This window comes from Hemitrygon akajei, chromosome 17 (assembly GCF_048418815.1).
Source record: "Hemitrygon akajei chromosome 17, sHemAka1.3, whole genome shotgun sequence".
NCBI classification, from domain to species: domain Eukaryota; kingdom Metazoa; phylum Chordata; class Chondrichthyes; order Myliobatiformes; family Dasyatidae; genus Hemitrygon; species Hemitrygon akajei.
Window position 1 is genome coordinate 19,084,003 of NC_133140.1, and position 121,896 is coordinate 19,205,898.

Below are 121,896 nucleotides of genomic sequence, written 5' to 3' on the forward strand. Positions count from 1 at the left end.
TCCTGGCACTTATCCCTGCAAGCATTCACTATCATTCAGGGCCCAAACCAGGTGAGTTTTTCAGGGTCAGCTACAGTATCGAGTGTTCCTGGTGCAGCCCCCTCTACGTTGGGATTGAGGAACCACTTTGTTGAGCACTTCCGCTCTGTCCTCAACAGCTCGGATTTCCTGGTGGTTAACCAACTTAAGTCCAAACCGCATTCCCATTATGACACGTCAGTCCATGGACTCCTCTACTGCCATGATGAGGTCTCTCTCAGTTTGGAGGAGCAACATCTCATATTCTCATATTCTGCCTGGATAGCCTCCAACTTGACAGCATGAAATTTGATTTTCCTAACTTCTGGTAATTTCTCTCCCACTCCCCTTTCTCTCATTTTTCATTTTCCCATTCTAGCTCCCCACTTAACCCTTCTCTTCTTCTCAACTGCCTATCAGCTCCCTCTGGTGCTCCTCTTCCTTCCCTTTCTCCCTCCTCTCCTATCATATTCTTTCTTCTTCAGTCCTTAACTGTTTAACCAATCATTTCCCAGTTTCTCACTCCAACTCCTCCTCCCCCACCCACCTACCTTCCCCCTCACCTGGCTTCACCTGTCTCCTTCCAGCTTGTACTCCTTCCCCCCTCCCCCATTTCTTCTTCTATCTTCTTTCCCCTTCCTTTCCAGCCCTGATGACAGCTTGGATGGGATGGTTGTGTTGGATGCCGAGTGTAGTCAATGAATAGCAGCCAGGTGTACGTGTTCCAAGTGAAGAGCCAGAGAAATTGTGTCTGCTATGACAATAGGCAAACTGAACCAGATCTAGATCATCTCTGAAGCAGGACTTAATCTGTACCTGAACCATCCACTTGAAGCATTCCATTACAGTTGACGTAATCACTACCAGATGGTATTCATTGATGCAGGTCACCACTCTGTCCTTGGCCACTGATTCAATAGATAGCTTTTTGAAGTAAGTGGAAACCTCAGACCACAGAAGCAAGAGGTTGAATATGTCCATAAATACCAACTCACTGAGATCTATAGCCAATGCCATGCATCAACACATGAATGGTCTTGCTCGTTTCCTGTAACAAGACTCACTCTCTTTGTCTCAAAGCTGTCCTTGTCCACATTTCCACTCCAACTTTTGTTTCCTTCAGTGTTTCAACCAAATCTTTTTTCCTCTGTTTTTCATGCAGAAAGATCACAAACCAATCTAAATTAAAAGCAGAAAATGAGGGAAATGTTCAGTGGCTCAGGCTCTGTAAATGGGAAGAGAAACAGAGTCAAGACCACAAGGTTGAAGATCCTTCATTTTTTTCCCACAGATGCAGTCAGACCTAGTGGAATATTTCCAGTATTTTTAATTTTTATTTTAGTTTTCCAGCATTTGTAGATCATTTTTTATTCTCAGTTCTTGAATTCCACTGTTCCTGATTTTTCTCCTCCTTCACTTTCCTCTGACCGAGCATTTCTACTCTTATGTTTATCTCTTACGTTTATCTGTATTATCTCTGCCCCCTCTGATTCTGAATGAACTGTTCCCTGCTGAGGCCTTAGCTTCATCCACCTCTGCCCTGAACCTGACATGACATTGATCTATTCTTCCATCGACTTCACATCTGATCTTTTGTCAGGTCCTACCGTCTCCACAATTCCTGCTCCAATTGGATTCCTCCTTTCAGCCTCTTTGTCTAGATTTGTTCATTACTAACAGTCAACATGATACTGACCATCTCAATTTTACACTCCCCCACTTACTCTAACTGACCTCTGCATGAGTTTGCAGATCTCCACATATTAGATACAAATACTGAAATAGTCATCAAACCTATTGACAATGGTGGTGTCGCTGTGGTTTGACAATGCAACCTGCACCTCACAAGTTGAATGTCAGGTCCCATGCAAAGGATCTGGCCCAGATGCTGTACCTGGCTGAGTACTGAAGACAACTGGCTCAAATGTTTACTGACATCTTTAACCTCTAACTTCGACAGTCTGAGGTACCTACCTGCTTCAAGAAGGCTTCAATTATACTGGTGCCCAAGAAGAATGTGGTAACCTGCCTCAACAGCTATTACATCCAGTAGAAGTTACATCCACTGTGATAAAGTTCTTTGAGAGGCTGGTCATGAGGCATATCAACTCCTGCTTAAGGAGTGATTTGGATCCACTCCAATTTGCCTACCGTCATAGGAGGTCACCTGCAGATGCCAATTCATTGGCTCTACAATCAGCTCTGGATTATCTAAACAATGAAGATGCATACATCAGGATACATTTCATTAACTACAGCTCAGCATTTAACACTACCATTCACCTGAAACTAATCAAAAACCTCCAAGAGCTAGGCCTTGATATCTCCTTGTGCAACAGGATCCTTGGTTTCCTCACTTGCAGACCCCAGTCAGAGTGGATTGCCAACAACATCTCCTCCATGATCGCAATCAGCACAGGTGCATCACAAGATTGTGGGCTTAGACCCCCCCCCCACTGCATTTGCTTTATGGCTGTGAGTCTAAGTACCTCTCCAATGCCAAGTTTAAGTTTGATGACGGTACCACTGTTGTAGGCCGAATCAAAGGTGGTGATGAATCAGCATATAGGAGGGAGATTGAAAATCTGGCTGAGTGGTGACACAATAACAACCTCTCACTCAATGTCAGCAAGACCAAGGAGCTGATCTTTGACTTCAGAAGGAGAAACCAGGAGTCCGTGAGCAGGTCCTTATTAGGGAATCAGATGTGGAGAGAGTCAATAACTTTAAATTCCTTGGCATATTCATATCAGAGGAGCTGTCCTGGGACCAGCATGTAAGTGCCATTTCAATGCCTCTACTTTCTTGGAAGTTTGCGCAGGTTTACAATGTCATCTAAAACTTTGACAAATCTCTTCAGTTGCATAGTAGAGAGTATCCTGACTGATTGCTTTCCAGCCTGGTATGGAAATGCCAATCTCCAAGAACAGGAAATCCTACAAAAAGTGATAGATACAGCCCAGTCCATCACAGGAAAGGGCCTGCCCAACACTGAGTACGTCTACAAGGAGCACTACCACAAGGAAGCAAAATCCGTCATCAAGGACCCCTGACCATTCAGGCTATGATCTCTTCTCATAGGGAAGGAAGTACAGTTACTGCATTGAAACTTTCCCCAAAAGCCTTAGATCTGTTGCAGTAAGTGCTGATCATAGCTGTTTATCGCAGGTCACTCCCCTGTGCTAGCTAGTGATTGGCCTGTTTAGGGAGCATTGCAGCCCTTCTGCTGGCTGCCTTCTGGCACCATGACACCGGCTGGTGAGGTCACAGCACTGCTAAAGTATAAATCTAGTGTGCTGAGTGCACCTGGGTCATTAGCCAGTGCCATGCTCTCTGGGTCACCATGCACTGGGTCGTGACCGATGCCATGGGGCAGCAGAAGTGTTTTGTAGTGAACAAACACATACTTCAGATAAGTACTGAATTTGTAACTCTGTGAGGTTTCCGTCATCATCGAGAATGGCAGCTTAAGTCACTAGCTCCTCCGGAAAAACACGTATTAAGCCCAGTTAACCCATCAAATATAGTATTTTTTGAAAAATATTTGAACCGAAAAGAGGGGCAAGAATGGGGAAAAAAATGGAAATTAAAAAAGCAACACTGCGGAGCCTGCGGCCGAGAAGAGTGCAGCGAGCGGCTCTCATACCTGACCGCGTGCTAGCAAGGCGGACGCTGGGCCTTGTTCAGACGAAGCGGCGAATATAATCGAAATTCTGAAAGAGATAACAGAGTTCCAGAAAGATATAAAGCAGCAGCTACATGATATTAAGTCAGAGCTTGCCAGCGTCAATCAAAAAATAGTGGTGGCAGAGACTCAAATTTAGCAGGTGGAAGATCGCGTTCAAAACGTGGAACGGATACTGAGTAAGACAATAAAAATATTAAATCACCAAGAAGGTAAACTGCTTGAGCTGGAGGGAAGATCACGGCGGAAAAATATCAGAATCTACAACGTTCCGGAAGGAGCGGAGGGCTCGTTTATGATGGAGTTTGTCGGAAAGTTACTGCGGGACACGCTGGATCTTCCCTCGGCTATGGAGCTGGAAGTCGAAAGAGCCCACCGCGCATTAGTCCCGAAGTCTACCCAAGATAAGCCACGCTCAATAATAATTAAATTCCTTTGGTACAGCACCAAGGCGGAGATTCTACAAAGGGCCTGGGGTAAGAAGAAAGTGTTTTTAGACGATAAATTACCGTAGATGCCGGATTATAAGCCGCTACTTTTTTCCCACGCTTTGAACAGCTTTGAACACTGCAGCCTTTACTACGGTGCGGCTAATGCATGGTTTTTTTCATGCCGCCAAAAACATTTTGCCTCGTAACAGTAGACCAATAAAATTGATGAGTAGTTCACAGAGGTCCAATGAAATTGTACGATAAATCAAGCGCACTTTCACAATTAAATTATTGTAAATCAGTCATTTGTACTCACCCTCATCAACATGGAAAACACTCGAAGAAAAGCATTGTGCTGCCTTTATGGCAGTTATTTAGTTTATAATATTTTCGCTTAGTAATTCATTTGTTAGTATTTTCTAGTTAAAGTTAGAAGTGTTTTAAGTATATTTGTTTTCTGTACTACATCCCGGGATGCTATGACGTCACATCCGGTTTCGCCGCGTCTTGTGTAAAAATACCGGTTTGCGATAAACGGAAAGGTGGGGGAGCGCATTAGACCCGAGCGAAAATGCTGCTTTTAAGTTAAAGGTGATCAATAACTTTTCCTGGTAGGCTGCAGTATATATTTTTTACCAGTCGTTAGGAGATATTGGAATGTTGTTCGTGCACTGTTCAGTAAAAAAGTATACGCAACGTAATTTGTGTGTTACCGATACGTATGTATATTTAAAAGTAGCCGTGTTACAGGCACGGTTCGAAAAAAAGCATTTGCAATATGTATTTGTTTATGTTACCATACGGATTTAATTAAAAGTTAAAAAATCCTCACGTGTAATATCTTTCTGTGTAAATATCTCATATTACAACGTGGGACACCTGCGGCTTAAAATCCGGTGAGGCTTGTACAAGTACAAAATTGATTTTCTTTCTAAAATTAGAGCCTGTGGCTTTTAATCAGGTGCGCTCTGTAGTACGGAATCTACGGTAATACATTTCGACCAAGATTATCTCCCCCCCCCCCCCCCCACGGTCCTGCAGAAACGCAAAGAATACTCTGAAGTAAAGCGAGTACTAAAGCAAAAAAAGATTAGATTTCAAACTCTGTACCCTGCTAAACTTCAAGTGTTTTATGACAACGGGACGCGGTTGTAACAGACAGCAGAAGAGGCGACTACAGACATGAAGGCCAGAGGGTTGCCCGTCAGCATGACCAAAACAAGGGAAAGCCTGGCTGAGGAATTATCCTGCTCTGCTTGGGAAATAGTGCGAGAATCTAGAAGGCAGGAGACAGGAGGAGGCCGAGAGAAATATATCAGGAAGAGAACGGGAGTTTCCCAAAGACAGTCCTCACCCCCTTCAGAAGAGCCATAAGGTTTGGATAACTTTTAAAATGTTGAGAAGCTAAACAGAAGCAAAAGTAGACGGTGATATCCCTATCTCGAGAAATACTTATTATAATGTGGATTTGATATTACTTAGTTGTTATTCTTTATTCACTCACTTACTCCTTTTTCCCCACCAAAATGAGAATATATATATGTGTGCATATATGTGTATGTAAGATATGTGTGTGTGTATATATATATGTGTGTGTGTGTGTGTGTGTGTGTGTATATATTTGTGTGTGTGCGTGTGTATATAGGAGTACACAGGGAAATCTTTTCTGTGTAATGGATTTGTTCACTGACTTTTATGAATACTGCAATGGGGCCCTCAACTCACAAGTAGGAGGGGTTATCCCCCACAGCTAGACATTCCTCTAACTCAACGCAGGGTCGTCTACTAGAGACCTCAGCCTTGGAATCACACGTTTGTTGCCATTTTTGTAATTATTTGAGTTTCTTGGTTCTTATTTGTTCAGGGAGTAGATCGATTAAGATTTATTCTAATTTCAATGATACATTGACAGATAAATACAGATGGCTAAGGACAAGGTAAAATTAATTTCTTTTAATGTCAATGGGCTATTAAATCCAATCAAATGTAAGAGAATTTAATCCAAAATGAAAAAAGAACAAGCCCATGTAGTATATTTACAGGAAACTCATTTAAGTGATAATGAGCATAAAAAACTAAAGAGAATGGGCTTCACTAATCTGTTTTTCTCCTCATATAAATCAGGACATAGGAGAGGAGTTGCTATTCTTATCTCAAGTAAGCTAAATTTTGAAAAAGTATTCAAAATGGGAGATAAAGAGGGCAGATATATTCTGGTAAGGGAGAATATAGATGGAAATTCAGTTACTCTATTGAATATATACGCACCCCCGGGAAGTGATATTGGTTTCTTTCAGAAAATTACTGATATTATGGTAATGGAAACAGAAGGTCTCCTGATATGTGGGGGAGACTTAAATTTACAATTACAACCAAACTTAGACTCTTCCAATAGAAAAACCTATGAAACAAAATCTTTACATAAGAAAGTTAATACACTTTTTGAGGATGTTGGTTTATTTGATATATGGAGGGACCTTTTCCCCGACAGAAAGGATTACACTCATTATTCTGCTCCCCATTCTGTATATACAAGAATAAACTATTTCATAACATTTGGAAAAGACAAAGACAAAATAAGCACCTGTGGAATTGAGACAATAGATGTAAGCGACCATGCACCTATATATCTATCTGTTAATTATGACCTACAACCAAAGAATACTATTTGGAAATTAAATTCAAGTCTACTCAATGATCCATACTTTAAGGAACAAATTAAAAAAGAAATTGGTCTCTACTTAGAATTTAATGATAATGGAAAGGTTTCACCTCCTATTTAATGGGATCCTCTGAAGGCGGTCTTAAGAGGGAAAATTATAGTGATATCTTCATATAAGAAAAAAATAAGGAATAAAACATCAGAAGAATTACAAAATAGGCTAAAGGAACTAGAGAAAAAACACAAATTGAATTTGGCACAGGATACATTAGGGGAAATTAAAAGAATTAGGAATGAAATTAATAGTTTGGCTACACAAGAAAATCAGGAAAAATTTAATATTTCTGAAACAGATATTATGAAAGTGGATCGAAATCTATGAAAATACTGGCGTGGAAACTGAAAAAAAAGATAGCAGAAAATACAATTCATAGAATTAGGGGCCCAAGAATGAAAATGATTTTAAAAAAAAGCTAAGCGAAATTCAAGAAGTTTTTGAAGTGTTTTACAAAACTCTATATTCCAAAGTTCCAGAGGGAAGCATAACTCAAATTGACACCTTCTTGAATTCTCTAGAGTTACCCATTTTAAGCGAAGAACAATATAGAACGATGACTGCTGACATAACTGACGTTGAATTAAAAGCTGCAATTAATAGGCTTAAATTATGCAAGTCACCAGGATCAGATGGGTATATGGCACAGTGGTACAAAGAATTTAAAAAAGAGTTAATTCCTGTTTTACTCCCTGTATCCAGAGATACCGGCCACGTGACAGACGCACTGCCACCTGGCTGGTCGGAGGACACACCACATGCCAATCAACATTTGGTCCCTCCCAACTAATCAATGCACACCTAAATTATTGGTCACCTTCATTGGATTATCTCACCCAGCCCCATGCTATAAAAGGTGAGACTTGTGCCTGGCTCAGTCTCTCTTACAGACCACCTCATTGAAGGTAAGTGCATTGATTTATGTTTGGGAAGGTCTGCTGCTTGTCCTGGTAAGAGAGCCGCAGCTATCCAAAGTCAAGGGGGATAGCTGTCGTAGTGCTTTTCCCTTGTTCTTTGTTTGTGTAACCATACCCTGTCCCCCCACCACTTCCTGTGTATTGTAGTTGCTTGTGTTGACCCGACTTCCCCTTGTAAATAAATTCCTTATTATTAAAACTGTGTGTGTCTAGGCCTCTACTGTTGAGACTCAAAGAACCCGTTATTTCCATCACAACATTTGGCGCTGCGGAGCAGGGTCTCATAGGTTTTGGCTGGACACAAGCATAGGGGATAATGTTCTGGAATAAGGGGAAGAAAGCCAGTGCAGGCAACCAGGATAAGATCCCCAGGTGGGCCGATGAAAGGGAGGGATTTGAGAGTCTGGCCAGCATGCTGGCAGACCACAGAAAACCAGTGGACTGGTCTGAGCAGTTAGAGCCCCGTAGAGAGAAGCTGGGCCATCATGTGGTCTCCCTCCTGAAGGAATCAGGGTTCCTCAAAGCCAAGGGGAGTCAAAGGGGTGCCTTCTGGTCATTTGCATCCCTGCTGGTTAGAATTACTGATCACCTGCAGCACTTGTGTGGTCAGAAGGACAGGGAAATTGAAGAGCCCAGGGTGTAGAGTCCCCCTCGGTTTCTGGACTAAGTCCCTACCTGAAGCGGCAGTGTGCTACAGCCCCTTCGAGTGCCAGCTGCTAGCCTGCTACCTGGCGCTCCTCACCACAGAACACCAAACAGGCACCGACCCTGTCGTCCTTCGCCCCCATCTCCCCGTAATACGATGGGTCAAGTCCCCCGATTCTACCCACAAGGAGGGCCGTGCCCAGAGGTCCTCCGTTGTCAAGTGGAAGTGGTACAGTGATCCTGAAGGAGTCAGCCGCCTCCATGAACAAGTCATGGCTTTCCCCCAGTCCCAGGACCCTACCCCGGACATCCCCGAGGTACAACCCTCCCCAGCATGTTGGGGTCAACCCTTCGATTCCCTCGACCCCGACAGCAAACTGCACACCTGGTTCACAGACGGCTCCGGCCGCTGGAGAGGGGGTAAACAATTTTGGAAAGCGGCAGCACTTCATCCCGCTACAGGTAAAATTTTAACCACCGAGGGGGAGTTGCCGAGCTGGCGGCAGTAGCCCTCACCCTCCAAAACACCACCGGACCAGTCCACATCTATACTGACTCCTGGGCAGTAACTAACGGCATTGCAGTGTGGATGGCCCGGTGGCAAGACATGGGGTGGGAAATACACGGACGTCCCCTCTGGAGACAGCACCACTGGCGTTTCATTTGGGACAAGGCTACCCACAGAAACATTTCTGTCCACCATGTGGATGCCCATACCCGGAAAGATAATGAAGAGGCAACGTTTAACGCTGCTGTGGACCAGGCTGCCCAAATATCATCTGCCACCACTTCCACCCCTGACACAGACCCCAGTGCATTAGCTGTGTGGGCACACCGCAAAGGCACGCGGCGATCGGTGTCGCTTTGACACTCGATCAATGTAAAACCTCTGTAGGTAACTGCCCCATCCGCCAACTAGTCAAGCCACGGGACTGGCCGATAGGGCCACCGGGCCACATTCGTCGCGGCACGGGAGCGGGTCAGGTATGGCAATTTGACTATATTGGACCACTCCCGCGACAGAATAAGAAGCAGTATGTCCTCACGATGGTGGACACATACTCGGGTGTCCTGGTGGCGGTGCCCTGTGAGAGGGCCGACCAGAACGGCACCATCAGAGGATTACAGCACCTCTCCTCTCTCTATGGGGTCCCATGGGAGGTACAATCCGATCAGGGCTCACACTTTGCTGGGACCAAAGCCCAGACCTGGGCGGCTGAGGAGGGGATCTCGTGGCTGTTCCATATACCCCACCACCCCCAGGCATTGGGCTTAATTGAAAGAATGAACGGCCTGCTCAAGGAAAAAATACACACTCTGACACCCTCTCGCACGCTGCAGGGGTGGCTAAGTGTCCTTCAGCAGGCCGTCGACCAGTTAAACACGCGGCCCACTAGCCAAGGGGGATCCCCACTGGCCCGCCACCTGGCACAGTCCCCATCTCCCGACTGGGAAACCACTGAACCCCCCAAGACCGAGGATTCGGGCAGAGTACGGATCCAACAGCCGCAGAGCCTCCCCAGAAAGGGAGAAATTGTCACGCCCGGTCCAGGGGACACCCGCTGGGTTGCCATTCTGGGTAAATCTGATTTGTCCTGTATACATACCCGGCATTTAACCAGACGGGAATGAGTTTCCTCCTACACCTACCCCCACCCCTCCACCCCCGTCTCCCTCTACAGGACAATGGTGCGACTCCAGTCATCCCTCCTGGTCACTGCGATGCTCGGCTCCGTGACAGCTGCCAACACCTTCCTCAGGGTCACTTACGAGTTTGCCAGCAACACCAACAGATCGGACTGCTGGATCTGCTTGCGGGCCCCAGCACACGCTGATGATGCGCTGCCACTCACGCCGATCCCGCTGGATGACATTGAGATGAACTGTTTACACAGACTGTTTGCTCCTGCTGGTTTTGCTATATCTGTTTGGGGGGGCCCTGCTGGCAGTCCCCCACCACTCTCCTCCCCACTACACAACATCTCTTCCCTTGACCCCCGATGGGGTGGGTGCTTCAGGAACTGGTATTTCCCTCCCTACAATTTGACCTCCACCCGAGTCCCCACCCTCAGAGTTATTCCACAGCACCTGTGAGCGAAACTGGTACCCGGGTGCCCCAGTGACCACTGCCGACGATGCCGCTCAGCTTGGAGCTCCCTGGACCCTGAACGGGACCCACTGGATCTGCGCCTACCCGTGGCTCCCCACGAGCTGGTACGGCTGCTGCTTTCCAGCTTATGTGGTGCCCTTCATCCACCCCCTGAATGACCTTGGGGAGCATCCGGTATACAGCAGCCACCGGGACAAGAGGGCCATTACAGAGGCAGAGAGGTTCTGGATGATAGCCTTTCCCAGTTATGGTACGGTCCGGCTGTCCCGGGAGGTGATCCAGATGACCAGTGTGCTCGAGACTCTGGCCAACGAGACGACAGTGGCACTGCAACACACGGAGGATGCCCTCACCCGAATGGTGGCAGAACTGACAGCTGTCAGGATGGTCGCCCTGCAGAACCGAATGGCACTGGACTACCTACTCGCTGCTGATGGTGGAACGTGTGCAGTGGTTGGTAAGGAATGCTGTACCTTTATCCCTGATGAGTCCAGCAACATCACTCACTTGGCCGCTCACATTCGGGACTCGGTGGCTAAAATTCAAAAATCAAGGGACTAGCTCCTTCAACACCTCATGGGGCAATTGGTGGACGTTTGGGTCCCTGGAGGGGTGGTGAGCAACTGTCATTCACTGGTCCATCACACTCATCCTCGTAATCATAGCCATTTTTATACTATGTTGCGCATGCCTGCTGATTAAGAGAGTCTCTGTATTTACTTAGCTGCTTAAAAATGGTTATTTCTGGTATGTGATATTGTTTCACCCTCTTATGTGTGTTGGCTATGTGGTGCATCTTCCGAGGGGTGGAGTGTATCCAGAGATACCGGCCACGTGACAGACGCACTGCCACCTGGCTGGTCGGAGGACACACCACATGCCAATCAACATTTGGTCCTTTCCAACTAATCAATGCACACCTAAATTATTGGTCACCTTAATGGGATTATCTCACCCAGCCCCGTGCTATAAAAGGTGAGACATGTGCCTGGCTCAGTCTCTCTTACAGACCACCTCATTGAAGGTAAGTGCATTGATTTATGTTTGGGAAGGTCTATCGTTTGTCCTGGTAAGGGAGCCGCAGCTATCCAAGGTCAAGGGGGATAGCTGTCGTAGTGCTTTTCCCTTGTTCTTTGTATGTGTAACTGTACCCTGTCCCCACACCGCTTTCTGTGTATTGTAGTTGCTTGTGTTGACCCGACTTCCCCTTGTAAATAAATTCCTTATTATTAAAACTGTGTGTGTCCAGGCCTCTACTGTTGAGACTCAAAGAACCCGTTATTTCCAACACAACACTCCCCACACTGAACTGGGCTCTAAAAAAGGCACAAATGCCACCCAGTTGGAAGGAAGCAATAATCTCAGCTATACCGAAAGAGGGCAAGGATAAAATGGAATGTGGGTCATTTAGACCAATATCCGTTCTTAATGTAGATTATAGAATATTTACCTCCATCATGGCCAAATGATTAGAGGAGTTTCTACCCATACCGATACGTAACGATCAGACAGGTTTTATCCGACAACGCCAGACACAAGACAATATACGAAGGACACTTCACATTATGGATCATATACAAAAAAAATAAAATCGAAGCAATAGTGATAAGCGTGGACGCTGAAAAAGCATTTGATTCGGTTAATTGAAATTTTCTTTACAGGGTTTTACATAGATCTGGTTTCCAAGACACAATTATTAAAACTATACAGACACTATATGACAATCCTACTGCTAGGATTAAAATCAATGGATATTTATCAAATAGTCTTACCCTAGAAAGGGGCACGAGACAGGGTTGTGCATGGTCACCACTACTCTTCGCATTATATCTGGAACCATTATCTCAATACATCAGACAAAATGAAGATATCAGGGGAATTACTATTAAAGGGACAGAGCATAAATTGGCTTGTTATGTGGATGACATTTTGATCTATCTAGGGCAACCAACATACTCTTTACCTAAATTGATACAATCCTTTGAACAATATGGTCAATTATCAGGATACAAGATCAACATAGATAAAACCCAATTACTTTCATATTACTATAGCCCACCAAGAGAAATTGAAAGTAGATACCCCTGGGCATGGCACACAGAGTCTTTCAAATATTTGGGCATCATTATGCCAAAAGATTTGGCAAAATTATCAGAATGTAATTATCAGCCTGTATATAAAAAAAATTAAGGATGATGTGGCAAGATGGAGGCTGATTCCTTTTTTCAGTCTCAGTTCAAGGATTGAGTCTATTAAAATGAATATAATGCCCAGACTGTTACATCTCTTTCAGACCCTACCAATAGAGATTAATCAAAATCAATTCAATGAATGGAACAAGATGTTATCAAGGTATACTTGGCAGGGTAAAAGGCCTAGAGTTCATCTCAAAACTTTGCAATTAGCAAAGGAAAAGGGGGAATGGGGCCTACCTTCTCTTAGAGATTATTATCTTGCAGCACAGTTGAGAGCTGTGATATGTTGGTGCAACCCATCATATGATGCTCAATGGAAAAACATTGAGGAGCGAGTACTTCCCATCCCCATACAAGCAATTTTGGCTGATAACAATCTGCAAAGGTACATAAATACTATTGATAACCCATGGGTGAAATTGACTTTTAAAATATGGAAAACTACTATAAAAGAATATAATCTAGAGGGAGATATTGCAATTCTTAAATGATGTGCATATGACTCGGATTTTACACCAAGTAAATTGGATGCTAGATTTAAGGACTGGACAGCTAAAGGAATAACAGTTCTTTGCAACATAATGAAAGAAGGAACACTGTTCAGTTTTGAAATGCTTAAAGAGAAACACTTATTAGAAAAACAAAATTTTTATCGGTATTTACAGATACGACAATATGTTAATAAGATGCTTAAAGATGTAACCAAGGCAAGTACATGCTTGATAGAGCTATTTAGAAAAGTATATAATTCAGATAATGGTAGTAGAATCATTTCAAGCATGTATAAAGGGTTGTCAAATCTTAAAACACATTCGACTTCATACATTAAAACAAAATGGGAGAAGGAAGGAGGGATAATTATATCTGAGGAAGAATGGACAATAATATGGAGATATCAATGGAAGTGTACCAGTTCACAGAAATGGAGGGAGTTTGGATGGAAAAACTTGATAAGATATTTTATTACACCCTCTCAGAAATTCCATTATGATAGTAACTTCCCTGTTTGCTGGAGAAATTGTGGAAATCAAAATGCGGACCATTATCATTTTTTGGGTCTGCCCTGTTATCAAAAACTATTGGAGGGGGATACACAATGCCCTACAAGACATCTTTAAATGTGAAATACCCTTAGAGAGTAAGACCATATATTTTGGATATATACCTCAAGAATGGTTGAAAAGAGATAAATATTTAATGAACATACTGTTGGTGGCTGGTAAAAAGACTCTCACTAGGAAATGGTTATCACAGGAGAGCCCAACCTTAAATACATGGATGGAAATTACAATGGACATTTACAAAATGGAGAAGATAACAGCACCTGTTAATCATAAGCTGGAACAATTTGATTCATACTGGGAAAAATGGTTTAATTACATAATGCCTCATAGGCCTGATTTTATTCTCACAAATCAACGAATCTGTTGTAAAAAAAAATCACTCCCTACTTGTACATAGTTCTTTCCTTTTGCTTGTTTTTTTCTTTCCACTCTTTTCTATAAGTGTATACCTCAGATAAATACTTTGTGGAGATTTGTGATATATATGATTATATGATATATATGTACAATGTCTGAAATACATCTTATGGAAATGTTTGTTTGATGATGAACTTCAATAAAAAAATAAATTACAAAAAAAGAATTTGTAACTGTGTAACTTGAAGAGTTAACTGAAAATTTAGTGTTTGTCTTGTCTGATAAATAAATAATTAACTTACTTACTGATAGTGAGTGTCTTATGTGCCCACTCACTGAACCCACGAACCTGATTTGACAAACCACCAGCTTCAGGAACCCTTCTATCGTCAGACACCTGAACTCTCCGCAACACTGAACAGATTCCACAACCTATGGACTCACTTTCAAGGACTCTACCAAATGTGTTCTCAGCATTATTTAATTACTTTTTTTTTGCACATTGCCTGTTTACCAGGCTTTATTTGTGTGTAGTTTTGCATTAATTCTACTGTATTTCTTTGTTCTACTGTGAATGCGCACAAGAAAATGAATCTCGGTATTATATGGTGACATACACTCAGTAGCCACTTTATTAAGTACACCTGTACAGCTGCTCATTCATATCTAATCAGCCAATCATGTGGCAGCGACTCAAAGCATGTAGACATGGTCAAGAGGTCCAGATGTTGTTCAGACCAAACATCAGAATGGGGAAGAAATGTGATCTCAGTGACTTTGATTGTTGGTGCCAGGTGGGGTGGTTTGAGTATCTCAGAAACCGCTGATCTCTTGGGATTTTCACACACAATACTCTCTAGAATTTACAGAAAATGGTGTGAATAACAAAAAAGAAATCCAGTGAGTGGCAGTTCTGTGGGTGAAAATGCCTTGTTAATGAGAGAGGTCGGAGGAGAATGGCCAGACTGGTTCAAGTTGGCAGGAAGGTGACAGTTACGTATGTTAGTATGTTAGGAATGTTGAAGGATCTGAAAAGGGCCACTTCCTTTGTGTGTGGGAATCTTGGGGGGTAGAGAGGGTGAGAGGGGGGTGGGAGAGGAGGAGGGGTGAGAGAGCGGAGAGAGGTGAGAGAGGGGAGAGGGAGAGAGAGGAGGGGAGTGGAGGAAGGGGAAGGGGAGAGTGTAGAAGAAGAGAAGGGGAGGAGGAGGGGAAAGGGAGAGAGGGGAGGGGGAGACAAGGGGAGAGGGGGGAGTGGGGGAGAGGGAGAGAGGGAGAGATGCATGAAAGGTTGTCGGATATTTGTGGCTCCTTCCAGCATTCTGCAAGTCAGCTCATTAAGTATAATTCTATTTTCGGTACTATTACTCCATTAATTATTTCTCTTTCTTTCTGTATTGTATGTTTTATATACTGTAACTCTCATTCCTTTAACACCTCCTTTCTTTGCCACTACTGCTTGTTGATGAATTAGAAAAGAACACAAAACAAATTTTAAAATATTTTCATTAGCAGGATTCAGCAGAATGGGCACCAAATTTTGCAAACAACAGGATGTACCCACAGGCAGGACTGAGCTAGGGTACCGGGCTGGTCAAGCAACACCCATGGTTTTGGGCAGTGGCCAGCATATCGTCCGCGTGTTACCCTCCCACGCCAAGATGGAAAACAGTGGCAGTGACATCCCAAGCATTGTGCCATTCTGCTGAATAAAGCAGGTTTTCCAAACAGGAGGAACGTAAGGGTAAGGCCTGTTGGATTTTGTTCGTCAAAAGAAGACATGTGACATGTCTTGGGCAACAGAGCAATGAGGGGCTGCCATGACTGAGAAAGTGGAGAAGCTAGAACAGGAAAACGTCACTTTAACTGAATGGGCTCGCTCAGTCCAGGAACGTGCTGACCAAGCTGAAACCCAGCAAACTATCTCGGCGTGTAAACTGCTGAAAGCACAGCAGCCATACTTGGCAAAGCTGAGGAATCAGGATCTGGATCCCGTCAGAGTGGGGGCACGGAAGACTGGGAAAAGGGGGTCACGTGGGATAAGTATGTGCAAGGGAGCGGAAAATGTTTCGCTTCATGCCTGACTGGGTTGTGGGGCACAGGAGCCTGCCACGGAGGAAGCTATTGACTTGCTCCCTCTCTCTACAAAACCTGGTATTAATAGTCAGATGTGGACTGACGATTATAATCCTATGGACTTGTCCTTGTGAGTCCGACGTGCACCAATGAGGGTCTATCTCTCTGCGGTAGACTGGGGACAGCAGGGCGCACTCTGGCACACTATAGATGAAGGAATCGTGATGCTTCGAACTATAGTCATACATATGGGCCTGGATGAGGAGATATTGAATCAGGGGTGTGTGAACTGGGTACTTCAACATATGCCCTCACATCTGAAGGGGGACCTGGTGTGTAGCTTGGGAACACAAGTGGGATAGCTGTGGAGAAGGTACTGGACAGGATGGAGGCACTAAGTCAGATCAATAAACTCAATGCTTTGAAGTCAAAGGAGGCACAGGAAACATTAAAGAATAGTGTTTGCAGTTACCGCCAGCTAACCAGCGGGGAAGTATTTCAAGTCCTGTTAAAGGCAGGAATGGATAAAGGATTGACGGTATTCACGAGAACCACGTATGCTTTATGGAAACGTGGACAATCTACCACCAGGGCTGAGGTAGAAAGAGTAGTGGAAAGAATGATTGACAGCAGGGGCACAGGGAATTGATCCAGAGTGGTGCCACCCCTCCCCAGCCTCTCAAATAAGGGTGGAGCCAGGGCCCCAAGAAGTCAGAATAATCAAGATTCTCCTCCGAGAGTGGAGTGATGGGAACAAGTAAAGAGTTAATACTCTGCATGATACGAGTACCTAACATTCAATTATAAGTTGAAACTGGCCGGCATCAGGGGCCTGTTGAGCGAGTAGAGGAGTTAGGTTGGAACATAACAAAAGCCCAGAACCCAAATGGCTATTGGGGAGGGACCACTGATGGGAGCTCGGGTACTGACAGCTGCATTATCTGAAAACATAAACAGGATGAATGTACTGCAGGCACAAACAGTGCAGACTGAATTGGGAAAATGCACACTTGCACTTTAAAAGCAACTGTCTGAGTGGGATTAGCGAAGTGGGAGCCTCTTACGATACCACCACCTAGTGTCGTGCTTGTGTGAAGCAGCACCCATCACCAGGAGGACCTTTATTCAGAGGACCCATACACCATCACAGGGCTGTTAGAACTAGGTGTGCTCAGGCAGGCAACCTCAGAGTTCAGCAAACCTGTCTGGCAAGTTAAGAAATCAGACAGCAGCTGCAGGATGACTATCTATTATCACCAGCTAAATAAACATGCCCCTCCGTTAACTGTTGCCATCCCAGACACAGTGACCTTAGTGAAAAGAATGTCACAGGGAGACAAGAAATGTCAAATGTCAAAGAAAGACCACACCAACTTGAGCACTCAACCATTGTGCAAAAGAGACAAGCTGCAAGTACAAAAAGAGGGAAATAATAATAATAATAAATAAAGTATAACGTCAAGAATATGAGATGAAACGTCCTTAAAAGTTGAGTTCATAAATTATGGGAACATTTCAATGATGGGGCTAGTGAAGATGAGTGAAGTTATCCCCTTTGGTTTAAGAGCCTGATGGTTGAGGGGTAATAACTGTTCCTAAACCTGGTGGTGTGAGTCCTAAGACTCTTGTACCTCCTTCCTGATGGCAGCTGTGAGAGAAGAGCATGTCCTTGATGGTATGAGTCCCTGATGATGGATGCTGCTTTCCTGCAATGCTATTCCATGTAGATGTCCTCAGTGATGGGGAGGGCTTTACCCGTAATGGACTGGGCCCTGTCCACTACTTTTTTGTAGGATTTCCTGTTCAAAGGCATTTTTATTTCCATACCAGGCTGTCAATATACTCTCCATAGAAGTATATCTATAGAAGTGTGTTAGAGTTTTAGATGTCATGCGAAATCGTCGGAAACTCCCAAGGAAACAGAGGTGTTGTTGTGCTTTCTTCATAATTTCACTTACATATTGGGCCCCTGAAATGCTGAGGAATTTAAAGTTGCTGATCCTCTCCACCTCTGATCCTCTGATGGACCACTGGTTTACTTCTGAATTCAATAATCAGCTCCTTGGCCTGCTGACATTGAGTTATTTCTGTTATGTATGGCATCTCTCAGCCAGATTTTCAGTCTCCCTCCCATATGCTGATCCATCACCACCTTTGATATGGCCCACAACAACCGTGTCATCAGCAAACTTGAACATGGCATTGGTGCTGTGCTTAGCCACACAGTCATAAGTTAAAGTGAGTAGAGCAGCAGACTACATATCAGGGCATTTTCTGGAGTTAAGGTATATAGCAAATATTAACTTTAGCAACCAATCTTTAGGCCTGAATATGGATTGTAGATTAGGTTTAAAATGAAGCCCTGGCAATAGTTTCCTGGAGCAGTGGGCATCAGTTAATTGAAAACCAGACAATGCTGATTAACATTCATTTAGGGGGTCTGGAGTGTGGGTGCAAAGAAGGAGGTGTGAAAGTTATACATAATTCCAAGTATTGTAGATACATCATAAGTATAGAATTATCCTGCTTCTACCTTTGATCTTCAGCACATAAAATGTCATGTATGCCCAATCCATTATGGGTAAAGCAGATCTCTTCCTCCAAGACTGTCTCATTTTGTTGAATAAAACACTTCAGTATCCACTAGCTTCAGTGTCTCTTTGGTGACTTTGTTCATGTTACAATATTTGGTGGCTCACCCGGGATGCTTTTGTGACCCATCGTGTGGCCTGTGATCTCTAAGTGGGTGAGTATTTTTAAGATTAGCACCACTCCCACTTGGATCTATTTGGGTCGCTGATTACCGGTTTATAGGGTATCACAAACACGGCAGAGAACTGAACTAATAAATAGAAAAGTAGTGTAGTGTGTATCCATGCACTTCTATTAATGTAAAAGACTAAATATTTGTGTGTTAATTTGGTGAAAGAGGGCCACCAGTTGCAAAGGTTGCAAAGCTACAGATGGTCCAGGACCCCAGTGGAGTGTGTGTATACTTGTTCTGGGAACTGTATTTTGGCAGGTGTATTTGCAAGTGTGTGTGTTGTAAGAATATGTCTGTAACATTGGTGTAACAGTTTTAAATGCAAAGGGATACCATAGGCACTATGAACTCAATCGCACATAAGTGCAAGATTGCAGAGTACATATTCTGTGGTTGTAAGTACATAAGAGCAAAATTAGGCCATTTGCCCCATTAAGTCTGCTCCGCCATTTCATCACGGCTGATCCATTTCCCTCTCAGCCTCAATCTCTTGCCTTCTCCTCATAATCCTTCATGCCTTAACTAAACAGGAATTTATCAACCTTTGTCTTAAATATACCCTATGATCGCTGCCTGTAGCAACGAATTCCATAGATTCACCACTCTCTGGGTAAAGAAATTCCTCCTCACCTCCATTTTGAATGCACATCCCTCTATTCTGAGGCTGCGTCCTCTGGTCCTAGGCTCCTCTCCCAGAGGAAGCATCCTCTCTAAATCCACTCTATCAAGGCCTTTCAACATTTAATAAGTTACAATGAGATTCCCCCTCATTCTTCTGAATTCCAGTGAGTACAGGCCCAGAGCCATCAAACACTCAGAGAAAGCCTTCCAATCCTGGAATAATTTTTATGACCCTCCTTTAAACCCTCTCCAGTGTCAGCTGGTCCTTTCTTCAATCAGGGACTCACAATACTCCAAGTGAGGCCTCACCAGAACTTTATAAAGCCTCAACATTACATCCTGACCCTGGCACCTGGGAGGCAACATACCATCCGGGTGTCTCTATCACATCCAGAGAATCTCCTCTTTATTCCTCTAACTATGAAATCTCCGCTCAGTACTGCAGTCCTAGTCACCTCGCTTCTGAGCCGCAGCACCAAACTCAGTGCCATATACCCAGTCACTGTGGCTCCCCCGGCAGGTCATACCCCTCAATATTATCCAAAACGGTATACTTATCATGGAGCGGGACGGCCACAGGGGTACTCTGCACTGGCTGCCCATTTCCCTTTCTGCTCCTAACAGTCGCCCAGTTACCTTCCTCCTGCAATCTAGGGGTGACTACCTCCCTGTAGCTCCTATCACTTCCTCAGTCTCCCATATGAGGGGAACCAGTTCCTGAACAGGTTCTCCGAGGAGCCGCAGCTGAATGCAGCCGGTGCAGACGTGGTTATAGGGAAGCTGGAGGTCTCCTAGAATTCCCATAAAGAACACAACATCAACCCTGGAGCCTTCTTCACTGCACCAACTGTGCCCTAACAGATTCAGAATGAAGAATAAAGAAAATGAAGAAGAAACTTATCAGATACTTACCTCACCCAAGCCTGATTTTGCCAAAGCCTGATGAGTCAAAGCAATTCTGGACAAAACTTGAATCAATGAAGGATGTGTTGTGGCAGGACCTGAATACTATCACCTCTTATAAAGTTAAATCAAGTGACATGGGAGACAGCAGAGCTTCGCTTTCAGATGAGCTCAATGCCTATACACTTGCTTTGACTGTCAAATCATGGAGGAACTTGTTGGAGCTTGTGAAAGTTCCTCCATGATTTGACAGTCAAAGCAAGCAGAGAAGGCATTGCCACAACTGACGAGCATCCTTCATTGATTCAAGTTTTGTCCAGAATTACCACATCACCCATTAGATGGCTTTACAGAGATTGTACCTGAACCCATGCTCTGTTGTAGTTGCATAAACCCAGAAATGACCGAAGTTGCTGGACTGTTGTAGGTGATTTTGCCGATTTGCATGTTTTTAAGTTATTTCCCGTTTGCCTTTGGAAATTTTCTTTCCCAAGTAAATCATTTCCTCTTGTTGCAATTGTGCATTGTTCCAATTTGCTTTGTGTCCCTTGAAGGCTAGATAATCAAGTAAATAAATTACATCATATTCAGTTCCAACTAGTAAATTAACCTACATATTGCTATGAATTCCAGTTCCACTTGTTTTGTTGGTTAGCAGGTGTACACAGTTGGTTCATCTGTTCCAATCTTATTCAATATCTTGCTCCACTTGTAGGGTAGGTTGCACCGGACTGAGGTAGGAAACGGCAGTCTTACTCCTGTTTGCTTTTGTTTGGTTCACCATTTTGTCAACATTTGGTTTCAAACCAACCATGAAAGTCGACTTGAGAGGGCCATATGTGGATTCTTCCATATTACCTCATTATTGCTTGAGTCTCTGAGATCCAGAGTGTCCTATAGCAGTCTTCATATTCAGAAACATCATCTGAAGCCTTTTGTTTGCAACCAATCACTTTCTGCCAATCAATCCATGTTGGGGATTGTCGTTCCAACCATTTTAAAATTACATCACAACCATCTGGTAATTCCTGTTTGTTGTCTCCTATACCATCTTCAACTTGCTGTGTCAAATTGTTGATAGCATGATAGCTAAAATCTGAATATTATCATATGGATGTAATTTGTATATATTCTTAATTCATTGAAGTTCAGCCCAAATCTTTAAGCTTCCTGTTTTAGGATGTGGAATTTCCCTGAACTATTTGTCAATTTTTTCTATATCTGGTGGTTGATGACAAGCCTTGTGTCTCCTTTCATAATTTCCATCATCAGTCTTGTGTATTTTTGCTGTTAATTTTTACTGGGGCAAGCCTTGGATATGGCTGCAAGACCAACTACCTCATTACTGACATCATCACTTAAGCCACTAGGGGACTCTGAGTCAGTATCAGTTGGCAGTGCAGACAATGCAATGGGCGGAGTCTGGGGACTTGTCAATGTTGGCTGCCTTCCAGCATGATTGACACCGCCCATTGCATTGTCTGCACTGCCCACTAAAGGTCTCCTGAACAGCACAGATTTGCCTCATTTCACTTTGTAACTCTGAATAGAGCTTCTGACTAAGGACATACTTTGCATGCTGTTCTTTCACCTATTCCGTTAAAGCAGATATCTGCTTTTCAGATTTTTAATGATCTTTTTCATGCTGCTCTTTTAGCATGCTACATGTTTTTTCCCTTTTCTCCCAATTGGTTAGTTAAATCTTTGACGTGCTGATGGAGTCCGCGGGTTTAATTCTCTAAATTAGCATTTTAAAGCGGATCTGTTCTTGCATCCCATTATGCTGGTGCTTCTGCTGCTCTGTTAAGGTCACTTTCATCCAGGCTGTCTTCTTAGTTCCTGACTACATCTTTCTGATCTTACCACCTATAATTTCAACATCGCTGAAATGGCTAATATGAGAGGGCACAGTTTTAAGCTGCTTGGAAGTAGGTACAGAGGAGATGTCAGTTTTGAGTGTGTGCGTGGAATGGGCTGCCAGCAACAGTGGTGGAGGCGGATAATATAGGGTCTTTTAAGAGACTCCTGGACAGGTACATGGAGCTCAGAAAAATAGAGGGCTATGGATAACCTTAGGTAATTTCTAAAGTAAGTACATGTTCAGCACAGCATTGTGGGCCAAAGGACCTGTATTGTTCTGTAGGTCTTCTATGCTTCTATCTGTCCTCACCAGACTTAGCATCAATAGCTCCTCTCTTCTGTATTTCTTTACCAACGGTATCAAGTTTATATGCATCACTTAAGTAAGCACTTGAGATTTCAGTTAACTGTTCCCTCCCAGCTGTGAATTCATGGGATTTGCTGGTCTATTTCAAAATTTTGGCCACTGTATAAGATTCGATGCTAAGGAGTACTCTTCACTTTTAGATGTCAAAAATCTCAGTGTCCCATTGTGACTATAATATTAGGTTATAACCACGAAGCAAACTTATTTGTCCAGTATTTTAGAACTTTTATCAGTAACTTTTGTCAGCCTCTGGGTTTCTCCGATAATTCATACCAGACCCCCAGGTTGCACAACCACAAAAATTTTAATTGAATCCGCAACAGATAGAATAGAACTTAGCCTCCACTCACTCTTAAACTCCCTTTATAAGATGTACTGAAGATATTTATTCTCAGACATTTAAGGAATGGAGGAAGTTTTCTTACCTCCCAGATGCATGTTTAAAACTTCCTTGCTTTGTCCAATTGTCTTCAAGTAATCATCCCACATTTGGGCGCCAAATTGTTGGATTTCTCTTATTTTTCTGATCCTTAGGGTCCTTCCAGGGGTTAAGGATGGCAAGCAGTCTGAATTCTTAATGATCACTTACTTTAAAGTACAAACAAACATATAAATGCTAAGCAAACTAAGTAAAGATGTCACAACCGGGGGTCATCTTTTTCAGTGTCACCTCATGGGTGTGCAGGGTTCCTTGGATTGTTTAACATTTGTGTCTAATTGTTTGTCTTTGGACTATCTCTGGTTTTTCACTTTCTTTCACTCTTTCTGATTTGGGATCATGGGACTTGTTAAGCTCTCTTTGTATTTATCATTTTATTCAATTTGGGATAATTTAATTAGCACAGGATTTTCAGTGTTTTGTATTGTTGTTGTTGGCTTTGGGGATTATTGCTTTGCCTGGACACCTATGCTTTCTCATTGGTCCTGAATTCCTTGTGCTCCAGGGTGTATTTCAGGGGAGCCAAACCCTCTTTGCTCAGGTGAAACTTGACCGAGTTCTTCTGCATATCAGGAGTGATTTTAGTTTGTCAAGATTCTGTACAGTTTCCCTGAACTCTTGTTAGTTTTTCTAGTTAATTTCTGTAATGTCTTTATCTTTGTTTGAATTGCCAAAGTCTTTGTGATCCCTGCTATTGATACTTACAAAAGAGCTGAGAAATAAAGCAGAGATTAATGAAAAACAAAGAAGGCAAAAATTTAAAAAAAGAAAAGATGGTGCCTCTTCTTCTTCTGACTTTTTAATGGCAGGTGGCAGTCCAACTTAAAGGTGTACCACGACCAACTGGACTGGAGTGTGGTGTAGAGAATTGGGGAAAAAGCCTTATTAATTCTCTTTCAAATGAAAGCAATACTACCCCAAAAAGCCCTGTAGATTACAAGCAATTAAATGACAATACTGTGAATTAGTTACTCCCATCACTTAATAAAATTTTTAAATGAAAACTATCAAGTCCCAAAGATTGTAATGAAGCCTGCATTTGACATCCTTCAATCTTAAAAGTTTCACATAGTATTAGCATATATTCAACAGTTTCAGAATGATGACAAAACCTACACAACACAGAATGATGTTTTCCAACAAGGTATAAGGAATAATTAAGAATCATATGTCCAATCCTAAATCAAGTCAAAATAATTCCTTCCCATCTTGTTTCACCCCCTTCTCTCATAAACCCAACAGTTTTATGTATATACTAATTAATGGTTAGTAAGTCATTTCATTATCTTTATCAGGTGCAATAACAACCACACCAACATTCCCAGTTAAATTGTCTTATGATTCATCTGTCAAAATGGTTAACATATCAAAATGATTTTCCTTAATACATTGATGAACCAATAGACTCTCAAGCATAACAGAATCCTTAGACTTTATTAAATCATGTAACCTAAAGTGATTGGAAAAAAACCAAAGTGGGGTTACCAAGAAAGCTACAGTGGGACATATTGCATAATCCAACAAACCCATATTCGCAGCATGATAAGAACCCAGATACCCAATATGATAAACACATTTCTTGTGATATTCTTTTTTTTTTAAACTTTTTTTATTGAGTTTTCAAATAATTACAGAAATAAATTTTTATTGAGTTTTCAAATAATTACAGAAATAAATTTTTATTGAGTTTTCAATTAATTACAGAAATAAAGTGATATTCTTAACAGTCCTCCAACACACAGTTGTCAGGATGATCATTTCATTGCAACACACACAAAATGCTGGAGGAACTCAGCAGACCAGGCAAAAAGCATAGTCGACGTTTCGGGCCGAAACCCTTCGGGAGGACTGGAGAAAAGATGCTGAGGAGTAAATTTAAAAGGTGAAGGTAGCGGAGAGAGAACCAGTAGGTGATAGGTGAAACCTGGAGGGGGAGGAATGAAGTAAAGAGCAGGAAAGTTGATTTGTGAAAGAGGGACAGGGCTGGAGAAGGGGGAGTCCGACATAAGAGGACAGAAGTCCATGGAAGAAAGAAAATGGGGGAAGAAGCACCAGAGGGAGGAGATGAGCCGTGTTCAGTGCTCCCGATGTGGCCTCTTGTACATCAGTGAGACCCGACATAGATTGGGAGACCATCTACGCTCTGTCCGCCAAGACAAGTGGGATTTCACAGGGGCCACCCATTTTAATTCCACCTCCCATTCCCATTCCCATTCCAATATGTCCACCCTTCATCAGGACTTGGCCCGAAACATCGACAGTGCTTCTCCCTATAGATGCTGCCTGGCCTGCTGCATTCCACCAGCATTTTGTGTGTGTTGCTTGAATTTCCAGCATCTGCAGATTTCCTCGTGTTTTCCTTTTACACAGTCCTGGTGAAGGGTTTTGGTCCAAAGCATCGACTACTTTTTTCCATAGATGCTGCCTGGCCTGCTGAGTTCCTTCAGCATTTTATGAGTGTTGCTCAGATTTCTAGCATCTGCAGATTTTCTCTTGCTTGTGATTACTTCTTTGCCCCAAATGTTGCTTCTGAAAAATCCATCACCTCTTATAATCCAGATAACAAAAAATTCCTTACATAAGACTAAACCAATCACTGGTTGCACAATTACATCACATGGGCAATGTGCTAATACTTAGCCAATGAAAAGTGAAAAGGTGTAGGTAATTGTTATCCTGGGGCAAACGACCACATACTGTGGAAAAATACACGAGTTTGTTAAAATCAAGTATAAATTATGATTAAACTATGACTTCAGTAAAATAAATGATTAAACTACCACATAGTCTATCATTAATTCATCTAATATCTTTTTTAATACTTCATCTAAGTATTAAAAAAGTAGTGGTTTTCAACAGTTGGTTGTTGTCACATTCACTGTATGTTTCAACGTGTACATGATAAACTTGAGTCTTCAATCTAGAAAATCTTTAAGGAATGTCAAATAGTTTCAGTAAATCCAAATTGAATTCAGAAGATGCCTGCTATCAGAGTGATAATAAAATGGATATATCTGAATATGGCCTCTCATTTAAAACTTTGACTAACTTCTATAGATGTGTGTTGGAGAGTGGTTTAATCACGGCCTGGTTTGGAAACACCAATGCCTTTGAACGGAAAGGACTACAAAAAGTAGTGGATGCTGCCTAGACCATTACGGGTGAAGGCACTGTTCCCATTAAATTGTGGGGGTGTGCGGCCACGCAGTAACTGAAATGCTCCCACGCACATAGCCTTTGTTGCCAGGCAACTGGAATTGGATGTGTTATGAACCCCGTAACTGGGTCACTTACCAGCAAAGATAGAGAGGTCCTTTGAAGTCTGATGGTACTATTTTTAACAGTATTTATTAGTAAAAATACACAAAAATAATATCAATGCAAACATACAGATAATATACGTCGTCAATACTAAATCTAAAAGTGCGGGTATAATAATAATCAACAAGAAATAGCTCTATCGTTGTCTAGGGGATAAATGTATTGTCCGATGGAAATATAAAAGTCACTCAGTTCATTCAGGCTGCAGCCTTGGTTGGAGTCGAGAGAGAGATTTTTAAGAAACTTGCCAGCTTTTCCTTTTATGATTTCGATCCTTCGGGAGTCCCGTTGGGGTGGCCGTTCACTTGTGGCCTCTCCTTTAGCTAAGCCTTTCTTCCGTGGTGAGGCCGCCAATCCCAGGCAACGGGAAAGGACGCACGCGAGCCCCACCGGCTGTCGCTATCAAACGCTGTCACGGGATTTCTAGCGTTTCTCCTGGTGCGTCTAAAGGGGTTGTTCCCCAGACCCTCTTTTATCCTTACTCTCGGGGTCTCAGATGTCAATCAGGGTGGGATGATGCAATCCCTCAACCAGCCCACTCTGGTCGTCCCCTGAGGGCTTCAATGAATAGTACAGTACTCAATACACAATTCCGTCTCCAAGAGACAATGGCCATTATCCATGGCTTTGTCTTGCTGAGGCCAGGACACATTCCAAAACCTTGAGGATGCTCTCTCATTTCCTGGGTCCCAGACCCGAATTAATAGCGATCTTGTGATTCTCAAAAAGGAGGGGGCGACTTTGTACCCTTCGGCCCCTCAGAGTTGCGGCACATTCGTAACAGATGCAACACGAGAAAGTTTACGAAAGGTAGAAGCTTTTCTTTGTTGTAGTGTTTCATTATACCCTTCAGTTAATAAATAAATTTTCAATTTTCATTCTAAATATTCATAGTATACATATTACAAAGAAATAATTAAACTGAAAACATTTCAGCGCAGTTTTCAGGCAGTGTAAACATTTCCTGCTCGGAGCAATGGTTGGTCGGTGCAGCTACAAAAAAATTAGAAGGTTGGATAAAGCCTCCCCACCACTGAGCACACTTACAGAGCCCTGTCGCAGGAAAGCAGCATCCATCATCAAGGAACCACCCCTCTGCCCCACCATACAGGCCAAGCTCCCTTCTTGCTGCCACCATAGGGAAGAAGGTACAGAAGCCTCGGTATCAGCCCCACCAGGTTCAGGAACAGTTATTATCCCTCAACCATCAGGCTCCTGAACCAGTGGGGATAATTCACTTGCCCTGTTCTGATGACCTATGAACTCACTTTCAAGGACTCTTCATCTCATGTTCTCGATACTTATTACTTATTTACTCATTATTATTATTATATCATGTCTTTTTTTCTTCTTTTTGCATTTGCACAGTTGGTTCCCTTTTGCTCATTGGTTGATTGTGTGTCCTGTTGAGTGCAGTCTTTCATTGATTCTATCGTATTTCTTGTATTTACTGTGACTGCCCGCAAGAAAATTTATCTCAGGGTTGTAAATGGTGACATATATGTACTTTGATAATATAGTTATTTTGAACTTAAACGTCAGCATGGACTAGTGATACAGAAAAAAAAACTCTTTCCAGTCTTGTGTTTGAGTCCAAACAGTGAAGAAAAAAAGGGGAGGGGGTAGGATCATTGTCAGATTCCATCCTGATCTCATGCCAGTCATAAACTTTTCACTAGATAACCATGGTGGTCGGGAATTCAGAATCACGGCTGTGCAGGCCTAATACATTGACACTGTCACATAAAGGCTTCTGCATCAGATGTACACTGTAGGTACGCTGTAGCCTGACACACACCTCCCCAAAAACGTAATTACATGTTGCGGCGACACAGACCTCAACAACTGTGATTGGTCCGCTTGGTAGCATCACATTTCCTCCTACGCATTTCCGGTTGTTTCTCCACCATTTTCGAATTGAGAGAGAAGAGAGAAGAACGTGAGTTGGAAAATGGACCAAATCAAGGAGAGGTTAATTGAGGAAGTCCAAAAACATGTACATTTGTATGACTCTTTGTCACCATACTATAGACTGCCAAATGGCATCAAATTCGTGGAAAGAAATTTCCACAAACATCAGTTTGGACGTCATGGAATGTACAAAGAAATGGAAAAACTTGAGGGACAAGTACGTGCGCACCCGGAAAAGACTCGCCAAGAAGAGCGGGGACCGAGGCGGAAAAAAAGTGCCCGTGTTTTATTTGCCTCTTTCCTGGCTTGCACCACATATTAAGCACCAGGAAACAGAGTCAAATTATGACAACAACAAGGTAAATATAACATGTTCTTTTTAATATAAACCCCTCTGTTGTAGTACGTGTTTAGGCTAGCTAGTAAGCTTGCAATACTGTCTAGTTGTAAACACAGCATATTGATCTGTGCAAAGATAATGCTTCCGTGAAACAAAAATGTAATATGTAATACTCTGTAATTGTATCTGGCTTGCTCATGAAGCAAATGCAATAACCAGTATTCTGCCAATATAGCCATATGCCATTTTCTCATTTTCATAGCTCTGCCAATCCGTGTACAAACACTGAAAGCATGTATTGCCTGTATGTATAATTACAACGAGTAACTGAAATTATTTGCAATTTCTTTCATAATCACAAGATGGGAATGATTCAATCTCAGAGTTGTCCACCACTTCAGTTGCTGATGAAAACCAACCACCAGACATTCCATTTTCATGTGCAGAATCATCAAGTAGAGAGATATCTCCTCTGCCCCACCCCAGCCATCTTTTCTATTCCCCCGGCCATCTCCTCTGTTCCCCCCCCCCCCCCACCCAAGGATGGCACAGAAGAAGAGGAAAGAACATGATGACTGGTTTCAGAAGCAGGTCCTCCAGTTGGATGAACATAGGGTGGAACTGCAACATAGACTGTTGCAAGGAAATGATGAGCTCTCCAGGTTTGGGCAAACAGTTGCAGACATGCTGTGGAGGCTGCCGGAGAGAACAGGCCACAGGCAATGTTAGATCCCTACATCAGCAGAAACAATGAACAATTGCATATTTTGATATTTAATTAATGTAATATTTTGTCAGTTCCTACACTATACATTTTCCACACTTATATTTGGGCACTAAACTGTGTGTAATTTTCAGTGCTTTACAACTTTGCACCTTTTTAAAAATATATCACTTTGCACCTTGTACAATATTGTGCACATTACTGCAAATAAATAACAACTTGATTTAATAACAGGTCTTTTTTTTATTCAAACAGCTACATGTTATTTATTTTATGTCCTAGTTTACTGATTAAGTTGGGCACAACACACTATGTTATTCTGCCATGGCAAAATTCCATGGGGTGATTGAAAGAAGGCCATCAGGTCATTCCATACACCAATGGCAGCTCAGGTGGAACAGCGCCTTGAAAGGAAATGTGGATCTGGAGGTTCCAAAACATTTGTGTCCCCTGCCACCACTCTTCACCACCCGCCTGGCTGAGGTGACCCTGTAGCGTCTGAGTCTGCAAAATTAGCAGGGATGTATCTGCTCACAGGAGTGTTGACTTCATCAGTGAAGGCCAGGAGGTTGTGTAGAGCGATACCAGTTTTGACAACGTTCACTACTTTATCAGGCAAAAATTCCAGTGGTCGCCCGAGGATTCTCCACCTTGCCACCAAAATGCCAAATGTGTTCACAGTCACCCGCCTGGCTCTGGAGTGAGGGTAGTTATACACCTGCTTCTCCGTGGTCATGTTCAGGGAATGTGTATATATATATAAAATCACACAAAGCAAGTACTATTACATGAAATTAATTTTCATTGAATTCAATGTCTGTGACATACCTGGAAAGGGACACATGAGATTGTTGTGTAGGGGGAGCGCAGCATCATCAGCTGAAGGAAGAAAGCAGAGGGTAGTTGTGGAAGGAAAGTATTCTGCCTGGAGGTCGGTGACCAGTGGAGTGCCACAGGGATCTGTCCTGGGACCCTAGCTATTTGTGATTTTTATAAATGACCTGGATGTAGAGGCGGAAGGATGGGGGAGTAAGTTTGCGGATGAAACGAAGATTGGAGGAGTTGTGGATGGAGCTGTAGGTGGTCGAAGGTTACAAAAAGATATAGACAGGCTGCAGAGTTGGGCAGAAAAATGGCAGATGGAGTTCAATCCGGACAAGTGTGAGGTGATGCATTTTGGAAGGACAGACCAGAAGACTGAGTACAGGATTAATGGTCAGTTACCTAAGAGTGTGGATGAACAGAGGGACCTTGGGGTTCAAATCCATGCATCCCTCAAGGTCGCTGCGCAGGTTGATAGGGTATATAAGGCCTATGGGATGCTAGGTTTCATTAACAGGGGAATTGAGTTCAAGAGTAGAGAGGTCATGTTGCAACTCTACAAATCTCTGGTGAGACCACACTTAAGAGTATTGTGCTCAATTCTGGTCGCCTCATTATAGGAAGGATGTGGAAGCTATGGAGAGGGTGCAGAGGAGATTTACCAGGATGTTGCCTGGTTTGGAGAACAAGTCATATGAAGCAAGGTTAGCAGACCTGGGACTTTTCTCTTTGGAGCATAGAAGAATGAGAGGGGACTTGATAGAGGTCTACAAGATTATGAGAGGCATAGATAGTCAGTACCTGTTTCCCGGGGCACCAATAGCAAACACCAGAGGGCATATGTACAAAATTAAGGGAGGGAAGTTTAGGGGAGACATCAGGGGTAAGTTCTTTTTACACAGAGGGTTGTGAGTGCCTGGAATGACTTGCCAGGGATGGTGGTGGAGGCTAAAACAGGTATTTAAGAGCCTCTTGGACAGGCACATGGATGAAAGAACAATGGAGGGTTATGGGGTAGTGTGGGTTTAGTACTTTTTTTTAAGGATTAAATGGGTCAGCACAACATGGAGGGCTGAAGGGCCTGTACTGTGCCGTAGTGTTCTATTGTTCTGATTACATGTCGGATTTTGATTCCTGTTCCAGGAAGATTAGCTGGTGGGGGCAGGTTCAGTTTGTGTTCAAGCAGCATAGAACCAAATCTGCTCTCCTTGAAGATGCCCCTGTCACTTTCCCGTTCGTATCCCCCTACATAAACCGATATCTGGCGTCGCAGGTAGCCATCAGGACAATGGAGTGTGCGCCCTGGTAGTTGCAGTAGTCGCTCCCAAGGTGCGGCTGTGCTTTGATGTTCACATGCTGTCCGTCTAAGCTGCCGACACAGTTCGGAAAGTTCCATAGTCGCCAAAAATCAGCTGCAATAGCTTCCCATTGGGCGACTGAAGGGCAGGGAAGGAACTCTGGCTGCAATGCTTTCCATAAAGCTATACAGACCTCCGAAATTATGGAGGACACTGTGCTTGACGCCAGTTCGTAGCTAGCTGCTACAGCCTGTTCACTTCCACCTGAAGCTAAAACTCAAATGGTGATTGCCAGTGTCTGAGTAATGTCTATAGGCATACTGTACACTGATGTGAAATAAATGGTTGGAGACGATGAACCAAATCTTCAAATCTACCTGCCAACATCCGAAAATATTTGAAATGCATTTCCTCGTCCATGTCTCCATGGCCGGTTAAGCAAAGAAAATTCACCCTTCTTCTGCCTCAATCCGTTCAATTGTCATACACACCGTCTCCTCCGACGCCTTCTCTCTTTTCTGCGTTGCAGTAATTTCAATAAAAGTAACTCTTGTTCATCATTTGTCAGCCCCAACTCCAACATTATGCGCTTAGTAGTCGCCATTGTTTGAAATACACAAAGAACCTCAACACAGTGGCATAGAAACCTCACCGCGTTTTGGCGGTGAATTGCAGACACACCACTTGAAAACGTTTATCTGCGGCCTCCAACTGTCACTGTCTGTGCAGCAAATGCTATTGATTGACATGCCGCTTTCCGGATTGATTGGACAATTGAAGATGATTGACATGCATATTCGCCCGCTTATTGGCCCTCGTCGTAAATTACGAGGAGCATCGAGCGGCCTTGTGAGTGGCGCGGATTTTTCAGTTAGAAGCTGAACGGGCGGTGGGCCTGTGCCCTTTTGGGTAAGCGCTCGGCTTGGGGAGTAACGGCACGGTACGGGGGGGTTGCATCCTCGTAAATATGGTGCGGTTCCAGTCTGGATTTGTAGCGATCCGAGCCGGGAGAGCGGCTTTCCCGGTGGCCGAGGCCTCGGCCGGGTTCCGTGACTGTTGTTCGGGTCAGGCGGCGGTGTGGCGCCGTGTTGGAATGCAGGTGAAAGGTTTACCCACCCAGATCATTTGGCGGACACAATATCCCTGGCGACAGCCCGATGGCTTCTCGTTATACCTGGCACTGATCCCTTCCGTGTCCCTTCTGGCGCTGTTCCACCTTCTCCCTCTCTCCTTTCCTAGCTGTTTTCAATTTTCCTTCACCACCACCAACTTTTCTCTCCCGGTTCTTCTCTCTCCTCTTGCCTTTTCACTTGCACAGCCGCTTTTATTTTGTTTTTGTTCATTATCCTTTATTCCTTGCTCCAATCCCCAATTTCTGACGAGAGTGTTAATTCTGGTTCTCTTCCCGCAGATGTTCCTTGACTATTTCCAGCAGTTTCTGTTATTGTTTCAGTTTTGCTGCATGTGTTTTTTTTTACCTTCCCTCCACCTTTTTAGGAAAGTGGAGCCATTCCTCCCAACCTTTTTATACTGGCTATCTTTTCTTTTCAGTTCAAATGAAAGATTATTATAAGATTATTAAGGGATTGGACAAGATAGAGGCAGGAAATATGTTCCAGATGTTGGGAGAGTCCAGTACCAGAGGGCATGGTTTGAGAATAAGGGGTAGGTCATTTAGGACAGAGTTAAGGAAAAACTTCTTCTCCCAAAGAGTTGTGGGGGTCTGGAATGCACTGCCTCGGAAGGCAGTGGAGGCCAATTCTCTGGATGCTTTCAGGAAGGAGCAAGATAGGTATCTTATGGATAGGGGAATCAAGGGATATGGGGACAAGGCAGGAACCGGGTATTGATAGTAGATGATCAGCCATTATCTCAGAATGGCAGTGCAGGCTCGAAGGGCCGAATGGTCTACTGCACCTATTGTCTACTGATCCCCAAATGCTGACTGTGTATTCCCTTCATAGATGCTGCTTTGCCAGTTAAGTTCCTTCAGCATTTTTGTGTTGCTTTCTTGAAGCTGCAGTCTCTTGTATCTCCTTTCATGGTTGTTCTCCCTTTACATTTTCTCTCACCTTCTATATCATTTCTGTTGTCCTCTTCCTTATGTCCCTCAGAAGCCTTCTTATTAAATCATTTTTGTGCTTATTTCCACATTTCTGATTATCTACTTTGGGAGTTCATTATTTTAAATATATAATAGAGTATTCAGCATTAATTTCTTTTTGACACTAGGTGTTCCTCTCTTTCCTAGGAATGGCTCAAGAAGTAATTGATGTCGATATGCAGCCAGAGGAAGAAGTTGTTCCGTCGCAGTTAATACTTCGTGACCCAGCTTCAAGTTCAACAGGGCCAAGCACTGACAACAATCCTGGCAGTGAGGAACCCTTACCAGCAGTCCCTCCAAGTTCTCATCGTGGTGGGCTGGAAGCAGCATTACTAACTGAGGAACTTCAAAGGCTGCAAGGTGCACTGAGAACAGTAGCCCAGCATTTTTCACTTGGGCAGAGACCTAGTCACCAACGTAGACAGTTCAGGAGGCATAGTCGTCGCCAATCAAGTGCAAACACTTCTCAGAGATCAGCTTCATCCAGGTAATTCCTGTAGCCACAAATCATTGAGAATCTAATGGCTATGGCTTAACTTTTGGGCTTAGAATTAATCATGTTTATTTTGGCTTCCTGAAGGAATCTATACCAATGTTTTTAATTGTGCTCCTAATGTTATTTTCTAACTCAAATCTGTTCTGATACAACTGTGGTTTGATTGAAAGGACTGTTGGTGTTGTAAAAGCGCTTTCTGTAAATTTGGGACTCTGCAAATTTGCCGCTGTCCATTTATGGATGGTGAACAACATCTGAATTCCACAATTTTTTTACAGTTTTGCTGTTGCAAGAGTTCTCTATTGTGCTGCTTTGTTACAGTGCTGAACTCTACCATCATCAAATAATACAGTAACGTCTGATAACCTTCCACCTTTGGAATTTTGTGAATGCTGGTCTAATGGGATTTTCTTGGAGTTTGAGATAGTGGCTGAAGGTGTGGCTCAGATCGAGGTTGGGTGCATCCAAATGCAGACAAGTAGGTACCAATGATACGGGTAGGAAGAGTGATGACATTCTGCAAAAGGAGTTGGGTGTGTTACGAAAACCCCGTAACCAGGTAACTTACCAGCAAAGATAGATGGATCAGCTGAGTCGGATGCTACTATTTTCAACCGTTTTATTCAACAAGGGCACAAATGTATGGTTAATACAAAACATTCAGATCATCAAAACTCAATCTAAAACACCGGTGTAATAATAATCATTCAAAACACAAGCTCGATCGTCGTCTAGGGGTAATGTAGATTTTATATCGTTCACTGGATATCTAAAAGTCTTTTAGATCACGGCAGTTCACTTAGTTGCCGGCGGAAGTGTCGCGTTGGTGCACTTTTAGTTAGAAAGACAGAGAACATGAAGCATTTACCCGACAGGTTTTCCAACCTGTAGGAGGTAGTCGGAAGTCTCGTTGGGGGAATGGACTCTCATCTGTGGCTTCCCCTGTAGCTAGGCCGTCTTCCGTGGTGAAGTCGCCAATCCCAGGCAAGGGAAGGACGCACACGAACCCCACCACCGGCTGTAGCTATTAAAACGCTGTCGCAGGATTTCTAGCGTTTCTCCTTCGTGTGTTTCCTTGGTGCATCTGAGGGTCCTCCCCTCAGACCCGCCTTTATACTTCTTCACGGGATCGCAGGTGTCAATCAAGTTGCAGGTAATGCGATCTCTCTCTCAACCAGCCCACTTTGCCCGAGGGCTTTTCAGGTGGTCTCCATGAGACAATAGTCAAAGTCACTTTTATTCTGCTTCTTGGGAGAACGTGGTCTTTCGCACGTCTCTCTCTCTTGGGTCAGTTGACCCCCCTTAACTAGAGTTCTTGCGATTTTCACAAAGGAGGGGGCCAACGGCATAACACCTCCCCCCATAATGGGTTTTTAACCAGCGGTTAAAAACAGGTTGACACAGGAATTTTTTTTTTTTTTTTTGAATCTATATACTACACAAGCTTTTCTCTTCACAGAGTACTACTGTTATACATTCAAGTCAGTATCTAAACAGGTAACAAGTACAGTGCCCCTTTTCTTTAATACCTTAACCTCATGTGCCATACTAACGCCTGGTAGCATCAAACTTCAGCTCAATAACCACCTTATTTATTTGCTTTCTTCAGCAACATAACTAAGGAGGTGTGATCTTAGCTTACATACATCTACAAAGGTTCATGCAAAAGACAAATTTTTATGCTACTTTCAAACTTAACAGTCAAGCTTCCATGGGTGTTGTCTTTATTATTCACATACTTTGTCAAAATCCCTTAAAACCGGCTTCTGCTATTTTAAAAATCGCGTCCCCATTAACCCTCGCCTTTTTTCCGGTTAATTCCCTCGTGGCGATCTTGGGCACCCTGGCGAAATAGGCTTTTGCCCGCTCCTTTCATAGGAGTTATTTTATCAGCGTGTTCCAAACTTAGACCACCCAATTCCTTAATTTTAGGCAATTTGTCGTTTTTCTCTTCAGGACCCGTCATGCTATTAGTTTCCAATTTAAGATCCGCAAGCGATCTCGCTTTGTTCAGACAGCATTTCAAATTCTGCCTTTTCACACCACACTCTGGAATAACAATAGCGTGTGGGGCCCCTTTACCTTCCAACTCAACCTGTAATTGATTCACAGGCTTTGTGGTACCAAGCCATTGTCTCTGTAGCCTGGTTGCTGCTTTTGATATCAGTCCAGCCTTTAAATTTTCTTCATTCAATTTGGGAACTACACATCCCCCTTTCCCTTGAGTTCCGTGACTAGGTTCAGCACCATGTGTATCCCCATCTTGGACACACTCAAACGGGACATTGGCCTCTTCCAGGTTTTCAACACCCGTACCTTTTTCAAATTCTAACGTCCCCCCCTCCTTCCAGTAACTCTCCAGGCAGCCCCCTGTTGGGGAAGGCGCAACCCTGCGAGCTGAAACAACCTCCTCGGCCATGTCAGCTGACTTCTCCACAGCAAGGATACTCTTCTCCTCTAAGACTGCCCTCATTTCACTCTCGGGACCATCGAGAACATCTTTAGAACTCTCAACTTCTCCAAACAATTCTGCCAAACTAGACAGATCAACCACGTCCAACTCTGGACGTTTTAACAGCTTTATCCGTTTCTCATCTTTATTTCCTACCTCTAGGACCTTTCTCTTCACTAAGGGGGGAGCTATCTCCTCGCCCTTACCCCCTTTTACTTTACTACCTTCCGTTTTACCACCTTCTGAACCCTCGTGGTGTAGGGTCGGTAAAAACGTCTGGGCCAATTTCAAACTGCGCGCTGTCCCAGCCGCCGCTCTCGACAGGCTGCGAGTGACCGCGCATGCGCGATAGCTCGGGGACTCCATGGGCGGGGCCTCAACTATCAGGGCGGTTCCGATCTTCCCACCCGCGAGGTCATTACCCAACAGGAGGTCCACGCCCTCCCCCGGTAACTCCGGCAGGACTCCTAGCTCCACAGGTCCCGACACCAACTCGCAATCGAGAAAGACCCTATGCAAAGGCACGACCGCGGTCTGGTTCCCGATTCCTCTCAGGGCAACCTCCCCCGTCCGAGGGCCGAAATTTAACACATTACGGCTAATTAACGATAGTTCCGCCCCCGTGTCTCTCCAAATTCGTGCGGGGATGGGGGGGTCCCCTTCCCTCAAAGACACGGTTCCTTCGGAACTAAATGTCTCCCGCCCCTCTGGTACTCCATCTACCTGGGGCCCTCTTGTCAACTTCCTGATTACCACTGCACGCCCGATAGGGGTCGCTGCTCTCTCCCTCTCTGGCTCCTTTCTCGGAGCAAAGCATTTTGATGCAATATGTCCCACCTTTCCACAATTAAAACAGTTTAAACCAGGAGATCTCCAGGTTTCCTGTCTGTTATCCTCACTTTTTGTGCTAGCTCCCGGCGGAGTTTCTCCCTTAGCCGGCGGACTTTCCCTACCATTCCGACGGTCTCTCGGGTAACTTTTTGGCGAGGAAAACTTTGTCTTGTGGGTTAGGGCATATTCATCTGCGAGCCTAGCCATCTCTGAGATGGACTGATTCGTCCTCTCATTTAAATATATTCGGATCTCTTCCGGAACGCAACCTTTAAATTCCTCAATCAAAACTAACTCCCTGAGACGCCCATAGTTCTCGGCCACCTTTTCAAAAAGCAAAAAATAACTATCAACATCCGTCTCCTCGAACGGGGGGACCAACCTCAACGCCCGACTAATATCAAACCCCTCCTCTCTCTCGTCCCCTCGAGTTCTTCGCTCTTGCTTTCGCCTGTCCAGCTCCAATTCATGGCCCCTTTGTTTCTCTTTCTCTTCTGCTTCTAGCTGCTTTAGTTTGAACACATGCTCTCTTTCCACAGCCCTTTCCTTTGCGGCTCTCTCGGCCTCTTTTTCCCTCTCAGCTCTCTCGGCCTCTTTTTCCCTCTCAGCTCTCTCGGCTTCTTTTTCCCTCTCAGCTCTCTCGGCTTCTTTTTCCCTCTCAGCTCTCTCGGCTCTCTCTCTCTCTCTCTCTCTCTCTCTGCAGCCTTCTCAGCTGCTTCTACTTCTAGCTGCTTTATTTTAAACTCATGTTCCAGCCTTGCTTTCTCCAACTCTGCCTGATTTGTCCCACTCACTAATCTCCTTTCGGGAATATTTTCCAAATCCTCAGCTGCAAACACCTTCTTCCTAACGTAATGCTGTTGTATGACCCTTCGCACTTCCTGCTTTTTCATTGCTGGCTTCACCGCTGTGAGGTCTAATGCCTGCGCCAAATTTACCAAGTCTGATTTTGTAGCTTTTCCTAGCGCCTCTACCGTCGGGTTTCTCCTAAATTCCGACACATCCATCTTTGCTGGTTTCCCGTCTGGCTACCTGCGTAACCAGATTTAAGTTTGGACTTACAGCCCGATTCACTGACCCTCCCGTTTGGTTTCAAATCCGGGACGAGAACCCCACTTGTTACGAAAACCCCGTAACCAGGTAACTTACCAGCAAAGATAGATGGATCAGCTGAGTCGGATGCTACTATTTTCAACCGTTTTATTCAACAAGGGCACAAATGTATGGTTAATACAAAACATTCAGATCATCAAAACTCAATCTAAAACACCGGTGTAATAATAATCATTCAAAACACAAGCTCGATCGTCGTCTAGGGGTAATGTAGATTTTATATCGTTCACTGGATATCTAAAAGTCTTTTAGATCACGGCAGTTCACTTAGTTGCCGGCGGAAGTGTCGCGTTGGTGCACTTTTAGTTAGAAAGACAGAGAACATGAAGCATTTACCCGACTGGTTTTCCAACCTGTAGGAGGTAGTCGGAAGTCTCGTTGGGGGAATGGACTCTCATCTGTGGCTTCCCCTGTAGCTAGGCCGTCTTCCGTGGTGAAGTCGCCAATCCCAGGCAAGGGAAGGACGCACACGAACCCCACCACCGACTGTAGCTATTAAAACGCTGTCGCAGGATTTCTAGCGTTTCTCCTTCGTGTGTTTCCTTGGTGCATCTGAGGGTCCTCCCCTCAGACCCGCCTTTATACTTCTTCACGGGATCGCAGGTGTCAATCAAGTTGCAGGTAATGCGATCTCTCTCTCAACCAGCCCACTTTGCCCGAGGGCTTTTCAGGTGGTCTCCATGAGACAATAGTCAAAGTCACTTTTATTCTGCTTCTTGGGAGAACGTGGTCTTTCACACGTCTCTCTCTCTTGGGTCAGTTGATCCCCCTTAACTAGAGTTCTTGCGATTTTCACAAAGGAGGGGGCCAACGGCATAACAGGTGTTCAATAAAAGGGCTGGGCCTCCAGCATTGTGATCTCAGGATTGCTACCCTTGGCATGTGCTTGAGGCCAGAAATGGTTTAACACCTTATACAGTTATACATTATACAGTTTAACACCTGGCGAAGGAGTTGGTGTAGGAGTGAGAGGATCAGAGTTTTGGATTATTGGGCTCCCTCCAGGGAAGGTGAGACCTGTACAGAGAGATGGTTTACATCTGAACTGGAAGGGGACTAATATCCTAGCGGGTAGGTTTGCTGGTGCTGCACAGTGGGGTTTAAACTAGAGTTGCAGTGGGAATGGAAACCAGAGTGCCAGAACAGAGTGGAGAGGCTGTGGAGACAGATGTCGGTAAGACCTCAGACAAAGTCGGGAATCGAAAGTTTTGAGCATTGTGTGACTGGTGTCCTGAGCTGTGTATACGAGCTCAGGTTTTAATGCAAGATGAGCTCAGGGCATGGAATTGTGATATTGTAGCCATTAGTGTGACTTGGTTGCAGGAGGGGCAGGACTGGCACCTCAGCTTTCCGGAGTTCCGTTGTTTTAGACTCAACAGAGTGGGAGGGGTTAAAGGGGAGGGGTGATGTTACAGGTCAGGAGAATGGCACGGAAGAGCTCAGTCAGGGCAGTCTGGAGAATTTTTCTAATGAGACATTATGGGTGGAATTGAGAAATAAAAAAGGTATGACCATGTTAATGGGGTATGTTACAAGTCACCCAATAGTTGGAAGGATTCAGAAGAACATATTTGTACAGAGATCGCAAACTTGCAAGAAACATTAGGTGATTTTTTTACTTTCCGTATATTGATTGGGCCTCCTATACTGTAAAAGAACTAGATGGAATAGAGTTAATCAAATGTGTTCAGAAAAGTTTCCTTAATCTGTATGGAGAAGACCCAATGAGATACTTGACCTGTCATTAGGGAATGAGACGGGGCTGGTGACAGAAGCTTGTGTATGGGAAATCTGCATCTAGTGATCACAATTCCACTGGTCTGCTTTGTGGGTTGAGATTCTAAACTGGACAAAGGCAAGTTTTGATGGTATCAGAAAGGATCTGGCAAGTGTAGACTGGGACAGGCTGTTTTCTGGCAAAGGTGTACTTGGTAAGTAGGAGGCCTTTAAAAGTGAAATTTTGAGGGTGCAAAGCTTGTTAGAATTAAATATAATAGGTGCAGGGAACCTTGGTTTTCAAGAAATATTCAGGCCCTGGTTAAGAAAAAAAAGAGTAGGTATAGACAGATGGGAGAAATGAGGTGCTTATGGAGTACAAGAGATGCAAGAGAATCAGGAGGGCTTTTTTTAAAAAAAGGTATGAACGTTCTAGTAGACAAGGTGGAGGAGAATCCTAAGGGATTCTTCTGTTATGTTGAGAGCAAAAGGATTGCATGGGAGAAAATTGGGTTTCTGCAAGATCAGAATGGTGATCCTTGTGGAGAGCCAAAAGAAGTGGGAGAGACAAAGACATTTGTTTTGCATCTGTATTTTCTCAGGACATGGATACAGTCTATAGAAGTGAGGCAGAGTTGCATGAACTTCATGGACCCTGTACAGATTACGGAAGAGGAGGTGTTTGCTGTCCTGATACAAATCAGGGTGGATAAATCTCCAGGGCTTGACAAGGTGTTCCCTCGTACCCTACAGGAGGCAAGTACAGAAATTGCTGGGGCCCTAGCAGGGATATTTAAATCATCCTTAGTGACAGGAGAGGTACCAGAGGATTGGAGGATAGTCAGTTTTGTTCTGCTCTTTCAAAAAGACTCTAAACAGAAACCAAGAAATTATCAGCTGGTGAGTCTTGACATCAGCTGTGGGAAAGTTATTGGAAGGTATTCTAAGAGACCAGATGTATAGGTATTTAGATAGATACGGACTGATTAAGGATAGTCAGTATGGCTTTGTGTGTGGTAGGTCACCAATCTTAGAGCTATTCAAGGAAGTTACCAGGATAGTGGGTGAAGGCAAGACAGTGATGTTGTCTATGTGGACTTTAGCAAGGCATTTGAGAAGGTCCCACTTGGGAGGTTAGTCAGGAAGGTTCAGTCGCTTAGTAGGCATTGGCTTTGTGGGAGAAGCCAGAGAGTGGCAGTAGACGGTTACCTCTCTGAATGGAGGCCTGTGAGTAATGCGTGCAGCAGGGATCGGTGCTAGGTTTGTTGACGTTTGTCATCTATATCAATTGTCTGGATGGTGTGATTAACTGGATCAGCAAATTTGCAGATGACACCGAGATGGGGAGTGTAGTGGACTGTCATGGCTTATAGAGGGATCTGCATCAGTTGGGAAAATGGGCTGGAAAATGGCAGATGGAAATTAATGCAAACAAGTGCAGAGTGTTGCACTTCGGTAGGACCAAACAAGTTAGAGCATACACTGAACAGCAGGGCACCGAGGAGTGGGGTAGAACAAAGGGATCTAGGAATACAGGTCCATAATTAGTTGAAGTAGCGTCACAGGGTCATAAAGAAAGCTTTTGGCATATTGGCCTTCATAAATCAAGGTATGGAATACAGGAAAGCGATGTTATTTTGAAGTTGTATAAGACGTTGGTGATGCCTAATTTGGAGTATTGTCTGCAGTTTTGATCACTTACCTACAAGAAAGATGTAAATAAGATTGAGAGTACAGAGGAAAAAATCTACAAGGATGTTCTGGGTCTGGAGGACTTGAGTTGTATGGAAAGATTGAGTTTATTCCTCAATGTAAAAGATTAAGTGGAGATTTGATAGGTATACAAAATTGAGGGGTATAGATAGGGTAAATTCAAGCAGGTTTTTTCCACTGAGTTTGTGTGGGGCTACATCTGGAGGTCATGGGTTAAGGGTGAAAGGTGAAAAAATTGTGGAGAACATGAGGGGGAAACTTCACTCAGCAGGTCGTGAGAGTGTGGAACAAACTGCTAGCGCAAGTGGTGCACGGAAGCTTGATTTTAAAGTTGGGTAAGTGAAGTTTGAATAGGATCATGGATGGTAGCGATGTGGAGGGCTATGATTCCAGTGCAGGCCAGTGTGAGTAGGCAGTTTAAATGGTTGTGGCATGGACTAGATGGGCCAAATGATTAGATGTTTCTGTGCTGTTCTTTTCTATGACTAGCTTAAATGCATGTATGGCATGTTGAGATGGAGCAAAACACCTGTTTCCATGCTGTTTATTCTGATGAATGTTGAAGTTGACAGGAGGAGTCCTGGACGAAACAATGCTGGCCCTCCAATGTCAGAACAAGATATGAATATATGGTGCAAGATAGAATATGAGTACTGGTGGTTTATCTGGGCTGAGATCTAATTATTTTGTTTGCTTGCTCGAATTCTGTTTTTGGCTACCCGATAATTAATTGCTCCCATGGTGGGCTGTCCCATCATGTAGTGCACTGCTTGTCTGTCCAGCAATAATGGATTAATCCATTTTGTTTTATTCTGCAAAGAAATTTTATTGATAAGCTGCTTCTGGGGAAGCACACTTTTCTAACCTATCTCTGTAATTTCATTTGACAAATTTTCTTAAGGCATAACCTTATTGAAGAAGATCAGTACTACTGAGTGCTGATGTCACTGCTTCATGGTGACCAAGATTTTGCTCTCAGCAGGAGAGCTTAAGAAAAATCCACTGATTTGAAGGAGAGAGATTTGAATTTGAAATCCTTTTTTATGTGCCTTTGACGTTTGACTCAGATATTCTGACATTTGATGACTGGGAATAAAATTTACATGTGTGATTTTGTTTTTTTGTCTCTGATTCCAGGTCTGGGGCGCTGGATAACTACTTTCGGGTTAATACCCGACAGCGCACAGCAACAGACGGGCTTGCACAATATGGAGCAGATGATGTGAGCAGTGAAGATTCAAGCACTGATCAGAGCACCGATCTCAGTGAATCAGAGGAGAGTGGCAGCAGCACAGAGATAGAGGATGACTATGGAGGAAATGAGTCTGTGGCAACCTCTGGTGAGTTAAGGAGTTTTGATGTCATTGTTAACATCAATCAATTTCACTTCTTATTGCAAGGTAAATGAGTCTTGCATTTATTTTTAGTGGGGATAAGACTTCTATCCATTGAACTTTATTCCATGTTTGCATTTAGTTCCAGCTATTCACTGCTTGGTGCCTGTGAAGAATTGTGCAGCAATAACCTTCATAGAATGTTTGCATTTGTCTCTTTCCCTCTCCAATCAGCCTGTTCTTCAAGGATTCCTGTCTGAATTGGAGAAGAGAGAATGAGAAACTTGCAGGTGGTCAAAATATGTTCCCTTGCTTGAGTAGAATAAGGTCATTCCTAGTTGCTGTTTCCCTAAACTGAGGAAAGGTGGCAAATGTTTGTTTATCCTGCTCAACATTTCATCATATTAACACTTTTATGATAATTAATCTATTTAACATGCATGGTGATTGAGCAGCACACACAAAACACTGGAGAAACTCAGCAGGTCAGAAAGCATCCATGGAAATGAATAAACAGTCAATGGTTTGAGCTGAGACTTTCAGGACTGGAAAGGAAGGGGGTAGACAACAGAATAAAAAGGTAGGGGTAGGGGAAGGAGGACTAGTTAGAAGGTGATGGGTGAAGATAGGTGGTTGGGAAAGGTAAAGGACTGGACAAGATGATCTGTGAGGAGAGTGGAGCGTGGGAGAAAGGGAAGAAGGAGGGGCGCCGGGGGCGTTGATAAGCAGGTGAGGAGAAGAGGTAAGATGCCAAAATGGGGAATAGAAGAAGAGGGAAGGGAGAGGGGGAAAATACAGGAAGGAAAAATTGCTCTTCATCCAATCAGGTTGGAGGCTACCTAGATGGAATATGAGGTGTTGTTGCTCCATCCTGGGGGTGGCCTCATCGTGGTGAAAGCCATGGACCGATACTTCGGAATAGAAATTAAAATGGTAGGCTGCCAGGAAATTCTGCTTTATGGAGAATGGTGGAGCAGAGGTGCTCAACAAAGCAGTCCCCCAATTTGCATCAGATCTGACTAATGCAGAGGAGGCTGCATCAGTTGCACCGAGTACAGTAGATGAGCGTTTTCAACATTTTTGCAGGTGAAGTGTCGCATTACCTGGAAAAACTGTTCGGGGCCCTGAATGGAGGTGAGGGAGGAGGTGAATGGGCAAGTGAAAGTAACTTTTCCCCTCCCCCTTGACATTGACTGTTTATTCAGTTCTGATGCTGCCTGACCTGAGTTCCCCTAGCACTATCTTTTGAGTTTATGATTTGAGCAAGATCATTCCTGTGGAACCAATAGAATCAAAAGAACAACAGAAAAAAAAGGCAGATTTCAAAGTTATTTGGTTCATTAAAAGAGGACATGCTTACCCTAGCTTTGACCTTAAATTTTGTTTCCCCCTCCCCCTGTCTCAAAGTTTTCCTTTTAGCACCTTGTTTGGTAGATTTCTACATTAAAAATATCCTCCTTTAAGTTAAATTTTAGGTCTCTGGTTTGTTTTTCGGTATTTAAGCTTTTGATCTGACTTCATTTAACCTGAATTAATGCGTTTGAGTTCATTTTTATTTACGCAATACATTACTTCGAGTGGTTCCAGGTAATCTCATAACGCTATCTTCTCCTGGGCTATTATCGGGCCATGATCTACTTTGTAGCTTCCCCTCCCCTCTCCCTGAAGTATAACTGGAGGTGGTTCTGCTCCCCCCCCCCCCCAAGTATAACTGGAGATGGTTCTGCTCTTACCTCCTTCACTCCTTTTGAAATTTATTGACAACATTTTGCATTGTATTTGAAAGTGCGGACTGACAAACTGCATTTGAGACTTGTTCTCTGTAGACTATTTTCATAGATTCTAATATTGTCCTTGCATTGTATTCCTCAATTGCTTCTCTTGCGATGGAAAGTGGGTCTAACTCAATTTGAAATCAACTCCAATCCATTGAGTCTGAAACCTTAAAATGACAATTCCCATTTGAAAATAAAATCTTGTGTGTGTTGGACTTGTCATTTAATACCCAATCGAATTGTTAAGAATGAAGTTTCTGCTGTGGTACTATGATGTAAGGAGTTTTTGGTTATGTCTCGTAACAATAAAGAAAAGAGTGATGTCAAAATCAGGAAGCTGTGTGAACTGGAGATGCACAAAAACATGGTGGTATTCCCATGCCCTACTTTTGTCCTTCTGCGCAATATCATCAACTGTGCTTTGGTGGGATATATCTTGTAGATTGTACACAGTACTGCTAATGTGTTGGTGATGGAGCAGTTGAATGAAAAAGGTGGTGGATAGGATGCCAATCAGTCAGTATGGTTTCCTGGTCTGTTATCAAAGCTGCTTCTATCCGAGCAAGTGGAAAGTATTCCATTGGACCTGCTGAATTGTGCTCTGCCAGTGTAGCAAAGGTATTGTGGAGTTGTGATGTGAATCGCCTCCAAGAGAACATCCTACCACTGATGTGCACTGCATTTGTGTAGGTGAGCCAGTTAAACTTTTAACTACTTGTAAACCACCCCCCCCCCAAGAAAGTTATCAGCGGGGAAATATGGTGCAAATATTTGTATATATATCAAGAGTTTTAATCCTAAAAGTATGGGGATGTTTAATAAAGATGGTTTGTCTATGACAGCTTGAGGATCTCCTGCAGCAATGATTTGAGGTAGAGATGCAATTTGAATAACTATAGGCATCTTAATTTGAGATAGGAATTATTCCAGCCTGTAAGTTTTTTCCTTTAATTTCTACTCAAATAAATTTTACTATATCTAATTGATGCCTTTTCAGTCACATAGTTAGCTTGATTTCTGCCCTCACCTCTTATATTTGTACCTGGTCTATTGAGGTGTGGAAATGCAGTGCTGGTGGAACCCAAGCTTAATGTGAGCAGATTCTTGAGGTGGTGGATTGAATCTAGATTTCCATTCTGGCTTGATGGCAATGATGGTGCAGGGATTTAATGACTAGATTACAGTGTGCGGTTGGATATAATTCTTGAAAGCCCATAATGACTCATCATGGCTCAGTTTCGATATTCTGGGATCTTTTCTGCAACTGGCCAAGTTCAATATGGTGACAGTGTAGCCTAAAATGGAACATAGAAGCAAAGACTTCAACTACACAAGAACTGTACAGAGTTCAGTCTGTTTTCCAGTGCTCTTCTATTAAATAGTGAATCTATTGAGATCTGTTTTTTCAGTCAGGGTGAGATGCGCTGCAGTGTTTTTTCCCCCTATAAAAACCCAATACTTTTGGTTCTCTCTTTTTAAATCTTTTTATTAATTTTCAAACATAGGCATAATAACAATAGTAACACAGAGAGTTTGGGAATAGTTAATAAATAGTATATACAAGTATAAGCTATATATAACACAAATGTATTAAGCCTCCCAAACTCTTGATGTAGTTAACATGATGGAAAAAAATATGCCAAAAAACCCCTCCAAATTAGAAATTTAAAAAAAACTAAACTAAGCAAACCTAAACTAAACAAATAAACAGATATAATCAATAATGTCAATAACTCTGCTCCTCAATCCAAATATTTAATGATAATAAAAAGGATTCGGAAAAGGTCAAGTTACATCATATGAAAGTGTCTCCAAATTTCTTCAGATTTAACCGAAGGGTCAAAAATGACACTTCTGATTTTTTTTTTTCTAAATTTAAACAAGATATAGTTTGGGAAAACCATTGGAATGTAGTAGGAGGATTAATCTCTTTTCAATTCGATAAAATGGATCTTCTAGCCATTAATGTAACAAATGCAATCATCCGACGAGCTGAAGTGGATAAATAACTGTTTTCCACCATTGGTAAGCCAAAAATTGCAGTAATAGGATGAGGATGTAAATCAATATTCAAAACAGTTGAAATAATATCAAAAATATCTTTCCAATATTTCTCCAAAGAAGGGCAAGGCCAAAACATATGAGTCAAAGAGGCTACTTCCGAATGTCATCTATCATAGATAGGATTTATGTGGGAGAAAAAACGAGCAAGCTTGTCTTTAGACATGTGAGCCCTATACACCACCTTAAATTGTATCAGCGCATGTTTGGCACATATAGAGCAGGAGTTAACTAATTGAAAATTTTTCTCCCATTTCTCTGTAGGTAAGAAAAGTTGAAGTTCTTTTTCCCATTCATAATTTTTTCTGATATACCTGGCTGTATTTTCATAATCATATCATAAATAAGTGCTATTAAACCCTTCTGATAATGGTTTAAACCTAAAAAATTTTTCCGTGATATCAGTTGGGTTTGAATTTGGAAAAGTCTGTAACATTCAGAAAATTTCTGATTTTTAAGTATCTAAAAAAAAATGGGATCTAGGTAAATTCTATTTATTAGACAACTGTTCAAAAGACATGAAACAGTTATCCAAGAATAAGTCACAAAAACATACCCTTCGTTTTCCATATCAAAAAGGCTTGATTCATAAGAGAGGGTTGGAAAAAGAAATTAGATATAATAGGGCTTGAGAGCCAAAAAATTTACGGAATTGAAACCATATTCATAATGTATTATTGGATTAACCATTTGTTTACTCAATTTAGAAAGGGCAAAGGGAAGCGAGGTCCCTAAGGTAGAAACCAATGAGAACCCTTGTACAGATTTACATTCAGCATTTACCCAGTGTGGACTTCGAATTACATCCAAGTCCTATGTCCAAAATATTAAAATATCAGATATTAATTGCCTTGTAATAAAACCTTAAATCCGGCAATGCCAAACCACCGTCCTTTTTAGACTTCTGTAAATATTTTTTACTTAACCTAGGATTTTTATTCTGCCATATATATGAAGAAATTTTAGTGTCAATAATATCAAAAAAGGATTTAGAAATAAAAATTGGTAGCGCTTGAAATAAATATAAAAATTTAGGTAAAATAATCATCTTAATAGCATTGATTCGACCAATCAGTGATAAAGACAATGGGGACCATTTAGTAAACAATTGTTTAACCTGATCAACTAAAGGTAAAAAAATTAACTTTGAATAAGTCCTTATGCTTCTTTTAACACCCAAATAAGTAAAATTGTCTGTGACCAATTTAAATGGTAAATGTTTATAAATTGGAATTTGCATGTTTAATGGGAATAGTTCACTCTTATTAAGATTCAGTTCGTAGCCGGAAAAGCTACTAAACTGAGCAAGGAGAGATAAAACTGCAGGAACGTTTTATCAGGATTGGAAATATATAGTAACAAATCATCTGCATATAGTGATAACTTGTATGTCCCATTCCCACGGGTAATGCCAAAAATGTTGGGTGAATCACGAATTGCTGTAGCTGAAGGTTCCAAAGCAATGTCAAATTATATAAGGGCGTGCCTAGTACCACGAAACAACTGAAAAAAGAGAGATCATTGGTAAATACCGAAGCCAAAGGGGGAGAGTATATCAATTTAATCCAAGATATACATTTTGGACTAAAATTAAAATTGTCAAGCGTACTAAGTAAATATGGCCATTCAACTCTATCAAACGCTTTCTCAGTGTCCAGTGAGATGACACACTCTGGAGTTCTAGGTGAAGGAGTGTAAACTATATTAATAATTTCCTAATATTAAGAGATGAATAATGATTTTTAATAAATCCAGTCTGGTCAACAGAGATAATTTCAGGTACTATGTTCTCCAATCTAGTTGCCAAAATTTTAGAAAAAAATCTTAGAGTCCACATTCAGCAAGGATATGGGCCTATATGATGCACATTCAATAGGATCTTTATCTTTTTTAAGAACTAGGGAGATAGAGGCTTCGTAAAAAGATTGTGGGGTTAATGCCTCCTTAAAAATTTTACATAACCAAGGAGAGAGTTAAAAATTCTACTGTGTAACCGTCTGGACCAGGTGCTTTACCTGAATTCATCGAAAAAAATGGCCTCTTTTATTTCTTCTATAATAGATGCATCTAATGTTAAACATTCATTGGATGATAATTTTGGAATATTCAGTTTCCTTAAAAATTCATGCATTATAGTAGGATTGTCAGGGGATTCTAATTGATATAAAGAATTGTAAAATTCTTGAAAAGATTTGTTTATCTCATCATGATCAACTGTCAGGGTACCATCTCGTTCACAAATCTTGATAATCTGGTGTTTGCCGAAGCAATTTTCAATTGATTAGCCAGTAATTTACCAGATTTATCACCATGAATATAAAACTGGGTCCAAGTTTTACTTAATTGATTTTCAATCGAAGAGGCTGATAATAGACTACGCTCTATTTGAAGTTCAACACTCACTTACTCCTTACTAAGCTCCTTACTAGGAGGCATAGAATATTTCTTATCAACTTCTTTAATCTTGTCAACCAGCATAAGTATTTCTCTATTGATTCGTTTTTTCACTCCAGCAGAATATGAAATAATTTGTCCACAAATATATGCTTTAAAAGTGTCCCATAATATCCCTTTGGAAACTTCTTCTGTAACATTTGTTGAAAAGAAAAAATCAATCTGTTGTCCAATAAAATTGAAAAAAACTGAGTCCTGAAGTAGTGAGGAATTGAACCGCCATAGTCTAGCATTAGAAAATGTATCCATTATCTTCATAGATAGTTTCAAGGGTGCATGGTCGGAGATGGCAACGGAATCATAGTTACAGTCAATAATGGATGGAATTAAATGATAATAAAGAAATAGTCAATTCTAGAATAATTATGATATACATGAGAAAAAAATGAAAATTCTTTATCCTTAGGATGTAGAAATCTCCAAATTTCTGAAACTCCGGAATCAACCATAAAGGAGTTGATGAAAGCTGATTTGTTCGGAAGTGCCTAGTTAGACGTAGATCTATCCATCGAAGGATTTAAACAACAGTTAAAATCCCCACCCATTATCAACACATAATCATTTAAATTAGGAAGGGATGTAAATAAGTGCTTAAAAAATTCAGGACAGTCAACATTTGGAGCATAAACATTAACCATAACAACTTTTTTGTTTAAAAGTAAGCCAGAAGTTATCAAAAATCTACCATTTGGATCTGAAATTGTTTCATAATGAACAAATGAGGTTGAAGAATCTGTAAAAATAGAAACTCCTTTCACTTTAGCGTAAGAATTTGAATGGCACTGTTGGCCCTTCCAAAATCTAAAGAAACGCTGATTATCCTCTTTCCTCACATGAGTTTCTTGTGCAAAGACTGTGTGCATACATCTACTGATGCTTCTGGACACATCATCAGTGATGTTCCTGGAATCATCGGGTGTTTCAGGTCTTTCAACATCATACATCCTTCTCTAGGTGACCCAGCCGGGGCTGATCAGACCCCAGCTTGTGTCCAGATGGCTAGCTACACATAACTCCATGACTCCCCTCTCTTGAGCCACAGCCACCTTAAGGCCCTCTCTGCCGCATCGGTGGTACTGCGGATGGCTCTCCTCTTCCTCTCTCCATCGATGCCCAAATTGCTGAAGGCTCTGGCTAAGGAACGGGCTGCGAATCCCCTACAACCAACTTCCACTGGGAGACCATGATTGTTGTCATGGCTTGCAGCTTCCTATCGACCCCTCCCTTTGCCGTCGCCTCCAGAATTTGGTTGACATCTTCGTCAAACTGTTTCCACAGTGACGTCATGTTAGCTGCAGGCCATTTGATCCACCTCCTGTTAGAATTGATGTTAGAGGGATCAGTTTGCAACACTTGGAGGTTCTGGGCACTATGGGGTGATTCCAGGCCTGGCACCCTCCTTCGTCTCACCAGGTTGGACACCTGCGCGTTGTGCTGCCCCTGCTCCTGCTAGACACTTCATCCTCTGTGTCTTATTATATTATAATAAGATAATATTAGCATTCATTCTGTGGAATACTGTAAATATTTTTTTCCATTTAATCAGATGGTTTAAACCACTTGTATTCCAAGAAACAAAATTAATAATCTTATCCATGTTACTAATATCTACCATATAGTATGTAAAAGGTTAACCAGAATACAACTCATGAACCCGGAAGAGGAAACCAGGTTCAAAGAGGAACCGGAAGTTACAACACTTAGGACATTTTTGTAGTTTCCAGTCAGCCCAGTTGGTAAAACCTAAGCAAAAAGTGAAAATAGAAATACCCCCTCCCCCACCCACAAAAGCCCGAAAATAAGCCAAAGAAAGGCCAATAAGCAAACTAACACTAAACTTAACCCCACTTCTCAAGAAGGCAGCCCAAGAGATATATGATTAAAAGAAAACCACCCATATTCAAAGAAAGATTACCGTAAAAAAAGGCTACAATGGTTAATAATAAAAAAAGACTAAAAATTTAAAACACAAAGCAGGGTACCATTGTACTAATATTTCGAGGGGGAAAAAAAACAAGCTTTGAATCGTGTTGTCAGCTGTTTTCAAACACAACTGAATAAAAATGACGTATCAAAAGAATAAGGTCTTATGGGAAGAAGAAAGTGGAATGACATCTTGAAAAGAAAGAAAACCTTAAAAAAATTGAATACTTCCCCATAAAAATTATAGAGAAACAAATAGAGTCAAACATCAAATCCTTTAGTTAATTACTTTCAAAATCAAACAATTAGAAATAAAAAGAGCAAGATCACAGAAAAAAGAGAGAGAGCATTTACCTAGATATACAAGAAATACCTACACTACCGATCAAAAACAAAGACCCTCAAATTATGACGGTCCAAGTCTATAAGCTAATTATTAGCTTAAAAACAGACAAATAAGAACAGATGATGAAAACTACAATACATTGATTAGTCCGGACAGCACGCTGCTCCTCGAGGAAATTTTCGACTTTAATTGGAGATTTAAACATTCGGTGAGAATTATTGGGAAAGACGACTCTCAAACGCACTGGAAACAACAAAGCTTGTTTAAAACCTTTACGATGAAACTCTGACAGCACGGATTTAAAAGACATCCGTTCCCTCAAAACTTCAGGACTGAAATCTTCAACGATGCGAAATTTGAGACTTTGAGAAAGTTGAACATGCCAGGCAAATCGAATCAGACGATCATCTTCAGGAGGTCCGATTACCTGCCGGTTCTGTCTCCGAGATCGATAATTTTGGATTTGTAACGTTCCAACACTTGAGAGGTTGAAGATAACTTTTGTTCCAAAGTTTCAGTTTTACGATCTTTCCGATGAGCAGCTTCATCAAGTTCTGAAATTCTTGTTTGTTGTTCAAATTCATGTCTAAACGATTTGATACTGTCTTCAACTGTCTTTAAAATTCCTTCAAGCGAGGAGAATTTTTGGCTGAATTTTGCATCTAGTTTCTCATCTAGAAGCTTTGAAATTGCATCCGAAGTTAGAGGGACTTGTTTAGATGGTGGTTTAGCGTCACCATTGTTTTTGCCGTTGCCGTTAGAATCTTTCCCGTCTTTAGCTTCTCGTGCTCTAGTATGCATTTCCAGCAAACTAAAATCAAGGCTCAAAGAATATATCTGCAATATAAACCCCTTTAGTGTAGGTATAGATAAGGCATTTAAGGGTGATTACGGGTGAAAGAAGTAAAAGGAATGGAGCAAAGCCAAAGTGTGCCTCACGCCATGAGCGCCTCCTCGAGAGTCACCTTTGGTTCTCTCAGTTAAATTTTATTTGCTAACTATCCAATTTTAACTAGTGTAAATTCAAGCATCTAGTGTTGCTCTGTTTCTCTATACCTTAATTTGTCTGTAAATATAAATTACCTTTGTAGCACCAACGGCTGTTTATTTAGCAGAACTGTCAGTCGACCATCACACACTCTACTATCTGCTTCTCTTTTGAAATTCATCTTGTTCCAACCATGTTCCTTTAAGAAATTAAATATACTGTGTGCCATTCTAATCACCTACCAACAGAAAAGCTATCAATAAGCTTGAAAGAGTGCAGAGAAGATTTACAATGATGTTGCCAGGACTTGAGCTGAGTAATAGTGAAAGGTTGAACAGATTAGCGCTTTATTCCCTGTTCCCTGCAGTGTAGGTGAATGAAGGGAGATCTTATAGAGGTGTACAAAAATTATGAGGGGCATAGATAGGATAAACATATGCAGGCTTTTTCTCCTGAAGTTGAGTGAGACTAGACCTAGAAGTCATGTTTAGAGTGAAAGGTAGAACCTCCAGGGAAATTTTAGCATTGGTGTGAGTGTGGAATGAGCTCTCAGTGGAAGTGGTAGATGCCGGTTCAGTTGCAAAATTTAAGAAGTTTGGATAAATATATAGATGGGAGGGTTATGGAGGGCTATGGTCCAAGTGTGGGTAGATAGGACCATAAACAGGTTAGCATAGACTAGATAGGCCGAGGAGCCTCTTACTGTGCTTGTAGTGCTCTATGACTGTTAAGGTCCAAGTGTGAATAGTGCTATTGCCCTATACAGCTGTGCTGATCTACTCCACAAGGCTGAAAATAATGAGCAAAATGTCCCTGGTTATGTTAGTTGAAAAAGACCAGAAATAGTTTTCATTTGATTAATTCTATTTCCCTTGTTTATTTGGAGATTACTCTCATTTAGAATTAATGTGTTTTGGTTAGTGACTGAGTAAGTAGCTCGGTTGTATCTGGGCAAACCAGGGTGGGCAATAAATGGCAGGTTTCTCTGCAGTGCTTACATCCTGAAAATGAACTTCACAATATTTTGCAATGGAGATTATTTTTTAAGACCGCTCACACTTCCATTTTCTATAAAAAGTAATTGTAGCTTGTGTGGCTTTTTAATAATAGCATTCTGAAATGCTCAGTGGAAAAAAAAAAAGTATGTGTTAATTGTTGGGTATTCATACTTGCATATAGCTTTATTTGTGTCCATTCATAACCCATGCCATTTAAGGTATTTTCTTTTAATGCAAATAATTACTTTAAATGTGGTATTTTCTGCTTTTACAGCTTCAGCCAGCACCTTGGCAGTGGCAAACCCTGCACCAGCACAGAGTGCTGAGAATGAGGGATCGCAGTCTATACATCAAGAGCAGGTCAGATATTCTGATAACTTTTCTGTTGCCTACAGACTTAATGCTGGGATTTCTAACTTGTATTACCGTAGATTCCGGATTTTAAGCCGCTACTTTTTTCCCACATTTTGAACAGCTTTGAACTCTGCGGCCTTTAATACGGAGCGGCTAATGCATTATTTTTTTCATGCCGCCAAAAACATTTTGCCTCGTAACAGTAGACCAATAAAATTGATGAGTAGTTCACAGAGGTCCAATGAAATTGTACGATAAATCAAGCGCACTTTCACAATTAAATTATTGTAAATCAGTCATTTGTACTCACCCTCATCAACATGGAAAACACTCGAAGAAAAGCATTGTGCTGCCTTTATGGCAGTTATTTAGTTTATAATATTTTCGCTTAGTAATTCATTTGTTAGTTAAAGTTAGAACTGTTTTAACTATATTTGTTTTCTGTACTACATCGCGGGATGCTATGACGTCACACCCGGTTTCGCCGCGTCTTGTGGGATACCGGTTTGCGATAAACGGGAAGGAGGGGGGCGAGCGGCGGAGCGAAAACGCTGCTTTTAAGTTAAAGGCGATCAATAACTTTTCCCGGTAGGCTGCAGTATATATATTTTTTACCAGTCGTTAGGAGATATTGGAATGTTGTTCAGTAAAAAAGTATATGCAACGTATATTTAAAAGTAGCCGCGTTACAGGCACGGTTCGAAAAAAAGCATTTGCAATATGTATTTGTTTATGTTACCATATGGATTTAATTAAAAGTTAAAAAATCCTCACGTGTAATATCTTTCTGTGTAAATATCTCATATTACAACGTGGGACACCTGCGGCCGAAAATCCGGTGCGGCCTGTATAAGTAAAAAATTGATTTTCTTTCTAAAATTAGAGCCAGCGGCTTTTAATCAGGTGTGCTCTGTAGTCCGGAATCTACGGTACTTTATTCCTATTTAGAGATTCAGCGCAAAATAGGCCCATCCAGCCTATTACACCACTGTGACCAATTAACCTACTAGCCTGTATGTCTTTGGAATGTGGGAGGAAACTGGAGCACCAAGAAGAAACCCACACGATCACAGGGGAACATACAAACTCCTTAGGACAATGGCGGAATTGAACCTGGGCTGCTGGCGCAGTAGAGCATTACGCTAACCACTACACTACTGTGCTGCTCAAACGCTACAGTATGTTTGGTTAGAAGCTTATTCTGTGATTTGCTTTACCTGGATTGTTGATAATTCTATGGCAGTTAATTAAAGCAGCACAGTATTTTAGCTTGCAGCATCAAAGACCTGGGTCAGTCCTGACCTTGGGTGCTGTCTGTATGGAATTTGCATGTTCTCAGTGTGGGTTTCTGAATACATGCAGGTTGGTAGGTAAATTGTCCCTAGTCTGTAAGTGAGCGGTGGGATCTAGGATAGCTGATGAAGATGAAGGTAGAATGAAGAAATTGGGATTGATGTAGGATTAGTGTAATGGAGAGTGATGGTTTGCATGGAATCAATGGGCCAAAATGGCTGTTTCTGTGCCATATCTCTATGAATGCCAAATAGGAATTTTATATATTTGGGATAGAAAAATGAGGTGGTTAAATGCACCTAAAATGTCAATTGATTAAGATGTAATTAAATGACACTGGATGGAGAAAATGGGGCTGAATGGCCTTCTGGCTCTCGATTGAATTCTTTGGTTGGACTGCTTGATCCTGATATTTGATAATTTTTGTTTTTTTTATGTATTCATGAGCTGTCATGTTAATAAGACCAAATGAATAATGGTTCAAGATTGTACCATGTTGATAATAATGCTAAGACTCAATGAACTACCGTCATTGAGGCCATGTGTTACTTCATTACTAATATGGTGTTTGCTCCTGAGATTTGTTCCTTATCAATGTTGAGTTTTATTAGAGTAAGCCATACACTTTCCACCAATGATTTTTCTGTACAATGTTAGAAACCATTTGTATTTCAAAATGCAAGCATGTATTATACAATTTAATAGATTAAACTGGATAGCAGACAAGCAATTAGTAACTGTTGTACCTACATCTTGTGCTCAAGTTGACTGCAGGATGAATTGAATGATCCACAATACTACCAGCTTTAGGTTCATGAATTACAACTGCTTTTCATTTTTGACTGCAGCATTCCCTCATCTGTCCATATGCCTGCTTTCAATTTACTTGAATGCACAAAAAAAAGAGTCCTCAGAGTTGGCTGGTCAACCTACTTTCAACACATATAGGCTTATGACTTCATAAATGTCCTTGCAAAGTTAGGCAAAGCAGAGAAACAGTAGGAAAAGTAGGAAGTTGAAGGATATTCTCATTTTTGAGTTGTATAATAAAAAAGTGACAGCTGCAAACATTGGAAATTTTAGAGCGTTTTTCTGATGATTTGCACTAGGAGAACAAAATGGGTCTATAATAGACAAACATTCATCTCTCACTGAATATTTTCCCTAGGAGTGCATGGCCTCACGTTCAGAAGACACTCTAAATGTGAAAAAAGATGAACCAAGTTCGGTCTCTGATGATGAAGGTGATACTTGCTCAATATGCTTTGAGCCGTGGACTAATGCAGGAGAGCATCGTCTTGCTGCTCTGCGATGTGGCCATCTTTTTGGATTTACTTGCATTGATCGGTGGCTGAGAGGACAAGGAGGAAAATGCCCACAGGTATGTCTGCAGCATGGCATTGGGGTAATTAGCAAAATTTGCAGCTTCACAAGTTTTAGAGAAGTATAATGGGTTTGTACAGTGTTCTCTTTTTTTTTTAAAGCCCAAAATGGGTGGATTCCACTGATACAAATAAAATTCTTGGTGGCTATTTTACGTGGGTATAAAGAATAGATTCATGGAGCATAGACAATAAGGAAATGAAAAACTGCACCTCTTGGGGGTTTTAATGTCTATCTGAAGCCAGTGGCAGAACAGAACTATACTAAAAGATTTTGTTTGGATTTTGCAGTGTAATAAGAAAGCTAAGAGATCAGATGTGGTGCTACTATATGCTCGAGTACTGAAAGCTGTGGATACTAGTGAACAGGAGCGATTAAAGAGGTATACACCAATATGCGAAAAAATTTTCCACTTAAAGTTACAAAAGCTGCTGTACTTTAGCAGCGGGACTACAAGGCAGGAGTGGGGAATGATCAGTATTGGAGGTTGTGCAGAAACTGGATAAAAGCCATAAGCAGAGTGAACTGGATTTTGCTTAAGTGGGCCAGTACATTTTGGCCCAATTAAGCAGCTGTTCCAATTAGCCAAAATTTAATTGAAATTGTTAAAAACATATATTTAAAAAAAGACAAACTACTGTTTAACTGAGCAGTCAGTTATGTATTTAAATGAAATACAGAACAAATTAAATCAGTAACAATACTAATACAGTACTATAAAACTGTAGTTCGTAATAGTTATCAACGGAAGAATTAATCCAGTGTTCTTTTGGCTGTAAGTGAATAAAATCAGTTCAGATAATCGACTGCCTTCATATAGCTATGTTCTCCAAATTTTCATTTCATTGGAACATTCAAGATGATTGTCAATACCTTCAAATTCTTTGTAGTTCCTAACTTGTTAAAGTTGTGAAATCATTTCATTTTCATTCCCAGCTATTTCTGGCATCCCCAAGCCTGATTGCTTGAAACCATAGTGAGCAAAATTGTTTGGAATTGTCTTACTGCTTATTTCTCACCAACTATCAGTGTCAAAAATCACTGCTTTTTAACACACTAACTCTACTTAAAAACTATTTGCTCCAAGCACAGTGTAGAGCTTAATGGCCAGACGAGTGCATATGACTGACGCTAGTTAGAAACTTTGGCAACATTCTCCTGTCACAATTAATTAGCAGTATGTCCCAATTAAATGAAGGGAATTCCAGCTATTTTCTTGATTAGATTTTGTTCTTTAAGAGTTTTCACAAGTAAGAGGCTGACCTGATTAACCAGATTCTACTGTATTCAAATTCAGTCTTAATTGTAGCATACTGTGCACCCTAATAGTGTGTGAATTTGAGTAATAATGAAAACTTTAAAAAGAGCAGCCTTGAAGAAATCTGACATTTTGCTCTAGTCCCACACCTGTGCAGTTAATCTTTAAATTACTCTTCGAAGTGGCTGAGCACAAGATCTCCAATATTTCCACTGTTGATAATATCCTGACCAATCTTTAACATTGCCAAAAACAGATAATTTGGTAATTTTTGCATTACTTGTGATGTTTTACTGTATGCAAATTGATTACTGTATTTTCTACTTATAGTGCCTTATGTATAATTGTGAAATCCTGAAAGTGTAAAAAAAAATACTCATTCCTATTTTAAAGTATTGAATTTGAATAGAATATTTATGAACTTGTGCTCCCTTAAAATCCATTTCATAAAGTTAAAATTTCATTTTTCCTTTTGGATTTCCTTGATGAGTTTTCTTTGTGTCGATCTTTTTCCATTCTGTTCTCTTGGACAGTGATCTGGAAAAGGAGCAAATGTTACGCCAGAAGGCAGAGCTGGAATCTGCACAATGTCGCCTCCAGCTCCAGTTCCTGACAGACGAGTGCTCCAAGTTACGTAAACAGTTGCAGGTCAGACAACTGCAAATCTTCTCTAATCACTTAAAACAAAAGAAAGGTTATTGGTAAATGGATTTACAAAATCTCTTATTTCCAAAAGATAACTACTCTACTTAATACTGTGGAGTTCCAGAGTATTATAGAGGTGATTGGTTCGGGGTGTGTGTAGATTGATTGTGTTTTACTGATAAGAAAGGAGCTGGTATCAGTGAGGTTGTAATTTTCAGTATGTTTCTTGGGAGGTACGTTGTTTGTACCTGTGCATGCCAGTTGCTCTTTTCTGTGTAAATATTTACACACAGTGAGATGATGCATACAATAAATCTGCTTGTGTATAGAAAGGCGAGGCTGGTGTTGTCCAACCAGTAAGAGGCTACTTTGAGCCCCTGATCTCTGCCGGCTTTGTCGAGTGCTGATCATTAGACACTCAGCTGTGTAGTACTGGCATGTGCAATACTTTCAGCCGTCCAGCATCCATGAGGTGTTTGGGGATGCTGGATGTGTGAGAATTGCTTAAAAAAAATTACTGTACACACAGTGACATTCTGTGCATAAATATCTAAATTCAAGAGCTGTCATCTATAAAACTGTAGTAATTCCTAAGTGATTGACAGAGGAATTCATCCAGTGTATGCTGCCATGTTCTTTTGAGTGACTAAATGGTTCAGTGGGTGATATTTTCAGCTAACGTCAAATCATCTCATGGACATCTGGGCAAGGGTCTTAAGTTTTTAAAAAGTCAAAGTAGAGCAAAATTATCAAAAAAAACATTGCTTTTTTGAATTTATGTCCAACAGCTCAAATGGATAATATAAGCACATGCAACTAAACTATATGCTCTAAGTGTCTAACAGCCACACAAGTGCACACAGCTGTGGTAGTTAGAAGCTTCAACAGCAGTGTCCTGTCCCAATTAAGTGGCATGGTGTCCCAAATAAATGAAGTGAATCCTGGCTATTTTCTCAATTAGATTTCGTTCTTTTAAGAGTTTTTTAAAAAACCTACAGCACAATACAAGCCCTTCGGCCCACAAAGTTATGCCGAACATGTCCGTACCTTAAAAATTACTAGGCTTACCTATAGCCCTGTATTTTTCTAAGCTCCATGTACCTATCCAAAAGTTTCTTAAAAGACCCTATCGTATCTGCCTCCACCACTGTTGCTAGCAGCCCATTCCATGCACTCACCACTCTGAGTTAAAAAAAAACTTACCCCTGACACCTCATCTGTACCTACTCCCCAGCACCTTAAACCTGTCTCCTCTTGTGGCAACCATTACAGCCCTGGGAAAAAGCCTCTGACTATCAATGCCTCTCATCATCTTGTACACCTCTATCAGGTCACCTGTCATCCTCCGTCGCTCCCAGGGAGAAAAGGCCGAGTTCACTCAACCTGTTCTCATAAGGCATGCTCCCCAATCCAGGCAACAAGCTTGTAAATCTCCTCTGCACCCTTTCTATGGCTTCCACATTCTTCCTGTAGTGAGGCGACCAGAACTGAGTACAGTACTCTTATGTGGGGTCTGACCAGGGTCCTATATAGCTGCAACATTACCTCTTGGGTCCTAAATTCAATTCCACAATTGATGAAGGCCAATAAACCATATGCCTTCTTAACCACAGAGTTGACCTGCGCAGCTGCTTTGAGTGTCCTATGGACTTGGACCCAAAGATCCCTCTGATCCTCCAACACACAAAATGCTGGTGGAACACAGCAGGCCAGGCAGCATCTATAAGGAGAAGCACTGTCGACGTTCCCTTTCCCATTCTGATATGTCTATCCATGGCCTCCTCTACTGTCAAAATGAAACCAAACTCAGGTTGGAGGAACACCACCTTATATACCAGCTGGGTAGCCTCCAACCTGATGGCATGAACATTGACTTCTCTAACTTCCGTTAATGCCCCTCCTCCCCTTCTTACCCCATCCCTGACATATTTAGTTGTTTGCCTGTTCTCCATCGCCCTCTGGTGATTCCAAAAGCTCTAGCACATCCTCTTTCTTAATATCTATAAGCTCAAGCTTTTCAGTATGTTGCAAGTCATCACTACAATCACCAAGATCCTTTTCCATAGTGAATACTGAAGTAAAGTATTCATTAAGTACCTCTGTTATTTCCTCCGGTTCCATACACACTTCCCCACTGTCACATTTGATAGGTCCTATTCTTTCACGTTTTCCTTAATCCTGCCCGCCAAGGCCTACTCATGGCCCCTTCTGGCTCTCCTGATTTCCTTCTTAAGCTCCTTCCTATTAGCCTTATAATCTTCTAGATCTCTAACATTACCTAGGTCTGTGAACCTTTTGTAAGTTTTTCTTTTCTTCTTGACTAGATTTATTACAGCCTTTGTATACCATGGTTCCTGTACCCTACCATAACGTCCCTGTCTCATTGGAACGTACCTACACAGAACTCCACACAAATATCCCCTGAACATTTGCCACATTTCTTCCGTACTTTTCCCTGAAAACATCTGTTTCCAATTTAAGCTTCCAATTTCCTGCCTGATAGCGTCATAATTCCCTTTACTCCATTTAAATGCTTTTCTAACTTGTCTGTTCCTATCTCTCCAATGCTATTGTAAAGGAGATGGAATTATGAGATAGAATGCTCTCACACTAAGAGATCTGACACCTGACCAGGTTGTTTCCCAACACCAAATCAAGTACAGCCTCTCTTCTTGTAGGCTTATCTACATATTGTGTCAAGAAACCTTCCTGAACACACCTAACAAACTCCACCCCATCTAAACGCCTTGCTCTAGGGAGATGCCAATTGATATTTGGGAAATTAGAATCTCCCATCACAACACCTCTGTTATTATTACACCTTTCCAGGATTTGTTTCACTATCTGCTCCTCGATATCCCTGTTACTATTGGGCGGCCAATAAAAAACACCCAGTAAAGTTATTGATCCCTCCTGTTCCTAGCCTCCACCCATATAGAGACTCCGTAGACAATCCTTCATGGTGTCCTCCTTTTCTACAGCCATGACACTATCTCTGATCAGCAGTCCCACGCCTCCACCTCTTTTGCCTCCCTCCCTGTCCTTTCTGAAACATCAAAAACCCAGCACTTGAAGTAACCATTCCTGTCCCTGAGTCATCCAAGTCTCTGTAATGGCCACCACATCATAGCTCTAAGTACTGATCCATGCTCTAAGCTCATCCGCTTTGTCACCAGCACTCCTCGCGTTAAATTAGACGCATCTCAAACCTTCAGTCTGAGCACATCCCTTCTTTATCACCTGCCTATCCTCCCTCTCGCACTGTCAACAAGCTTTCTATTTGTGTGCCAACCTCCTCTTCCCCACTCTCTTCAGTTTGGTTCCCACCCCCCAACAATTCTAGTTTAAACTCTCCCCAGTAGTCTTAGCAACCTCCCCGCCAGGTTATTAGTCCCCCTGGGATTCAAGTGCAACCCGTCCATTTGGTACAGGTCACACCTGCCCCAAAAGAGGTCCCAATGATCCAGAAATCTGAATCCCTGTCCCCTGCTCCAATCCCTCAGCCACGCATTTATCCTCCACCTCATTCTATTCCTATTCTCACTGTCGCGTGACACAGACAGTAATCCCGAGATGACTACCTTTGCGGTCCTGCTTCTCAACTTCTTTCTTAACTCCCTGTACTTTTTTTTTTTTGAGGACCTCTTCCCTTTTCCTGCCTATGTCATTGGTACCAATATGTACCACACCCTCTGGCTGTTCTCCCTCTCACTGCAGGATATCTTGGACGCGATCCTGGCACCTGGGAGGCAAACTACCATCCGAGTTTCTTTGCTGCATCGACAGAATCGCCTGTCTGACCCCCTAACTATAGAGTCCCCTATCATTACTTCCTTCCACTTCCTTTCCCTACCCTCCTGAGCTACAGGGCCAGACTCTGTGTCAGAGGCACGGCCACTGTTGCTTCCCCCAGGTAGGCTGTCTCCCCCCCCCCCCCCCCCAACAGTACTCAAACAGGAGTACTTATTGTCAAGGGGTACAGCCACAGGGGTACTCTCTAGTACCTGACTCTTCATCTTCCCCTTCCCCTTCCCCCTCCTGACTGTGACCCACTTGTCTGTCTTCCTTGGCCCCAATGTGACCACCTGCCTATAACTCCTCTCTATCACCTCCTCGCTCTCCTTGGCCAGGCGAAGGTCATCAATCTGCATCTCCAGTTCCCTAACTCGGTCCCTCAGGAGCTGCAGCTTGACACGACTGGTGCAGATATGGCCGTCCGGGAGGCTGGGAGACTCCAGGACCTCCCACATCTGACACCAAGCACAGAAAACCGGCCTCACACACACATTTCCTCCTTTCCGTAAATAACACCAGTAAACCTACCTCACCTCATCCCATTACCGCCTAAGCCCATTGAGCTAAAGCCCTATCACTCTGCTGCCTCTCACTCCACTGCCCACTGGATATGGCAGTCTTCTATTTAAACCTTTCGCGCTCTACTGGCTGATGTCACATGCCTGCGTAGTCTTGCCTCTCTTTTACCCTGAGTAGTAAAAAAATCCCTTCACTCTGGAAGTCAGCCGTTCACTCGCTGCCTTCTTGCTCCAAATCAATGACCCAGATGGCTCAGTTAATCGGAATACAACAAAAAAAATCGAATGATTGAACTTGCATGAATGCCAGATCTTCAAGGAAGATGCTACTGCCAATTAGTCTACAACTGATCCTCCTGTGTAAAGGTGTAAATAAAGTAAAAAAGACTTTTCAGAAAAAACTGTTGTGTAGGCTTAGTATTGAATTTTGTAAGTGGCCTAACCTGGGCTTGAGTCATTGTGAGGTTGTGGGAACAGTTCAGTGATGGGGCAAGTGAAGTTGAATGAAGTTATTGTCACTGTTTCAAAAGCTAGATGGTTGAGGGGTAATAACTGTTCCTGAGCCTGGTATTGAGAATCCTGAGGCTCCCCTGTACCACCTTGATGGTAGCAGTGAGAAGAGAGCATGACCTGAGTGGTGGGGTCCCTGATGGATTCTGCTTACTTATGACAACACTCCATGTAAGTGTGCTCAATGGAGGGAGGGCTTTACCATAGGGCCATATCCACTAGTTTTGGTACGATTTACTGTTCAAGCACATTGGTGTTTCCATACCAGGCTGTGATACAGCTGGTTGATATACTCTCTACCACACATCTATAGAAGTTTGTCAAAAGTATAAGATGTCATACCGAATGTTCATAAAGTTCTAAGGAAGTAGAGGCGCTGACGTGATTTCTTCTTAATTGCAATTACATGCTGGGCTCAAGACAGGACCCTTGACATAATAACACCAAGGAATTTAAAGTTGCTGACCATCTGAACCTTTGATCTTCCAATGAGGACTGACTCATGGACCTCTGCTTTCCTCCTCCTGATGTCAATAGTCAGATCCTTGTTCTTGCTGACATTGAGCAAGAGGTTGTTGTCTTGGAATCACTCAGCCAGATTTTCAATCTCCCTCCAAAATGCTGGTTTGACACCACCTTTGATTCAACCAGTGACAGTGATGTCATCAGCAAACTTAAATATGACATTGGAGCTGTGCTTAGACTCACAGTTATAAGTATAAAGTGAATATATCAGGGGAGTTAAGCACACAGCCTTGTACTGCACATGTACTTATGGAGACTGTGGAAGAGATGTTGTTGCCAATCTGAACTGATTGGGGTCTGCAAGTAAGAAAATTGAGGATCCATTTTCACAAGGAGGTATTGAGAACAAGGCCTTAAAGCTTATTGATTAGTTTTGAGGAGATGATGGTATTGAATGCCAAGCTGTAATTGATAAAGGGTATCCTGATGTATGCATCTTTGCTGTACAGAAGTTTCAGGGTATTGTGAAGAGCCATTGAAACAACAAGTGCTGTGGACCTGGTGTGTTAGGCAAATTAGAGTGGATCCAAGTCACTTCTTGGGTAGAAGTTGATGTGTTTTGTAACCAACCTCTGAAAATGCTTCATCACAGTGCAAAGTGTTACCTGCAGTTCTTTTATCAATTAAGCTATATTTGTGAAATTGCACTTGAGATACCCCAATCAGCGGAACACAAGTCAAATTTCCCTAGTGTCTGTAAGAAAATAAATCCTTAGTGTGTCCTGTTTATGCGTTGTGTATCTATGGAAAGTGTTTCTTGAAGATTGCTGCTTCTATTGGATTGTCTCAATGGCTGTAGATACCAATTTTGAATAATCTCTTTGCCATGTGCTCTCATGAGGTACATGCATTTGAAAAGTATAAAGGGAAGTGGAAAATTTTCATTCCCATATTGCCCAGCACAGCCCTACCCTTCCCAGACAATTATGTAGTCAAAAAATTTTCAACCCATGCTAACTTTTGTTTGTGGTTGCAACAGATTGCATTAGGCTATTAATCTTCATAATCAAGACTTAAGCATTAATTGTAAATGTGCTCAATTCAGGACCCAAGTTGAATTTTACCATATTAAATCCCATCTGTTTTGTTAGCCTATTCTCTCTAACCATTGGCAACCAAATAAGCATACTTCCTGACACTTTAATCTAATGCTACCTAACCATCTATAAATGCATGCTCTCTAATGTTACTGTCCGTCCATTCAAGCAAAACAAAATTGAGCAAAAACCATTAGCAATGAGTACAATTCTGAATAGTGGATTGTGGTTAATTGGGACGCATCAGGGCCATTACATTTCAGCCCAATTAAGCAGCTGTCCCAATTAACCAAAGGTTCATGGAAATAGTCAAAGTATTTTTTAAAAAAAAAAGGCAAACTTGTTTAACTAAGTAACAAATTATGTATTTAAATGAAATACAGAGCAAATTAAAATACTATTTCAATATTAGTAGTTGTCCATCATCTGACGATGATAGGAAACCTTTGCAAGAGTGTTTTTAAAGTGGAAAAACCATTGAACTCGGGCAGTTCCACTCTCTCAACCTCTGAAATCCAGGTCCAGTGGTGTGAATTGTCATCACAACTGGGGTAGTCTTTGGTTGTAGTGGATGACCATGACTTATATGCCTTGTCATGCCCTTCCACTCTCTATGGAGTGTTGCAGTGCTAGGGCAGACATGTCCTATTTCACTGGGGTATGAGACTCACCGGCTACCCTCACCTGGTTTAGCCTGCCTGTTGAAGTGGTGTACCGGTATGTGGTCACTATTGCATGCAGACTGCTACTTGGAGCCACTGTGAGAGCTCAATATCTGGTGGCAACTGAAGGTAACATTCAAGATGATTGTCGATACCTTCAAATTCTTCATAGTATCTTGTGAACCTAAGTAGTGAAATCTCACTCCTGGCTGTTTCTGGTGTCGCTAAGTCTGAGTGTTTGAGGGGAAAAAACAGTTCTGATCTCTCACCAATGATCAGTGATAACTCTCTGCTATTTGAACACAAACACATGCAACTAATGCTATTTTTTTAAAAAACTGTTCTGCGCCTGAAGCAAGGTGTAGTGTCTAAAAAGCAGGCAAGTGCAACAGTCACCTGTCCCAATTAAGTGGTATAGGATTCCAAAGGAACAAAGGAAATCACAGCTATTTTCTCAATTAATTTTTGTTTATTCAGAGTTGTCCCAAATAAATGGCTACCGTTCATAACTGATGGACCAATTAACCAGAATCCACTGTGTCTATGGCCATAAAACTACATACCACTTATACCCATCCCAGTGAAGGTCTCTGCCCAAAATGTCGACTCTTTACTCGTTTTCATTGATGCAGCCTGACCTGCTGAGTTCCTCAGTATTTTGTGTGTGTTACCATTCAGGTTAACTAATTCAACATTTACTACCTTGTCAGGGAGCCAAAGTTCACCGCTATCAATGTTGCTGTTCTTTGAAGCCACAGCAAAAGCCTTTGTTCCTATGATCATGCATTTGTTCTTTTTCTACAGCCATGCCATTATCTTAAATTGCCAATGGTCATCCTTTTTTGCTTTTTGGATAATGTTTTGGTATGATGTAAATATTGAAGGACACTTGAGTTCCCAAGTGCTGACTGTGTCACTTTTGAGTCTACTGACCCAAGAGCACTTAAAAACCCTCATTTTGTTCTGTCACAGGAGAGTTTATAGATAGTGCCACTGAAGCCTTTTGTTACTGGAGCAGGTGTTGTCGAAATTTTCAAATACTGACACTTCTGAAAAGGAAAGGTCAAATTGGAGGAAAGGGAAAAGAAGTCATTTTCTACATCCATACCCCTTTCAATGTAAAACTGGAGTGTAAAAATAATAGTAATTTACAATGTTGGAGTTTGTGATTTTTGTTTTATCAGCTAAGGAAGAATTATCCTCAATTAACACACTATAGTATATTCTTGAAGATTACAGCATTTGGTATACATCCATGCTTTAAAATATTCATTTTTGTGATCTGAGCATCACCATCAAGGATGCCATCTATTTTCCATGCCCTTGAAGGTTAACTTCATCTGTGGCAGCCCTTCTGATATCTTAGTGAAATTCGGAGAAAATTATTGCGAGCATTTCTGGGCCCATTGTGTAAGAAAGATGTGAAGACATTGGAGAGGGTATAGAGGAGGTTTACATGAATGAAAGGGTTAGGTTAACGCATAAGGAACTTTTGATGGCTTTGGGCCTGTATTCGCTGGAGTTTAGAAGAATGAGGAGAGAAGCTCATTGGAGCCTGTAGAATATTGAAAAACCTAGATAGAGTGGACATGGAGATGATATTTCCAATAGTGGGAGAGTCTAGAACCAGAGAGCATGGTCTCAGAATAGAAGGGTGTTAGTTTGGAACAAATTATAGCAATTTCTTTAGTCTGACGGTGGTCAATCTGTGTAATTCATTGCTGCAGATAGCTGTAAAGACCAGGTGATTGGGTATATTTAAAGCAGAGTTTGATAGGATAAGAACCTATAAAGCTCTGCTTTAAGTCAAGGTGTTGAAGGTTATGGGGGAGAAGACAGGAAAATGGGGTTGAGACAGGTAATAAATAAGCCATGATGAAATAGCAAAGCATACTCGATGGACTGAATGGCCTAATTCTGCTTCTATGTCTTTATGATCTTAAAGGGTTTTAAGGATTTGGAACTAGTGATGTGCTTCAAGTCAGAATGGTGTGCAGCTTTGAGGACAATTTTCGTGTAATGGTCTTTCCATGTAATAGCTTCCTTTGTCTTTCTTGGTAATAGCATAATCTGGGTGTGTGATTTTCATTATATTTTGTAGATGATACAGACTGCAGCATGTGTCCACTGAGCTATTGTACGCTGGTGGTGAAAGTGTGCCTGTTTAAGGAAGTTGATGGAATGATAATTTCTCCTGGATGGCAACTACTGTTCGTAATTTGTGTGATAGATAAGTAAAAGCCCTGAAGTATCAGAAGGCAAGTTACTTCTGTAGTCTCTGACATGCTGTTCCAGCCGTGGTGTTGCTGTGGCTAGTCTGTTCAGTTTCTGCTCAGTAGGAGAAACTTCTCCGCAGGTTATTGATAGGGTGGGCTTGCAATGATAGAACCACTGAATATTAAGGGTAGTTGGTTGAGACTTGCTCTCACTGACACTTTGTGGAGCAAATTTTTTTTTGTCACTTCTGAACCTCTGCTTGAATGTTGTCTAGGTCTTGCTGATGCTTGTATGTGATATTTCATTTGTGAAGAAGTTGCGAATGGAATTGCACTATTCAGTATTGTTGTATACAATACACAACACTGTACAATATTCAACAAACGTCCTCAGTTCTGACCGTGTGGAAGGAAGGTCATTGAAGGAGTTGTAATTGGTCAAGCCAAGGATGCCATGCTGAGGAACTCCTGCATTGACAGTCTGAGACTGGTAATTTATCTCTGGTACCATATCTGAAGCATTTTCCTTTATCTATGATGTAAGGTGCAATCCCAACCACTGGATTTTATTTCCTTTCCCTGTTGACTTCTGTTATACAAGGGTGCCTTTGTGTTCTTGGTAAAATGCTTTCTTGCTCTCAAGGACAATTGCTGTTATCTTCCCTTTGAAATTCATCTCTTTGGCCCATGTTAAAAGGTCTTGAACATCTCTGACATAAATTTTTTGAAGAACATTTAAAAGCAACTAGTAATTAATCATGTGGTTACAAAACTTCAAAATGAAATGTATTGAAGACTAGATTTCACAAGTTAAATAAAATCATTTGACATAGTAATTCTAAATGCGGTGAAAGGGCATGTCATTGAGTTATCTCTTGAAATCATTGCATCTGCTCCGTTGGGACCGGTTTATTAGGCAGATTCCCCAGTTACCTGCTAAGGAACTGCAGGGGAAATTTTTGGCCAATGAACTCCCAGAAGAGCCTTACGTTAGTGCTTGGTAGTACCAAATTCAATAATTTCAGTAGCAACACACACAAAATGCTGGAGGAAATCAGCAGGCCAGGTAGTGTCTATGGAAATGAATAAACAGTTGACGTTTTGGGCCAAGACCCTTCATCTGGACCTTTAAGGATCCATGTCACAAGCTATCCTTGGAAGCAAATTCAGACGTCAATCTGCTTTCCCTGCTGAAAGGTTGTGTTCAGCCACAGAAAATACAATGTATGCAGTTCTGATTACCACACAACATTAAAGATTAAAATATGTGAGAATAAGGAAGGGATTTGAAGAATGTTGTCGATACTGGAGAATTGTAATGGAGGAAAGGTTAGGCTGGAGTTGCTCTCTTTGCAATAGGAAATGCTGAGGGTCCATTTAACCAAATTGAAATAGATTAAAAAGTGAAAAGGAGGAGTTTTTAGGTTTCAGTGTTGAAGGACCCCAGATTTGACTGAAGTTGCTAGAATCAGTGAGTAGAATATATTTTGAGGTAGGAGGTGGGAAGAGGTTCAAAGAATGATTAAAGTTTTTTTAAAAAAACTAAATTGTATTTAATAGCATGGGAGGGGGTGGGGGAAGAACTCACAGCTACTATTAGCAAACATGACCTGGAACATTACCTGATTGCTGTTTTAAAAAGAACCCTTTTGGTTGACAATATTCTTAGGAGGAAATGTTCCATTTCCTTTTTTTAACTGACCTGGGTGACCAATGACTTCAGACCAATTCCATGTGATTGTCTCTTAAATGCTCTCTGAAATAACTAGGCAAGCCACAGGACATTTACTACTGCCACTAAATTTAAAACAGAGGAGGAATAAAACTTGATGAATCACTTGTTTTGATCATAGTCGTATCACATGGAAACAGACCATTTGGTCCCCCACATCTTTACCTGTTTACACAATCCTACAGTTTCATTTTATTTTCCTTGTATTCCTATTAACTTCTCTCCTCCCTCCCCCCAACCAAACCTTCATTTCTGCACCAGGGTAATTTAGTATTAATGAACTTAATTAATGTATTTTGTAATGTGGGAAATTGGTGTGCCCACATGATCTTGGGGAGGATGTGCATACTCAATACAGATTTGGAGAATGAATCCCAAGTAGCTTGAACTGTGAAGGAGTAACCATGGATGGCTCCTCTGCACTCCCCAAACAGCCCAGTAAACCTAGGGACATGGTGTAATCAGCTTTTATATTTGTGGAGACAGGATTTTAATTTTTGGCTGGTAGGACTCCATGTGGCCTTGCCCATCTGCAACTTGCTTTGAGGAAACTAATGCAAGGAACCAAAAGTTGGGAGAATGGCAGATAACAGGCAGGTTGAATAGAAATACTCCATGGTTACCTTTGGTTCACAGAATGGATATTGTGCACCACTGATCTGACATAGCCCCCTTGCATATTTTTCCATGTAAATGAAGACAAGTATCCTATAATGTTTATCTACCTAGCTTGCTGCTTTTGGGGATGAGTGGAATGCACTGGCAAGATACTATTCATTTCCAATTCTCAGATCAGATTTTTGAATTCATTTTCTTTCAATCATTGTAGTTAAAATGGACAGAGGTACAGCCTGCAATGTTGAAATTTGAATTGCAAATAAGCTGCAGGGCAGAGATTGTTTAGATAGCAGCTCACTGTATGAATTTATGTAGCTTTATTTCCTAAGGATATTTTTGAGTTTTGTTTATGTATTTGCTAATTGTGAAGCTTTGCTTTGAATATCATGAATGTGTTAAATTTAGAATACATATGTAAAGCTGTGTTTTTAAAAAAAATTCTCTGCATTGAGTTCCTGTTGTGTATCTACATCACTAGATACTGAAAGATTTTGATTTCTCTTTGACTCTGGTGGGTGTTTTATGTGGGTGTGGGGCAAATGTGATATTTGGTTTTGACCATCATTGCAGGAGCTGAGATGCCTGATGGCCAAGCACGGTCCAAGTGCTTCACAAGGCCCCTCAAGTTCAAGTAACTCACTGAACATCAGTTCCAGCCAAAGTCAGTGCAAGTACCAGTTTGAAAAAGGCATTATGATTTCACAGAGTGGAAACTGTCGAGTCATGGCTTACTGTGCTTCAATGAGCTGCCTGGTTGTGTCCCAACCTTCTCCTCAAACCAGTCTCCTTCCTGGTAAGTTTCTGAGGGATTTATAAACTTATTGAAGTATTGAGAATTATGCATGTTGCAGTTTGCAATATATAAATAAGCAAGTCTCTTGTTTCAGCTGTAACTGCCTTTCAAACACATCTTATTTTAGCTTTTAATCATTTACTTCCCATAATTTGTGAATTGTTTTGTTACGTTAGTCACTTTTGTATAACTATGTTCTCTACTGCCACGATGAGGTTATTCTCAGGTTGGAGAGGCATCACCTTGTATTCCATCTTTGTAGCTTCCAACTTGATGACATGAACATTGATTTCTCTAACTTCAAGTGATTTCTCCCCCCCCCCCCATCTCCTTTTTATCTACCTATCTCTTCTCTCTGGTACCCCTTCTCCTTCACTTTCTCTCATGGTCTACTCTCCTGTCAGAATTCTTTTTCAGCCCTTTACCTTTTCCATCACCTCCCAGCTTCTCACTTCATTGCATCTCCCCCCCACCCCACCTGGTTTCACCAATCACTTGCTAGCTTGTACACGTTCCCCTCTTTTCCCTCCCTACTCCCAACTTCTTATTCTGGCTTTTTTCCACCACTCACCCTCCTTTTTCTGTCAGCCCAAAATGTTGAACGTTTATTCCCCTCCGTTACTGTTGCTTGACGAGCTGTATTCCTCTAGCACTTTGTGTTGCTCTGGATTTCCAGCATCAGCAGAATCTTTTGTCTTTAGCTTCTCTCTTGGTGCACCAAAGCATCTGACTATTTTGAGGATCTTCCTTTATGATGACGTTTATCAGTGTGCAAGGAGGTAGCACACCAAAAAATTAGCATATAATACAAACAATTGTGATCAATTAACTTTTCACCCAGCTTGTGATCACATTTTCAGTATATGGGTGTCATAAATGCGGTGTTTCTCATCTATCAGCAACGTCTTTCTCTTGCATAGTTTGGCTCGCAGAATTGACCTGTTCTGGATCATAGATTTGTTTTCAAATTAGGTAAGGAGGACATGAAGCTTTGTTTGCTCTTAAATCTTTTGCATTGCAAGTCAAAATCCTGTGATTACACATTTTTCCACCAAGCCTCATCTTTTCTCATTTGTCTTACAGGGTGTGGTGTTAAGAAGATCAGTGCAGTGAACTTCCGCAGTACCCAGTATATTCCAATCCATTCCAAACAGATTAGAGGCTTGGCATTCAGTGATCGACTTGACAGTGTTCTCTTATCTGCTTCACTAGATACCACTGTCAAATTAACCAGGTAAATGGTTAATGGACTGCAGTACCCCTTATGATGGGAGTAAAACATTGGCAAAATGTTACTAGCATTGTTGCAGCACCCAGATGAGTTATGTTTGTCATGGATGGTCTCTACTGCCTCTTGTTGAAACTTTTTTTTATTTTTAAATTTTTTTATTAGTTTTTCAAAACATTTTACAAATTAAAAACCCCAAATCCCAATGAGGAGCATTAATACAGTGCAAAATTAAGCATACAATAACAATATGCTACAAAGGAAGAGAATTTAACAAAAAAGCACCTAAATTAAAGACAAGTGAGCTTAGTGTCCTCCCCAAGCCCCACAACACAAGAAAAAAACAACAACAACTCCAGACCGACCACAACACAATATAGAGAGTATAAGTCAGGACAGTCAAACTCCCAGACTGAATACACTTAGCAACAGAGGATAATAATGCCTACTACCAGAAAAAAAAAGGGAGCTGAAAGCAAGGGACCGAAAAGAAGAAAAAAAAAGAAAAGAAAACCCTAGTCAAGAGGAAGGTTATGAAAGTACTCGATAAAAGGTCCCCAGACCTTATGGAACTTTAGATCCGAATTAAGAACTGAATAATGAATTTTTTCGAGGTTCAAGCAGGCCATAATGTCGTTAAGCCATTGCGCATGAGTGGGCGGGGCAACATCTCTCCATCTAAGGAGGATCGAGCGTCTAGCCAGGAGAGAGGCAAAGGATAGTATTCTGCATTTGGTCGGACCCAGACATAAATCTGTCTCGCCCCAAAAACCGAACAGAGCAATTAAGGGGTTTTGTTCTAGGTGCTGATTCAGAATACCCGATAATGTAGTGAAGACATCTTTCCAGAATTTCTCCAAGCTAGGACAGAACCAGTACATATGGATGAGAGAGGCCACGCCCCTCTTGCATTTATCACAGAGCGAACTAATGCCAGGGTAGAATCGAGATAGTTTAGATTTAGACATATGGGCTCTATGAACAATCTTAAACTGTAAAAGGCAATGGCGAGCACAAAGATAGGTTGAGTTAACCGATTTGAGAACTGAGTCCCAGCTCTCCTCGGATAAGGAGATATTTAAATCCTGCTCCCAGGCCGTTTTAATTTTATCCACAGGGGCCCGTCGTAAGGCTGCTAGTTTATCTCGGATAATTGATATTAAACCTTTACCTAGTGGATTAATGGAAAGAAATAGGTCCATAGCATTTTTCGCAGGCATTTCAGGAAAGTTAGGAATTAAAGGAGCAATAAAGTGTCAGATTTGGAGATATCTGAAAAAATGAGCGTTAGGCAGGTTGAACTTAACAGAGAGCTGCTGAAAAGAAGCGAAGCGATTATCAATGAAAAGATCTTCAAAATGTCTAATGCCCTTCCTATACCAAACATGGAATGCTGAATCGTACGTAGTGGGTAAAAAAAGGTGATTATGTGCGACAGGGCTAGAAATGGAAAACCCCTGGAAACCATAGCATTTCCTGAACTGAGCCCATATACGCAAAGTGTGTCTAACAAGAGGATTAGCTATTGATCTGGGCAGACTACTAGGGAGTGCAGAGCCAAGAAGTGCAGAGATAGATAATTCTTTAGTGGAGCTCAACTCCATTGCCACCCAGTTAGGGCACTCGGGTTGGCCGTGGAAGAAAGACCAGAAGGTAGCGCAACGTATATTAGCTGCCCAATAATATAAGCGAAAGTTAGATAAAGCCATGCCACCCTCTTTTTTAGATTTTTGGAGTTGGATTTTATTAATTCTAGAGCGCTTATTCTGCCACAGATATGACAAAATAATAGAGTCTAAGGAATAAAAATTGGGATAGATTGAAATAAGTATAAAAATTTGGGGAGAACATACATTTTAACAACATTAATACGACCTACCAAAGACATAGATAGAGGTGACCATTGTACCAGACTCTGTTTTATAGCATATGAAAGATTGACAAAGTTTTCACGAAAGAGATCTTTAAACTTCCTTGTGACTGTAATTCAAGGATAAGTAAATTGATTATGGACTACTTTAAAAGGGAGATCACGAAATATTAGTTCTTGTGCTTCTTTATTAATTGGGAAAAGTTCACTCTTATGTAAATTAAGTTTATAGCCAGAGATCTGGCTAAACTGGTCAAGAAGTGAAAACATTAGAGGTAAGGGTGTAGACAGATTTGAGAGAAAGAGTAAAAAGTCATCAGCATAGAGAGAAACTTTATGCTCAACACCTCCTCTCCAAATCCCGGTCAATTCAGGACAATTTCGAAATGCTATCGCCAGAGGTTCTATAGCCAAATCAAAGAGAAAGGGACTTAAGGGGCATCCCTGACGGGTGCCACGTTTGAGATTAAATACTTGGGATTTCTGAAAATTAGTTAAAACAGAAGCAGTAGGACACAGGTACAGCAATTGGATCCAAGAGATGAAACTTTGGCCGAGGTCAAATTTTTCTAAGACTGCAAAAAGGTAGTTCCACTCTATACGATCAAATGCTTTCTCCGCATCGAGGGAAATAACACATTCAGGTGTCCCAGTTGGAGCTGAGTATAAGATATTAAATAGACGCCGAATGTTTAAAAAAAGGGAGACGGTTTTTAATAAAGCCTGTTTGGTCATCAGAGATAATGGAGGGAATAACTGTTTCTAATCTATGAGCCAACACTTTAGCTAAGATCTTTACATCAACATTGAGCAGAGAGATCGGCCTGTACGAGGAACACTCTGTTGGGTCTTTGCCCTTTTTTAAAAGAAGAATAATAGGTGCCTCATTGAAAGAGGGTGGCAATTTGCCGTAATTAAACGCTTCAGATAATACTGAAAGTAACTGAGGAGAAAGAAGTGAAGAGAATGATTTATAAAATTCTACAGGGAACCCATCAGGTCCAGGAGATTTCCCTGAGGACAGTGCAGAAATTGCAAAAGATATTTCTTCTGATGATATAGGCGCATTGAGTTTGGCTTTGAAATCAGATGAAAGTGAGGGGATATTCAGATTCTGTAAAAATTGATCCACAGAGATATTGTCATTCAGAGATTCAGAGGAATAAAGCTGAGAATAAAAATTTTTAAATGTGTCATTAATTTCTAAATGATCCGATGTAAAGTCTCCGTTCTCCTTCCGGATCTTTGTAATATGTTGTTTGGCTTTGGAACGCCTCAGCTGATTGGCTAGGAATTTACCAGACTTATCCCCATGAATGTAAAAGCGACTCTTGCTTTCGAGAAGTTGGCGTTCGACAGGTTGAGTGGACAGAAGGTTAAATTTAGTTTGGAGTTCAACGCGCTTCTTGTATAATTCAGGGTTCTTAGTTTGGGCGTATATTTGATCCAAATCTTTAATCTGGTTAATGAGGTCTGATTGATCTGCACGGGATCGTCTGTTGAGATTTGCTGTGTAAGAGATTATTTGACCCCTCAGATATGCTTTCATGGCATCCCAGACAATCTGGGATGGCACTTCAGGTGATGTATTAGTGTTAAAATAAAAGGTTATCTAATCCTTAATAAATTTTACAAAATCATCATCCGATAATAAAGTTGAATCAAACCGCCAGTGTTTATTCCTCTGAAGGAGACCAGGAAAGTTCAGAGAGAGGGTAATTGGGGCATGGTCAGAAATCAGTATACTCTGATAGTCACAAGAGTGGGCAAATGGGATAAGTTGGTTATCGAGTAAGAAATAGTCAATTCTAGTGAAGGTGTGGTGAACATGTGAGAAAAAAGAATAATCTCTCTCCGTAGGATGGAGGAAACGCCATATATCAGAGATGCCAAAATTAGAGAGAAACGATTGGATATCTAAGGCAGATTTAGTAGGTGATCTGGTAACAGAGGACGATCGATCCAGTTTAGGATCCAACCAACAGTTGAAGTCACCACCCAGTATAAGAGAGTATGAGTTTAAGTCTGGTAGTGAGGGGAAAAAACCGTTCAAAAAAGTTAACATCCTCAAAATTGGGGGCATACAGGTTTGCTAGTGCAATTTCAGTGTTATATAGTTTACCAGAAACAATAATAAAACGGCCATTTGTATCAGATATTTTATTATGGAGTTCAAAAGGAATATTTGAGTTAATAAGAATGGAGACTTCCCTAGCTTTAGCGGCAAAGGATGAATGAAAATGCTGACCCGCCCTCTTTGACAGAAGGTGGGAGTTATCAAAACAACGAATATGAATTTCTTGAAGGAAAGCAATGTCAGCTTTGAGTTGTTTGATATGTGAGAATACCTTCCTCCTTTTAACAGGGTGATTCAATCCCTTTACATTCCAGCTCACGAATTTAAGTGCACTAGCCATTATCAATTACTAATGCATAAAAGGCAGCAGGCATATAAAAAGTCAAGCAGTACAATAGCAGTCTGGGAGCAGAGATGTAAACATAGATTCGTAAAATCAAAACATATACATGGCCTGAGCAATAAAGAGAAACAATAAATACAGTGAGTGATGTTGGAACTGGAAAACCCACCCCATCCACACAACCCAAAACTAGACGGCTACCAAAACAAGTAGCTAGCTCTACCAAAAAAATTAACCCAAATACAACTTCCAGATCTGTGTCATTAACAACAGTTCCGTATAAATACTATAGCAAATAGTAACTAGTTTATGCACTAGAAAACATAACTACAGATTAGAACACCTTCTGCAGAAATATAAAACTTAATACAGAGAAAATCGGAAGAAAACCAAAACTAACCTACCCGCGAAAAATTATAGAAGAATAAAGTAAGAGAAAGGGGGGAAAAAAGAGAGGAAGGGGAAAATTATAAATTCAAGACGAGTATTTATCAACCATTTACAGAGAGGAGAGAAAAAAAATTCAGAGATTAGAAAAAAGGGGTGAAGAAAAGAATAAATAAATAAATATTTAAAAAAGGAAAAATAAATCAGCAATTAAACTGTGAACCAACAAACAGGGAGGCCTTCACTAAAGATTTCGAACCTCCAAAACAAGTTAGAGTCAGTTGTAGAACTCTGTAGGTAAAGTTATACAAGAATAAAAATAGATTACACACACACCAAATCCCGGGAGAGATTGTCAACAGCCCTTAGAGTTTCAATGAATAATGTCTGAGTGATTCAAGTAAAGTCTGAGTCCAGAAAAAGTAATTTTACTACGAGGAGTACTTATCCACCATTTTAGGAGGTCCGATCAGATTCCGAAGATGACTGGATAGCCGGAAGACTTGCCACAAATGCTTCAGCTTCCTTCACTGATTTGAACCACTTGTATTTTCCAGTATTAAGCTTGATTCGTAGATCGGCAGGAGTACGAAGAGAGGGTTTGAAACCACGTTCAAAAAGCACTTTCATTGCACCTTTAAACTCAGCGCGCATCTTTAAGGTCTGGGGTGCAAAATCTTCCACAAAGCGAATGGTTGTATCCTGGAAAGTAAAAGACCCCCTGCGACGTGCCTCTACAATCAGACTGTGTTTTACCTGGTATTGATGGAAGCACAAGATTACTGGTCGCGGACGGGAGCCCAGAATTCCGGGGGGAACGTAGACTCTGTGTGCCCGTTCGAGCTCAGGCGGGTTCGGAAGCAAATCTTTCCCGAATATCTCACAGAGAAACTTGGCGAAAAACTTCACGGTTGGTCCATGTTCGGTCGCCTCTGGCAATCCAAGAATTCTAAGATTGCAGCGTCTGCTGTGATTTTCGAGATCCACCATTTTGGAAAGGAGTTTGTTACATTTTTCCTCTAAGCTGGAACAGAGAGTCTCCAAGTATCGAACACGACTTTCTAAATCTTCAGAAGTCGAATCAATGCAAGATAGGTGTTCGGCATGCTTGTCCACTTTATCGTTGATCCGATCCAGTTTGTCTTCCAACTGTTTGAAAGCGGTTTTAAATTCCTTTAAAATTTCGCCTCGGAGCTTTCCAAGCGCAGCCAGGGTCTCGTCTGAAAGAGCCGGAACTTCCTTTCTCCCGGATTTAGAACTCTTGCTAGACATTGTAAGTTAGATATGTTCACAGGCAAGTAAGAGATACCGAAAAAATTCCTAACTAAGGTTTAAAAAATGGAGACATTTAGTGCAAAGATAGCAACAGTAACGGAACAAAAGTTCGGAGCAGCTAAACAATCGCCATCTTACCGGAAGTCCCCTCTTGTTGAAACTTGAGAATTCTGTGCATATTTTTGTTTGTTCCAAGTTGTCGTCAGTTATTTATTTATTTGACGGAATCCTGATTCTTTACGATGGAGATGAAGTTTTGAGCAGTAGGTGCTAATGAAATGATACCCTCTGCGTGCTTTGTGATTTGGTTAAACCAGGGGTTCCCAGCCTAGGGTCCACAGACCCCTTAATGGTATTGGTCCGTATGGCAGCATTAAATGAGGGAAACCAGCCAGTATGAAGTCTTCTGAAGTGAATGAACTTGCATAGGGAAGGTGTGTAGTTGGAATATTGGAAAAAAAATGTCTTTGAAATGGCAAGTATCAGGTTAGAACTTAATATTTGATGCCTGGTCTGATGCAAAATATTGTGGTCTATTTTCAAGAATTGCAGAACTATGTTTGGAGTCAAACAGTGTTTGTTTGTCAGAGGTAGACAGTGTAGAAATGACTGTCAGTCTTTCCATGATCATTACATGGAATTTCTGTTCGTCCTATCCTAGATGGCAAGCAAGCATTGTGATAAGTGAGGGTTGCTGAGGTAAAGCTAGCTGTTGACAGCATATAACTTAACCTACATATAATGCATATGGGTCAGGAATACTTTGTTACCCAGACAGAGAAGGAATTGTCTGTCATTTCCATTCAAGTCTTCGTCCCTCAGGATTGAGGATTTGTTTAAGGCTGTACTTTGGGAGAAGTATCAGGGTGGGAGAGAGTAATTGGGAACAAGGGTATTAAAGATAGATGTAAAAATTTGAACAGGTCTGTAGAAATAGGAAGTATTTAGCACAGTTGAGGTTTTCAGTGAGTAAATGTGAGCGAAGTGACGAGATCATGTTCCAAAAGAGTGTAAATGTCATTGGGAGGGTGAGGAGGGATATGGTTGAAGATAAATTAAAGTTGCTGCAGTTTGTGATTGAGGCAATAGTTGGGAGGCCCAGTGAGATGGCACAATCAAGAAGATGACCAGGAATGAGTTGTGGAATTAATGTGGTGTATAAAATTGGGAGAGAGAAGAGGGCAATAAGCTTGAGATACATGAGAATAAGGCAATTTGAATTGGAAGGTGAAATCTCAGAAGGGTAAGTCATATAATATTCAGAAGGCTGAAGGAGAGAAGTGAAGGTATGAGAAAACTCTTCTTTGTATGTGAATTAATGAATGAGAACAGTCATTTTTGAACAAGAGCCGAAAGTGTTGGGGGGAAGAAAAGGTGTGATGTGTGATAGACCAAGCTGTCATTTGCTGATGAAAGTTTCAGCAGCACTCTTGACAGTCTCATTAGGTAAGTGCTGAAATGTGTAGCTAATTAGAAAAAAGTTTGAGAGATGGTGTTGTCGTTTACAGTCCAGGCTCTTATCAAAGCCATGATACTTATAATCATTTGCTGTAAAGTGGAACTGTTGCTTAGATACTCTGAAAATTATCTTGCAAGATGTTGTGATATATAAATAAGATGTTAGAAGGCAGACCACAATCAGATTAATTGCACTTGCTATTGTCAGCGTTTGACAACCCAGGAAGCATTAGTAACTGGCAGTAGACGAGGGAATTTGCAGCACTAATTTATTCCAGTTCGAAATTGCCTAGTGCTCAAAGCCGCATCCTTCCTTACTAGCATTGGTTATATTCATGACAGAGGAATTGTGAATGGCTGCACTGGCTCATTAGCTAAAATGATTTTTTTCTTCTTGATGAGAAAAAGGCCTTAAGCCCTAAGTTTGTACCTCAATGTTAGCTGTTCCATTCTTTGTCTTTTGCTTGATTTAAACTATCTTAAGTATTTTTTAAAATTTCTGTCTCTCTAGTTTGATTGCAAATACTGTGGTGCAGACCTACAACACTGGTCGCCCTGTATGGAGTTGCTGTTGGTGCTCAGATGACACAAACTACATCTACGCTGGACTGATAAATGGTTCTATCCTGATGTATGACATGAGGGACACCACCACCCATGTTCTGGAGCTCCCTCCACAGGGTTCCAGGTAGTTATTTTTCAATGCACGTTAGCTTTTATTTTGCTGTTGCTCTACTCACCACCTTTTGTCCTTCCTGACGCCAAATGCTTGCCCAGTTATTTTCAGTAATGTATAGTATTGTGCAAAAATCTTAGTCCCCCACCCTTGTCCTCAAATCTTCATATAATAGCCGTCTGTACTTTTGATTACTGTTCCTCCCATTGTGCAGCAACCTTTCCCAGCTCACAGAGAAATACAGCATGGAAACAGGTCCTTCAGCATTGTCCATGTTAAGTTGCCCAATTAAGTTATTTCTTCCTGCGTTTCTCTTATATCCCTCTGAACCTTTCTTCCCTGTGTACTTATCCAAGTATTTGTTCTTGCCTTAACCACTTCTTCTGACAGCTCATTCCATATAGATGCCACCCTCAATGTGAAGAATTTGCTTCTTAAAAGAATTTCCCTTTTAAATCTTTACTCTCTCAGTTTAAACCTTTACCCAATAATTTCTGATTTCCTGTGCATTCACCCATCAAAACCTCTCATAATTTTATGTACTTCTGTAAGATTACTCCTCATTCTCCTACAGTCTAAGGAATAAAGTCCAAGTCTAACCAAACTCTCCATGTAACTCCACTTGTATGTCTTAATATTCAGGTGTCCTGTGACCTCACTGTCCTATCTCCCTCGGATGGCATCTGCAGCATTTCCATGCGGTGGTCTAGTGGCAGGCACTTTGGAAGGGGGTTGTTTTTGGGAACAGAAATCCACAAACACATACAAGGCACATCTGCTACCTCTGGAGGCTGGGAGTTGCACAGATATACAGATCGAGCCTGTAATGCGACACTGCCTTGTTACCTACAGACCAGGTATGTGAAAGAATTGGAAATATGTTGCCAATGGGTGTCGAATGGAGTGGGGTGGGTATTGAACAATAAACTGAAATTAAAACTACAAATGTTAGAAATCTGAAATAAAAACAGCAGTTCATGCAGCACCTGTGAAGAGAGTAGTTAGCCCTGCAGTTCAGTTATCTTTCATCACTAAATATTTCAACATTTTCATCTTTTAGTTGGGCTGGTACAACTGTCCAGCTGTCAGGCTTGGCTGGTACAGTGCCTTGAAAAGGTATTCAGCCCCCAACATTTTGTTCACATAAATGAATATTACAACCAGGGATTTTGATCAATTTAACTGAGAATTTTTATTTGTGGATCATTGCCCAAAAACAGGGAAAATTGTAAAACATGAAAAACTAAAAATTCGAAAGCTGCAAAGTCAGCAGTTCAAAAGTATTCATTCCCCTTTGCTCAGTAGAGTACTTAGTTGAACCACCTCTCACAGCTATTACAGCCAGTAGTCTTTCTGGATAAGTCTCTGTTAGCTTTGCACAACGTGATGGAGCAAGATTTGCCCATTCTTTCTTGCGAAATTGCACTAGCAGCGCTGGTTTAGTTGAGGAGTGGTGGTGTATAGTAATCTTGAGGTCTTCCCAGAGATGATCAATTGGGTTAAGGTCAGACACTGACTGGGACATCAATTTTCTTCATTTGAACCCATTTCATGGTTACTCTGGCGTTGTCCTTTGGGTTGTCATGCTGAAAGACAAACTTCCTCCCCAGTTTAAGCTTTCTGGCAGAAACTAGCAGGTTTTTATCCAGGATCTCTCTGTATTTAGCAGCATTCACCTTCCCATCAATCCTGACCAGATTTCCAGTGCCTGCTGCTGAAAAACATCCCCATAGCATGCTGCTACCTCCACCATACTTTACAGTGGGGATGATGTTAGTGTTAACTGGCTGATGCACAGTATTAGATTTAGACCATATGTACCGCTTAGTGTTGAGGCCAGAAAGTTTTACTTGAGTGTCATCCGACCATAAGACCACCTTCCACGTCTTTACAGTAGTTTCTAAGTGACACTTTGCAAAGTCTTTACGGGCAAGGATATGCTTTTTTTAAAAGCCAGGACTTCTTTCTTGTCGTTTTTACTTTATTGTCACCAAACAATTGATACTAGAGCATACAATCATCACAGCGATACTTGATTCTGCTTCGCGCTCTCTGAAGTACAAATCAAAGTAAAAATAATAAAAATTTAAATTATAAATCATAATTCAAAAATAGAAAAGGGAAAGTAAAGTAGTGCAAGTCAGGTCCGGATATTTGGAAGGTACGGCCCAGATCCGGGTCAGGATCTGGTCAGCAGTCTTATTACAGTTGGAAAGAAGCTGTTCCCAAATCTGGCCGTATGAATCTTCATGCTCCTGAACCTCCTCCCGGAGGGAAGAGGGACAAAAAGTGTGTTGGCTGGGTGGGTTGTGTCCATGATTATCCTGGCAGCACTGCTCTGACAGTGTGCGGTGTAAAGTGAGTCCAGGGATGGAAGATTGGTTTGTGTGATGTGCTGGGCTATGTTCACGATCTTCTGCAGCTTCTTCTGGTCTTGGACAGGACAACTTCCATACCAGGTTGTGATGCACCCTAGAAGAATGCTTTCTACAGTGCACCTATAAAAATTAGTGAGGGTTTTAGGGGACAGGCCAAATTTCTTCAGCTTTCTCAGGAAGTAAAGGCACTGGTGGGCCTCCTTGGCAGTGGACTTTGCTTGGTTAGACCAAGTCAGGTCATTTGTGATATTTACTCCGAGGAACATAAAGCTTTTGACCTGTTCCACCTGCGCACCACCGATGTAGATGGGGTTGTGCAGTCCGCTACTCCTTCTGAAGTCAACAACCAATTCTTTTGTCTTGCTGACGTTGAGGGATAGGTTATTGTCTTCGCACCATGCCACCAGATTCTTAATTTCCTCTCTGTACTCAGAGTCATCATTACATAAGATATGGCTTATGATTGTGGTGTCATCAGCAAACTTAAATACTAAGTTCGTTGGAAACTTGGCTACACAATCATGGTGTACAGTGAATACAGCAGGAGGCTGAGTACACAGCCTTGTGGGGCACCGGTGCTCAGAGTGATTGTAGAGGAGAGCTTGTCCCATATTTTTACAGCCTGGGTCCTGTCTGGGTATTTTTTCCATAAATACCCTTTATATGCAAGGCCTTGGAGATTGTGGAGCCATGAACTTCATCTCCAGTTGGAGCCACTTACTTCAGTAGTTTACTTCAAGTGACTGCCAGTGTCATAGTAGCCTTTCATACAAATTGGGTGACTTGTTAAGGTAACATACAGTTATTCAACTGATGTAAGTTAGCATAGTAATTATAAAAAGGATGAATACTTCTCAGTCTCACAATTTTGGTTTTTAATTTTTAGTTGACAGGTTGTGGAATTTTTCTTTTGATTTGACATGATGCACAATGTTTTGTAGATTAGCTCAAAAAATCCCCTTCAAGATATTTTAAATTTAGAAAAGATGTGACAGTAAATTGGGAAAGTAGTTGTGGGGACTTAATACTTACCAAGGCATTGTAAATCGGTGACCAATCCATGTGGTTGTAAAACCGACTCTGGCTTATTAAGGCAAAAGCTAATAAACTCCATTGTTTATTCTTGTGTGTAACTTCATCTAAACCAGAAAGTCTCAGTTCAGTTGCTGAAATGTTCTACATTAGTAAATTCCATTTAGGGTGGGACTATGCTGTTATGTTTGGCTACAGTAAGGAAATATAAAATAACAGCCAGGATTGCATTGTTCTGATAACTGGATGGGTATTTTCCTCTTCTTATGTAGCTGTTTCTTATTTTTGAAGGTAAAACTCACAATTCTTTACGGTGTGTCATGATGGAGTTATCAAGCAGTGCCTCTCCAGAGTCGCTCGAGAACCTCATCTGCACTTGTTACCCAGTGCAAACATTCAATGCGGGTCCCACGTGTAAGCTTTTAACGAAAAATGCAATTTTCTTAAGTCCTGAGAAGGATGGCAGTGTCCTGGTGTGTGCAGGAGATGAGGCAACCAACAGTGCAATGGTAAGTGATGTCTTTTTGACTGCTCTTGGATATCTGCTTGTTTCCTGTGTTGTCTTTAATGTTTAATGCTTGTTCTTAATCCAGGATTCCAACCTCACTGCTGGTTAGGATAATGGAGATAAAAGTATTATGTTCTCTAGTCCTCTGAATTAAAACTAAAAATAAAATTGTCTTGTGTAGCAGTTGTAAAATGAATGCAGGGAAGTAGGAGTTGGAGTTGAAAAGAATACACTGCATTTTAAGTTAGTGTCTTCCTTGTAGTAGTAGTAGTGTCTTACTTGAAATATCCTAGAGAAATATGCCACCTTTTTAAGGTAACCAGTTAATTATTTTTCATTATTTAAAACTTAATCTGTTTTTATTTCTTATACCAAAATCAATGACTTCACATTTGTCTTCATATTCTGTTTGTTGTGCACATCCCCACTAAATGCCCATGTATTCTCTATACATTCTGCCACCACTCCACACTCATCCCAGCTTTAAATTATTGATAGATTGTGAAGAGCTTAAGGCCCACATCAAGCCCTGCAATCATAGATCAGAGTCCAAAGGTAAACTGATTATTCTGCGGTTTTCAAAACATTACCCAATCTTTAATTCACACCACTCTCTTATTCCAAGTACGGTGCTACATTATCAAAAGCCTTATTGAAGTCTAAAGTACTCGATATCAACTAGTTTGCATGTCTGTTCTGCCAGTTACAGCCTCTAATGCTTTGAACTGATTTGTAAAATGTGGTGTCCCTTGCATAAATCCATGTTAACTCTGCTCATATTAATATCATTTCCTTAACTTTAACATTTCCTAAGATCAGACAAGCTAGTCTACAGTTTTCAAGATTCAGATTTAACATGTTTACGTGTTGTTTGGGTTAACACTACCACACCTGAGGGTACCCTGCAAATAGCACCCCACATTCTGGCGCCAACATAGCAAGTTTACAGTGCTTGGCAGAACACCACACAACACAAAACAAAACAGAACATACCAAGCAACAAAACAAGCCCCATTGCTTCCTCCCCACCCATAAACATAGTCCTCTAATCACACAAATTATTTTTGTGTGCTGAGTTGACCCATATAATGGCAGCAGGCATGGTCATCATTTAAAATTCCTGATGTGTCAAGGAGAATTTCATTTTCTCTTTCCCTTCTTCCATGAATAGTATGGTTATATTTACTACCTTGAAATCTGTGGAGGCTGTTCTAGAATTTAATGGAATTTTGCAACAGCTAGTGCAAACGCTATCTCCACTACCATCTGTTTCAAAACCTTGGGAATCAGATTATCAGCTCTTGCAGATTTAGTGACTTTCAGTCCCAGTAATTACTGTAAAGTAAGTTTTTTTTAAACTAATTCTAATTTCTTTGATCTCATTTGTTAAAGACCTATGGTTCCATTTTCTTGGTTACTCTACGAACACTTATCTCTAATGTTTATTACATGTACCCATTCGATTTGATCTATACCATGGCCGACTTGGTAATGAATGTTGTATGCACTTGGATAACAAGCCTTAAATTTTGTCCTTGTGTTATTTTCAATCTCTCTTCCAACTGAGGGTATACACTCATTTCTGTGCATTTACTTCCTGCAGGATCCTGTTATCATTATCCATTTTGCTTCCTTTCACAAGAGCTATAAATGCAAATGATGGATGAGTCAGTGCATCTTCTGTTCCTAGCTACTTTAACCATATAACAATTTCAGCACGGAATCGGGCCATCTCGGCTCTTCTAGTCCGTGCCGAATGCTTACTCTCTTTCTTTTCAAATCTTTTTATTAGTTTTTTGAAAAAAAACAGAAGAAAAATATTGTTACAAGACATTTGAGAGTACATAATAGATTGATAAACATTCAAATATATATTGATCCATACATAGAATCTCTCAAACTCATATAATAATATAAATGATTAAGAAAAACCCCCCCCAAAACAAAAAAAAAACAACAACTAAATAGAAAAAAAAAACTAACCAACATGGGCAATCGCATAATGTTATATATATACAGTAGTGCCTATGACTCCCAACCTCCATCCACACAATTCAGGATAGTGACAATAAGGTTCAGGATCAGACCGTTTAATTCATATGAAAATGCTGAATAAATGGTCTCCAAGTTTCCTCAAATTTAACTGAAGGATCGAAAACCACACTTCTAATTTTTTCTAAACTTAAACAGGAAATAGTTTGGGAAAACCACTGAGATACTGTTGGAGGATTGGCTTCTTTCCAATTCAGTAAAATGGATCTTCTAGCCATTAGTGTAATAAATGCAATCATTCGTTGGAATGAAGCGGATAAACACTTATTATTCATCATTGGTAGGCCAAAAATTGCAGTAAAAGGGTGTGGTTGGAGATTAATATTTAAAACTCTTGAAATAATATTAAAAATATCTTTCCAATAGTTATGTAAGCAAGGACAGGACCAAAACATATGAGTCAACGAAGCTATATCAGAATGACATCTATCACAGGTTGGATTAACATACGAGTAAAATCGAGCAAGTTTATCTTTAGACATATGAGCTCTGTGTACGACCTTAAATTGTATTAGAGTATGTTTAGCACATATAGAGGATGAGTTTACCAATAATAAAATTTTTTCCCATTGCTCAGTAGAAATAGGGCAATGCAGTTCTTCCTGCCATTCCTTCTTAATTTTTCCAGATATATCTGGTTGTAGATTCATAATCATATTATAAATGATAGCAACAAGACCCTTTTGACAAGGATTAAGAGCTAAAATTCTTTCTGTAATGTCCAATGGACATTCTTTCGAAAAAGACTTTAGTTCATTATATAAAAAATTTCTAATTTGTAGATATCTAAAAAAATGGGTTTTAGATAAATTATATTTATTAGATAATTGTTCGAAGGACATAATGTTATCATCCAAAAACAGATCACGAAAACATGTTATACCTTTTGTTTTCCATAAATAAAAGGCTTGATCTATGGAAGATGGTTGGAAAAAGTAATTAGCTGTTATAGGGCTTGACAGTATAAACTTATTCAAACCAAAAAATTTACGAAATTGAAACCAGATTCGTAATGTATACTTGACTATAGGATTAGTTATCTGTTTATTCATTTTAAATAACGAAAAGGGAAGTGAAGATCCTAAGATTGAAATCAATGAGAAATCTTGCACAGATTTACATTCCAAATTTACCCATTGTGGGCCAGCAACTGTAGTCGATTCTTGTGTCCAAAATATCAAATACCGTATATTAACTGCCCAATAGTAAAATCTTAAGTTTGGTAGAGCCAAACCGCCCTCCTTCTTAGGCTTCTGTAAATATTTTTTAGCTAACCTAGGATTTTTGTTCTGCCACAAATACGACGATATTTTAGAATCAACTGTATCAAAAAAAGATTTAGGAATAAAAATTGGTAATGCTTGAAATAGGTATAAAAATTTAGGTAGTATCATCATCTTAATGGCATTAATTCTACCTACCAAAGACATAGATAGTGGGGACCACCTATTAGCAAGTTGCTTAATTTGATCTATTAAAGGCAAAAAATTAGTTTTAAATAAATCTTTATGTTTTTTAGTAATTTTAATACCTAAATAAGTAAAATAGTCTGTAACAATTCTATATGGTACCCGATTATAAATTGGAGTATGCATATTTAATGGAAAAAGTTCACTCTTATTAAAATTCAATTTATACCCAGAGAAGTTACTAAATTGAGCAAGCAAAGAAGAAATAGCAGGAATAGATCTTTCAGGATCAGATATATATAATAACAAATCATCTGCATATAATGATACCTTATACATCGTCTCCCCGCGGGTAATACCTAAAATATTGGGTGATTCACGAATAGCTATAGCCAAGGGTTCCAAAGCAATGTCAAATAATAAAGGGCTTAAAGGACAACCTTGCCTTGTACCCCGAAATAGTTGAAAAAAAGGGGATCTTTGATTATTAGTGAAAACCGAAGCTAAAGGTTTCTGATATATTAATTTAATCCATGATATAAATTTTGAACTAAAATTAAAATGTTGCAAAGTATTAAATAAATATGACCATTCGACTCTATCAAATGCTTTTTCGGCATCTAAGGAGATGACACATTCTGGGATTTTAGATGAAGAAGTATAAGCAATATTAATTAATTTTCTAATATTAAAAGATGAATAACGATTTTTAATAAATCCAGTCTGATCCTCAGAAATAATCCGAGGCAATATATTTTCTAATCTAACAGCCAGGATTTTACTAAAAATCTTAAAGTCCATATTCAGCAAAGATATAGGCCGATAAGATGCACATTCAGTGGGATCTTTATCTTTTTTAAGAATTAAAGAAATAGAAGCTTCATAAAAAGATTGTGGTAGTTTACCTATACTTAATGCATCTTTAAAAATTTTACAAAGCCAAGGAGAAAGTATAGAAGAAAAGGATTTAAAAAATTCTGCAGAAAAACCATCTGGGCCCGAAGCTTTACCCGAGTTCATTAAGAAAATGGCCTTTTCTATTTCAGACTCCGTAATAGGTGTATCCAAAATTACACTATCCTCAGCAGTTACTTTTGGAATATTCAATTTCCTTAAAAATTCACTCATTATAGAAGAGTCTTTAGTACATTCTGATTGATATAAAGAATTATAAAAATCTTGAAAGGCTGTATTTATCTCTTTGTGATCAATCGTCAGAGTACCATCTTGTTTACGAATCTTAGTAATTTGTCGCTTATCCGAAACAATTTTCAATTGGTTAGCTAGTAATTTACCAGACTTATCTCCATATGTATAAAATTGAGCTTTCGATTTAATTAACTGACTTTCAATCGAAGAGGTTAACAATAAACTATGCTCCATTTGAAGTTCCACCCTTTCTTTATAAAGTTCTTTACTAGGGGTCAATGCATAAATCTTATCAATTGCCTTAATTTTATCAACTAATGTTGATATTTTAGAGTTAGTTCGTTTCCTAACTCCGGCAGAATATGAAATAATCTGTCCACGAATATATGCCTTAAAAGTATCCCAGAGAGTTCCACTAGAGATGTCTGCTGTGGAATTTATTGAGAAAAACAAATCAATTTGCTGTTTAATAAAGTTAATAAAGTCAGAGTCCTGCAGTAAAACAGAATTAAACCTCCAACTTTTAGTACTAATATGTGAATCCGTCACCTTAATAGATAACTTCAAAGGTGCATGATCAGATATAACAATAGAGTCGTATTTGCAATCCATGACATCTGTAAGGAAGTGCTGATCAATGAAAAAGTAGTCAATCCTTGAGTAATTATGATGCACATGGGAAAAGTATGAGAACTCTTTATCATTAGGGTGTAGAAAACGCCAGATTTCACAGATAGCTGAATCAATCATAAAAGAATTAATAAGAGAAGCCGATTTGTTCGGAAAAGTTTGAATGGGTTTGGATCTATCCATCAAAGGGTTTAAACAACAATTGAAATCCCCGCCCATTATCAATCTGTATTGATTCAAATTAGGAAAGGATGTAAATAAACATTTAAAAAATTCAGGACAGTCAGTATTTGGAGCATAAACATTAACTAAAACAACTTTTTGATTAAAAAGCAACCCAGTAATAAGCAAAAATCTACCTTGCGGGTCTGAAATTGTTTCATAATGTATAAAAGCAGTTGATGAGTCTATAAAAATAGAAACACCTCTCACTTTGGCTTGCGAATTTGAGTGATACTGTTGGCCCTTCCAAAACCTAAACAACCTCTGACTATCCACCTTCCTAACATGAGTCTCTTGTACAAAAATAACATTCGCATTCATTCTATGGAATACTTTGAATACTTTTTTCCGTTTAATCGGATGATTTAAACCATTAGTATTCCAAGAAACAAAGTTAATAGTCTTATCCATATTGACAATATATATTACAGTTAACATATAGGTTTAAAAGAAAAGTGAACTCATGAACTCGGAAGGGGAAAGTAAGTTCAAAGGGAAGCCGGAAGTCACAGCACCGCAGCCATTTTAGTAGTTTCATATAAGCCCATGAAGTAAAACTAAGCAAAAAGCAAGCAGAAAAAAGAAAAAAAAGAAAAATCTCCCTCCCACCACCCTCAAAACCCCAGGAAAAAAGCCAAACAGAGGCAAGCGAGCGATCTAATACTAAAATTACCCCCTTGTCTCAAGACGGCAACTCAGACGTAACAAAGTTAAAAAAAATACAAACAACCCACATTATAAAAAAAGGGTTGATATAGGAAAAATTAAAATATAAAATTAGTGTTATAAATGTATATTATCAAAAGGGTTAAAAAAATTAAAACAATAAATGAAGATTTAACACTTTCGAACAGATCAAAACAGTTATGACGCTACAGACACTGGAGTCTGTCGGGAAGAAGAAACGCCATTTTATTCTTCCAAATCTTAATATTCAAATGCTAAAAATATAAAAAAAGAGTGTATATCGATTAAAAAAAAAAAGAAAAAAAAATAACCCTAATAGGTCATCTTCAACATTAATCGGTTAGTAATATATAAAAATATGAAATCGGAATAAACCCGGTAGAAAAAAGAGAGCTTTAATCGTATATAAGAAATATATATGAACCGTATCAAAAAAGAACCCAAACGTCAATCTATACCAGATCCAAATCTATAGGCTAGATTACATTGATCAGCCCGATCAAATGTCATTGTTCCAGGAAACCTTGAGCATCCGCTGGCGATTTAAACAGCCGAAAAGATCCATCTTGAAGGGTGACTCTCAGGTGTGCTGGAAACAGCAACGCTTGCTTGTAGCCTTTCTGGTGAAAATTCGACATAACCGATCTGAAAGCCAGCCTAGCCCGTAGTACTTCGGGGCTATAGTCCTCCAGAATGCGAAAATTAAAATTTTGATAGGTTATCATACCTTTTTTACGAGCCGCACGAATCAGTCGTTCTTTGATGTGAGGATAATGGATCCTGAGAATTATGTGCCGTGGTTTCAGACTTGAATCTGGCCGATATCTAGAGACTCTGTGAGCCCGATCGATTAATGGGGGGTTATCCAGGACATCTTCGCCCAGGACATCCACTAGAAATTTGGAGAAGAAAACGGTCAGATCACCGCTTTCAAATTTTTCCGGGATTCCAATTAACCGAAGATTTTGTCTTCGAGAACGATTTTCCAAATCAGTAATTTTAGCTTTATAGCGATCCATCTGTTGGGTCGTCGAAGTTTGCTCTTCTTGCATTTTTTCGATTATACGATCCTTCTTACGAGCAGCTTCTTCAAGAGCCAAAATGCTTGCTTGTTGTTCATTTGATTCCCGTGAAAAGGTCAGGAACTTTTCTTCGAGTGATCTCAAACGATTGTCATACTGTGCAAATCTTCCAAGTAATTTTTTCTCCAATTCATCAAATCTAGCGTCTATAAACTTCACAACAACTTCTAAAGTTAACGGTTCTTTCGTCTGTTTCGGTTCTTTTGCTCTAGACATTTCAGCGGGTTGAGAGTAATTCAAATAGTTTTTAAAAAAATTCTATATGTTTAGACCCCTTTAAAATAAGTTTAAGGGGTGTTTGTAGGTTAAAAAAAACGTAAAAGGTTTGGAGCAAAGCCTAGATGCGGTCTACTCCATGAGCGCCATCTTGAGACTCCGCTTACTCTCACCTAGTCCCACCGACCTGTACTCAGCCCATAACTCTCCATTCCTTTCCTGTCCATATACATATCCAATTTTTTTAAAAAGACAATATCAAACCTGCCTCTACCACTTCTACTGGAAGCTCGGTCCACACAGCTACCACTCTCTGAGTAAAAAAATTCCCCCTCGTGTTACCCCTAAACTTTTGCCCCTTAACTCTCAACTCATGTCCTCTTGTTTGAATCTCCCCAACTGTCAATGGAAAAAGCCTATGCACGTCAACTCTATCTATACCCCGCATAATTTTAAATACCTCTATCAAGTCCCCCCTCAACCTTCTACACTCCAAAGAATAAAGACCTAACTAGTTCAACCTTTCTCTGTAACATAGGTGCTGAAACCCAAATAACATTCTAGTAAATCTCCTTTGTACTCTCTCTATTTTGTTGACATCTTTCCTATAATTTGGTGACCAGAACTGTACACAATACTCCAAATTTGGCTTCACCAATGCCTTGTACAATTTTAACATTGTAGCCCAACTCCTATACTCAATGCTCTGATTTATAAAGGCCAGCATACCAAAAGGTTTCTTCACCACCCTATCCACATAAGATTCCACCTTCAGGGAACTATGCACCATTATTCCTAGATCAGTCTGTTCTACTGCATTCCTCAATGCCCAACCATTTACCATATATGTCCTATTTTGATTAGTCCTACCAAAATGTAGCACCTCAGACTTATCAGCAGTAAACTCCATCTGCCATCTTTCAGCCCACTCTTCTAACTGGCCTAAATCTCTCTGCAAGCTTTGAAAACCTACTTCATTATCCACAACGCCACCTATCTTTGTATCATCTGCATACTTACTAACCCAATTTACCACCCCATCATCCAGATCATTAATGTATATGACAAACAACATTGGACCCAATACAGATCCCTGAGGCACACCACTAGTTACCGGCCTCCAACCTGACAAACAGTTATCCACCACTACTGTCTGGCATCTCCCATCCAGCCACTGTTGAATCCATTTCACTACTTCAATATTAATACCTAATGACTGAACCTTCCTAACTAACCTTCTGTATAGAACCTTGTCAAAGGCCTTACTGAAGTCCATATAGACAACATCCACTGATTTACCCTCGTCAACTTTCTTAGTAACCTCTTCAAAAAAATTCAATAAGATTTGTCAAACATGACCTTCTACGCACAAATCCATGTTGACTGTTCCTAATCCGATCTTGTCTATCCAGATAATTATATATACCATCTCTAAGAATATTTTCCGTTAATTTACCCACCACTGACGTCAAACATACAAGCCGATAATTATTAGGTTTACTCTTAGAACCCTTTTTAAACAATGGAACCGCATCAGCAATATGCCAATCCTCCGGCATCATCCCCATTTCTAATGACATTTGAAATATTTCTCTCAGAGCCCCTGCTACTTCTACACCAGCTTCCCTTAAGGTCCTAGGGATTATCCTGTTAGGACCCACAGACTTATCCACTTTTATATTCTTTAGAAGTGCCAGTATTTCCTCTTCTTTAATCATCATAGTTTCCATAACTACCCTACTTGTTTCCCTTACCTTACACAATTCAATATCCTTCTCCTTAGTGAATACCGAAGAAAAGAAATTGTTCAAAATCTTCCCCATCGCTTTCAGCTCCACACCTAGCTGTCCACGCTGATTCTCTAAGGGACCAATTTTATCCCTCACTATCCTTTTGCTATTAATATAACTGTAGAAACCCTTCGGATTTATTTTCACCTTACTTGCCAAAGCAATCTCATATCTTCTTTTAGCTTTTCTAATTTCTTTCTTAAGATTCTTTTTACATTCTTTATATTCCTTGAGCACCTCATTTACTCCATGCTGCCTATATTTATTGTAGATCTCTCTTTTTCCGAACTAAGTTTCCAATATCCCTTGAAAACAATGGCTCTCTCAAACTTTTAACCTTTCCTTTCAACCTAACAGGAACATAAAGATTCTGTACCCTCAAAATTTCGCCTTTAAATGACCTCCATTTCTCTATTACATCCTTCCCATGAAACAAATTGTCCCAATCCATTCCTTCTAAATCCTTTTGCATCTCCTCAAAGTTAGCCTTTCTCCAGTCAAAAACCTCAACCCTGGGTCCAGTCCTATCCTTCTCCATAATTATATTGAAACTAATGGCATTGTGATCACTGGACCCGAAGTGCTCCCCAACACATACCTCCGTCACCTGACCTATCTCATTCCCTAACAGGAGATCCAACACTGTCCCGTCTCTAGAAGGTACCTCTATGTGTTACTGCAAAAAAAAACTATCCACACATTTTACAAACTCCAAACCATCCAGCCCTTTTACAGTATGGGCACCCAGTGTATGTATGGAAAATTAAAATCTCCCACAATCACAATCTTGTGCTTACTACAAATATCTGCTACCTTACAAATTTGCTCCTCCATTTCTCGCTCCCCATTTGGTGGTCTATAATACACCCCTATAAGTGTTACTACTCCTTTCCCATTCCTCAATTCCATCCAAATAGTCTCCCTGGACGAGCCCTGTAATCTGTCCTGCCAAAGCACAGCTGTAGTATTTTTTCTAACATGCAATGCAACACCTCCCCCTCTTGCCCCTCCGATTCTATCACACCTGAAGCAATGAAATCCAGGGATATTTAGTTGCCATCACACCCCTCCTGCAACCATGTTTCACTAATAGCTACAACATCATACTTCCAGGTATCAATCCATGCTCTGAGCTCACCCACCTTTCTTACAATGCTCCTAGCATTAAAATAGATGCATTTAAGAAATTCTCCACCTCTTACTCTCTGTTTATCCCTAACGGTACAAACAACTTTATTATTTGTTTCTTCCTTCTCCCCTACATCTTCGGTCTGAGCGCTCCCCTTCTCTATCACCTGCCTATCCTCCCTCACACACTGTCTACTAGCTTTTTCTATTTCTGAATTAACCTCTTCTCTCCCAGTCTCTTCAATTTGATTCCCACCCCCCAACCATTCTAGATTAAAGTCTCCCCAGTAGACTTAGCAAATCTTCCCACCAGGATATTGGTCCCTCCTAGGATTCAAGTGCAACCCGTCTTTTTTGTACAGGTCACAGAATGATCCAGAAACTTGAATCCCTGTCCCCTGCTCCAATCCCTCAGCCACGCATTTATCCTCCACCTCCTTCCATTCCTACTCTCACTGTCGCGTGGCACAGGCAGTAATCCCAAGATTACTACCTTTGCAGTCCTTCTTCTCAACTCCCTATATTCTCCTTTCAGGACCTCTTCCCTTTTCCTACCTATGTCATTGGTATATGTACCACGACCTCTGGCTCCTCACCCTTCCACTTCAGGATATCTTGGATGCGATCAGAAACATCCCAGACCCTGGCACCGCGGTGGCAAACTACCATCCAGGTCTCCTGACTACATCCACAGAATCAACTGTCTGCTTTCTAACTCTATGACGCTATAGTAATTTGTGTGTATGCTGTATCCAAGGCATCTAGTCTCCTCCTCTACCTCTAATTCAATTTTGTTCTAGGATTTGGTTTCAATTGTGTTTAACTATAAAGCAATATGAAAAATATTTTTTGTTTTGATCAACTCAAGTTTGAGCTGTGAATGCCTACTTTATAGCAGCATGCATCCATTTTCTGTTTCCTACAGGTAAGAATGACATATGAAAGGTAACCTCTGACCATGAGGCAAATGTAAGAGGTGGATACTAGTGATCATTACTGTAAAAATGGGGAAAGGTGGGAGAAGAATTCTTCACTGAGTGAAGAGAAAGCAGCTTGAGAATGGTAGAAGCAATTGAAGATTGTATCACTAAGTTCCACAGTTTTGCTTTTAAATAAAAATGTCAGCGTGTTCAGGTCTGTCAACTTATGAAAAGGAATTTCACACATTTGTTTACTGTTCAACTTATTTCACCTTTGTGTTGAATCTGAAGAGCAGTTTCTGTTTTTTTAACATTAGTTTCTGATACTTTGTATGCATTCCATCAATTTTGACAAGCTCAGCAATATGTTATGTTAGTGGCACCACCAGAAACAAGCATGTTGGTTGTTTAATGCTTAGAATACTGCATTCTGTCCTTTCAAGAGAATGTAAGAAATAAATCAGTTATAAGCCACATAACCCTTCAAGCGTACTCTACCAATCTTACGATTGTTGTTAATCCTTGTCCACTTTCTTATCTGATCCACCCATATTCATAATTCTCTTGATTTAAAAAAAAATGGAAGTGGAAAGACCAATTATTGCAAAACCCCAATGGTTTGGCATCTGGTTCATCTTGTTCTGAACTTTGTTTTTCTAATGCACAGGAATCCCTGTTCTCTTAAAACTTGTTAGAACTATTAGTTATTGAGAGAACTATCGTACTCCGGAACATCTTAAAGTGATTTAAAATTTTTATTTTTCAAATCAAGTATTTTAATATGCAGTAAATATAGAAGTATAGTAATATATTTAATACATTTATATAATAAAAATAATGAATTTATTGTAGAGATGTGTTACACACAGCGCTGAAATAACGACACGCAGTCAGTAAGTTGTTTCGAGACTAGTTTATTCAAACTTTGCGGCGCTGGCATTTAATCCCTAGCGCCCGCCCTCTCCGGGCGGAAATGACGACAGAGGTGCATTACCAAAGTCTCTCCCTGCGCACTGGCTCTTTGTGAGCCAGTTTGCCTGTGCAGAAAGTGGGTTGCCACATAACCCCCCCCCAGAACCGGCGATACATCCCCCAATGTCCACAGTCTGGATCGGACTCTGTTTGGGAGGTCTGCCTCTGCGCCGTGGTGCCTGAACCTTGACCGGCTGCGCCAAGTCCACATGGGCTGGTTTGAGTCGGTCCACCGTGAAAACCTCCTCTTTCCCCCCAATGTCCAGAACCGCAGTATCGGTTGCCCAATATCCCGCTGTTGCTGATCACTTTGAACAGCCCCTCGCACAGCCGCTGTAGCGGTGCCCAGTGTCCGCCCCTTCGTACAAACACAAACTTACAGTTCTGCAGGTCTTTGGGTACATGGGTTGGGGTCCGTCCGTGCTGTGAAGTTGGTACAAGGCCAGCTTGCCGAGCCTTTCGTGTAGCCTGTCCAGGACAGCTGCGGGTTCTTCCTCTTGCCCCCTTGGGGCTGGTATGAACTCTCCTGGGACGGCCGATGAGGCGTGCAGATCCTCTTTGGGCGCTGTGCGAATTCCAAGCAGGACCCAGGGAAGCTCGTCCACCCAGTTAGGTCCTCTCAGGCGGGCCATGAGAGCCGACTTCAGGTGACGGCGGAAGCGTTCCACTAGTCCGTTCGACTGTGGGTGGTAGGCAATAGTATGGTGTAGCTGCGTTCCCAACAGGCTGGCCACAGCCGACCACAGGCTGGAGGTGAACTGGGCGCCTCTGTCGGAGATAATGTGGGCTGGTACCCTGAAGCGTGCTACCCAGGTTGCAATCAGTGCTTGGGCGCAGGAATCGGCAGATGTGTCGGTGAGCGGGACCGCCTCTGGCCACCTCGTGAACCAGTCTACCATAGTTAGTAGGTACTGCGCTCCTCGGGACACTGGCAGGGGGCCCACGATATCCACATGAATGTGGTCGAACCTCTGGTGAGTGGGTTCGAACTGCTGCGGCGGGGCTGTTTTGGCACTGCGCGCACGTTCTGGCCCATTCACTGACCTGCTTGCGAAGTCCATGCCATGCGAACTTGCTGGAGACCAGCCGGACGGTTGTCCTGATAGATGGGTGCGCCAAACTGGGTATGGAGTCGAAAACTCGCCGCCTCCAGGCTGCCGGGACGATGGGGCGAGGTTGGTCAGTAGCCACGTCGCACAGGAGGGTCCTATCACCTGGGCCTACGAGAAAGTCTTGCAGCTGCAAACCCGAGACTGAGGTCCTGTAGCTGGGCATCTCGTCGTCTGCCTGCTGTGCCTCCGCCAGTGCTGCATAGTCCACCCCCAGGGACAGGGCCTGGACAGCTGGTCTGGAGAGTGCATCTGCCAGGACGTTGTCCTTTCCCGAGACATGCTGGATGTCCGTCGTGTACTCGGAGATGTAGGACAGATGTCGCTGCTGGTGAGCCGACCAGGGATCAGACACCTTCGTGAACGTGAAGGTCAATGGTTTGTGGTCTGTGAACGCGGTGAACGGCCTGCCTTCCAAGAAGTACCTGAAATGCCGGATTGCCAGATACAGTGCCAACAGCTGTCGGTTGAAAGCACTGTACTTGAGTTCGGGTGGTCGTAGGTGCTTGCTGAAGAACGCCAGGGGTTGCCAGCGCCCCTCAATGAGCTGCTCCAGCACCCCACCGACTGCTGTGTCGGATGCGTCCACCGTGAGTGCGGTCGGAACGTCCGTTCTGGGGTGCACCAGCATCGCGGCATCTGCCAAGGCTTCTTTGGCTTTAACGAAAGCGGCCGCGGCCTCCTCGTCCCAAGTAATGTCCTTGCCTTTACCCGACATCAGGGTGTACAAAGGGCGCATGATACGGGCTGCTGAGGGGAGGAAACGGTGGTAGAAGTTCACCATACCAACGAACTCCTGCAGGCCTTTGACCGTGTTGGGCCGGGCAAAGTGGCGGATCGCGTCTACCTTGGCGGGCAGAGGTGTTGCCCCGTCTTTGGTAATCCTGTGGCCCAGGAAGTCGATGGTATCGAGACCGAACTGGCATTTGGCCGGGTTGATCATGAGGCTGAAATCACTCAGGCGGGAGTAGAGCTGGCGGAGGTGGGACAGATGCTCCTGACGACTACTGCTGGCTATAAGGATGTCGTCCAAATAGATGAATGCAAAGTCCAGGTCGCGTCCCACCACATCCATTAGCCGCTGGAACGTCTGTGCGGCATTCTTCAGGCCGAACGGCATTCAGAGGAACTCGAACAGGCCGAACGGGGTGATGAGTGCTGTTTTGGGGACGTCTTCAGGGTGCACCAGGATTTGATGGTATCCCCGGAGGAGGTCTACTTTAGAAAAGATTCTTGCCCCGTGCAGGTTTGCTGCAAAGTCCTGTATGTGTGGCATGGGGTAGCGGTCTGGAGTTGTAGCCTCATTCAGTCTGCAGTAGTCGCCGCATGGTCTCCAACCCCCGGCTGCTTGTCCCAGACGTACAAGAGGCTGTCCTGGTGGCCAGCCGCCATAGTCATTAGCGACAGCTGGCCCTGGCCCTGGCCCTTGCAGGGCAGGCGACAACGGCGGGCTTTTGTGCCCCACCGCTGGTGGTAGAAACACCACTGTTCACTGGCCTCCTCACTCCTGCCTCTGTGTTGTGTGCGCCCCCCTGCCGGGCCTGGTCTGGTCCGCTGTTGGGCGCGTGGCCTGGTAATCTGACCGACGGACGCCATGCTCTCCCTCTTAGCTTTCCACAGCACGTTTGCCCGGGCTGCCACCTTCCAGGGGTCGCTGAAATCTGCGTCGGCCAGCAGCAGATTTATGTCCTCGGGCAGTTGCTCTAGGAACGCTTGCTCGAACATGAAGCAGGGCTTGTGTCCATCGGCCAGGGCCAGCATCTCATTCATCAATGCTGATGGCAGTCTGCCTCCCAAACTGTCCAGGTGAAGCAGGCGGGCACCCCGCTCACGCAGTGAGAGGCCAGAGGTCTCAATGAGCAACGCCTTGAATGCTTCATATTTGCCTTCTTCCGGGGACGACCGAATGAAATCCGCAACCTGGGCAGCCGTCTCCTGGTCAAGGGCGCTCACCACGAGGTAGTAACGCGTGGAATTAGAAGATATCTGCCGAATCTGGAACTGGGCTTCTGCTTGGCTAAACCACACACGTGGTCGCAGCATCCAGAAAGTAGGCAGTTTTAGCGAAACTGCGTGAACAGATGAAGAGTCGGTCATCTTTGGTCCAAATCCCATTTGGACTGTCGGGGTCACCAATGTAGCGATGTGCTACACACAGCGCTGAAATGACGAGACGCAGTCGGTAAGTCGTTTCGAGACTAGTTTATTCAAACTTGCATTTAATCCCTAGCGCCCGCGCTCTCCGGGCGGAAATGACGTCAGAGGTGCATTACCAAAGTCTCTCCCTGCGCGCTGGCAATTTGTGAGCCGGTTCGCCTGCGCAGAAAGTGGGTCGCCACAAGATAAATAATTATGAACCTCGAGTGCAAGTCTGTATAGGGGTTCTCACTGGCTTCTATTTTAGGGGCCTCACTTCCCTTTGCACTTACTAAGTGTAACTACTTCAACTACTGCACAGAGTCTGGCCATCTTCAGAAGTTTTCTGATGACTCAGCCATAGTTGGATGCATCAGCAAGGGAGATGAGGCTGAGTACAGGGCTACGGTGGGAAACTTGGTCACATGGTGCGAGCAGAATCATCTGCAGCTTAATGTGAAAAAGACTAAGGAGCTGGTGGTGGACCTGAGGAGGGCTAAGGCACTGGTGACCCCTGTTTCCATCCAAGGGGTCAGTGTGGACATGGTGGAGGATTACAAATACCTGGGGGTACGAATTGACAATAAACTGGACTGGTCAAAGAAAACTGAGGCTGTCTACAAGAAGGATCAGAGCTGTCTATTTCCTGAGGAGACTGAGGTCCTTTAACATCTGCTGGACAATGCTGAGGATGTTCTACGAGGCTGTGGTGGCCAATGCTATCATGTTTGCTGTTGTGTGCTGGGGCAGCAGGCTGAGGGTGGCAGACTCCAACAGAATCAACAAACTCATTCATAAGGCCAATGATGTTGTGGGGGTGGAACTGGGCTCTCTGACGGTGGTGTCTGAAAAGAGGATGCTATCCAAGTTGCATGCCATCTTGGACAATGACTCCCATCCACTTCATAATGTACTGGTTAGGCACAGGAGTACATTCAGCCAGAGACTCATTCCACCGAGATGTAACACTGAGCGTCATAGGAAGTCATTCCTACCTGCAGCCATCAAACTTTACAACTCCTCCCTTGGAGTGTCAGACACCCTGAGCCAATAGGCTGGTCCTGGACTTATTTCCACTTGGCATGATTAACTTATTATTATTTAATTTTTTATGGTTTTATATTGCTATATTTCTTCACTATTCTTGGTTGGTGCGGCTGTAACGAAACCCAATTTCTCTCGGGATCAATAAAGTATGTCTGTCTGCCTGTCTGTATCATTATCATTGTTATGTTTATCTATTCAAAACTTAATAAAAGAGATCGAGAACGATGCCAAAAAAATTAAAATTACCAAATAACAGAATAACATCCAATAATTTGGAATATCTGACAGTCTGGCAACACTAATGTCACAAGAATGCTGAGAAAACTTCTTTAAAGTATACTTGGCAACTGATCTTCTACAGCTGCCTGGACTAGAGAATTCCAAAGTAATTGGTCCTCATTCCAATTTAAATGCATGGCACTATAATTCTGAGATCTTCTTTCCTAGTTTTGATTCTTCATCCAGAGAATAGTCTCACTTAATTTTTGGAATCATAGTTGTCTCTTCCCACCACAAACACTAGTTAATCTTTTAAAATCTTTGTCAATGAGGAATCTCTCCTTCCAAAAAAAATCAGTCTAGTTAATTACACCGTACCAACTCCAAGGCAAGTATGAATAGAGTCAAAAACTGCATACGACATGCCAACTGTGGTTTTACTTCACCCTTGTATAATATTTAAAGCAAGAATTTGTAATTTTGCACTCTAATCCCCCTGCAATTCTGACCTACATATCTATCTTTGTGTTCACTTTTTGTATGTACGAGTTTTCTTGTGAGCTGGCACATCAAGATTTCTCTGTACATATTTACTGTTTTGATTTAAAATATTTTCCTCTTCATCATGCCCAAGTGGATAGCCTCAAATGTTTCCATATATTTCATCTGCTGCCACTTTACCTACTCTCATAACCTATCTTGTTCCCTTTGCATGCACATTGTATTCTTGTGGCTCAATTTTGCACCTTGAATTGTTTCATGAGCAACCTTGGATATGTCAGCAAGATGAATTGAAACAGTTGAGATCCCAAAAAGATCCTGGTAACAACCCACCAATGATAATGTTTCCTGAAAGAGAGCATTTACTCTTTCCTTTTGTCATTTTACCAACACTGAGCCCTTGGGAAATATCCTCTTATTTATCTTACCTACTCTGCTTAGTTATATTTTAAAAATAAATTGGATTTGTCAAATATGATTTACCTATCATTAACTCGTTGAGGCTGATTAATCAGATAATGATTTTCCATGTGTCCTGTTACTATGTCTTTTAATTGTCAGCTACCTGCTAGAATTCATTATGTCAGTGCGAAGGGTTTACAGTTCCTAATTTCCCTTCACCTTTTGAATAACAATGTTATACTTGCTTGCTTTCAGTCTGTTGCAAGTATTCCCTTTCTGAGGAATTTTGAAAGGTTATCACTAAAGCAACCATCTTCTAAACCCTATGGTAAAGGCTATCAGATTCAAATGAATCATCAACCTTTTACTCAGTTTCTCCAGTAGTAGTATGATTTACTTTTCCCATTGTTTCTGTGTTCTATATTTATTCAATTAATCTATATTTAGATAAAAAAAATCACCATCCCTGACCTGAATGGCAGATCCTTTATTTTGAGACTTCAAAACATGGATATAGACAAGAAAAATAACATCAATTCTGTGTCAACTTTGTCTTTCAAATGAGATTGCTCATCATTTTGGCCTGGCTCTCTTCTTGAGACAGTCCCTCTGTTCTGGATCGGTCTAATAAACCTTTTGCTATACTCCCTCTGTCACACCTGTCCTTCCACTGTCTTTCTGGTGTGGTCTTGCCAGTGCTCCATATAACTGAAGCAGGATTTTTCTACAGCCCTGCTCCAAGATGAGTACATAAGACCTACCTTAGTTCCTTACTGTCTTTAGATTTTCTGTTTATTTCTTTCTATATTTGATGAGCTTTGCGCAAAAATATTTAATTGCATACTTTTTCTTTCCTTTTATTACTTTGATACTTGCTATTGTTTATTCACTGGCTTTAACTTTGGACTTTCATCTCCAGTTTTGAGACTTAGTAACCATCTTCATTCTCTTTCTGCCACAGTTGTGGAATGCAGGGACGGGCTCTCTCGTCCAGAAGCTTCAAGCTGACCAACCCATACTGGATATCTGTCCATTCGAGGTGAATCAAACCAATTTCCTTGGAACACTGACTGAAAAAATGGTGAAGATCTACAAGTGGACCTGATGGAATCTATATTTATAGTTTTGTTTTCACTGACTTGCCAAGGATGGAAATCAGAGGCCCAAATCTGATGATGGGATGAATCATGGCACTTTATAAAACTTTGCTCATATGTGGGCCATGTGTGACAGATGTACCCTCTCCATCTAATGATCAAAATGCTCCTATGCTGTAAACCATGGCCTTTGTTTAATTGCTTCCATTGTTGACAAATGCTAATAATGAGAGTGGTGACATTTCCAACAAGACTCTGGGTAAAAATAAAAGCTTTTTTAGTACCATTTTACCTATTCGTTATTTTATCTCTCTTGGCATTTGCAATGTACTTTGCCTTTATTAATGTATAAATGATATAAATTGCCAGGAGTCCCCAAGAGACCTGCAGCAACTCCTCCCACACACTCTGTATCCCTTCGCCCTTAGCTAATTCCAATGAGGATTTCTACATTTAACTGACTTCCAGTAGGCCAACAGCAAAGGAACGAGTACAAAGTGGGAGGGGGACTATTAATAACATGCAGGCTAATCCACAGTATTGCCATTTAAATCCAACCTTTTCAAAATCCCTCCCATTTAGACATGTAGAAATGGTTCTCTCTACCATTGGAGGACCGTCAGAGAATTGGGATCTTGTATAATTTGGTGTGATGCTGCATCTCCTAATTTGAGGAGGAAGAAATTTCCATTTGTTGATTTGATTGGATACTAGAGATTCTTGTAAGCAAATGTATCTTGTTGCACAAGACCAGAATGTTGACACTGATAACATAATGATCGAGAGAAAGGGACCACGATTGGATATGTTACAAGAGTCTGGTCTAATTTGATGCAGGAAATTTCCTGCTGGTGAAGGCAGTGGATGCCAGTATTAGATCTACACTTGACTGGGAATATGCTTATTTGCAATAAAAATTTCAGTATGTATATCTGTCATTTTAATATTATTACATTGAAATAAAAAAATTATCTGCATGTGAAATTTTTGGCTCCTTATTCTCCAGTCGTCCAATTGCCGATTAAATGATAACTGGATAATTACCATGTTCTATCTTGCATTGCAAGCAAAATCCATGATAATGTTGCAGTTGCCAGCTGTTTTTAAAATAATTATAACTATCTGCTTGATGTCAACTCCAGCTCTGCATTCCAGACTTGTTTGACTTTTTCCTTTTGTGAACTTGCTTCATTTAAGTAAGCTCATCTGCATTGCATTTGATTTTCCATGGTCAGTCTGGGGTCCAATTTGAAGTTTATGTATAAATATTACTCACTTGCACAAAGGTATATGTAAAGCCTTGGTTAAGATTTTTACTGCTATGCTGTAGGTATTTCATTTTAGCTGTTCTGTAAGAGCAGTCTGTTCTGCTTTTACCATGTTTGGGTTTGAGCTAAAGATAAGGAGCTACATTGTTCAACTTAGGAATGGTGTGTCAGCCAATCAAGATGGTGGAATTGGGGAAAAAAGTTCTAGAGAAAACTGGGCAGTGAGTTTTTGTGACAGACACTGGTGTGGGTCAAGATTTTTTTGGCAGGAACTGAGAGCAGGCAGGAGGGAAGATGGCGAAGATGTTGTCCCTTTTGCACAAGGTGCTTGCTACAGATGAATGGTTTCAAGGAAGAACCAATGATCCTTTGGGGGAGCCTGTTTGAGGTGGATTTTGAGCAGCATTTTGGAGGTGTTGTGTGCAGACAGTGGATCCAACATGTGATTTAAAAACAACTTCAGGATGAGCTCAAACTTGTGTGCACATTTGAGCTGGGTTAACTGTAATAGGCCTTTTTATTTTTTTATAACCATATAACAATTACAGCACGGAAACAGGCCATCTCGGCTCTTCTAGTCCGTGCCAAACGCTTACTCTCACCTAATCCCACTGACCCACACTCAGCCCATAACCCTCCATTCCTTTCCTGTCCATATACCTGTCCAATTTTACTTTAAATGACAATACCGAACCTGCTTCTACCACTTATACTGGAAGCTCATTCCACACAACTACCACTCTGAGTAAAGAAATTCCCCCTCATGTTACCCTTAAACTTTTGACCCCCTAAGTCTCAACTCATGTCCTCTTGTTTGAATCTCCCCTACTCTCGATGGAAAAAGCCTATCCACGTCAACTCTATCTATCCCCCTCATAATTTTAAATACCTCTATCAAGTCCCCCCTCAACCTTCTATGCTCCAAAGAATAAATACCTAACTTGTTCAACCTTTCCCTGTAACTTAGGTGTTGAAACCCAGGTAACATTCTAGTAAATCTCCATACTCTCTCTATTTTGTTGACATCTTTCCTATAATTCAGTGACAGGAACTGTACACAATACTCCAAATTTGGCCTTACCAATGCCTTGTACAATTTAAACATTACATCCCAACTCCTATACTCAATGTTCTGATTTATAAAGGCCAACATACCAAAAGCTTTCTTCACCACCCTATCCATATGAGACTCCACCTTCAGGGAACTATGCTCCATTATTCCTAGATCGCTCTGTTCTACAACTCTGTTTTTTCTTTTCTTTTTTCTGCTAACTGTTCATTTGTAAATATACTTCCTTTATAATTGTATGCAGTGTATGATCTGTTATTTCTTGATGACAGCTAATGGCATGAGGGCAGTATTTACAAAGTATTCGGTACAGATCGGGGTTCAGTTGTTTGAGATATCCCAACTTCCCAGCTTTGGTGGGACCTAGGTTATTACCACCCTAGAGGTGCGGAGTTTGAGAAAGATGGTTTTCACACTGCTGAGTCCATGGCTGTTAGCGAGGGGCTAACAAGCCTCATCTCTGGAGATGCCCAGTAAAAAGGTGTTTCATACAGAAAGTTTGAAAGTGAGCAATAATTGATAGAATATTTTGGGGTTATAAACATTTCTTGATCAATTGAGGAATCTTCATAAATGGAACCACCTATTCAGAATCAGGTTTATTATCATGTGTAGAAAGTTGTTAACTTAGCAGCAGCAGCTCAATGCAATAGATAATACAGAAGAAAAAATAATAAATTACAGTATACGAATATTGAATTGATTAAAAATTGTGTAAAACGACAAATAATATGTATTAAAGTGAGGTAGTGTTCAGGGGTTCAATATCCATTTAGGAATCGGATGGAAGAGGGGAAGAAGCTGTTCCTGAATTGCTGAGTGTGTGCCTTAAGGCTTCTGTACCTCCTACCTGATGGTAACAGTGAGAAAAGGACATGACTTGGGTGTTGGAGGCCCTTAATAATGGATGCTGCCTTTCTGAGACACTGCTCTTTGATGTCCTGGGTACTTTGTAGGCTAGTACTCAAGATGGCACCAACTAAATTTACAACCCTCTGCAGCTTCTTTCGATTCTTTGCAGTAGCCCCCACATACCAAACAGTGAGGCAGCCTGTCAGAATGCTCTCCACAGTACATCTATAGAAGCTTACCATATCTCTTCAAACTCCTAATTAAGTATAGTCGCTGTCTTACCGCCTTTTTCATTTCATCGATATGTTGGGACCAGGTTAGGTCCTCAGAGAGATCATGACACCCAGGAACTTGAAACTGCTCACTCTCTCCACTTTTGATCCCTCTGAGGATTGGTATGTGTTCCTTTGTCTTGCCCTTCCTGACATTGAGTGCCAGGTTGTTACTGTGACACCACTCCACTGGTTGGCATAGCTCCCTCCTGTTCAGCTTCTCATCACCATCACCAACAATGGTTGTATTGTCAGCAAATTTATAGATGGTATTTGAGCCATGCTTAGCCACACAGTCATGTGTATAGAGAGAGTAGAGCAGTGGGCTAAGCACACACCACTGAGGTGCGCCAGTGTTGATTGTCAGCGAGGAGGATATGTTATCACTAATCCACACAGATTGTGGTCTTCTGGTTAGCAAGTTGAGGATCCAATTGCAGAGGGAGATACAGAGGCCCAGGTTCTGTAATGTATTCCATCATGCTTCATGTTAAAGGCCTCCATTGGGTCTTCCCTCATCCTTGCAATGAAATGTCCAGTCTGCTTCATCTTTCCTGATTGTTATAACCTATTGTCATGTTTATAGGTCTTTTCTGTACCTTGTCCATTGCATGTTTATTGTTTTTATGAAATGGATATCTGAACCATCCACTTACCATGTTTGTAAATCTTATCACTGAAAATAATAAAGAAAGATCGATAAACAGCATCCCTGGGCACTAGGAGAAATATGTCAGGACAGACTTTTCGGTCAGTTCTTGCATTTGACAGACACATACCCCTCTGCTAAGGAAGGGTGGTTGAATTGTTGGGCAGAAATTCCTGTAAATTTGGGAGCATCTGTTGGAAATGTTTCATGAATGTGTGTATTTTTGACAAGGCCACTATTTTGTTCCACTGTATGAAATGACTTTCAGAGTGCAGGGAATGATACTGATTTTGGTTTGTAGTCAATGTAGACTAAGTCAGGTAAGGTCAGCTGTTTTCACTCCCTTAATGTAGATCATTTACATGAATTTTAAATACTCCAGCATCTGTGTTGCACTTAAACTTGTGTTCTTGGACCATAAATCCGGGTCACTGGAGGACCAATCCAGTAAGTTACTCATTGTACCATGTAGAGGAAAGCAAGTGCTGGGGAAGTTAATCATTGACAGAGTAAGGATCGATGAAGAGGCCTAGTAAAAGTAGAGTGAACATGGAAGCTATTATATTTTCTTCCGCTACCAGTGGATCAGGAATAGGGTAGTAGGCCTCAGCTGAAATGGAGCCAGTGGGAACTTTGTAATGTTTGAAGTCAAGAGTGGTGGGAGAAGTAAAGTGAGTTCAGTTTTAATTCTGAACCAAATTCTAACTCAGTACTTTGGTCAGCTATCTGGAATGAATGGCAGCAGGTTTTGAGTTCAGTGAACTGAAAAATTTGTAGAGCTTTGTAATCCACTGAGAAAACACTTTTCAAATCTAAGATCAGTTCATGTAAGTCATCAGCATTCTAAATAGAGTACTGTATTGCTGATCAATGGCACAATGAACATTAAGTCAAGTGGTCACTACAGCTGTCCTTTTTGAAACTGATCAGTAGTACACTATTTTGCTTTGTAATAAATTGATGTATACTAAAATCATAAAATTTCTGTTATTCTGCATGAAGAGTTGCACACTATTTCTGCCTACTGTGAGGGAGACACAACTAGGAATCAAATCACTTCACGTGAAAGTCGACAAGCTTCTAGTCAATAATAGATAATAGTATCTGCATGCACTCTTCCTTCCATTCAGTGTAGCAGGTAGGGGTTAATTACTAGCTATGGTATGTTCAACAACCAGTAATGTGTGAAAAGAGAAAGTCAACAAAATGTGTGCTTTATATACTGTATAAAAAATTGTGCTAAGCAGAAAGTGTTGTATTGACCACTTAAGTTCACAGAATAACTTGAATATTTGTGAAAATTGGAATATCACCATTGAGAAGGCTAACTAGTTCAGCATACTTGTTGGGGAGAAGCCAAGCGTAAATTCTTTTTCCTCAGCTGATTGGATCATGCATTTCTATGTTTGGAAATTTGAAGTATTGATTGAAAGTTATTACTGCAGAATTTTGCCAAGGCATTATGTATATTACTAAAAGAATAACATTTTATATAGCCTAAATCCCCTTTGTATCAACTTCCTGTAGCAATCTCATTCACACTCGAAATTCCAGTCCCACTGTTTTCCCCTGCTGCAACTGTCCCCGTCCCATACCTAAAGCCCTACAAGTAATCCTTAACTGTACTTTCCTCATGTCCATTACCCACTCCTCCCTTCTCCATTTGTAGTCCATCTGGGTCTCTCAATCTAAGGTTTGCTTTTGATTCCTACATGTGAGTTTACCCACTTTCGCCTTTCTTACATGCAACAAACTAAATCCCCACAAAGGTGAAGTTGACATTCTAAGAATTTTTCTAATGGGTTTGCTTTGTAAATTAACTCAATAGTTCAGAATCTTGGTGCACATGTGCATAATTGTATACTTATGAAGATACTGTTCTCCAAGTAATCATATATTAGTTTTGGAGAAGATGCAGCAGGGATTTGCTGGAAAGTTTAAATTATTGAGTTAGGTTCAATTACCTTGAGTACAGTAGACTGTTCAGTGTTCAGGGATCAATATTTAATCCATAAGATATAAGAGAAAACTTAGGCCATTTGCCCCATTGAGTCTGCTCTGCCATTTCATGGGTGATCCAATTTTCCTCTCATTTTCAATCTCCTGCCTTCTCCCTGTATCCCTTCATGCCCTGACCAATCAAGAATCTGAACCTCTGCCCTTAAATATACATAAGATTTGGTCCTCCACAGCTGCCTGTGACAATTCCACAGGTTCATCACTCTCTGGCTGAAGAAATTCCTCCTCATCTCCATTTTAAATGAAAAAAGGGCACCCCTCTATTCTGAGGCTGTGTCCTCTGGTTTTAGACACTCTCATCAGAGGAAACATCTCCTCCACATCCACTCTATCAAGGCCTTTCACCATTCGATAGGTTTCAATGAGGTCACCCTTTATTCTTCTGATTTCTAGTGAAAACAGTCCCAGAGCAATCAAATGCTCTTCATATGACAAGCCATTTAATCCTGGAATCATTTTCGTGAACCTCCATTGAACCCTCTCCAGTTTTATCACATCCTTTCTGAGGGGCCCAAAACTGCTCACAATACACCAAGTGAGGCCTCACCAGTGCTTTATGAAGTCTCAACATATATTTGCTTTTCTATTCTCATTCTCTTGAAATGAATGCTAACATTGCATTTGCCTTTCTCATCACAGACTCAACCTGCAAATTAAACTTTAGGGAATCCTGAACAAGCACTCCCAAGTCCCTTTGCGCCTCAGTTTCTTGTATTTTCTCTCCATTTAGAAAATATTCAACCCTTTCTTCTATCAAAGTGCATGACCATACACTTCCCAACACTGTATAACATCTGCCACTTTGTTGCCTATTCTGTCCAGTAGCATCTCTACTTCCTGAAAAGTACCTTCCCCTCCATTTATCATCATATTGTCTGCAAACTTTGCAACAAAGCCATCAATTACATCACCCAAATCAATGGCATATAACGTAAAAATAATCAGTCCCAACATAGACCCCTGTGAAACACCAATAGTCACCGGCAGCCAACCAGAAAAGGCTCCCTTTATTCCCACTTTTTGTCTCCTGCCAATCAGTCAGTGCTTTATCTCCGCTAGAATCTTTCCTGTAACACCATGGGTTTGTAACTTAATTAGCAGCTTCATGAGTGGCACCTTATCAAAGGCTTTCTGAAAATCCAAGTACACAAAATCAACAAATTCTCCTTTGTTATTTCTTCAAAGAATTCCAACAGATTTGTCAGGCAAGATTTAACCTTGAGGAAACCATGGCCTATAGACTATGGCCTATTTTAGCATGTGCCTCCAAGTATCCTTGAGACCTCATTCTAAATAATCGACTCCAATATTTTCCTGACAATGGAGGTCAGATCAACTTGGCCTATAGTTTCCTTGCTTCTGCCTCTCTCCCTTTGTGAAGAGTGAAGTGGCATTTGCAATATTCCTGTCTTCTGTAACCATTCCAGAATCCAGTGATTCTTGAAAGATCATTACTAATGTCTCAATGATCTTGTTGGCCACCTCTTTTGGAACCCTCGGGTGTACATCATCTGGTCCAGGTGAGTATTTTACCTTCAGACATTTTGGTTTCCCAAGAACTTTCTCTCTAGTTATGGTAACTTAACATACTTCATGACCCCTGACACCTGGAACTTCCACCATACTGCTAATGAGGGCATATACAGAGCAAAAATCCACAGTGCAGACTGACACAAAATACTTATTCATCTGCCATTTCATTGCCCCCCATTACTACCTTTCCAGCAGTCTGATATCCACTCTCACCTCTCATTTACACTTTATGTATCTGAAGAAACTTTTGGTATCCTCTTCACTATTATTGGTTAACTTACTGTGGTCTTCAATCTTTACCTTCCTAATGACTTTTAGTTGCCTTCTGTTGGTTTTTAAAAGCTTCACAATCCTCTAACTTCCCACTAATTTCTGCTCTATTATATGCCCTCTTTGGCATTTATGTTGGCTCTGACTTGTCTTGTTAGCCACGGTTGTATTATTCCTTTAGAATACTTCTTCTTTGGGATGTATATATACTGTCACCTTCTGAATTACTTTCAGAAATTCTAGCCATTGCTGCACTGCCGCCATCCCTGCTAGTGTTCTTTTCCAATTAGTTCTGAACAACTCTTCCCTCATGTCTCTGTAATCCCTTAACTCCACTGTAATACTGATACATCTGACTTTAGCTGCTTCTCAAATTTCAGGGTGAATTTAGTCATATTATGATCACTTTCCCCGAGAGTTACTTTACCTTAAGCTCTAATCATTTCTGGTTCATTGCACAACACCCTATCCAGAACAGCTGATCCCCTAGAGGGCTCAACCATGAGCTACTCTTTAGAGTCATCTTGTGGGCATTCTACAAATTCCCCCTCTTGGAATCAAGCTACAACCTGATTTTCCCAATCTACCTGCATAACTGAAATCCCCCATAACTGTTGGAACATTGCCCTTTTGGCACATGTTTTCTGTCTCCTGTTGTAATTTGTAGACCACATCCTTACTATTTCTTGGGATGTCTGTATACAACTCCCATCGGGTCTTTTTACCCTTACAGTTCCTTAGGTCTATCCACAATGATTCAATACCTTCTGACCCTATGTCACCTCTTTCTAATAATTTGATTTCATTTTTTACCATCAGAGCAATGGTCTCTGCCTCTCTGCCTTCCTGCCTGTCCTTTTGATACAATGTGTATCCTTGGATATTAAACTCTTCTTTCAGTCATGATTCAGTGATGCCTACAACATCATACCTACCAATCTGTGACTGTACTGCAAGTTCATCTACTGTATTCCGTATAATGCATACATTCAAATACAACACCTTCAGTCCTGTATTCACCCTTTTCGATTTTGTCCACCTTTTACACTGCAACTCATCCTGTTAACCTCACTACACAATGCCTCTTTTTATAAACCAGCTACCTCAACTTCAGCACTATTATCTGCCTTTCCTATGATATCTCTTGCATTGAAATACCTGTACAGAATGGATGGGTTACACCTGAACCCAAAAGGGTCCAATATCCTAGCAGGCAGGTTTTATAGAGCTGTTAGGGAGAGTTAAAACTAATTTGGCAGGGGGATGGGAACTGGAGTGATAGGACTGAGGAAGGGGAAAACAGAAGTAAATCAAAGATAACTTGCAGCAGAGATGATAGAAAAGACAGGCAGGAGATGAGGCATCATCACAGCCAGTGGGATAATTTACAGGGCAATAGAGGCATGATGCAGTTAAAACAGAAAGCAACAAATAGTGGACTGAAAGTGTTATAATTGAATGCATGTAGCATAAGAAATAAAATGGACGATCTTGAAATTCAGCTACAGATGGGCAAGTACGACGTGGCCATTTCTGAAACTTGGCTAACGGATGGCTGCCATTGGGAGCCGAACATCTAAGGATATGCAATGTATTGGAAAGATAGGTTAGTAGGCAGAGAGGGTGGTGAGGCCCTGTGTAAAAGAAATAATATTAAATCACTTGAAAGGGGTGACATAGGATTGGAAGGTGTAGTGTCTATGGGTTGAGTTAAGAAATGGCAAGGGTAAAAGGATCCTAATGGCAGTTGTATACAGACCTCCAAACAGCAGCTGGGATGTGGATTACAAATTATAGCAGGAGATAGAAAATATGTGTCAGAAAGGCAATGTCATAATAATCGTTGAGGATTTTAACATGAAAGTGGATTGGGAAAACCAGGCCAGTACTGGACCTCGAGAGAGAATTTGTAGAATGTCTAAGGGATGGCTTTTTCAAACATCTTGTTGAGCCCACTAGGGGACTGGCTGTGCTGGATTGGGTGTTGTGCAATGATCTGGAGGTGATAAGAGAGCTCAAGGTTAAGGAATTCTTAGGGAACAGTGATCATAATATGATCACGTTCACTTTGAAATTTGAGAAGTAGGAACTAAATTCCAATGTGTTGGTATTTCAGTGGAATAAAGGAAATTACAATGGCATGAGAGGGGAACTGGCCAAAGTTGACTGGAAAGGGACACAAGCAGAAAGGAAGCTGGCAACTAATATCAAAATAGATACTAAAAGTTTTTTTAAGTATATAAAGGGTAAAAGAGAGTTGAGGATAGATAAAGGACCAATAGAAAATGACACTGGAGATATTGTAATAAGAGACACAGAGATGGCAGAGGAAATGAATGCATATTTTGTGTCAGCATTCACAGTGGAAGACATCTGCAGTATACCAGACATTCAAGAGTGTCAGGGAAGTAAAGTACATGCAGTGAAAATTATAACTGAGAAGGTGCTCAGGAAGCTTAATGGTCTGAGGGTGGATAAATCTCCTGGAACTGATGGAATGCACCCTCAGCTTCTGAAGGAAGTAGCCAGAGAGATTGCAGAGGCATTAACAATGATCTTTCAAGAATCGATAGATTCTGGTATTGTACCGAATGACTGGAAAATTGCTAATGTTACTCTGCTCTTTAAGAAGGGTAGGAGGCAGCAGAAAGGAAACTATAGACCTGTTAGCCTTACATCAGTGGTTAGGAAGTTGTTAGAATCGACTGTTAGGGATAAGATTACAGAGTACCTGGAGGCACACGACAAGACACACCAAAGCCAGCATGGTTTTCTGAAAGGAAAATCCTGCCTGACTGATCTACTGCAGTTTTTTGAGTAAATTACAAGCAGAGTAGACAAAGGAGATGCAGTGGATGTGGTGTACTTGGATTTTCATAAGGCCTTTGACAAGGTGCCACACGTGAGGCTGCTTAGCAATGTAAGAGCCCATGGACTTACAGGGAAGTTACTAGCATGGGTGGAGCATTGGCTGTTCAGCAGAAAACAGAGAGTGGGAATAAAGGGATCCTATTTTGGTTGGCTGCCGGTTACCAGTGGAGTTCCACTGGGGTCAGTGTTGAGACCACTGCATTTTATGATGTATGTCAATGAGGTGGATATGGGATTAATGGACGTGGTTAAATTTGATGATAATACAAAGATAGGTGGAGGAGCAGGTAGTGTTGAGGAACAGAGAGCCTGCAGAGAGACTTAGATAGTTTTGGGGAATGGGCAAAGAAGTGGCAAATGAAATACAATGTTGGAAAGTGTATGATCATGCACCTTGGTAAAAGAAATAAACGGGCAGACTATTATTTAGATGGGAAAGAAATCAAAATGCAGAGATGCAAAGGGTCTTTACAGTCCTTGTGCAGGATACCCTCAAGGTTAACTTCCAGATTGAGTCAGTGGTGAAGAAGGTGAATGCAATTTAAGGTGAAATACCTCATTTCTAGAGGTCTAGAATACAAGAGCAAGAATGTGATGTTGAGGCTCTATAAGGCACTCATGAGACAACACTTGGAGTATTGTGTGCAGTTTTGGGCTCCTTATTTTAGAAAGAGTATATTGACATTGGAGAGGGCTCAGAGAAGATTCAGGAGAATGATTCCAGGAATGAAAGGGTTACCATATGAGGAATGTCTGGCAGCTCTTGGGCTGTATTCCCTGGAGTTCAGGAGAATGAGAGAGGATCTCATAGAAACATTCCAAATATTAAAAAGGCCTGAACAGATTAGATATGGCAAAGTTATTTCCCATGGTAAGGGAGTCTAGGACAAGAGGGCACGACTTCAGGATTGATGGACGTCCATTTAGAACAGAGATGCAGAGAAATTACTTTAGTCAGAGAGTGGTAAATCTGTGGAATTTGTTGCCACGAGCAGCTGTGGAGGCCAAGTCATTGGTGCATTTAAGGCAGAGATAGATAGATTCTTGATTAGCCAGGGCATCAAAGGGCATGGGGAGAAGGCAGGGGAGTAGGGATGACTGTAAGAATTGGATCAGCGGATTGAATGGTGGAGCAGACTCAATTGGCTGGATGGCCTACTTATGGTCTTACCCCACCACCTGGCTTCACCAATTATCTTCTAGCTTGTACTCCTTTCCCTGTCCCTTGCACCCTCTTATTCTGGCTTCTTCCCCTTGCTTTACAGTCCTGATAAAGGGTCTCAGTCTGAAATATTGACTCTTCATTCCTTTCCATAGATGCTGCCTAACCTGCTGAGTTCCTCCTGCAGTTTGTATGAATTACTCTTGGAAAAATGTGAGTCATCTTTCATAGATAATAAATAAAGAGGAGGACATGGTAGAATTGTAAAAGGGTCATGGTAGGGGTGGGGATTGGAAAGTACTTTCTCTGCACAAAGTAAAACTTTGAACTCTGTTCCAAAGGATTTGGTGCTGGGACAAATATATTATACTAGGTAGATTTTGGTCAGATAGGGTGTAAATAGAGAAGCATTTAAATTACTTAATGGCTGTAGGATGCAGATAGCCATAAATGAATGGTGGATCTGGCTCAAATGTCTGAATAGCAGTCTTCCTATTTTTGTGGATGTTGTTGTTAAGCCCATCACCCCTACTGGGGCACAGGCCACTGACAGCAGCTCGCCAGAGGCCTCTATTCTGTGCCAGTTTTTCAAGTTTTCCCCATCTTCAAAGATCCTTCCTTTTCCAGGGATGAAGTCTTTAGAGCTTCTGTAGCTCTGGGCTTTTACAGTATGGGGTTGTTGGCCCCATGCCCAACCCTCTTGCAGCCAGCCTTGTGACCATCCATGGCAGTGTTATTCCTGAGGATGCTGATCACAAAATTTATTTTGTGGACCAGTAGTTTATTTTTTTTTAAAAAGCCGAAATGTGAAATTAAAGTTCCATCAATATCAGCCTGTTCTATAGCTACTTATAATGAACAAAGACAATTAATAGCAGGTGAAGGACTGAGCTTCAAAATATTAATCTTGTTCTGTATTGTGCTGATGATATCAAGTGTTTGTTCTAACTTGCTCACTATGCGATAAAAACTGGAGTGGATTTGAGTTCAATCCCTCCCCACTCTGGGCATACTGATTTTAGAATACTGCTGTGAAAATTCCAGGTAAGTTCCCTTGCAGGTACTCAGGCTTGTGGCAAAAATGATAAAATTGGACAGTGTTTCACTAGCTCATTGCCATCCACTTATCTCCACTGAAGATCAGGTTGGATCTAGCTATTGATTATTTCATTTTTCTCCACAAATTAATTAGCTTTGCTACTGAATATCACTTGAAAGGCTTTGAATTAAATACTGTGCTGGTGAAATGATGCACATCAGTTTAGTTTGGGGGAATAAAGGAAAACTTGGCAAGCAAAATATTGTTTATATTTTGGAACAACTTATCTGGACCTAACAATGCAATGTCCGCTGTGAACTAACTAAATGTTAACCAGAACCAGGGGAATAAATCAATGAAAATTCAGATGTTTTCACTAGATAAAACTAAAAATAAACAACTAATCAGTCAGGATCTGAAAGAAGAAATGAGTTAATGTTCCAAGTGAATACTTCTGCATGAACTCTGAGTAATTTACACATGGTGTCAGTACTGCAGTGTGTGACTGTAACATTTTGTTATTGTAAGTAACTACAAATGCTGGAGGTCTTGTATAAAAGCAGAGTGGTATTACCCAGTGGACAAGCCAATCAAACACAAGGTTTAATATCTTTGATCCAAATGGATTGTGTCTTCACATTATGATAGGGTTATTACTACATATTTAATAAGACATAGGAGCAGAATTAGGCCATTCAGCCCATTGAGTCTGCTCTGCCATTTCATTATGACTGATCTATTTCCCTCTCAACCTCATTCTCCTGTTTTCTCCACATAACCTTTCATGTCCTGACTAATCAGGAACCTGTCAACCTTTGCCCTCAATATACCCACAGTTGCCTGTGGCAACAAAATCCACAGATTCACCACCCTCAGGCCAAAGAAATTCCTGCTCATCTCAGTTCGAAATGAACATCCCCCTATTCTGAGATAGTGCCATCTGGTCCTAGACTCCCCCACCACAGGAAACATCCTCTCCATGTCCACTCTATCTAGAACTTTCAACATTTGATAGGTTTCAATGAGATACCCCTTATTCTTCTAAATTCCATTGTAAAGGCCCAGACCTTCAATGAATAGCTCCTCTTACAATAAAGCTGTCATTCCTAGAATCATTCTTGTGAACATCGTCTAAATTCTCTCCAAGTCAGCACATCCTTCCTTAGATACTGCTCACAATACTCCCAAGTGAGGCCAAATCTGTGCCTTATAAAGCACTACATCCGTGTTTTTATATTCTAATCCTGTCAAAATCAATGCTAACATTGTATTTGCCTTCCTCACTACCAACTCAGCCTACAAATTAACCTTTAGAGAATCCTGTATGAGGACTCCCAAGTCCTTTTGCACTTCCTATTTTTTTAAACCTGTTTAGAAAATGGTCAAATACAAGGAAATCTGCAGATGCTGGAAATTCAAACAACAACACACACAAAATGCTGGTGGAACACAGCAGGCCAGGCAGTATCTATAGGGAGAAGCGCTGTTGACGTTTCGGGCAGAGACCCTTCGTCAGGACTAACTGAAAGGAAAGATAGTAAGAGATTTGAAAGTAGTGGGGGGAGGGGGAAATGCGAAATGATAGGAGAAGACCGGAGGGGGTGGGATGAAGCTAAGAGCTGGAAAGGTGATTGGCGAAAGTGATACAGAGCTGGAGAAGGGAAAGGATCATGGGACGGGAGGCCTCAGGAGAAAGAAAGGAGGGGGGGAGCACCAGAGGGAGATGGAGAACAGGCAAACAACTAAATATGTCAGGGATGGGGTAAGAAGAGGAGGAAGGGCATTAACGGAAGTTAGAGAAGTCAATGTTCATGCCATCAGGTTGGAGGCTACCCAGCCAGTATATAAGGTGTTGTTCCTCCAACCTGAGTTTGGATTCATTTTGACAATAGAGGAGGCCATGGATAGACATATCAGAATGGGAATGGGACGTGGAACTAAAATGTGTGGCCACTGGGAGATCCTGCTTTTTCTGGCGGACCGAGCGTAGGTGTTCAGCGAAATGGTCTCCCAGTCTGCGTCGGGTCTCACCAATATATAAAAGGCCACACCGGGAGCACCGGACGCAGTATACCACACCAGCCGACTCACAGGTGAAGTGTCGCCTCACCTGGAAGGACTGTCTGGGGCCCTGAATGGTGGTGAGGGAGGAAGTGTAAGGGCAGGTGTAGCACTTGTTCCGTTTACAAGGATAAGTGCCAGGAGGGAGATCGGTGGGAAGGGATGGGGGGGATGAGTGGACAAGGGAGTCGCGTAGGGAGCGATCCCTGCAAAAAGCAGAAAAGGGGGGGAAGGAAAAATGTGTTTGGTAGTGGGATCCTGTTGGAGGTGGCGGAAGTTACGGAGAATTATACGTTGGACCTGGAGGCTGGTGGGGTGGTAGGTAAGGACAAGGGGAACTCTATCCCGAGTGGGGTGGCGGGTGGATGGCATGAGGGTAGATGTGCGGGAAATAGGAGAGATGCGTTTGAGAGCAGAGTTGATGGTGGACGAAGGGAAGCCCCTTTGTTTAAAAAAGGAAGACTTCTCCTTCGTCCTGGAATGAAAAGCCTCATCCTGAGAGCAGATGCGGCGGAGACGGAGGAATTGTGAGAAGGGGATAGCCTTTTTGCAAGAGACAGGGTGGAAAGAGGAATAGTCCAGGTAGCTGTGAGAGTCTGTAGGCTTATAGTAGCTATCAGTAGATAGGCCGTCTCCAGAGATGGAGAAAGATCAAGAAAGGGGAGGGAGGTGTCGGAAATGGACCAGGTAAATTTGAGGGCAGGGTGAAAGTTGGAGGCAAAGTTAATTAAATCGACGAGCTCAGCATGCATGCAAGAGGCAGCGCCAATGCAGTCGTCAATGTAGCGAAGGAAAAGGGGGGGGGATGGATACCAGTATAGACTTGGAACATGGACTGTTCCACAAAGCCAACAAAAAGGCAGGCATAACTGGGACCCATATGGGTGCCCATGGCTACACCCTTGGTTTGGAGGAAGTGGGAGGAGCCAAAGGAGAAATTATTGAGAGTAAAAACAAATTCCGCTAGATGGAGGAAAGTGGTGGTAGAGGGGAATTGGTTAGGTCTGGAATCCTAAAAATGGTCTATGCTTTTATTCTTTCTACCAATGTGCATGACCATACACTTCCATTTGCTGCTACTTTGCCCATTCTCCAAATCTGTTCCAGTCCTTCTGCAGCCTCCTTGCTTCCTCAACACTACCTGCCCCTCCACCTATCTGACTTTTCTTGTCAGCCACGGTTGCGTCATCCTGCCTTACAAATACTTTTTTGGGATGTATCTATCCTGTGCCTTCTGAACTGCTCCCAGAAACTCCGTCCATTGCTGGTCCACCATCATCCCTGCTAGTGTTCCTTTTCAATCCATTTTGGCCAGCTCCTCTCATGCTTCTGTAATTCCCTTTACTCCAGTGTAATACTGATACATCTGACTTTAAACTTCACCCCCCCCCCCCTCAAATTGCAGGGTGAATTCTGTCATATAATGATCACTGGCCCTGAAGGGTTCCTTTACCTTAAGTTCTCTAATCAATTCCAGTTTATTGCACAACACCCCATGCAGAATAGCTGATCCCCTAGTGGGCTCAATCATGAGTTGCACTAAAAAGCCATCTCATAGGCAAATTTCCCTCTCCTTGGGATCCAGCACCAACCTGATTTTCCCAATCTATATGGACATTGAAATCCCCCATTTGTCAGGCAAGATTTTCCCTTAAGGAAACCATGTTGACGTTGCCATATTTTATCATGTGCCTCCAAATAACCCGAAACCACATCCTTAACAATCGACTTCAACATCTTCCCAACCACTGACGTCAGGCTAATTGTTAGAGAAGTTAATTTGCAAAAGAGAAAGGGTACAGTGCCAAGACTTGAGAATAAGCTGAAGCAATTCTTGATGTAAGACAGGAAGATAAACATGCCCAGTAAACCACAGACCAGGTAGCCCAATATTGTTGACATTAAGAAGTATGGTCGAAAATAGAGTAACTCCAAGGTTCTGAAAATGAATAGTCAGCATGGAAATTGCCTTGAAACTGCAGATACTGGAAACCTTATAACAATAGTAGAAATATCTGAAGGATCAGCAAGTCAGAGGGCATTTATGGAGAGAGAAACAGTCAATGTTTGGGGCATTGGCCCCTCATTGACAGTGAAAAGGAAGTTTATTTTAAGTTATGGTGGGGTAGGTCATAGAGTCTTAGAAGTACAGCACAGAAACAAGCCCTTCAGACCATCAAGTCCATGCTAAAACCATTTAAATTGCCTAGTCCCATTGTCCTGCACCAGGACCGTAGCCCTCCATACCCCTGCTATCCACGTACCTATCCAGACTTCTCTTAAACCTTGAAAATGGACTTGCATGCTCCACTTGTGTTGGCAGCTCATTCTACACTTTCACAACCCTCTGAGTGAAGAAGTTTCTCCTCGTGTTCCCCTCAAACTTTTCACCTTTTACCCATAGCCCATGACCTCTGGTTGTAGTCCCACACAACTTCAGAGGAAAAAGCCTGTTTGCACTTATCCTATCTATACCCCTCATTATTTTGTATACCTCTATCACTCTCCCCTCAATCTTCTACATTCTAAGGAATATAGTCCTAACCTATTCCTTATAACTCGGGTCCTCCAGACCCAGCAACATCCTTGTAAATTGTCTCTGATCTCTTTCAACCTTATTTACATCTTTCCTGCAGATAGGTGACCAAAACTGCACATAGCACTCCAAATTAGGCCTCACCAACATCTTATACAACTTCAACATAACATCCCATCTTCTGTACTCTATACATTGATTTATGAAGGCCAATGTTGCCAAAACATAAAAACATAAGAAATAGGAGCAGGAGTAGGCCATCTGTCCCGTCGAGCCTGCTCCATCATTCAATAAGATCATGGCTGATCTGGCCATGGACTCATCTCCACCTAACTGCTTCATCACGATAGTGGAGGAATCATGGATGGACATATGGAAATGGGAAGTGGAATTAAAATGGGTGGCCATTGAGAGATCCTGCTTGTTCTGGCGGATGAAACGTAGGTGCTCAGCGAAGCGGTCTCCTAATCTACATCAGGTCTCACTGATATACAGGAAGCTACACTGGGAACACCAGACACAGTATATGACCCCAACAGAGTCACAGGTGCAGTGTCACCTCACCTGGAAGAACTGTTTAGGGCCCTGGAAGGTAGTGAGGGAGGAGGTGTAGGGGCAGATCTAGCACTTGTTCTGCCTGTAAGGATAAGTGCTAGGAGGGAGATCGGTGGGAAGGGATGAATGGACAAGGGAGTCATGTAGGGAGCAATCCCTGTGGAAAACAGAAAGTGAGAGGGAGGGAAAGGTCCTTGGTGGTGGGATCCTGTTGGAGGTGGCGGACGTTTCAGAGAATTATGTTCTGGACGCAGAGGCTGGTGGGGTTGTAGGTGAGGACAAAAGGAACCCTACCATGTTAGGGTGGCGGGAGGATGGGGTGAGAGCAGACGTGTGTGAAGTGGAAGAGATGCAGTTGAGGGCAGTGTTGATGGTAGAGGAAGGGTTTCGGCCTGAAATGCCAATTGTACTTTTTCCATAGATGCTGCCTGGGCTGCTGAGTTCCTTCAGCATTTTGTGTGTGTTACTTGGATTTCCACCATCTGCAGATTTTCTGTTTGAGGCAGAAAGCAGAT

General features: G+C 41.5%; 1 protein-coding gene across 3 annotated transcripts; it reads left to right on the top strand.

The window, feature by feature from the left end:
• The first annotated feature begins 32,417 nt into the window (after positions 1–32,417).
• rfwd3 (ring finger and WD repeat domain 3) lies at positions 32,418–104,209 on the top strand. 3 transcript variants are annotated; one of them, XM_073069743.1, is made up of 13 exons: positions 32,418–32,491; positions 33,834–34,173; positions 43,145–43,347; positions 54,161–54,246; positions 56,702–56,914; positions 57,207–57,298; positions 58,708–58,822; positions 71,003–71,225; positions 72,309–72,459; positions 80,375–80,551; positions 81,182–81,396; positions 84,241–84,458; positions 103,090–104,209. In XM_073069743.1, the coding sequence occupies exons 2-13, from the start codon at positions 33,836–33,838 to the stop codon at positions 103,231–103,233; spliced, it is 2,175 nt and encodes a 724-aa protein (XP_072925844.1). In that variant the 5' UTR covers positions 32,418–32,491; positions 33,834–33,835; the 3' UTR covers positions 103,234–104,209. The 3 variants fall into 3 exon arrangements, with proteins under 3 accessions (XP_072925844.1, XP_072925845.1, XP_072925846.1); XM_073069744.1 differs by lacking the exon at positions 32,418–32,491 and adding an exon at positions 32,504–32,681; XM_073069745.1 differs by lacking the exons at positions 32,418–32,491; positions 33,834–34,173; positions 43,145–43,347; positions 54,161–54,246 and adding an exon at positions 54,258–54,828.
• Positions 104,210–121,896: the final 17,687 nt, after the last annotated feature.

What these genes read in the sequence shown, in the direction of transcription:
- rfwd3 (XM_073069743.1), top strand. Translation starts at nt 33,836, where the DNA reads ATGGCTCAAGAAGTAATTGATGTCGATATGCAGCCAGAGGAAGAAGTT. An exon ending in AGTCTATACATCAAGAGCAG is followed by an intron (nt 54,247 to 56,701) that starts GTCAGATATTCT and finishes TATTTTCCCTAG; the next exon opens with GAGTGCATGGCCTCACGTTC. An exon ending in CTCCCTCCACAGGGTTCCAG is followed by an intron (nt 80,552 to 81,181) that starts GTAGTTATTTTT and finishes CTTAATATTCAG; the next exon opens with GTGTCCTGTGACCTCACTGT.